Source organism: Vipera ursinii (assembly GCF_947247035.1).
Source record: "Vipera ursinii genome assembly, chromosome: 6".
Classification (NCBI taxonomy): domain Eukaryota; kingdom Metazoa; phylum Chordata; class Lepidosauria; order Squamata; family Viperidae; genus Vipera; species Vipera ursinii.
In genome coordinates, this window is record NC_139515.1 from 44,126,220 (window position 1) to 44,270,398 (window position 144,179).

Sequence of the window (144,179 nt, forward strand, 5' to 3'; positions counted from 1 at the left end):
GCTGGAGCCTGGCGCTGATCCTGGTGCTTCCGCTGAGCCCTGACAGCCCTGAAGAAGCACTGATCCTGGCGCTTCCTCTCAGCCCTGACAGCCCTGCAGCTGCAGCCGTCTCTCGCTCAGGCTTATGCGGTGCTGGCACCGGTTCAGCTCATTCCCCTCCCCCGCTACCACTTTTCTAGGATGGTCGCGTACCACCTGCCAGGTGTCAATGTACCACAGGTGGTACCTGTACCATTGGTTGAAAAGCCCTGTATTAGAGGATAATTCAGTACATATTTACTGAAACAAAAATCTTACTATAGGATTTTGAAATGGGCAAGTATGAGATTGCAGCATTATTTTCTCTTGACAATGCTGTATGCAAAAATCCAAATGATATTAATGTACAGATGTAGTGTGTATGAGTGTGTGTGTGCATGTGTAAGTGTGTGTATTGCAGAGAGAGAGAAAAGATCTGAGGCTGGCTTTTTAAAATACCTCTTTAATTTTGTTTGTTTTTATATTCATATATTCCAATTACTTTCAATCTGTTTTTTGATTATTGATGTTTGCTCTCCCCCATCCCTTTATGCTTTCCACATGCAATAATGCAGTGTGAAAATCCAGGGACAGATCGCAGCATGTAAAAATGGTTGTGAAGCTATTGTAGATTCAGGAACCTCTCTTATTGCCGGTCCATTAATAGATATTAAAAAACTACAAGCAAAAATTGGAGCTGTCCCCAGTTCTTTTGGAGAGGTAAATAAAATTCTGGGCTGGAAACGATAAAAATTGTTGATATCATGGTGACACAAATATATTAAGAGAGAGAAGACGTCTCAAAATAAGAGATACACTAAAGCATAAGTAAAGATTGGTTTTGCTGAAATGTAAAACTAACAATGAAGTTTTGTTATAATCCTTTTATCCACTATGTCTATATTTAATATATCTGGAAACCGACATAGAAGTTGTTGGAAATGGAAGAGGCTGAATTTTTAAAGAGAGAATTTGTCATTTTGTTTATTTAGGGTTTGTCTGCTTTATTTGGAGCAAATGTTATTCTACAGTGGATACTGGTATAGGAGAATGAAAACAGGAAAGGTACTGAATGGAAGATGGTCAGATGAACTGGTCAGCTTTTTTTATTCTACGGCTATCAGGTCTGGGCTGCAAATATTTGGATGACCACTTGATGATATTTCTTTGTTCATCTGGATTCTTCCACCCAAACACTGGGTGCTTTTCTTTCACTGGGCAGCAAGACAACCCATAACAATCAAACCAGGCTCTTCCTTTTATCGATCACATATCTGATCCAATCCATCAATTTGGGGATCTGATTGACTCAAGGAGCAGCAGACCATTGATGAAAATGAGGAATGAATTAAAGGGTTAGTGAGAAAAAGGCTAGCTGTTGCTTCATGGCACAGGTCTTACCAGGGGCCTGTCATGGTTTGGCTGCTTTTAAACATGGCTCTAATCATTTTTTCAGAAGAGTGCTAAACGTAGTAGCCTGACTTAACAATTAAGAAATAATTGTTAGGAGCCTTGGTGGAGCAGTGGGCTAATGCCTCCCTAAGTAACACCAGCTGCCTGCAATTAGTGCAGGTTCGCATCCCACCAGGCTCAAGGTTGACTCAGCCTTCCATCCTTCCGAGGTAGGTAAAATGAGGACCCAGATTGTTGGGGGCAATAAGCTGACTTTGTAATAATGCCGCTTGGGGTGTGTGTGAAAGCCCTAATAAGCAGGCATATACATAGAATGAAGGCTATTGCTAAGCACATTGGTTTGTGCTTAAATTGTAAGCCGCCCTGAGTCTTCGGAGAAGGGCGGGATATAAATGGGATTAAAAAAAAATATGAAAGGGGAAATTGCAAGGCAAAGTGAGAGTGAATTTTGAGCAGCCCCTCCCCATCGGTCAGCTGTTAATTTGGCTACTTTTGAACACAAGTTCATGTCCTTTTAAAAAGGTGGTGAACCTGTCTTCAGGAGGAATAAAATAAAGCAGGGGTGTCAAACTGCCAGCCCGCGTGCTGGATGCACCATAGCGAAGCTGTGCCCACCCATTGCCAGCAATGGCAAAAAAGGTTGCAATATGTTGTGACACGTCGTCTGACGTTGCAAGTTTGACACCCCTGAAATAAAGGCTGGGAAGCAAATGAGCATCTGTCAAAAGTAATTCCGGGCTTTGCACAAACTCTACTGGAAGCTAATTCTTGACCTTCCTCAGCTTCTTTCAGCTATTTTTTTTTTCATGCAGTGAAGCAGGATCTCCTCTTTACTGTTTAACCTGTTTTTCAGACTTGCTGATAAATGCTGGAAGGTCAAGAATTAGCTTCCAACAGAGTTTGTGAAAAGTCTGGATATTTTCCCACTAGCTGGTGACATTTGGTAGAAGGGGTGGGAGACAATCCATGGCTTCTTTTCCTTTTCCTTGTGGTAAATAAGGACACCACCATTTAGGAGGCATTTCTCCTGTGGTAGGATATAAGTTGTTACAGGTGAAATCTTATACCAGCATAATTTAATGCTGGTTAAAGAATGGGTAGACTGATTTTATGAAAGTCATGAGAAAAATGTGTAATATTTATAACAAGTGATAATACAAGAACTGCTGGTTTAAAAGCCAACATTCTTTTGAAAATACTGAATAATTTTCTTGACCGGAAGCCATAATTATTATTGTTTCTGTTTAAGCTGACCTAATTCATGTGGAATTCTTTTGAAATGTTTTGATGACCTTTTGCTGCCATATGTTGTCCTTATATCATTGTAAGTTGTGAGATACTGCTATACTTGAAGACTGTAACTATTTAGATGCAGCTGGGAAGTCTTTTCATGACTGGGGTGATTGAATCTAATGTAGTGCATTTGTGTAAGTTTCACAACCAACATTTTAAATATCTTTTACACATTCACCAACTTTGTAGGAGAAAAAGAACTGCTCAAGTTATGAACTTCACTGTATAGTTATGAACTCACTCCCCTCTTAAAACTGTTCCACTTAAATCATAATTGACACACCTCATCACCTATATTGATTGTTCCCTTTGACCGGTTTGATAATAACGCTTGATTTTATTAGTGCTGCCGCTGATATCCAACATATGACTAGTGGGCAGCTGTGCCCACTCCAAGAATGGTGTTTCACAATTTATATGTAGGGCCTTGTTTTGAGTAATTAAAACAGTGACATCTTTTTAAAGGTTACACGGCCTTTTAAACAGTTTTAAAAGAAATTGTTCAGCACACAGGCCCATACAGTGCAAATTACCTCTTTTGACAATTTATAAGTGTCAAAAGTACATCAATCTTGCAAACAATGTGAATATTTTAATGATTCAAGAAATTCCCCTTTGTTCATTAGGCACTCTTTCCAAGATTTGTATTGCCCTATTTCTTCCTTGGCCCATTCTCTGTTATTTATGCCCAGTTAACTTTATGCCAACAGCATCTTTAGCTTCTTGTCAAAGAATGTAGGGTAGATTTATCCAACCCTATCACTTCTTGTGCTCATCAGATTGGATGTTGTACACCTACCTGTACCAGGGGGAAAGCAGTTTGGGAGATTACGTCCTTATGAGAAAATATTACCTGTTTACTAGTTCCATTATCTCCTCATGCTGCTATTAGTAAGTCACTATATCAGTTCTTCGGCTTATACTGTGGAAGACAGATCTAGCATTTATTGTTATATTTAATTGTTAAACATGAAACTTCCATAGTCAAATGCAGTGGATGATTAGATGTCAGGAATTATCAGAAACAAGTTAGTATAAATGATGACCAAAAATTATAGATGAAGGAATGCTTTGATTTGTGTTACAGTTCCTTGTGGACTGCAGAAGACTTTCCAGTCTGCCCTCAATAAGCTTTACCATTGGGCAGAAAGAATTCAAATTAACACCAAAGCAATATACAATTAAGGTACGTATCCAATCTTTAATAATGGTCACCTCATGATCACTTAATAATGATTTTTAATATAAATAATGCTGTGCTTAGATGTTTTAGACATGGATCTTTTTTCACACATATTTTATTGGATTCTATTAATCTAGCCAAAATATTAATATATTGCTAGTCCATGTATATGTCATATAATAAATCAAATCAATAAATACACATTTTCTAGCAGCACATAAAAGGCATAAGTGCAGATTTTCATACTCATGATGTTTGACACAGAATATTATTTTGGAAGGGTTTAGAAATCAGCTCAAAGAACTTTTTAATATTTATTGATCCTTATCTTCTACATACAGTTCCTGTTTGCAATCAATATTTTTGCTTTAGGATTATTTTCTCCTTCAGCAAATAACTGTTTTCATTTGTGATAAGACTGTACACAGGATAAACTTAATGTATCTGGAGGTAACCATCCTTGGGTAGGTGATGGTAATATTTGGAGCAAATGGATCCCTTTGCCCTCAGTCTAAAGAAGAGGCCTCATGCTCCAGCTGTCTAGTCCAATTGCCCCAAGGCTTGAGGAGCAGGATTTCCATTAATCTGTTCTATTCATATGTAATTATAGATTAATAATGAAGTCAAGCTGGTCTTTCATGAAACAATGCAGTAGTTAGGCATTAGTTCAGCTCAGATTCAGTGCAGGGGACAGGCAAAATGACCAGATACATAGTTGTATCCAGAATTCAGATCAAACAGAAGAGGATAGAAGAAACCAAATGAAGAGACAAGATTAGATTAGATTAGATTAGATTAGTAAAATTAGATCATACTGATGTGATAGTAATCCCAAAGCAGGTATCCATAGTAAGAGGTTGGCTTGGCTGCAAGAGTTTTAATGGGCCTGGTGTACCTCAATTGGCTCCCAGGAGAGGTAGAAAAGAGCAAATGGTGACTCTTCTCCAGATACTGCTGAACCATAATCCTAAGCATCTTGAGCCAACATGGCCATTGGGAACATCTGGAGAGTCACATTTTGACTACTCTAGCTGATAGAGGTAGGCTTTACAAGGTAGGCTACCTCTTGGCAACACATGGTTATATTTAACATTTCTGGGGACTGAGGACCACAGTGGAAAGACCCTCACTTTCAATATGTGTTCAATACATCAATCTCTTGATGTATTCACCTCTAATCTTTTTCTTGACTTCAGTGTGCTTGATGTTGTCAGCTCGAAGGATACCCAAGTATTTGTAGTAATCTTCCTCATCTAGACTCTTAATGTTATTTTCGTGGGGAATCTTTATTCCTTCAGTTTTCACTATTTTTCCTTGTTTGAGAGTAAGTGTGGCACATTTGTCCAAGCCAAACTCCATTGCAATATCTTGGCTATATATATGGACAGTGTTCAGCGATTCTATTTCAGATGATGTTTTTCCATATAGCTTCAGATCATTCATGTAAAGGAGGTGGGATAGTCTGGCAGATGTTTTTGATGTTTGATATCCATGGCCTGAGTTATTCAGTATTGTTGACAGAGGAAACAGTGCAATAACAAATAGTAGTGGTGATAGTGATTCTCCTTGAAATATACTTCTCTTGATATTAACCTCTCTCAGTCTTTCACCATTGACCTGCAACTGTGTCTTTCATTGTGCCATCGATCTTTGCACAAACTTTCTGATGTTTCTACTGACTCCTGTTATTTCTAGGCACTTGATTATCCATCATGTGGCAGAGAGTCGAATACCTTTTTGTAGTCAATCCATGCTACATTCAGGTTGGTCTTCCTTCTCTTGCAGTTTTCCAAGATCATTTTGTCAATTAGGAGTTGATCTTTTGTTCCTCTGCTGTTGGAGTGGTTTCCTTTCTGCTTAGCTGGAAAGAGATTGTTTTCAACTAGATGTTGTTGGATTGCATCAGCTACCACACCAGTTAACAATTTGAAAGTTATTGGTAAGCAGGTAATTGGCCTTTAGTTGCCTAGTGTTTCCCCTTTTGCTGGATTTTTCATTATTAGGTAGGTTTTCCCAGTTGTTAGCCACTTTTCAATTTCTCCTCCTTGTAGTATATTGTTGAACTGCTTGGTAATGAGTGGGTATACACCAGTTGGAAGTTTCAACCCAAAACCCATGCAGTTCATCTTCACCTGGTACTGACCAATTTTTTTATCTTCCTTGCTCTTTTTTCTACCATTTCTGCTGTCATTACTAGTTTTGTCATTTCAACTTTTTTATTTGCATCAACCTCTTTTAACCAAGCTGTGTCTTTGTTGTATTTTTTTGAGTTATACCATATCTGCACCCAGAACTGCACTGTTTCTTTCTTGTCAGGTACTGACTGATCCATTGATGGATTGGTAGCAACAATTCTGATTGGATTGAAATTGGAGGGTCTGCCTATAATTTGCAATTTGAGCTTCATATCAACTGATTTTCCTGGCTATAGCTGTTATTTGCTGCTTTATTATTTCCAGTGCTTCTTTGATCTTCCTTGTTTCTAAGTGGGATTTCTTGATTAGGTATTCTTTGGTCTTCTTGTTCTTCCATCTGTTCTAGCTTGCTTGTGTCTGATCACAACTTGCTTATTTTCCAGTCTAATCTTCCATTTTTGTGGTGCATTGTTTGGCTTTCTTTCTTCTTTGTTGATTTTGTATCCCAGATATTCAGTTATAACTGCAGCTGTGCTGTACATTAGTTGGTTTGTTTCTTGCAGTGAGTTGGTGCTTATACTTGATATTACAGTGTTTGCATCTTTTAACACTTGTACTAGCTGTTTCTTTGGAACAAGCTTCAATGCAGGCAGCCTTATTCTGATATTTTTGTGCTGTTCTAAATGCTGAATTATTTTTATTTCAATTCTTTTATTTCTTTAATTAGAGGGCTTTGGTCTTCCTGAGGCAGAGGTATCTGGTTTCCAAATGAAAAGAGTTGTATTTTTCTGCTGGATTTCTCTACTGCCAACTCCCCCTGGTTTGCCTCTACATTCTGAGTTACTTCTGGCAAGGCTTTGATTTCTTTGTCCTGGGTAAATCTTTGCAGTTCTTCCAATTCTGCTTCTGTGAATACTTTATTTCATATTATAAATCAATGTTGATCTGCTAACCTCTGTTCTGTTATTTTTGATTCTGGATGTTGTTCTTTCCAGAACTGGTGGATTCATTTCAAATATCCTCTTCTTGTTGGACTTGATCTGTAATAACAGATCATTATTTCTCTGTGTTCAATCACTGTGTATTTGTGATGGGTAAACACCTTTTCTTCCAGTAGTTCTGCAGCTGCTGCTCCTGGTGGCTCAGCCAACACTCCTGTGTCTTGTAGTCCATTTTTCACCAGATATCCAGGAACTCCAACATCTAGTGCAGGCCTTGTTAATCCAGGTGACAGCTGAGCCAGTATGGCTTTCTTAAATTTACATCTCACCATATTTTTTATGGGAGAGACACTCTTTGTCTGACTCCTCTGATGAGACCTGATGAGTATGGTTGAACCTCTGGCGTAGCTCTCATCTTCCTCAGAGCACACAAGCCCCAGAATCATGTCAAGGTAGTGCTTCTCTGGGGGCTATTATTATTATTATTATTATCAACAAGAATAACAATAACAATTTTAAACTCAAGTATACTTCAGGACTTATTTGTTAATGTTTAAATGGGTAAATCAGGCCACTGAGTTTGGCAACTGTGGTAAGAGGGAGGCATCAGGCTAAAAAATGGGAGGCCATGAGTTCTAGTCCCACCTTAGGTACACAGCAAGTTAGTTGACCTTGGGCCAGTTGCACTGTCTCAGCCCTAGGAAGCAGAAAATGCAAATCACTTCTGAAAAACTGTGCCAAAAAACCTTCAGGGGTTTGTGCAGGTAGTTGCCAGGAGTCAAGGCTGACTTTAAAGGATTAAAAAAAGGGAGAGAATTACAGTGTGGACTGAATGCAACCATGAGATTTCAGATCACTCACTCCAGCCTTAGGATTTAGTTTGCCTGAGATTCTAAGCAACAGCAATATAGACTATACTAGAAAACTCATGCACCATTGGGTGGCAAGGAAACTGGCAGGCAGCATTAAAAATCTTCCCTTCCCTTCCCTTCCCTTCCCTTCCCTTCCCTTCCCTTCCCTTCCCTTCCCTTCCCTTCCCTTCCCTTCCCATCCCATCCCATCCCATCCCATCCCATCCCATCAAGCAGGTAAGAGGCTGCTGTTTGGTGGGTGAGGGATCAAGAGTTGAGAGCTTGGCTGGGAAACTGTCAGAAATGTTGAAAATCATGTGACCACAGAACAGTAGTTGCCAGCAAAACGTAAACAGCTAAAAGTTTCTCAAATTTCATTCTCTTAGGAGTAATGGGTTCTAGACTTTGGACACATTCTGTAGGTTAAGCCATTTGAGATAACATGGTTCAAAAACTGTTGCCCAATGATGCACCATTTCACCCCGTTAATGGTAACGATAAAAAGATTTTTAGTAGTGTATAAATATTTTTATTTTATTTTATTTTAATTCTATTTATATCCCGCCCTTCTCCGAAGACTCAGGGCGGCTTACAAGCTTAGCAGTAGCCTTCATTCTATGTATATGCCTGCTTATTAGGGCTTTCACACACACACCAGCGGCATTATTACAAAGTCAGCTTAATTGCCCCCAACAATCTGGGTCCTCATTTTACCTACCTCGGAAGGATGGAAGGCTGAGTCAACCTTGAGCCTGGTGGGATGCGAACCTGTACTAATTGCAGGCAGCTGGTGTTACTTAAGGAGGCATTAGCCCACTGCTCCACCAAGGCTCTTAAATAAAATGGCAACTAAGAGTTTTGATTCAAGGGAGTGCCTGTCAATTTATAATATTCCACTGGTGAATAACTTCCACTTTCAGAGATGTCTGGTGGTGAATGTTATTCATCTAATGTATGTTATTTCTAGCTGCATCTGAACTCCAGTGTGGATGAGAGTTTGCATCCATCTTTGGCTTAGCTTGTTAAGTATATGTAATAAGATTGGGGAAAGGATAATTAGAATGATTTATAGGATTGGATGAATTTGTTAATGTCATATTCTCATTTTTGTGAAAACATCAATTTTGATTTATTGAGTTTGGTTTCTTTTATTTCCTTTTTACATAAAAATGCAACAAAATATATAAGTACAGGTTTCAGTGGATATTTTTATAACTTTTTTTTGCAGTTTTGCATAGTGTTCTAAGATTGAGTTCCAGTCCTATCTTAATAATAAAACTACCGTAGCTGGGTGCCTGGGGCCAGTATTCTCTCTCAGCCCTAGGATGGAGACAATAGCAAACCACTTCTGAAAACCTTGCCAAGAAAACTGCAGGGAATAGTCCAGGCAATCACCAGGAGTCAAGGCTAATTTAAAGGCAGAGCAAAAGACAGAGAGACAGACAGAAGAAAAAGGAAGGAAAGAAGGAAGGAATTCATATGCATATTGTACAAATGTTGAATTAACATGAACAAGTTTTCAAAATTGTTGATGGCCTAGATTTTAAAATCGGAAAAGATGAATTTTGAATATAAATAAATTTTACTACATGTATTGGTTCAAAAATGCAAACTTATAGATAATTTGCATTCTAATATCCCCAATCCTACAAGGTAAGCATAAATTAAAAGACATGCAGTATCGGCTCTCCCTGTGACTACTGTTATGTTTGGGTGGGAGCAGCAGCTCTGCAGGTACCAACAGGTGGCGCTGTGCTGAGGCCGGATTGGCTGAAGGGTTTTCTGCGGGAGATATGGATGGATGGATTAGCCAGAGTGATACCTGGCTAGGTATATAAGGGGTCCAGGTAACCCCCTTTGTTAGTACGCACCTACCACTAATAAAGAGCTGACATGCGGTACTCATCTGTTCCTTTCTTGCCATGTGGTCCAGAACCCACTACACAATAACTACTCTATCTCAATAATTTCACAGCATTTAATTAAAGGGCCCAGCAAACTTTCTCATCACCATAGCCCCCTATTTCAGGTCCAGCACATGGTACCCAATGGCAATATTTGTTTCTCTTTGGCAGGAAAACAGCGGAGATGAGACCTTTTGTTACAGTGGTTTCCAATCGTTGGATATCATCTCTAATACAGGACCATTGTGGATTCTAGGAGATGTATTTATGTCAGCTTTTTACACTGTTTTTGATCGTGGACATGATAGAGTTGGCTTTGCTAAATCAGCTGGTAAAGGAAGGAGAAGAAATCAACAGGAATAGTAAAGCAGCCTAGGTAGAGATAATACTGACAATTTTGCCTTTCGCACAATGAACAAGAATTGCTTTAAATATGTGGAGAGAGAAGGGGTAGAAGGTGTAAAAGGATTTAACTATCTGGAGACCACTTTTACAGCTTGATTCTGATCTTTCTGAGGTGTAGCAACTTTTTCCAACCTATTGACTGTCAGATGTGGTAGGACTAACAGGATGCCTGACTGGAGATCTATTTATGATTGAAACCTCAATGCCTGTTATATAGCCATATTAGAAATAGCTGAATAAAGTCTTCAAAAATCATAGAACTGAGCCATTTGGCTTAGCTAATTTACATTTACTTGGATCATGATGTACGTTAATTTTTGCAAAGGACAGCAGTCATAGTTTTCAATCCTAAGTCAGAAAAGACCTCACTGAAACAAACTTTTGTTCTAAGGCAAAAAATGTTGTTATTCTGCTAATTATTACTACTGGTTATTATTATTATTATTATTATTATTATTATTATTACAGTTGACGTAGAGGTGGGGAACAATGGCTGGCTCAGGAATTCTGTGAGTTGAAGTCCACAAGTCATAAAAGGGCCATAGTTCCCCACCCTCAAGAAAAGAAAAATTGTCTGACAGGCCTGATTTGGCCCATGGAGATTCTTCACCTATTTGCTAGATTCTTTTCCAATTCCCAGCTCATTGCTGACGAAGAAGGCAGATCTTCAGCAGAGGGAAGAGGCGTTTCCCCACTGTAGACTCAGGCATTGGTATAATTAGTTAGCTGGGTCTGTGGCTGGATAAGATTCCACTCGTCTGCCATGAAGATAGGCAAGTTATTTAAGTCTACCACCCAATACAGCCACTTTCAAATATCATCTCTCCATATGAATACTGCTCACTAACATTTATTTTTCATAAACCAGATGTGTTCAGAGCTATCATTTCTCCTTAATCTCCTTTTGTTCAATCTGCTTTGGACTTTCAGATGTATAAATAAAGTTGACCAAGCAAATAATCTTCCGAGTCATTCTATTTCAAGTTAATTTGACTGTTTTGTTTTCACCTGCTGGAAAACTGAAGTGCTGCTTAGCACTAAATTGTGGATTCTGTTCCAAAGGAGCCAGGTGAATGAAACCATTTTGTCTGATGGGGGCCCTGAAGCTAATAGTGAACTTTTCTTCATGCTTTTCTCTCATTAAATGCCCATCTTACACCCCACCCTTCAATACAAAAAAATAAATGAAGTTATGACATGAATTTCTTCAAGATGTCATTAAAACTACAGAATATTCTCCTAAAAGCAACAATTTTATTGATATTTTGGCAGTATGCCAAGATTTTAAAAAAGTCATTGCTACCTTTTTCAGTCTTTTCATATTAAGGAGAGAGAAATAGAAGAACTTTAATCACAAGAGTTTTATAAGTAGAAGAATATTCTACAGGAGTTTTTCAGAGCAGCCGTGCAAGGAATGTAAACATGCAAATCGCTTTTTCCTAAGAAAAGGAAGGCCAAAATATCTTTATGTAGGAGAAGAAAAGCTTCAGCCAAGAAAGGGTATGAATTCTGTACGCTTTCTCCCATCTGTCATCTGGTCATATACCATTACAAAGACTCTAGTTCTTAGTCTTATTTTTATACATCAGTAGAAATGACTGTCAATTTCATACCTGTCTTGAGAGAACCTTATAATTTTTATTATCATGATTTGTTTCTGCAGTTCAGATCATTTCAGGCACCTGTTGTGAAAATCTTTGCTTACATAGAAGTCAAAATGCAAGTTGTCATGCCTGAAAAAGTTTTCCTTTATTTAAGCAACATCGGCCAGGGATGAGTTTTAGAGATAATCTTCACTGTTAAATACTCAGAATTTACTGACAAATGAATTAGGCTGTTACAAAGATATAGAATGCCACTTTCTTGAAGTTTGATTATCCTCTCTCTCTCCTACTCCTTTTGATATTTACTTCACTGTTTCTTAATCTTATTCAGTTTGCATTTACATCTGTCTAAAAAATAAAGGTAGGTTCAACCATTTTAAAATTGTTTTTATCAAAGTACTAAAAATACGTAGTAGGTTAGACATTATGCAGGCTGCAAAGCTTTGTTTCTCCAAGGGAAATTAACATTCTGTACGCCAGAAGTTTATAACAAAACTATGAGTCCATAGCAGTCTATTTGTCAAAGATGATCTTTAGTGGAGTCATTGTTAAACTCAGCTATATGAAGAATATTGGTTTCTTTAGTATCTGGTTGCTCTAATAAGTAACATATGTCAAATGTATTTGGAGAAATAGGACTAGATGTAGGTGTGCTATCTGGACTCAAGTTGCTTTTTCCAGAGGAATTTGCCACTTCTTTGGCATTGAGTACTTCATGTTGAGCAAGAACATCTGGAAATCTCCATCTTTGATTATCTGCCATACTGACATCTGATGTTTGAGATGAGTGTGATTTAGTTCCTTTCGGCATACCCAAAGATGAATCCTGTCGCTTGCATTCCATACGAAGAGGTTCTCTTTCTGAAGGTGTTACCAACAAATCTGCATTACTATTGGATATTCCACAATGGGTCAGTACAATTCCTTCAGAATCTGTCTCTGACTCACTTTGATTGTCCAAATCTTTTCCTGCCATGACGTGGGGGACCTTATACATGTCTGAGTCCACTCTGGTTTCTTTGCTCTCAGTTTTGACAGTTGGCGAGTCTATTTTGCTAATTCTCTCATCCACTTTGGATTGATAGGAAGTCTCTAGAGTATCATTCTTGCTGCTTTCTCGAATAACACTAAGATCCGTACTTCCGTGCATCTTTCCATCCTTATCAGACCAGTTGGGTGTTTTCCTGTCATTTAAAGGGAAGTGTCTCCCTCTAGAGTGCATTTCCAGAAGTTTATCAATATGATGCATTTCATGTGATGGGAAAAAAACTGAGCTTTCACTGGACTGTCGTTGGTAGGTCCTCCTGCTGGGGGAAGGGGAGACTTCTCGGACGCTCAGAAAGCGCTTCACTCTTCGCAGCATCGAATGCTGCCTTCTAGGTCTATCATCATCCCGGAGCCAGTTATCTGTATGGAAGAACTGACTGTCTGCCAGGCTGCAAGGAAAAATGCGCAACATTTATTTTATGTATTAAGAGCAAACTGCAACACAAAACCATCTATAAAATGGAAAGTGTATTTGTAATTGACAAAGGAATGTCACTTTACCATTGACAAAGGAAAAACTTTACATGGACAAATAGAACCTTTAATCCTCAAACAATCTCAATAAAGCTTGAGTAGACTGAATGATAATTCCTTAGTGGGGAGACAGAAAAGGGAATGCAGTGGATTTTCTCTGAAGAGGCATGGATGGTTGACTACTAAACAAAACACAAGCACTATCTCTTGCAACTTTTTGCAGATCCTATTTGAATTTTATCTGTTATTACAAACAATTCCTTAAGTAGTGGTATAAATACAAAAAATAGTTTAAATACTGTAGTCATATTATTAGATCTGCAATCAACCAATTATTTTATTATTATTATTTTTATTGTTATTATTCCCAGCTTTTAAATATATGACTCAAAGCAGTGAACGTACCCAATAATCTTTCCTCCTAGTTTTTCCCACAACAACAACCCTGTGAGGTGAGTTGGGCTAGCAGATTGACTGGTTTCTAGGCCAGCCCATTGCTGTATGGGCTATGCCGTTATTTTATTAAATATTATACATATCTCATTTTTCTCTGTAAAAGATTTTATCAGTTTTTATTCAATGAAACATCAGAATAAAAAAAAAATACAAAGCAAAAAAGTGAACCAACAAAAACGTGTCCTTAAAATCAAAGCCTGGGATTATGTGAATATTTTTTTCAGGGAGAAAAAAAATCATGTTCATATTCAATATCCCTCCCCCCCAAAAATACTGAACAGCTTAACCCAGTTGCATTTCTTCCAACCATGTGAACTTTAATGCCTGACTTTCTCAATAATAATTATATGCTGGCGAATTCTAGATGAAATCCACATATTTGGACAACACCCATATTATATGAATTTATGAATTATTTTATAGTCAATTCTTGATGACTGAAAGTAAATTTAGAGAGAATTTTATGACATGCATTTCCAGCTTGATTAATTAAATTTGGATTCCAAATCCTCCCTTATATATCTTTCTAAAATGTTGAGGAGAGCCTGTTGGATTTCACCTAAGAATTCCAAATAGCACTGAAGTGTTCCATTGATTTAGAATTATCTGTTTAAATGCTGTTCATGGTTTTAATCAGTGAGTTCTGGTAAGTCAAAAAGAAATGTTTGAATTTGTCTAATCTGTCCACTCTTCCTCCAGGTGAGTGAAGGATAGGCCCATCCATTTTACGAGGGCAATTCGGAAATAAACCTTTGTTTGGTTATCAATGACAGACACTCACAGACATAGAACTTTTATTATGTACATTAGAAAACTACAACATTAGATTACTTTTTGACATAATCGCCATTCAAATTGAGGCACTTGTCATAACGTCTGAAATTCCTTAGTAGTAGTCGCTTGGCACCAAATTTGGGCTATGGGGGGGATGTTCAAAAACATCTCAATGGAACTTCTTCAAAAGTTCTTGGGTGTGTCTAGCGGTGTGCGGGTCAGCATTATTGTGAACCAAACCACACCGGAAGTGGTGCCAAATGTGAAGATGCCAAAGGAGTACTGCTAGTGAAATTTATGGAGCGTGGTTTGACCATCAATTCAGAATTCTACTGTGAAATGTTACAAAAACTCAGACGAGCCATCCATAACAAGTGTTGGGGAATGCTGACTTCCGGTGTGGTGTTGGTTCATGATAATGTTCACCCGCACACTGCTAGACACACCCAAGAACTTTTTAAGCAATTCCATTGGGATGTTTTTGATCACCACCAGCCATAGTCCAGATTTGGCACCAAGCAACTACTACTAAGGAATTTCAAACTTTGTAAGACGTTATGACAAGTGCCTCAATTTGAATGCCGATTATGTCAAAAAGTAATGTAATGTAGTTTTCTAATGTGTATAATAAAAGTTCTGTATCTGCAAATGTCTGTCATTGATAACCAAATGGAGGTTTATTTCCGAATTGCCCTCGTATCTCCAAAACAAATCTCTGAAACAGGCCAGGCTGAGAAAGAAAGAATGGCCAAAACCTCCTGTCTGTCTTTTATTCTTACCAGGGTTCACATCTCATAATTAAACAATTTTTTTAAAAAAAGTCACTAAAAGCTAAGGTCAACCAAAATATAATTCTTAGGTAGGTCAAAGAAAACATTTATTCAACTGGTGGGGGGAAAAAGCTTTTATGAGAATGCTTCAAAGTTATTAAAGATCATGTGAGATGGAAAATTCCATAGCATTCATAGTCTTTTCCATAGCCTTTATTACTGAAAAATGTTCCTTATTAACAGACTTTCAATGATAATATGTTAGGGGGAATATAATTTTAGGTGAAGAACATGAGAGTTAATGAAAGGTCCTGTCTGTCTAACTTTATTTTTAAAACATTTACAAAAAGAGGCTCTTAGTGATATAAGTGCCGTCGGCTAGACAATGTCGGCTGGCGACCCCCAGAGGGAGGGCCTTCTCTGTGGGAGCGCCGGCCCTGTGGAATCAACTTCCCCTTGAGCTCCGGATGGCCCCGGATCTCCGGTCCTTTCGTCGCGGCCTTAAAACATTTCTCTTCCATCAGGCTGACCTGGACTGACGATAGGGATTTTTAAGTAGAATATTTTTAATATTTTATCATTTTATCATTGGGGCTTCTTAGTTTAATCTTTTTTAACATTTGTATTATTGTGTTTTATTGTTGTTAGCTGCCCTGAGTCCTTCGGGAGATAGGGCGGCATATAAGTCCCAAAAATAAATAAATAAATAATACATTTGGATATGAAAAGTAGGATAAGACATTGCAGATTTGCATACCCCGTTTCAATAGTTGATCCAAGGAAAGATGGAATGCAGGAATCTGCAGCTGCTAATGTATATGGTGGACGAGCTGAAGAATCATCCCAGTAAATATCTTTTTTCATTCTTGGTAAATTCATGTGCATTTCATCAACAGCCAATAGTGAAACCTATAAGAATTGAGAATTAGAACACCTGCCACACAGTTTTAAACATCTCAAATATAAGTCACAATCTTCCAGAGAACTGCACAACACAACCATATTATTTTTATTTAAAGCAGCAGACTGTACTTTTTTGAGCCAAAAGGGGAGTTTGAAATGTGGTAACTTTTTAAAGGAAAACAAATCTTAAAGGATGCTTTTTAGATCTTAGATATCCAGTAACTGAGTGAGACAGCCTTGCTGTAGTCTTTGCTGCAGTCAGAATCAATCAAATTAGAACAAGAATTAGACAACCTCAGAAGGGGTGGATCTTGTTGCAAGACCTAACACATATTCTTAAAGAGTCAGCTTATGTCATGTCATCTTGATAGAAGACTTTCTACGGTCACAAAATCTAATGCACTCCGACTACTCCCACCAGCATAATTTAAAAATCCCAGGAAAAGAAAAACTCAAGACAATTCATTATTTGGAATTGTTCTTTAATATTTTTTTAAAATATGGTTTTCTAATATTACCAAATGAACGTTGCTGGAATATTTCTTTCTCAATTTCTAGATATGCTCAGACTTCTTGCTGAACAACTCCATTATTGTTTCAGCAACCTTGCATGTTACTCTACTGGACCACAGCCAGCAACTTATCTTCTGCATTTGGGCATTAGGGTTTAACTTATTTTCAATTTCTGTATTTGTACATTTTTGATATTTATGTCACTGTTCACCGCCCTGAGTCCTTGGGGAGAAGGGCGGTATACAAATCAAATAAATAAATAAATAAATATATTCTGAATGCCTTGATCCATACTGTAACATTAGTTGCAGTTGCATATGAGAAGACAGCATTTGTAGACCTTCTGATAGTAATTAAGAAAGTAGTCTAAGCAGGAATTGAAATGGAAAGGAAAAAGCACAGAACCAACAGTGAGGAACCTTCAGCAGCTTGCAAAATGAGTACTGTATGTGAAAACTGAACTCTAAATATTTATAAAGGTGGAAGCAGGATGCAACAGTTGCGCTGTATCTTGCTAGAAATTGCATAAACTTATGATTTTGCAAGACAGCAAAAAATAGTAATCAGCTGAAGGAAAAGGGTGTTACCTGGAGATTCCTATCTATGCACCAATTTGTTTCAAAATCATCATCATCTTCACCAAATGGGTTGATAAGTTGCTCAGCAACCTGTAATTAGAGTTGGATATTTTGAGCACAGAGTTACATATTATCTAAAGCTGATTTAAAAACACATCTAACCATTGCAAATATGAACAGTTCTTTGGCAACATCAAGGAGAAATCCACATAGAATAGATACAGTACATTGTGTGGTGAGATATTTATGGACATGCCATATCTGGAGCATTAATCCTTAGTTTTTCAAGAGACTATTGCTTTGTGTATTTATTTATTAGATGGATATGTTGCATTCCTGTCCAGATAGAACACTCAGAACAGCCTAGCAAAAATAAATAGAACAAAACATTAAAAATGGAAAGCTGAAACTGTAAATATTTTATTTATTTATTGCAGTTATTTATTTTTTGCTGTTCAGGATTATAATCCTCCCAAATTATCTTTCCAACCATTGCACCCAAACAATACATATTATTTAAAAACAAAGAAACAAAATTCAAAGAACCTTCCCACAAGATTCCTGATGGTAACTGATGGCAATCAGAGCAGGCTATTGGGTTCATCTTACATTGCCTTTCACCCACATTCCTTCCCACAACACAGCTGATAGAATGAGCTAGCAATCAAATATGTAGGATGTCAACTCTTCATGAGTGGAATGATATCCAGTCTGGTGCAATTCATAGTGATTACAATTCCTAAAAGTCTCAGAATGTCGAGAAATGGTGGCCTAGAATGAAATAGTACATGCATGAAGTAGAACCATAAGATGCAAAAGGTGGTTGGGTAGATGGAATTCTTTGAACCTTCTTCCTCCATGGTAAAATATATTATACCTAGATAAAATATGCTAGGCTTGTTAATTGTTTTGCTGCATTCCTGTTTATGATTCGTACTGTTTGATATATTTTCCTAGAACTTCCAATATTTTCCCCCTTATTCATTCAATTTATATGCTGAATAAATATTAAGGGAAATTGGATTGGAAGAAGATGAGTGTGGTTTTAACATTAGAGAAAGAATCATCAATAACCTGAACTATACTGGTGACATAACATTGATAGCTGAAAATGCAAACGACCTGCAAGCTGTAGTAATAAAAGTCGAGCAGCACAGTGAAAAAAATGGTCTGAAATTAAATATGAAGAAAACCAAATTAATGGTAACAATGACAAAACCCAACCTTAGAACTGATAATGAAGATATTGAAATGGTAGATAGCTTCTGCTTTTTGGGATCAACCATCAAAAGTAAGGGAACAAGCAATCAAGAAATACATATGAGGTAGTACTTGGTAGAACATCCATGAAGACCTTCCAAAAGATTTTCAGATGTGTGTCTACAAATATAGAATAGTTGTGAGATGCAAGCAACCAGAACATGTGAACAGTTGAAGTCGGTACTGTCTACCACCTATGTTACAAGGATCTCAAGGCTTGCTTTCCCCTGGGAATGATCATGGATCTTGGGGGAGGTCAGGTTTATGTTGCTTGTGGCTACACAACTACTCCAGGCTAGGGCCTTACATGACTCCTCCTTCCAGCCCAGCTGGCAGTTTCCCAATAATAGTGCAGGCAACGGTATTCCCTGTAACACTTTATAGAAGTGAAAGTATGGTTTTGAAGAAGCTGCATAGAAACAGCATTGATGCTTTTGAACTTTACTGTTTGAAAAGGCTCCTGAGAATAACATGGATAGCCAAAAAAAAAACCCAAACAAATGAATCATAAAACAGATCAACCCAAAATTTGAAGTACAAATGACCAAACTCAAATTATCTTACTTTGGGCACATTAAGAGAAAATCCAGCTTTCTGGAGAAGGCATTTTGTTGGTAAAAATGGAAAGAGAGAAAGAGCAAGTCTATCTGGAAGGTGGATTTACTTGAATCCAGTGACAATGGGTGAATCATTGAAATGCCTGAAAGACCATGTTAGAGATTGTCATGGAGAAAATCCATATTTTTTAAAGAATCAACACTGACTTGATAGGACATAATCAATCGATGATTTGCACATTACCTTGAATCTCAGAGGACTTTGTTTATTATTTTTATTTATTCCTATTTTACTGGCTGTTCCATAGGTTTTTCTTCTAAATGCGCATCCAGTCTTTATATCTTAAATTGAGACTGCAGTCTAAGTTGCATTTTCCTTTTTATGTTTATTTCACTATTAAACAAACTAATAATAAGTAAATAAATAGACTCCACATATTTATCAAGCAGCTAGATCAAGCAGCTCCTTGGTGGAGCAGTGGGCTAATGCCTCCTTAAGTAACACCAGCTGCCTGCAATTAGTGCAGGTTCGCATCCCACCAGGCTCAAGGTTGACTCAGCCTTCCATCCTTCCCAGGTAGGTAAAATGAGGACCCAGATTGTTGGGGGCAATTAAGCTGACTTTGTAATAATGCCGCTTGGGGGTGTGTGAAAGCCCTAATAAGCAGGCATATACATAGAATGAAGGCTACTGCTAAGCTTGTAAGCCGCCCTGAGTCTTCGGAGAAGGGCGGGATATAAATGGAATTTTTTAAAAAAAGTACACAATTTGGCACTCTTTGTTCCTCAATTCCTTTTACTCCAGATAGCCCTCAAAAATATTACGGCAAAGTTGTAATCTGGAAAACACTAAATTTCCTTTTTCTTCTGAACAAGTTGGTTATTTTATGTATTGGCAAACCTACAACAGGACACCCTTAAATGAGACTGAAAGATATATACAAGTATGACAACACTAAGAAACTTTGTACTGGCTAGCTGCACAGATCATCTGCCATTGGTATGTGGCACATAATCTCACAGGATTGAAAGGAATATAATGGAAGACAATTAGATATTGTTTTAGATACTTGGCTACCACAACAAAAAGGATTATAGACTAATCCCAGACAACAAGAGCTAGGATTAAAAGGATTTCACGTAAGAAAATCACTGTCCTATATATAATATGATTGACAGACAAACAACAATTTAAAATCATCTGGTTTTTAAACTGTTTGGCTTGTAAAAGAATACACATACTGTTATAATTAAAGGTCCTTTGTGAACCAGAGATATAGATAGATGAAAACATATCCAGAGGAAAATACATTTCTGCATCCTTTGTTTTGCGGAAGCAGGCAACAATTTTGTACTGATTACATTAAAATAATTCAGTATAACAGGCAAATTCAATTTAGGATGTCTTAATATATTAACTTTGCTGGATGAAATTTGCTTTGTGGAAATTAGCAAAGGGAGAAGAAATTTTTATTTATTAAGACTAAGTCAGAAACCAGTTATATGTGTTGCAGAGATTTGTATTGTTGGACATTAACAGAACTGAAAATTTGCTTTCTTTTTTTGTTTGATTATGGTTTTAGAATAGTTTATCAGCTTTGTTTTATTTTATTGCAAGTGCTTGATTTTAACAGTTTTTGGAAAGATAACATAAGATTTTATTATTTTATTATTCTTATTTTATAATATACACAGTATTAACAATAAATAACAATAATGTCCTAGAACCACAGCAATGTTGCATCAGAAGGTGGGATACCAGTAATGTAGAAATTAGAATAACACTATGGATGGATTATTCTTTAAAAGTCATGGCACAAAAAAAACATTATGCAAGAAAACTTCTGCTCATATAAAAGGACAGTGTTTGATTTTCCTCTCATTTTGGCTGTGCTTGCTTCAGATCTGCTCTGGAAAGTCCTCCAATCCTTTGAAACTGATTTGTAGCAGTAGAGGAGCAGAAAGATCTAGTTTTCACCATTGGATGCTGTATGCCAGCAGAATGACCCTTTTCAAATATCCAATCCTTATTTATTGCATTACACTAAATACACTAATTTTTTTTAAAACTAGTTTTTATTCAGTTTAAAATGTATAGCCTGACAAAATAAATTTGTAATATAATCTGTGAACTTTAGTGAAAACAAATAGTTGCAAATCAACTTTGCATGCTTAGGTTTGTTGCCTGTACAACTCTATTCACTACGAGGTGCAAAAGATAGTTAGCAAAGGGATTTTTTTTTCTAAAAGGCATACTTTGCATGTATCTACTTATATACTACCGGTACTCATATTTTCAGGGCATTTATTTCTTCTCTCAGTTCAGTTAGTCTTTTATTTTCTGACACTGACAAGTTAGTTTTGGCACCTATCTAATTTGCTGACACTTCACAATAGAAGGAAGCGCCTAGTAGTGGTGGCAAACCTATGGCACGTGTGCCAGAGATGGCACTGAGAGCCCTCTTTGTTGGCCCGCATGCCATCGCCCCAGCAGAGTTCCTCAGAGTAGCGAGCATGTGGTGTTTGGAAGCGATGGGGCAAGAAGTGAGGAGCAAGCAGTGTTGGCAACCCAGAGATGCCCCAGAGATGGTGAGGGACTGGCCCCTGCCACCCTGGCCCTGCCACTGCCCAGGGCCGACAGAATTAGCAGGGGCTGCATTGGCCGCTGTGAATTCCAGGCCGGCCCTCCAGCAGCAGCGCTGCAGCAGCATCGGCAGCACACGAAGTTGGGGAGCACATGATGTGGACTGCTGGACACACCTACTCCATCCCATCTCTTTTTGGAGAGCTGATCACCACTGGTCATGTCAGCCCCCTCGAGTGTCTTGCCCTTGGCCTGCGGGTGGAGCGCATTTCCCTCATGCACCTTGGTACCTACCGCAGCCGTCAGCCACTTGCACAGGTCCATTAGGCCACCACCCAGAGCTGCAGAACTGCCTAGCCTGAAGGAGGCGAAGTGGTTGGCTAGGAAGCCCTGTGTAGAGGTGGTAGAGCATGCCCAGGGCCAGGAGGCAAAAGGCCACTCTGAGCGGGGAAAGCCAGATCCCCATTAGCATCATGGCCGCCCAGGCCCAGCTGAGATGGGGGGGAGGCACACAATCCTGGCTGGGACTGAGGGGCCATGGCGCCGATGGGGATCCGGCTTTCCCCGCTCGGGGTTGCCTTTGGCTTGCTGGGCGTGGATGTGCTCTACTACCTCTACTCGAGCTTGCTAGCCGGCTGTTTCACCTCCTTTGTACTGGGCAGGCCAGGCGCTCTGGGCAGCGGTGGCAACCTAATGGACCTGCATAAGCGGCTGGTGGCATCGGCCCGAGGCACAGGCGGGAAGAGGTGGGTGGTGCTAATTCCCCATGCATGAGACTGGGATTTTTTCCCTGCTGTTGGATTTTTGCTGCTAGACTTTTTAACTTGATGCAGAAAGGGAATGATCAGCATTCTGCATTAAGTAAATTTTAAAGAAGTTAAAGAGTCTGGCAGCGAAAATCCTCCACCTTACGTGGGATCTTAGGGATCACCTGCTGCCGGCGTCAACTTCCCTCCGCCCTGTGCACTCCCACAGAGAGGGCCTCCTCAGGGTGCCACTGGTCAGAGAATGTCGTCTGGTGGCCCCCAGGGGGAGGTCCTTCTCTGTGGGCGCCCCGGATTTATGGAATCATTTGCCGGTTGAGCTCCGGATGGCACCCGACCTTCGCTCCTTCCGACACGATCTGAAGACTTATTTGTTCGAACAAGCCAGCCTGGCCTGATGGGGGATGGGTTTAGGTTTTATTGCTATTTTAAATGTATTTTAATCTACTGTTGTAACTTGGGCATCTTGTTTAATTCTTTTTTAGTTTTTGTATTCCTGTACTTTTATATGTTTGCCCTGTTCACCACCCTGAGTCCTTCGGGAGAAGGGCGGTATACAAATAAAATAATAATAATAATAATAATAATAATAATAATAATAATAATAATAATAATAATAATAATAATAATAATAATAATCTGGGTTTTTTTCCTCCAATCCCCTTAGCTTTTTGCTGCCAGTCTGTTTAACTCGATGCAGAATGGGAAGGATCTGCATTTTGCATCAAGTAAATTTTCAAGAAAGTTAATCTGATAGCGAAAATCATCTTACATGAGACTGGTTTTTTTTTTCCTCCTTAGCTTTTCGCTGCCAGACTGCTTTGTCTGGCTAGCCGGCTGGCACAAAACCTCACCGCTCTTCTCCCCCTCCACGTTCTCCCCACTCAAGCGGCACCCAGCAGCTTGGGTGCCTCGGCTCTGTCCAAGTTGAAGAAAGTGAAAGTGTAGCAGCAGGATTGCTCTCAATAAGGCGGGCGCACACGAGTGACCAGCGCTTGAATCCCTTTCTTAAGAGAGATGAACTTAGAAAAAAAAAGATAGACTCAATGTTACATGCTGTTAATTTGGGGACCCTGCATGCAAGGGGTCTGAAGTTTGTATTACTGTAAGAGCATAGTGTTTAGTACATTGGCTGAATGTACATTCAGCTGTATTTAACAATATAACCAAGCCAAGTCAAAGGCAGGCAATTTGATCTTTAAACAAAATTAAGCAAAAATTGGAAACTTGAGTGTTTCCTTTAATTAGTTTTAGTTTTGTTGATAAATAGCTTCTGTTTAAGGCCTGGTGATAAATATCTGATCCATGCTTTGGGCATTTCCTGTTGGAATGTTGTGAACCTTTCCATTTTGCCTAATGAAGTGATCTATGAAATTTGAAAGGCACAGAAACACAGAGGGCTTTTTTTGTCATAAAACTCACTGAACGGCGGAACAGCACCTTTTTTTGATAGATTTTCAACTTCCACAGAAACACTAGTGAAGGTGCCTCTTCACTTAGCTCATGCTGCTTTGGGGAAAAGACTTCTGGCTTCTGCTGCCCCCAACAGGGGAACGGCACATGGTTAGTCCCGGGGCATGACTCGCGGACTTGCACCTGGCAGACTCAGCTGCTGTCTCCTGCACGGGTTGTGCTACTCCTTCTGTTGGCTTTCGAAAGCCAACAGGAATTGCCCGGATCTGGTTGTTGACAGCTGTCTCTGCATCGCCGAGCAGCCAAGGGACCCTGCCGGCAAATGCTGCACATCAAAGTTGTCTGCAGCGGAGGCAAATTGGTGGGAACTTTGCACCCCTCCTTGCTGCCCAACCACACTGTCTCCTTGTGAGTAAGAGAGGACCGGGGGTGGGAGGTGGGGGGAGCAGCACTTAATTCTGTGTAGAGGCTCAGATCGGGTCCCTGGAAATATTACAGGGTGGGGCGGCACTTTGTGCATGGTCAAAAGCCTCTTCTCTTTTTTTTCTGGGTCTCCAATATAGTCCTAGCATTTCCTGTAGATTCTGGGTCTAGAAAGAGCTGCGAGGGGAACCCTCGGGTGGAGTCTGCTCTGTTTGTGGGTGAAACGTGGATTAAGTGTTATTGGTTTCAGACAAACCCAGTTCCAAGACAGAGGGCTTAAGGGTTGTGTAGCTTTTTAAATTTTAAACAAGCTTATAATCTCCACATGAACTTTGTTAATAAAAAAGAAACAACTGAACAAAAATGTTTATATTATCAAGCCAAAGTTGAATATATATAATACAATTTCTTTGCAATTCATTATCTTGTCAGTAACATGACTCCATCAATTAAACACATATACGGTATGTTGCATTACAGACATCTATTATCTACCACTGCTAGTCCTTCCAAAAGGAACTCAATATACAGTATGTCAGACTATATATGCAAAAGGTGTCTCCTCCTCTATTAAAGTGCAACACATTACTTTCCAAGTAGACAAAAAAATAATATTCCATCTTTACTATACCCACCTGCAGTATAGAAACATGGAGGAGATATCTCACAATTTTTCACCCCTATGGCAGCCTACTATGCTGTCTTCATGATTAATTTGATAAAACAGAACTTTGTGTTCTACGTTCATCATGAACTAAGTCTGATGAAAATAACCAACTATTTTGGCAGGGATGAATTAATAGCATGCACTTTGGAGTATAGGAGCATCTCATTCACTTGAACCAATGTGATCCTATCTTTAAAATGGTATGTACAAGCCATCAATAATGTGATTGCTAATATAGGTAAGTCAAGCTTATGAGCTGTTTGTATTTAAGGAGATGCTCACAACAAATTCTAGTTTATTTGGTGAATGTCTGAAAGATGCATTACTTCGTCTAAGCTAAAGACAGATGAGGAAAACTAAAGGCAATTATGAATTAAACTTGGTTGAAATCTTTAAAATGCAGCATTAGTAAGAATGTCTCAAGGGTGAAATTACAAACTATTTGCAATAAATTCAGTGTTCTTATTCTGGCAGGAACAATAGTAAATCAGATACATCTCAGCTGAAACACTGGTTATTTCAAATGGAAAAGGTGATAGGTATTCCCCAAACAAAGCAGGTTTAAATGTTTGAAAGTACATTCATGTTTTGTAAGATATGATTAGCAGCAATAATAAATCTAATTATGCTATGCATATTTATGTTAGCCAAGCCCTGGAGCAGTAGTAGAAATCTTCTACCATAATGGCAAGTCCTTTAAGATTATATTTTCAAAGAAACAGTGGAACTCTTGGCAGAGGCACTGGAAATATAACTTAAGTTATGTGTAAAAAACATTCATTATGAATGTCAGCTTCCATGCATCTCTTCAATTTAAATTTGCAGTACTAAAAAAACTAGGAAACTTTTTTTAGCATATGAATGAGTATTAGAATCTAATAAGATGTATTATTGTTTAGTTATGCTTAACGGGAGTTAAAGTGCTATAGGATTTAAAGTGTATTTATAGATAGCATATTCTAGCTCAAGCTTGTTAGATGCAATACCCTGTATTCAGCTCTGGGAAGTCGGGGGGGGGGTAGAGGGGGAGGGAAGGGTGGGTTTTATGGGGAGAGGGGGAAGTTGGGGGGGAGAGGGAGGGAAGAGTGGGTTTTATGGGGAGGTGGGGGCAATTTATGTTTAAAATCTACTGTAAAACCTTTCAATAAAAAACTAGGAAACTTTTTTTAAAAAGCATAATTGCAGAACTAACTGATTTTTTGATTTTCTTTTTAATTTTTAGTGTAAAAGTGTGACTCCAAATTTAAAAATGAAAAAAACTACTAATTACTTCTCAACCACAGGTTCTGCTCATAAAAAAGGCCAGAATATTAACAGACACAACAACGGAACACACAAAAATAACGATGCCTGTTGATATTTCTGAATCTGATCCTGAGAAGAAAAGCCAAACTACAAATGACTGGCCAGACTGCTGGACCTATGATTAAAAAAAAAGATTTTTGCTTCAAAAATGAATGGCTCTGTGTTTGCAAAATGAAACTTGGCTGTACGCCTTGTAGAAAAGTTGGAACTCTTGGAGTTGAAATGAAAATGGGAATAAAACTTTCCAAAGAATGGATCAACAATGAGATAACTTATTCTGGCAAAGATAGGAAGCAACAGTTAAGCTCAGTTTGAAAATTTTTTTTGATCACAGAGAATTTGCTACACATAAAGCAGCATTTAAAATAGTTGCTGAAAGTGAAAAAATGACTCTTGAGAATTTTTTTAACATCATTATCTCACGAAAAAATAATAACTGCAAAATTTTTTCAAACTGCATATAAAGTAACAAAGGAAAATCAATCATTCCATCATTTTGAAACTGAAATTGATCTGCAAGAACTGAACGGAGTTGAAATGGGTCGTATTCTTCATTCTACAAATGCATGTTATTTACATTGTTAATCATATAAGAAATGAGGAAAACTGTGGTTAAAGAAATTGTTCAATCCAATAATAAAATTTCATTGATAATTGATGAATCAACCACAATAAGCAAAAAACCCTACCCCATAATATACAGTATCTTCGATGCTGTATCGGACGTGTTGGAATGAATTCACCGATCACTTTGTTTTTGGACTTGGTAGAACTTGAAAAAGTAATGGCAGATTCCTTACTCCAATGTCTTCACTCTTATGGGATGACAGAAGATTATTTTAAAAAATATTTGGTTTCTCTAGCATGCAACGGTGCTGCTGTGATGATAGGGTGTAAAAGTGGAGTGAAAAAAGTGCTGTCAGAATGTTTTCCTTCTATTATAGTTTGGCACTGGCATCACAGACTAGAATTATCAATAGGTGATGCTGTCAAGGAAACTTCGGGAATAGATTCAAATCATTTATTGATAAATTTACATCATATACCATGCGTTGGCAAATAATAGTAGAGAGTTGCATTTATGTGCACAATTACTGGGGGCTGAGTTGCTGAAAATTGGAAGAATTTTAAGTATCCGATGGGTGTCATCTAGTTTGCATACAGTTTTGGCTGTGTGGAATAATTTTGAATCCCTTGTGTGTCATTTTGAAGAAGCAATGCATGATCCTACAAGAGATAAAAATGATAAATGCACTTGCAAAGAAAAATAACATCTACAGAATTTTTACTGGACCTAGGATTGATGTGTGACACTCTCCAAGAATTATCAGAATTAAGTTTGGACCTACAGGACTGCAACATGGACAAGGCAAATAAGAAAATAAAAATACTGGTACAAGTTTTTGAAGAAAGAAGACAGAACTTTGGACCCTATTATAAATGTGCTGTTGTTGCTGTAAGTGATCTTCGCTTTCATAGAATTTTACTTCATGAAAAAGATTCAAGAAAGGATCCTTCCATTGACCTAAGTACATTTTATACAAACTTGAAGGAGTCAATTGAAAAAAGATTGCTTGATAGCAAAGATGCTGAGTTGGTGTATTGGTCTCCCATGCTTGATCAAAAACATTGGCCTGAAGATGTTAATAATCAACTGACATTTGGAGAAGTAGAAATTAGAAACTTGTCAATCAAACTGCAACTTAATGAAAGAGAAATGATTTGTGGATTTCGTGAATACATTCTCAAAAAGACATATCCAGAAAAACTGTTGCATTTGATACGGACTCTGAATACCATTCCCATTTCTTCAAGTGAATGTGAATGTGGGTTTTTGCAGATGAATCTAATTGTCACCCCAACAAGAGCTTCATTGAAGACTAAGACAATTTCAGCACTTTTGTTCATCAAACTTGTTGGACCACCTCTGAGACGTTTTGATCCTTCAAAGTACGTTGATCTGTGATTACTCAGAGGATGACATTCAGCCATAGATACTAACAGCAAGGAAAGGAGTCGACAAGATTTGGCAGACGAGAATTGGATAAAACTTTGGAATTTACTATAAATAAATTTATAGTAAATGTAAATAAATTTACATTTATTTGCCTTAAATACAATAAATTAAATTTATGTTAAGAACTGAATATATAATTTTTTAAATAAAAGATTAACAAGATGTGAGTTTTGGCACTGCTTACACAGAATATCAGAATGGTTTCTGCAGTTCTTATGGTAGGCTATATATAAACCTGGGAAATTGTATCGATGACAATGGGCATAGGAATAAATAATTAAATACATCTACACCCCTGATAATGGACAGAGAGTTTACCAAGGTACTATAAATATGCACGAGAGGTTTGATCTCAATGTACAGCTAACATTGTAGTTATAAATGCAAAATACTTTAATGTGTCTTATCATTAGTGTTAATGTGTAAGAGATATGTTCAATGCAGAGATAGTCAAGATCTCTTATGCATACAAACATTCCAGAAAGCTTTGCTAGCTCTTAAAAAATGTGCACACATTTTGTTAAAGCACTATTGTACAACTGTGAAATATTTCTTGCCTCATGACAATTGGTGCTAAGTAAATTGTTAGCTTAGATTCCCAGAATATATTAAAATTTTAGCAGACTTTTATTCACGTTCATGTAGGAAAACTTTCATTCACATGAGTTCTGGTTTTGAAGAAAACTATCAGAAAATTCCATTTTTTTAACATTATTGTTTACCTTAAGCCATCCTGCATAGAAGAAAAACTGTAACAATGTGAAGATAGGAATGTAAAGATCTAAATCATGACCTGGGATGCTTTGGTCAGGATCCAAAAACTGACGCCCTATAAGGCACGTGAAGAAGAAGGTATAAACAGCCAGGGTGACAACCTAGAAGAATTAAAATTTAATCAGAGATAAAGTTAGCAATATAACAATGAATGCAGGATGTTTTCTATATAGTATATCCAAAGATCTGCTTTCCCAAATCTGATGTACTTATATGGTATTGTACTACAATTTCCAGAATTCCTGGTCAACAAGAGCAACAAGAAATATCTAGAGAAATCTAAATTGAGGACCGATGCAAAAGACTATATTTTAAAGATATGAATTATAAAAATTGATGGTCCATTCAATACAAAATGTTTCTATTTCTGAAGGTCTTTGATTTTATTCCTTGGTTGCACAGTACTTGGCAGTAAATAAACAAGGCTTTTGGTGGTAAATTAGGTAAAGGTAAAGGTTCCCCCGCACATGTGTGCTAGTTGTTTCCAACTCTAGGGGCCGGTGCTCATCTCCGTTTCAAAGCCGAAGAGCCAGCGCTTGTCCGACAACGTCTCCGTGGTCATGTGGCTGGCATGACTAGACGCCAAAGGCGCACGGAACGCTGTTACCTTCCCACTGTAGTGGTCCCTATTTTTCTACTTGCATTTTTACATGCTTTCGAACTGCTAGGTTGGAAGAAGCTGGGTCAAGTAACAGGCGCTCACTCTGTTACGCAGCACTCGGGATTCGACCCGCCAAACTGCCGACCTTCTGATCGACAAACTCAGCGTCCTAACCCACTTAACTCTAATTAAAAAACCCAATTACAATAGGTTAAAAATTAAAAGTTCTCAGTCCTGGCCGGAAAGCTCAAAGAGCCAGGTCTTCAGGTCCCGGTGGAACGAACGAAAATCTGGGGCAGTCCTGAGCTCTACGGGTAACTGAATTTAAAGTTTTCAGCACTCAAGATTTCACCCTGTCCCAATGCATCTGAGATATATTTAATAATATATAAGTATTTACTTTATACCTGTGTGTACACGAGAGGAATTCCAACCCAGTCATAACCAAATAGTAGGCTACACCATGATCGATACCGATTCATCTCCTAAATGAAAAATAAAAACCAATAGATGTATTGTTGAGGATTATCACAATGTATTAATTGTTATAGATATGATGGTACTTCCCAGGAAGCAATATAATTAATTCTGAGGTTGTGTTCTGATGACACTTTTGTTTGATGCCTTCCAGTCAATGTTGGTTCCCGATGACTGCCTGGAATAGTTACCTGCAGTTTTCTTAGCAACCTCTTTGGAAATAGTTTGCCACTGCCTCTTTCTTAGGGTTGAGAGTCACTGGCCCAAGGTTACTTATCTGGCTTTATGCTTAAATTGGGATTAGCATTTACAGTCTACTGATTTCTAGTCTGGTGCTTCATGCTTCACCAAACTGAGGATTCCTTGCTGTTCTCTGAGTTTAGTTGTTTGCTTACAGATGCTTCATTACCCTAACATCTGTGCAAATAAGTATGAAGTTTGGTCCATGTTTATATACAGTAGTTGCCCTGCCAGTGTTGGTGGAGGAGTGGGTTTATCCTTGATAGTTCTTTATTAGGGTATTGTTTCTGCTAGATTGTTTGTCTGGTGTTAACTCCTGCTTATTTGGATGTTGGCTGCAGAAAAGGATATATTCTGTCTTTTTTTGTTTCCTTTTTGGCTTTTTGATTGCTTCTTTTGAATGGTATGTAGAAACTGTTTATCTCTATGTTGATGACCAGTTCGTCTGCATGCCAGACTTCCAGGAATTTTCTAGCATTTTTTGGACTTACCTGGGATGCTCACAATTTCCCATTTGAAACAATGGGTAAGTTTGTCCATGTGTTGTGAAATTAAGGAGTTTTCATCATGTCTTCTGACTGCTAGCTGGGGTTCAGGGATGTGCTCTGCAAATCTTCTGCCTGTTTATCCTACAGAGTGGCTATTACAGTCCTCACACTATATGTTGTAGATAACTCCTTTTTTTCCCTTGGGCTACTGGGTCTTTTGGTTTTTGAAGACGTTTTAGAGGGTTTTAGTTGGCTTCTGGTCTACAATATTACATTGCTATAATAGTCTGTTGGTTGTTTTTGAGATGTTTCTGATATAAGAAAGAACTGCCAACTGGAAGCCAAATATTTGAAATAACAAGAAGCCATCAGCAGCCATTTTACCTAGTCTTTCCTGAAGCCTGGAGCTAGCCTTCAGATACAGTACAGTGAAAACATTTAGGTTGGGAGGTGGGCAGTTTTGGAAGATTATTCTTGCCTTCAGTGTCATTTTCATCTATGAGCAGCCTTGCACAGGAGTACAAGAATAGAAAGTCTCAGAATGTGGAAAAAATGGAGATAAGGAAATTGGAAACAGAATTTATATGGAATAGATGATTTTTTTTAAAAAAAATGGGATTCTATTTTTGGCTTTCAAATATTTTTCACAATTGTTCATTGTATCTGCTTACTTACATTCATCAGTGTTTGCAAGTCCACACTATCTTTGATTCTTCCATTTTGTCTTGCTTTGGCTGCCAAATTTCCAAACCAAACAAAAGGGATCCAATATTTAAGATGAGGTGATTTAATATCATCAAATATTATCTTTTCCTCAGCTGTCATAAAACCTGTGTATAAAGAAATGCAGCTGTATTTTGATCACCTGTTTTTGTTTTCTCAAAAGAGAAGCTTCAAACCAGGCAAACCTTTTATGTAATTTTATGCATGTCAATGTATTAAAATGTATATTCACTTCTTCAAAGAACCGATTTTTAATCCAATGCTAAAATCAAGGATGGCTACCAGTGGCCAATAGAAATTTGACTTTGAAGCTATTTTACTTTATCTGTCATGTGATGAACCCAATAAATGTTAATTTTACAACCTACTCATCCACACACACACTATTTTATTTACAAAGAAAAGTAACAGTAGCTTAATATCTATATTTCTGTTATGCATGTTATGGCATGCTGTGTTTTAGTAATATCTTTTTGGCCCATTATAGCTCATATAATTTGAAAGAGTTTTGATTCATAAAAACTTGTCTGACCTATATATGTATCGTTCAATTCTTCCCACTATAATATAGCCATTACTTAAACATTTTACAGCACCACCTTAGCTGAATTAGGCAAAGGCAACTATCCTATATAGGTCACATTCAGTCCTCAGCCCACTCACTTCACCGCCACACAATGAGTCTCTGGTGTGTGAATTGAAGCCCTGGTTGCTAGATGATATAAACTTTTACTAAATGATACAAGAACAGCCCCGCTGATCAAGTCAAGTTCTAATTTAGTCTAGCATTTCATTTTTCATAGACTAACAAGGTTCATCTGGCTGTTTCACAAGAGACTAAAATCTACCTGTTACCTATGGGTTATTCACCTGCAACTATCCACAGCATACCTGCCCCAGTAGAAATAATACTATATAGTCTACATCAGGCATGTCACGTGACGAAAGTGACATATCAGAGCTTTTTCCCCATTGCCGGCAATGGGGTGGGCGCGGTTTCGTCGTGATGTGTCCGGCCTGCGGGCCGGCAGTTTGACACCCCTGGTCTACATTAATAGTGCTTAATAGACCTCTCCTCCATGAATGTCATCCAAGTCAGTCACCTTCATCACATCTTGTGATATCAAATGTCACGGGTAAAATTATCTATCATATGAAGCAGTAACTTTTTCATTTATTCAGAAGCTTCTTCCAATCAGATTCATTGATGAACTTGGTTCTACTGTTTTGAGAAAGAGGAATTTTTTTCCTGTCCACTTTCTCCTTGCCAAGCAGAATTTTAGATATTTGAATCCTGTCCTCCTTATGTCACCTTCTTTCCATGTAAAGAATTCCAAAAATCTAATATTTTTGCAGTTGGAATTTATTTATTTATTTTATTTATTTTAATTCCATTTATATCCCGCCCTTCTCCGAAGACTCAGGGCGGCTTACAAGCTTAGCAGTAGCCTTCATTCTATGTATATGCCTGCTTGTTAGGGCTTTCACACACACCCCAAGCGGCATTATTACAAAGTCAGCTTATTGCCCCCAACAATCTGGGTCCTCATTTTACCTACCTCGGAAGGATGGAAAGCTGAGTCAACCTTGAGCCTGGTGGGATGCGAACCTGCACTAATTGCAGGCAGCTGGTGTTACTTAAGGAGGCATTAGCCCACTGCTCCACTGCTGCCCATTCCACATTTTCCCCCAGTTCTGTTTTATCTTTTAAAAAAATGTAGTGACTGAATTGTACGAACTATTCTAGATGGAAATATAGTAAAGATTTGTATTAGAGTGTTGCAACATTGACAGTTTTATTTTTAGCCTGTTTCCATATTGATCCCTAGCATGGATTTTTTTTCAGAATGTTGATATATTGAAAAAAATGGTTGACAATTTATCTGGAGAAAGATTATACCTCTTTTTGGTAATTTCATAATTCTAATGTTTCAGATGTCAGAATGATATCTGAAGAATATTGTGATTTAAGAAATGAATTATTCCTAAATAATGAAGCCAAGTGCTAGGGAAGTTTGCTCCATATAGAGGCTACAGCTGTATGTACATTAACCTGGATTAACTCCTACAGAACTCATAGATACATCTACGTTAGTCAAAATCAATAGGTAAGTTAGATGTTATGCAGGAAATATACAGCAGCATTCCATTAAAAAACAGAACAAAATAATAAAATTGAAGTACTGGTAGATTGTGATTTTTTTAGCACAGCAGCTGGGCTAGTTTTTATATATTTTTTTTGCTTTGTTTAAATTAGTAGCACCCACCCAGCATGTTTCCTGTTTGCAGAAAAAAATATATATGCATTGCAACTTTAAATTTCAGTACTGTGATACAGTGAGAGTTGCACAAAGTGCTGAGTCTTGTCCCGAGGTTAGTCACATGAGAAATTGTACAAAGTAAGGCAGGTTTCCCAATATAGTACCCTATGTCTTCTATCATCCCATTAAATACAATGGTTAAAGATGACAGATGTTACAATCAAATGTTTTAGGGAATCCTGGATTGGAGAAACTGTAGTAAAGTATAAGATCATATTAAATTATAACAATATTTATTTATTTAAAAGATTTATATGGCCACCCATCTTAAGCAGAATGGGCAGCTTACAGCAATCATAAAAACATAATACTAATAGCAGCATCACTACTTGTTTCTTGCAATGCAGTAAAGGCATATTAAGTGTGATTACAGTGGCTCTACAAAAGCACCACCCCAAATAACTATTTCATTGGCAAATGTTGACTTTAACTAGGTCAAAGAGAGGAATGAAAATGAGTGAACAGTACCTCCTTCTACTACATGTTCTAAAGTTGGAAATCTTTTGTAGACAGCTGTGCTCACTGATCGAAAGATGAGGACAGATGTTAAATTCACATAACGCATTAGAGTTCTCCTGAGTAATCGGCCATACTCATCGCTTCCCTGAACAGTGCTGGAGATCAAGAACATAATTCTGTCTGGCCATGGCAGATTTACAAATTGGTTCCACCAGCGGTTCACCACCAAAGTAACATAAAACCCTGGAGAGTTCAAAAATCCTTATTCACATTTCTTGTTATATACCCAACAGAAGATCTTCTAATGTCACACATAAGTAAACTATATATATATACTTTTTTAGTAATTCCCTTGATATCTGCCAGTAGACTCTCTTTTTCATCCATCCATGCTCCAAACGCATTGATGAAATCCCAACTCAACCTTTCTTTATATAGGACTCTCCAACTATGGCTACACTAGGAATTGTAGCTCCAAGAGATCTGGAAAGGTGTGAGTCATTTTTAAGATTTGAGGGAAGCTGCAGCTGATGGGTTTATCAGTCACAAAGTAAGGCTGGACCAATTGCCACATAAAATGGGGAAGGGGATTTTATTGATCATTCAGAGTTTTCTTTTCTTTTCTTTTAAAAAAAACAACAGGTTAAGACAATAAATTATTCTGGGGTAGCACCAATTAGAAGAATACAATTGGAATTTTATTTAATTTTGCAATATGGTTTTATATTTGCATACCACCTCAAATCCTTAGGAATTGGGACAGGTTGCAACAACTGTACAGTATTTTTTAGGTTTTACATTTCTGTAATGTACCCTTGCAAATGTTTCCACCCTTGCTGTGCATGAAATGGAATATAAGCTTACCCAAAACAAAAGTAACTGGAATTTGTTCTGCGTATTTGTCACAGTAAATGGACAATTTCTCAAAGTAACGTTTCTGGGTTCCTGAAAGGAAAAATCTGTGACAAAAAAGACAGGGACTTTTGATATAAAGACTAAAGAAATACAAATTAAAAACAAAGATAAGCATCCCAGAGCACTCAGCATTAGATTGTACATTGGATCATAACAGAAGGCAGGCAGTGAGAGCAGTGGTGGGATTCAAATATATGAACAACTGGTTCTCTGTGTGGATGCTGATTCTGGAAGTCCATTCTGGACCTGGGCAACAAAAATTAGCTACCATTTCTGCCGAAGTGGTGCAAACTGGCTGAATCCCTGAGTGAGAGATTCTGCTGTGAGAGATTTCACTTGAAGTTCAGTTGGAGGTTGTAATAATTAAAAATTACAAAGCTATATCAGACCTAGATCTGACTATAATGGATTACATTAGTAATTGTAGCAAAAGGAAATCTTGCAAAATAAACACTTCAAAATTTAGTTTTGCTTCATACTGCAATTCCACCGAGAGATGACATTCAATTAGAATTTGAAGCTGAGCTGTATTTTCTCATATCACAATTACTGGAGCTGCTCATTGTAAATTTATATCTCCATGAAATAACAATCATCATATAGCATCCTTCAGAGACAATCAACTTAAGGTTGTCATTTCTTGATTCTTTTCTTTCAATGATAAAGGCACTAATTTTGTTTGGCACTTGCCTCCTCTGTCAAAATACTATTATGAAATGTTATACTATTTTAGTGTTTTATGAAAACATCATAAAATGCTAAAACACATTGTTTTAGTAAATGTAACTATGTTTTACAACACATTTGATTCTAAATGTAACCAAAAATTCCATACAGTCATTTTAGTGAATTGACTAAAATCTCTGCTTTAATTGCAAAACAATCAAACAAGATGTTTGAAAACAGCAAAAAGCAAGCATGAAAAGCAATGCTTTTGCACAACTTCCATAAATTTCAACACAGCTTTTTAAAACAAAACCTTCTTGAATAGTTATGATTTCTACATAATTATATGTACCAACAACAATTTCATTTTCCAATTTCTAGTATTTGTGTAGTCAAAATGGTACCCTAGATGTATAAGAGAGAAACATTGGCAAATATAGGGAAACATCATGTCTTGCAGAAGTACAAAAAAAACATTAAAACAATAGGAAAAGTTTCTAAAGCAGGCATGTCCAACCTGTTGCCTGCAGGTTGCATGCAGCCCTGGACAGCTAGTAAAATGACTCTACAAAATATAACTAAAAATATGAGAAATAAAGGAAGTTTGCTATTTATATACATTCATTATATATTTTGGCAGTCAAGACAAATTGTCTCCACTTAATATAGCCCTGGTAAGGCAAAAGATTGGACATGCAGGTTCTAAAGGAAGAATCTATAAAATATTTCTATTAGGACTAAACATGCCATAAATTCCTGAGTACTTAGCTGGATGGGGAAGAGATACAAAAAATTGGGGAAGAAAGATAGAAGACATGTGTGGCTGGCTAGTATCCTCCAGAGAACCACACCGCAACACTTCACATCCCACTTGTTTAATATAGTATCACACATTCTCCTACAAGGGTCAGGCAGACAGAGCATTGTAGAAGGTGAAAAAAGTTGTACCTATACAATATACTTATCGCTGTGTAAAGAGAGGCAAAGAGAATAAATTCTCGGTAAAGCAGTTTGTAGATGCTTCCTTTCCATTTGAGAAGTAGCCTGTGGAACCCAAAGAAGGTAGCATTTGCAACTTTACTGGAGTATGTGACGGTCATCTCTCCAAAATGCTTTTGAAAAAATGGAAGACAAAAGCGCAATGTGAAACCAATGGACTTCATGGAGAATATTGATTGAAACCTAAAGCGTCATGGCTTTCCCAATGAAAGGTGTCATCAGAATGTTCCTGAACTGGATATAGTAGCACTGGTGATGTTACCTAGTTAGGGTAATGAAATGTCTGCAAGAAAACAATCAAGCTCAGAGAACACCAAGGACCACTCGTTTTAACCCTGAGCTACAACTATTCTCCTTTATTAGATATCTATATAATTCATCAAACTAGAGTTTTTCAGATTATTCTTTTAGAATTACAGTAATGAAATTCATTCTCCAACCAGCTACCCTTTGGATACATTAGAGTAACTTCAAGGAAGCAGGTTACATGTAGAAGTCACTAAGTTGAGAAAGATTGATGTAGGTAGTGAATTCCACAACTGATACCAGATCTGCAACTGTGTAGCAATCCTGCTGACAGACAGGATATGTATTGCCTTACTTAACCACTAATCATGGCACTGCAAAAAGGTATTATCAATAAGGTCCCAATGTACAACTGTTGAATTAGAACTTGCTTTAAAATTATGTTTGTTTTGTGAGCTGCCCAACATTGTCATACGTAATACAGGTGGCCACATAAGTACTTGTCCCTGATTTGAAATATTTTCATTGATTAAGCTAACTAAAATTCAAAGTCACAAAATATATTTGTCTTTAGTGATGGTATACATCAATGATTGTCAACCTATTCTTTACCACAGACCTAACTCAAGATTTAAATTGAAACATTTCTTAAAATCTTCATGGATCCCCTGTGATGACATCACCCCCCCAGGAGTCTGTGGACCATAGATTGAGAATCACTGGTATACATTGTTCAGCAACAAGAAACTTTCTAATAAAGATGTAAGTTGCAATTTTGCTCATAGTTTCTGGAAGGGATGATCCTTTGATGATACTTGGGGACCCAATCAATGTTAAAAAAGAATTAAAAATGACAAAAACATTAGCACTGAGCCACATATTGATTCTAGTTCTAACGCAAATCATTCCATGGGCTTAGTGAAATATATTTAAATATTTTTAAGCATAAGGAAAGTAATAATTAGAGGTATTATTGTTCCCTAAGGCCCAAATTATCAAAATAAACCCCTAGGAATTGAGAAAAGTTTGAGAGTCATCTATCGTAGGAATATTTCCACCATATTCTTTTCCATTTTTTTAATGCAAACATTTTGAAGTAATTCCATACTGCTATAAGCATGTGGAGTAAATCTAACATACAAGGAATGAAGTAATTGTGGAAGGGCCTCAACTATGTTTAAGCAAAGGGAGGCTTATGAGTGATACACCTACACAAAGCTTTGCTATCTACCTTTGGAGGTGGTAAACTGTCTAGGTATTGATTAAATATTAAATTAATTGTCCATGTTATCAATGTGCTGTTAAGAAATCAGATACAGTTTTCAAGCACTCATAGCGATGCCAAAACAAGAAGAAACACAATAAGATTTTGGAAACACTCACCGTTTATTCTGGCTAGGCCACTCAAATACAGAGGTGATGATGTGGAGCTGTTGTGCTCCCCAAATAAAAACATTCAGGTTACTTTGTTCCTCTCTTTGCTTTCGGCAAGCAGCTTATCAGGCCTCTAATTTCTCCCTAGAGCTTTCACAGGACTGGACTGACAAGCACAGGGGTGAACGCATCTTTCCACTTCGGGAGTTGTGTTTTTGCCAAGTTTTCTTCTGCTGTCACTTACAACTAAGAACAAACATAAGCAACAGCTGCCGATTTGGCTCATTTCAAATCTATAATTATCCCTTCACTTGTTCTTCATAGGAGGACCCCTTTGGTGGGAACTCAGAATCATGGAAATAATTTGAATCAATCTTTTCCAGTTGGGACACATTCCTTCTGCCATCATTCAGTGACATGAAAAAAGGTCAATTATTCAAAAAAGAAGAAAGAAATGGAAAAGCAAAAAAAGAAGGTAAAAGAAAAATGCCTCTAGATTCTCACTTTGTTGTTATTAAAACATAAGAGTCAGAAAGGAAAAAAGGGCTCAGGGCTTTTGAAGTTGTGGCCTAAAAACTATGTGAAGTTTAAACATTTGTGCTTACTACTGAAAGGCAATTGGACCAACAAAAGGCTATTACTATATTAACTTCCCAGTGACCTTTCTCTTGAATATAGTTTCCACAGGGTGGACATGATATAGTAGGAGTAGCTATGGAACTAATGCTGAAAAAGACCTAAATTGTAAACATAACAGACCAAATATACACAGTTATATTTGCAATTCCAAAGAGGTTTATGTTAAATGTTAAGTCTCAGTAACTGCAGTGGTTTAACAATATATAAATATCTGTATGATTGCTTTGAAAGTTTACATATCTCTGTACTTTTACCTGTAGTATCTCTGTGAACAGATGCTATTTGGGTGCTACAAAGGATAAGGAACTTGTGTCAGGAAAACCAGAAACGGTGTTATTCATTTTCTCATACCTTACAGGATAGCAAAAGTGGGGCTCTGTAAACTATGGGCTAATCTTTAGGAAGAGGATTGGGCAGTGGAATAACTGACAAAAAGACATAGCTCAGAAATCCTAATACAGAATAAGTTATGAGGAGATTACTGCAGAATTTAGTGTAACAAACGATAAAAGTGGCTCTATTATTCAACCAAGTTTTATTGGCATTACAAGGCAATGAATAGAGAGGCAGGATGACATATCTGATAAGGGGGAAAGGACACATTTTTCTAATATTGGTCAGTAAATCAGTCAACAATATCTATTAATCTAGCAGATCACTTAGATTTGCCATTTAGAAAATTAGCAAAGTGGGAAATTGTAAGGAACAGAGCAAAATATAGTTGAGTGGCCTAGAAATAAAATAGGAAAATACTGTAACTTGCCAGTTTCCACTGGTTTAATTATTTCTTCATTGTAAGCATATTTTTCAACAATCAAGTGACACCAGTGTGCACATGTTGTCAGACAGAATACACAGAAATCAAATTATGTTACTGATGCAAAGAGGTGGAAGAGAGCTCAGTTATAACAGCAAAGACAGGGGCTGACTGTGAAATAGATCACATAATACTCCTATGCAGGTTCTACAGCCAGTTTCTATAATAAGATCCTAAGCACATTTCCATCTTTTGCAAAAAAAAGAATGCCAGGAACTGCTTTGAAGTCCTGAATCTCATTGATATGGAACCAAAGGACTATGGAATAAAATCAGACAAGTGGTTAGGGATAAATAAGAAAAGAAACTACTTAGGACCAAGTAACAGAAGAAAGCAAATTGAATGTCAGAACCAACAGTAGAAACTGCCATGAAGAAAAATCAAAGCCAGGAAAGACACATAGCTCAGAAACAAATCTAACAAAAATTTCAGAAAAGACAAGAAGAAGCAGTATTACAACGACATTTGTAAAGATATCAAAGATAGAAAAAACATGAACAGAAAAATGAAAATTTCCCTAAAGACCTCTGCACTCAGTAGATTCCAACCTCAAATTGGTATACTAAAGGATTCTAATAAACAGATAGTAACTTGTTCAAAGAAGAGCAAAGATGAAAGGAGTATAATGAAATTCTATACAGTAGAAATTTCAAAATCCAAGATACTTTGATAATAACGGCTGCTAAACAAAGTACCTCTCTTTCTGGTCTCAAATACATGTAATTTCAGAGTCAGCAGTAGGTACAAGTTGCCTTGTGCCCAAAAAGTAAGTGTGACATTATGTGAGCAGATACCTCTGTGAAAACCAGGTATGCAGTGTTTCCAATAGCACAAGCCCCAGTCGACATGGAGGACAGTGCCCAGTGATCAGAACAACCTTGTCCACTTTAAGGAGAATGTTTGGTGATTGATCTTGCCAACAATGATGTTTGGTGAGAAAGGGAAGTCAGGTGATCCACTAATAATTTTCATTAATTTGATTTAAAACTTTTGGGACAGCACCACTCATGACAGAGGCATCATAGGACTTCATACTCAGGAGTGTGCACAGGCTGTGGTCAAAAGAATCAAGAGGTCAGCCAACTCCAATTTTTAAGCATATCATACATAAAAAACAGGTGGTTTCAATTGCACCACTGTGGCTGCCATAATTGAGGGTTTTTTTTAACCACAGCTTGCAGATATCCTTGATCACAGCTTATGAAAATACCTTTAATGCCGAAGGCCATAAGATTCTTCATCATTTACTTAGCCATAAAAAGGCTTTACAAATCTCTGTTGCGGACATGGTCCTGAAAGTGTTGAGTCAAGCCAACACTTGGGAAATAATCCTGCTCAGCCTCTGGCGATTTCTGTGCTGTAAATCGGATTTTAGAGCATTTTTTCGGAGATGGGAGGACGCCTCGCACTTTAGTTGCTTCAAAAAAACACTCGAAGCAGGAGACGTGGCTGGAATGATAACAATAGTTTGCCGATGTCATCGTTTTGCTTCTCTATCCTAGAAAATGCTGCTCAGGACGAGTCCAAGTGAAAGACAAACTGAAGTATATTTTAGACCTCAGAGGGATTAATCTCCAGCTCCGATTCTCTTTCTTCTCTCGCTTCCCCGCGAAAAAACAGCTCCGGCAAAGCTGCTGGAGCACCTCCACTCCGACAGCAGTCGAGAGTCAAAGCCTCTAGGGCAGGGGTAGGCAACCTCGGCTCTTTTATGACTCATGGACTTCAACTCCCAGAATTCCTGAGCCAGCCAAGCTGGCTCAGGAATTCTGGGAGTTGAAGTCCATGAGTCATAAAAGAGCCGAGGTTGCCTACCCCTGCTCTAGCGGGAGCCGCACAGCTCTCCGCTCCAACCCAGAAGTCCTACCTGGCATTGGCGGACTCTTAATTCCTCCCAGATCGAGGTTGTTGTGCTTTTAAACGCATGCGCAGCCGCGCCCCGTTGTGTCTCCGCCGCTGGCTTTCAGGATCGGGTTTCGCGGCCGGAGCGAGAAAAAGAAGTGGGAGCTGTTGCTGACTCGTCGCCTGCGGCTGGGAAGGGTGGTTGGTATCGCTGGCCCCCGCAGGTAAGTCCCGCTGCTAGCTTTTCCTGCTCCTCCTTTTGGAGTCACCCAGAAGCTGCAGCTCCAGAGGAGCCGTGACATCCAGTGTAATTGGATTGCAACTATCGTTGACCTCTGGTTAATGTGGTTGGGAGATTCTGGGAGTTGTAGTTCGACACAGTTCAGGGCACCGGGTTTGCAAGAAAGATGCACTTCAGCCTTTTCTTTTGCGTCGTCCCTGTGCAGCCGCCGTGGCCGCCTGTGATCAATGGCACCGCGTTTCTTTCCCCAATCCTCTCGGCAATCGCAGTTTTTATCTCTCCTTACTCAGGTGTTTCTGACGACACTCTGACCCGAGCGCGTGTTTGAATGCCTAGGTTTGAATCTCTTTGCTCACCTTCGGTCGGCAATGATTCCTTGCACAAACACATACACAGGCACTAGAAATTATATCCAATTTTGTAGATGGGCTGACACCAGAGATCTTTATGAAGTGTCTTTAACAGCTGTGCAGGGCGCTGCTTTTACTTCGTACGGGAGAGGAGAACATAGTGTGGTAAACGGACGATATAAACATAAGGATAATGGGATATTGGTATTTCCGGCTTGCTAGATAACTATTATACCGTGCATTCAACATTCAGAATCTCCTGCTGGGGCCTGAGCACCCAGCATCCATTGCGCTTTCTTATTTTCAGAGTCATCAAAGCAAATCTTGCTGCTTTGCTCTCATTAGTCTAGTCAAGGCTATTTCTCAGGTTCCCTGTATTCATAGTTAACTGTCTCAGGCCCAGAATCTGACACATTTGAACTGATAGTTTGCAACTGATCGTTTCCCAAGATGCTGCAGCCTCTTGTTTTTCCCCAGACGCTAAACGCAAGCCATTCTGAAAATGTTTAATTTGTTTGTCAGGAAGCCAGAACTACAATAACCTAAATTGGTTGAGGGAACCATGAAGTATATGTTACTCAAGATTTACACTGAATACCTTTAATGAAGTGCTTGATAGAAATTTTGTAGATTAAGCAGAATTTATTTTTTAAAACACATTCTTCGTTGAAATTAATAGAATGCAGATTATTTTAAAAATATTGAAGTTGTACATAGCTCTTGGAAAATTACATCTTACAAATAATGGGAAATTAATAATGCATGCATTTGAAAGCCATCGATACCCGAGCTTAATCTTTTACACATAAAAGGGGATTGGTGGGAAAGTTAAATACAATCATATTTTATATCATTCACTTTACATATGTTTCATGCATGTTGTACATGTCCATGAACCATTATTTTTAGTCTGTTCTTCTGGAGTTGCAGAATTTTTGTATGATTAACATCTGAGAATAAGGAAGATAAATAATTCATTATGCTTTTAATAAATAACTAGTTTGTGTATAATTTGTAGTTGATGCCTTTTTCTATTTAAAGGAAGAATACTTGTGGAAGAGAATTCTGGTGGAACATTTTTTTTGTCAATAGAAGAACTATTTTGACTAGGTACAAGGAAAAAGTCCTTGACATTATATAAATTGAATGACTTTTAGTTGTTTTGAGGCTGAAATGTTTCAGTGAATATCCCAGAGAGGCACACTGTTTATAGCAAAGCTGAGCAATCAAATTGCAAGTGTTTCCAGAAAGTTTTTCATATGAGCTCCAGTGACGTCCAAAAGTATGTCAAATACAAATTCTAAAGTGGCAGGTAGGGATGTTGTTAAGTGCACTACTGAAAAGTAATCACATTATTTAACTTTAATTTAAATATAATTCAGAGGCAGCTTTTATCCTGACCATCTGTTATTTTTGTCAATGTAGACCAGGGGTGCCAAACTGCCAGCCCGCACCGCGCCCACCCCATTGCCGGCAATGGCAAAATGTTGTGCGACGTCACATGACATGAGTTTGACATGTCTGATGTAGACTTTGGCATGTTGCTTAAAGTCCAGTTCCAGACTTTGCTCTTCTTCCTCCTCCCCAAATGTTGCAAACCTCTTTATAAAATATTCCTTTGCTGCAGATATTTAATATTTCAGTTTTTTCCAGGCTATTTCAGGGTGATCTGTAATTAATATTAAATGCATTCATAATTTTTATGAATGACTCTGGCCTCTGTGAAATTAAAAGTGTGATTGTGCTCAATGGTATGAGCCTATATCTGAGATCATTTTTCTTGACGATTGATGGCCAGTTCATGCTCATGGAGCCTTGTTGGGAGGCGTTTTGTGGTCTCCCCCACATAATTGCAGTTAATTTGGTAGACCACTGATAACATTTTGCCTGCCGATAGGGGTTATTTGGTGCACTTTATTCGTGTGTGAAGGGTCTGATAGGTTTAGGCAGAAATTGAGAAGCTGTATATAATCTTCTGAGTTCGGTAAACCAGGAAACTGTGGTTCCTCATCCTATAGCACCTCTCTCATGACCAATACGGCCAGATCTTGGGGAATGGATGTGAACAATGATATCACATCGAACGGCACCATGACCTCATCATTCTCTATCATCAATGTTTTTTGCCTTTGCAAAGTGTTTGGCTGATTTTACAGTGGTAGAGGTGTTATCCACCAGGTGTTGCAGCCGTGTACTCAGCCACTTTGCCAGCCCAAATGTTGGGGTGCCTTTGAGTGATACAATAGGACGCAGAGGGACACCTGTTTTGTGTATTTGGGGTAGTCCATAAATGCGTGCTGTGGCTGAGTCCCTGGGTCGGATCATTCTTAAGTCCTCGTGAATCTTCCCCTGTCTGTTAAGTTTGTCGGCTGCCTTGTTGATTTGATTCCTGAGTGTTATCATGGGGTCTTTATTGACCACCCGGTAGGAGTCTTCATCACTGAGTAAGGTCTGGATTTTCTGGTTATACTCCAGTGTGTCTATAACTACAGTGGCTCTACCTTTATCTGCCGTCAGGATCATGATTGGGTTGTCCCTGTGTAATTCTTGGATGGCCTTCTCGGATCTTAACAAGGTGTAGCCACGTCTCTGGTTAGCAAGAAGTCCTGCTAGGCACTGCCTAATGGAATTCTTTGTTTCTTCATTGGTTTCAATTCTAAAAATTGCTGACTCTAAAGCTGACGCAAAATCAATGGGTTTAGCATCCATTGAGTTGATGACAGAACAACTACCATCACCTGGGCTACACTCCCCTACATCTACGGTGTCACGTAGGATGACTGAAAGGACGAACTAACGACCACCTCCCCCTCCGAACGTACAGGGGAATAGAGGATTGTAACCTCTCATCAACGGGCACATCATTACTGCAAGAGATAATGAGGAGTCAGACTGGACCCATGGACAGCAGGAGAGGAATGACTGGCCGAGATGGCAGCAGCGCATACAGAAGTGTCAGACGAACTGCAAAATGATTTCATGCGGCAAGATGAGCACTCCTGGTGGGTGGGGCGAGTGGAGAGAGGCAGAGCGCCCAAACTCAAACAGACGTCAGCGAGTCCGACATAAATAGGAACAATGCAATTGATTATGAGAGGGCGGGGGCTGAACAGACCCGTAACAGCTCATTAGCTAAACTACTGGCGTTGCAGAGACTATAAGAACGTGTTTCGCAATCCTGGCTTAGACTCTGACGATGTCAGCAGGCACTGATGAAAGCTCAGTTTAATAAATATACACACATACATACATACATACAAACATACATGCATACTTCACAATCCAGTAAACATTTTGGAGGCAATTATTTCAATACCCTTCTGTGTCTCCAGTCTTGCCCTTAATAAAATAGTGAGCTTAGATGTAGAAACCAAATAATGAATTAATATCTATAATTTATGGATGAATATGACCATATTTTCTCAAGTTCTAAGGACCTTAAACCTTCTTAATAATCTGACATCCAGATGCAAGGGTGAAATTGAAGAGAAAATGCTTTAGCGAGGTCTTCTCTTCTATTGTAAAATAAATAGGGCTATCATCAAGCATATCATGTGGTTAATAGCCAGACAGAACTTGATATCTGCCCTGCAAATTATTGGACATTTGTAACTGTTGTAATAGACAAAAATGCTGCCAGTTTTAAAAGAATCTTAGCTATTCAGTCTTCTCCCTACTTCAGAGTATTAATCCAATATTCCTTCAATGGTAGGAGAAGTCAGATTTAGGAATATCTTCCACAGTGCTGGAATCTATACTTGCGATTCAGGGGTTCATTGAAAGATTGGTTCATGTCTTCTCTTATTGTACTTCATTCTTATAAAATTGCAATAAAGTATTGCCTTTGATTAGGAATATTCCTGGAGAACCTGAAGAATTTTATATTAGTTATGTTTAGGATGACCAAACACCATCTTGCAGTTTCCTGTTGTTTTTTTCCAGATTACTTTGTCAGACTAGAATAAGGTTATGTTAGTTCAAAGTTTCCTATTCATAGTATCTTATATTATAAATCATTGATGCTGTTCAATATTGCTGTCTTGTGTTTTTGTCTTTGGCTGTAATAAAACGCATCAGGTAAAGTTGCAGATGATCTGCTGAGTTGGAAATGGTAGAATTTAGACCCTGATGTCATTTTTGCCTGAATCCTTCATTTCCTTAGACTCCATCCTAAGTAATGTTTGCTGATTATATATATTTTTATGAAGACTTTTTAAATATGTCTTTAGATCAAGCTTGAATCTGCTAGTCTCTACAATTTTCCTGGAAACTTTTTCAGAAGTGGTTTGCCTTTGCCTTCTTACTAAGGCTAAGACAGAATGACTGCTCAAGGTCTCCCAGTTGGCTGCGTACCCAAGGTAGATCTTAGAACCTACATTTCCCAGTTGCTAGCCTTATGACTTAACCAACAGACTGGCTCTCTTCGACACATATATGGTCAATTATTTTGCCAAAATTATTCTCAGCTTTTAAAAGAAGCTAATCCTTCACCGTGTTATATTAAATATTTATGATCAACTGTTAATTCCATTACTCTTCATTCCTCATTGTTCTACTCTTTTGATTACATAGGCACCTATTTGGTTGCAGGAGCTATTTTTAACAGCTGTATTGTTGAACTAAGTAACTGCTATGTTAATGAAGTTGAAGAACTACTAAGTAGTAAGAAAGGTAAGTCATTTAGAGGTAATACTGATTTTAGTTGTCCTGTGGACTTTGCTTTCCGTTGAAGATCAGGAGATTGGGAGTTTAATCATTGCTGTATATGATAAATATTTACTATTTTTGGTCAGATATTAATCTTTATTAAATGAGGTAGATGTTAAACATACTAAGTAGAGTCAACATTATATCCAGCTTTAGTGCTTGAAGGACAACTTGTTGGTAACACTGTGTAAGTAACCCTTGTTGTTTGTGTTCTTGAGACACATTCAATTCTCTATGTAGCCTTAACTCTTTTTCCTTAGCTTGGTCTTAATCTAAACGTGGTGTCTAAATTCAAAAATGTAGGGCTTTCTTGAAGCAGGAAAAAAAATATAGGTGTTTGTTAGCAAATACAAAATAACTGAAGGGGAAATTATTTGAACAAAAAGGCTTTAGTTTTTAACAAATAGTAATTCTTTTCTAATGGTTGGCAATATCCTTTTAAGTATTATTAAAACTGCAATAAATAAATTATACTCTTCAGAATTAACAAAGCTATTACATTGACTTTTTAAATGGGGGAGATATTTGGCTTTAAAAGAACCTAACTTGGATTTCCCCCCCCCAAATATTGGCTACAATTCCCATCATTTCCAGTTTTAGAATGATCCAAGTTATAATCAATGCTTTGAAACATGTAAGTTTGAGAATACTTGTTAGACCTTATAGGACAATATCAAGCTACTAGTTGAACTTTTAGTTGTTTTCAAAAATAATCCTGTGCTCTATCTGTACTCTAATCTATTTCTTTTTCTTATTTATTGGATTTATATCATGTCTTTATGCCAGAAAAAATAATGTTTAAATGTTTAAAAGTAATTTTTAATCTTTTTAAAGTATTCTTCTTTACCCTGAAATTTTCTGCAAAGGTTGTATTTCAGGCTATTCACTTATATTTATTGCAAAAGATTTCTCTAGCCTGTCACTACAATGAAAAATAGCTGGTAATAAATCACCAAAACCTAAAGGGATGGTCCTTTCCAATAGTGTCAAAGTCACAGGGGGGTGTTAAAATAATCAGGCCATAAAACAAGTGAAATGCCTTAAATCTAGGAGTGGTGTTCCAATCCTGTAAAAAAATAGTTCAAGTTAATTAACATGCCTTTGTTGTAACCCAAAAGAATGTAGCAGGGATTTTAAGATTTTAAATTTAAAATTCCCACCATTGTTTTCTGCCACAAAAAGTTATAAAACTTTGCAGTCTTTTCATTCTTTGCCCCTTGTAAAAAAAAGTGCAGTCAGGATATTTAATGTTTTTTTTCTTTGATACATACAGTAGATCAGGGGTCCCCAACCCCTGGGTCCATGCACCGGTACCAGGCCACGGCATGCCAGCAACCGGTCCACACAGACAAGCAAAGCCCCATCCGTGGGATGCAGTCAGCATACAAAACCACGCCCCCTCTGGTCCATGGAAAAACCGCTCTCCATGGAACTGGTCCCTGGTGTCCAAAAGCTTGGGGACCTCTGTGGTAGATGTATCAGGAATGTGGCTCTGAAACTAGTTGCTGGTGTTTGAACAAAAGAAATCTGGCAAGTACTGTGATTTTATTGGCTTGGCTGAAGTTTAACCTGATTCTAACGGGGTTGCTTTCATTAATGATATCTGGTTGGTGGATAGAGAGATAGAGCTGCTTGGTGGAAAAACATTATAAGGAAAGAACTGTCCTATGGCATTTCCCCTGAATTTTTGTTACTTTCTGGTCTTGTGTTTATTGATCCTCCAGACTTTTCCACTGAATCATTCTTGCAGACTGTGTCTGCGTATTTATTTATTTTAAATATCACTGGGAAGTCATCAGAGTCTGTGTCTTACCCCCAGCAATTTAGAGGACAGATATACATGTAGTCCTTGATTTATGACCACAATTAAGTCCAAAATTTCTGATACTAAGTGAAACAGTTAAGTGAGTTTTGCTCCATTTTATTGCCACAGCTGTTAAGTGAATCACTTCAGTTGTTAACACAGTTGTTAAGTGAATCTGGCTTACCCAGTGACTTAGCTTGTCAGAAGGTCACAAAAGGTGTGATCACATCACCCAGGGACACTGCAACCATCATAAATACGAGCCAGTTGCTAAGCATCCAGATTTTGATCACATGACCGTGGGAATGCTGCAACGGTTGTAAGTGGGAAAAATGGTCATAAGTTACCTTTTCATGCCATTGTAAGTTTGAATGGTCATTAAATGAACTGTTGTAAGTCGAATGCTACCTGTAATGGCTGTAAGTAATGGCTCTCCAGCTTCCAGAGGTTAAGTCAGTGTGAAGCAGAAGGAGGTTGGCATATTGGTTGCAATCTCTTATGATGTAAATTTTGTTCTAGTGTTTAACTTGCTCTTTACTAGGGCTGAAAAAAACCTATGTCACCTTGATGAATTTTATATATTTATTGGTAGACAGGAGTCTCTAAAGCAGGCATGTCAAATTGCCGGCCCTTGGGCCGGATGCGTCACGCCGAAACCATGCCCACCCCATTGCAATGGGGAAAAAGTCCCGATACATCACGCGATGTCACACGATGTCATGAGTTTGACACGCCTGCTCTAAAGTGACATAGATTATTGCAAAATTCTGCTATTCAGCCACAGATTCTGTTTGAATACTGTATATTTGTGAGGACTGAGATGAATAAGTGGGCTTAAGCTTCAGTCATGACTGTTTACTTGCTTTTTCTTGCTGTATTTGATTGCATTCTGGTCTAAGAGCTGAATAATTTTAGATATAATTTTACATATAATACAGATATATTTTTAATTATATTTTATAAAATACTTCTTTGTTTAATTTAAAATAGAGGGGGGATGTGTTTGCCAGCTCTTTCATTACAAAAATGTTTTATTCATAAATATATGATTCTGTCCTGTTCTTGTTTGGAGAGATATTCAAGCATGTAAATCTATTTCCAACTGTCATACTCTTAAAAAGGGTTAAATGGTGGTTGTTTTATGAAAAATATTTTTGAGTCTTTGTTTAATTCTGCATGATTGTCCTTGAATTACTTATTATTGAACAATAGTGCTTGGCAAGTATAATACACATAGTACCTTTTTAATGCTTCTTAACTGGAGATTATAAGAGATTAATCCAAAGTGTTTTGTATTCATAGCTTCTTTTAGAGGTGGACTGATTTGGTTTGTTTATTTTTGCTTTCCAATCAGCAGAATAAATACAAAATTGGTTCTTTGTTCTCATAGCATTTAAACATAAAATTTAGTCTGATAGTGAATTTGAGTGCTAGTAGAATTTTAGCCAGAAAAAGGCTGTTAGTGATCAGTCCAATATTAAAGTTAGGGGAAGTTGAATTGTTTTTATGGACTATTTTGTACAGGTAGTCCTCAATTTATTATCTCAATTGAGCCCAAAATCTCTATTGCTAAGTGAGACATTTGTTAATACCCCATTTTACAACCTTTCTTGTCACAGTTGTTAAGTGGATCACTGTAGTTGTTAAGTTAGTAATAAAGTTGATAAGTGAGTCTAGCTTTTCCATTGGCTTTACTTGTCAGAAGGTCACAAAAAGTGATCAAATGACCCTGGGATTCTACAACAGTCATAAATATGAGTTAGTTGCCAAGCATCCAAACTTTGATCATGTGACCATGGGGATGCTGCAATGGTTGTAAGTGTGAAAATCAGTCATAAGTTACTTTTTGCAGTGCCATTGTAACTTTGAATGGTCACTAAATGACCTGCTGTAAATCAAGGATTACCTGTGTCTCATAGTACCTGGGAAGAGATGCAGTACTTTTACTCCCATTTTTGATTAACTGAATTCCAATACTGCATCCAAACCCTAAATTTGGAGATAAAGTAAGCATCTTATAAAGATGTCTTTGCCAGAATGAAATCATTCCCATCCTATTTACACCTTTTAATCATTTTAGATTGCTCTTCCTTCCAGCTTCATGATTTATTTTTGCTGTCAGTTGATTTATGAGAAAAACCCATAGCCATAACACATGTATTAATGTTAACCTCCAACGTGTCTCTAGAAACATTAAATCTTTACAGTACTGTAGTTGGCTAGTGATAGTGCGGTATTGAAGGTTGCTGGGAAGGGTGACTTGTGTCAACTGGCAGCTAACTCTTGAACCTGAATGCTGGAAGGGGTTGGATTACACTATATAAAAGAAGTACAGCACAAAACTTTGGTCACCGTTATCATGGCTGCATCAAGATTTTCAAGAAAATGCCAGGAATTTCAAGTTTGCTTTTTGGTGATATTCTTTCTAAGGAATTTAACATCACCTTGACTTCTGAGAGCAAGATCGAATAGAAAAGAGCATTAAATATCCAATTTTGAATATCCAAGAAGGTTCAATCCAGGATTATCCCATGGTGCAACTTGCTATGTGTTTCACATGATTTTGATAGAAATGCAGACATTAAAGATTTTGTAGCTCACTAGCTTTTTTGTTTGTGTGCTTTCAGGATTTGATGTTTGTGCAAAAAAGGAAACTAAATGTTGTGCTGTTTTATAATACCACAGTATTATACGTGCCCATGATAAATGGCAGAATAGTTGAAATAAACAGATTTGCAATCTACAGTTTTTGTAACAGAGACTATAAAGGAGAGAGGAAAGGGAGAGAACACTAACAAGGAGACTGCTTAAGGGAAAAAAGTTCAAAGGAATTAAGGCTACTATCTTAAATTCTGTTGCAGAATAAAGCATATTGAAAGCTCTGTCTTCTGATAGCGATCTCTACTGAGTAAAATCTTCCAAGAAAAGGAAGTCTTGAGTGGGAGATATATATATATAGTTTAATTAAACATTGTTGGTTTATAAGAAAGATTCACTTTTCATTGCAGAGTGATGAATGGAAATTCTTTTTGTCATTAGCTGGGCAAATGGGAACTACCTTGAATGTTTGTCTGGGTATCACTTTTCATTAGGCTTGTACAACAGCTTCTGAGATACTGGGTGTAGAGTTTCCAGATAGGTGCATTTTTGCAACAAAAGGGTAATTTTATTGTATAGTCTGTACTGTATTTTAAAGGTGAGGGAATAGGGAGGAGTTCTGGTATTACAAGCTCTGATATCTAATAAATAAAATTATCTGACAATTACTTTTCTTTGATAATTAAGCTTTGAGTATAGTTGCTATGGTAGATAGTAATTTAAGATAACATTACTGAAGTGCTGTATGCAAAATGGGACATATTTTTAAAAAGAAGTAGTCATTAAAAAACTACCTTTCAGTTAGATTTTTGAAATCATATTTGGAAATATCTGTCACAATTATATACAACTTGTGGGATGGAAATATTTGAACTGTCATTTTAGTGATTCCAGTGATCTTAGAGTTGGAGACCTTCCTATGAAATTATGGGTATTATTGATATTGATGCCTTTCCTGTAAGGATTTTAGACCACACCTATAGAGGACTGCTGCATCAAGACAGAAGGGACTGTTTAGTGAATCTGGAATCTGTGTTTCCATCACTCCAGTCCTTGCTCTGTGCTGTTACCCATATCACATTGTGTTGCAAATATTTTCAGAGATCATGTTTTTGAAACTGTATTTGTATGTCTTTGCAGAGTATGTCTTTGCAATATTCAGTGTAGAAATTTTTTTATAACAGCTGAAGAAAACACCAGTACTCTTCATCAGGTTCACCTAATATACATTGATTCCCATACATTCTCTACAGCAGGGGTGTCAAACTGCCGGTCTGCAGGCCGGACGCATCACCAGGAAATTGCGCCCACCCCATTGCCGGCAATGGAGAAAAACCTTTGATACGTTGCACAACATCATGTGACGTCACGTGTTTGACATGTCTGCTCTACAGGAATTAGAAATATGTGTGAAACAAAATAAAAGAGACATCTCCATGAATAGAAAAATTATATTTCATGTCTGTTACAGCAGTGGTCATCTTGGGCTTGATTTGAAACATAATCTTATCATAATTCTAATTCTGTCCTTTTACAGATCTGTTCATCTTGATGCTTATGGAGAATTTTTGCTTGAGGCCTATCTTTGAATCTTCCAAGAACTTACCTTAACAAGGAAGAGGATTGGTGATTCTTCACAGATCCTGGAATTTAGCAGCTGGCTTCTGGAGATAACATCCTATATAACAGTTATTGTTGTACGGTTCCATTTTGTACCTTTTATCTGGCTTCAGCTTGTCTAGTTCAGGGTTCCCCAACCCCCGGTCTGCGGACCGGTAACAGGCCGTGGCATGCCAGCAACTGGTCTGCACAAACAAGCAAAGGCCCATCTGTGGGATGCAGGCAACACACAAAACCATGCACTCTCTGGTCCATGGAAAAACCTTTCTCCATGGAACTGGTCCCTGGTGCCCAAAAGGGTGGGAACCTCTGGTCTAGTTCTCAAATTAGGGTTGAGAAACTTTTTAGAATAAGAGCATATTTGAAAATTTGAAAACGTTATGGGCAGACTCATTATGTGCCATATTGAGGGGTTTACCTGTGCCAAAAATTGTTTATGTGTTTTGGAAAACATCTTTTTACCCAAAGGCACTGTGGTGAGATGACTTTGCAGCATTTTCAATAAACATTTGCCTATCGTACCTAGGGGCATTCTCATAAATAAATATAATCCCAATATTCTTTTTTACCGTAATTACATGAGTTTGAAAAAAAACAAAAATCCAGCTGGAGCAGTGAATCTTATAAGTATCAAGTGAAATATCCATAAGCACTGTGTTGCCTAATTCTGTTATAAATCTGTACTCTTTTTAAATAACTTTATTAAAATAAATTGTCCAGTCACTTGCTCCTGTTTTTAGAAGGATTGTAATTATTCTGTAGTTTCGATTGGGACTGAAGAATTGGAGAAAAATGCGAAACTGAGAATGTCACATTTAGGAACAAGTAGAGATCAGGCTGTCCTTATACTTATTTCTATTCCACAGTTGACATATACTGTACTGTTGGTCATGGAGTAACAGTTATGTTACCGTTGTGCTCACAAATACCTTTCTTGGCGACCTGTAGAGTTTTTATCCTGTTTTACATTTTTCTAAAGAAGGACACTTAAAAAGTATAATTCTGAGGGTCAGCATCATGCTATGCCCTAGTACAGTGATGGCAAAACTTTTAGAGACCGAATGCCCAAACCACAACCCAAACAACTTATTTATCGCAAAGTGCCAGGGCCGCATCAGCATTGTGGTGTCCTCAGGGGGGGCATGGGGGTGTGGCCCACTGGGTGGGCATGGCCCACTGGGTGGGTATGGCTGTGGTTGTCATGGCAGACTGGGTGGACGTGGCTGGGGTGGGCATGGCCACCTCGATGTTGCTCATGGGGGGGACGTTTGTGAGGGCCGGGCAGACTTGGGAGACATCCAAGGGATCTCTGGTGGGTGGGGTGGTGGGAAGGAGGACCAGCATAGATGGGGAGGCACGCAATCCTAGCTGGGATCTGGCTTTCCCTGCCCTGGCTTGTTGGGGGGTGGGCGTGCTCTAGCACCTCTACTTGAGCTTGCTGGCCACTTTGCCTCCTTTGTGCTGGGTGGGGCTTCCTCTCTGGGCGACGGCGGTGGCCTAATGGACCTGTGCAGGCTGCTGGCAGTGGCGGTGAGCATGCTCACAGAGAGGGCTCTGAGTGCCGCCTCTGGCACACGTGCCATAAGTTTGCCACCACTGTCCTAGTAGCTTAGAAAATAAAAATGGTGGATGATTTGAGCACAGTATTGTGCTCAGAAGTATACCATTTGCCTGGGAAAGCTTAGAGTAACCTGGGGTGATAGTGTCCTGTAGATTTGGAAGGCTGTGCTCAGATAAATTAGTACTTTGAGACTTGTTAGTCCCCAAGTGCTGTTATTTTGATATTGGGTGGGTCTTCATGGAAAGCATTTTGCAACAGTGCTCATGACACACTCTTAACATTCTAAATGTACCCTTAAAAGATGGAAACTAATTTAGATAATTCTGATACATAGTGCCTAGAAAACAAAAGGTTAGAAACATGTTTAAGTAATATTTAATTATTAAAGGTAATATAAACCAATCAACTGTTTCATACCTATAGTATTTATTAAATGTATATACTGTCTATCTCACTATTAAAGGAACAGTGTGTGAAATAGATAACTGAAATCTCTAAAAATGTATATACTCTTGCATCCTCCCACAGAAATCAGGAAGCAAGTTAAACTTCATTTTTTCCTTCTTAAGATGTTTATTATCTCTTTTATTTAACTTTTTTATAGATGTTATGTAAAAATTGTATGTGTCTCACTTAAGTATCAGTAAATTGATCTGAACTTTTTGATGCCTTTATGAATACATTGAAATGCCAGTATGAATATAGGAAACAGTGCAGCAGAATTTAAGGAAGTGTGTAAAATAAAGGATAACTGTTATTGATCTTATTTAAGAGGTATGAATTGTGAAAGAAGGGCTTTTGATCCCAACTTTAATTGAGGACAAAGTATGTGTGGTTTGAATTCAAATTTATTTTTATGAGCAAGTAAGTCCTCATGTCTCTCTTTTTATTGCCTTCCTCTCTGTCAAATATTGAGATTTTTGGAAATAATTTAGAATACAACTTGGCAAACAAAAGGAAAAATGTCATAAATGACCTCCTTTATTTTGTATATGAAGACATAATTTTAGGATCCAACCATGTATGTGTGTAGGGACGCAGTGGCTCAGTGGGTTAGGACGCTGAGCTTGTTGATCGGCAGTTTGGCGGGTCAAATCCTGAGTGCCGCGTAGCAGAGTGAGCGCCTGTTACTCGTCCCAGCTTCTGCCAACCTAGCAGTTTGAAAGCACGTAAAAAATGCAAGTAGAAAAATAGGGACCACTACGGTGGGAAGGTAACAGCGTTCCGTGCGCCTTTGGCGTCTAGTCATGCCGGCCACATGACCACGGAGACGTCCTCGGACAAGCGCTGGCTCTTCGGCTTTGAAACGGAGATTAGCACTGGCCCCTAGAGTCAGAAACGACTAGCACGCATGTGTGGGGGAACCTTTACCTTTACCTTTATGTATGTGTGTATGTACATTGCTGCCTTAAAGTTGCCAACATAAAATTTTTGATATGTATTTCTGAATAAGTTGATAAGTTTGCCATCTATTTGTATGTAATTTGGGGATGAGTAACAGTCCAACAATTATTTTTTATTTTTAGATCTTCATATGATGATTTTTTTACCATGGCAAATGACACTTTGGAAGGTTTTCATGAAGTGAATCTAGCTTCCCCCACTACTCCAGATCTTTTAGAAGTGCATGAATCTAAAATTTCTGAAGAACCTACCTCACCTACCATAATTTACCGGCTTCATCCCTCAGCTGTGTGCTCCTTACCTATTCAGCCAAGTGTTCTGAATGTGACTGATCTTCCTACACAACCTGTCTACTCATCTGCTAGGCACCTAAATTGTGCAGAAACACCAGGTATCAGGTTGGTTGTAAAAAAACTTCTTTTTAAAAATATGTTCTATTGATTTTTAACATATACCTTAATATTTGGTAAACGTGTTGTCTGAGTTAATGTTTAAAAAATATCAATTTCTATAATTCTATAGTCCATATGATTATATGATTTCCTCTTCTTCCAATAATATTCTCTTTTGCCAACCATATATTAATACAATTCTTATTTAAATAAATGACAAGTATAGCCATTTTTCTCATGTTTCTGCAAGTAATAATCACATCAGCATAAAGCTTCTTTTCATTGGTCATCTTGATTGCCTCATCATAAGTCCTGTTTACATTCTTATTTAAATTTGTTTTCCCCACAATATTCAAAACTTTTCTTACTGGTTAAGATTTTCTTAAAATTACTTACACTTAAATATTTAAGTCTTTTTTCTCATACAAGCCATTACATTGTATATTTTTCATATTTTTTTAAAAAAGAGCAAAAGAAAAAAGAATAAAAGAAAAAACATTTCTTTTATATAAACCATCCCAACATTTTTATATTTCTCATGTCAAAAAACCAAACACAAAAGAAAAAATAAAGAAGGCATACTATATTACTTTAGGGGCTCATCCCTCTTAAACTAATCTTCATTTATATTTAAAATCTTTCTATTTCTTTAACCATATTCAAACAATGTTTAATTTTTAAATACTCCCTCTGGTAATTTCCATCATCCAATTTCTTAATTCTCACTTTAGCCTTTTTTTTTTTTGCCCAACATCTTTTCTGTTCAATATGTTTCGGTGAGTCAGAGAGTTTTCCCATAATCTTATAAATGTTGTTACAGGTACAAAAGGCTAAACAGGTAAGATGTTTTTATAGGAAGCTTTTGCCCTTTCATGTTCATTGAAAATATTTTCCTTTTTGTCTTTCTTGATTTTATTTATTTTTGTTTCTCAAGATCTTGTAATTCTCCTGGCAAAACCCATTTTACCAATTTTTTCTTGTCCCCAAACTTATTTTGTAATCTTAAAGTATAGATTGTCTTTTCCATATCCAGAGTTTCTTGTAATTTTTTTTCCATCTGGGTTAAGTCATATTTCCTTGTATTGTTAAATCTTGAAATCTCTCTCTTCTGTCTTGTACTCAGTTGTCTGTTTTTTCTGCTCACTTTCTATTTTTATTTTCTGAGAATTTTTATTTTGTAAAATTAAATTGGAGATGTATTCATTTATGTTTTCAAGGTTATGTTTAATTTCCTTGGGGTTTGAGATTATTGTTGTTTGAATTAATTGCAACATAGTATAGATCTCCTTTTGGAAAGTATTTATTTTTTCTTGGTATAGTCTTTTTGCAGATCTCTGGCTTTCCATGATAGCCAAAAATCAAAGTTTTTCTTTCTCTGCAGACAGCTTTAGAGTCACAGTTGAGTTAGTATTTGTAATCCAGAAAGGTCAATTCTCTCTCTCTCTCTTTTTAGAGTTTATAATTCTCACTTTGTAGAAAGCCCAAGATGTTTTCTTTTTTCTTTTTGTTATTAAGACATTGCAGGTCACCAAATTTATCTTTTCTGGGGCCTTGCCAGTCTCTGTATTAAAGCAGCTGTTGTTGTATATTTTCATCCACCACTAAATGTCAGCACCAGTTTTTTCAGTAATAGACATTTACTTCTATTTTCATGATATAAAAAGTAAATCTTAACAGATTCCACCAATTTCAAACTTAGCCAAATTAAATCTTATAGTCTTTTCATTTCAATATATTTTTATTCCCCCTAAAAGGTTTAATTTGCCACTTCCGTCTGTAGTAGGGTAGGGCAAAAGACCTCCTTCTCACTTTCAGAGGCTTTTTGCTTCTTGGGGTTTTTCTTTTTCTTTTTCCAGGAAATCAATTTCCAAATAGGAGAGAGACAATCACTGTTCTTACCCAGTTCCAAACACGTTTACAGTCAGCTTGAAGTAGTACTTTTGGACTTCGGTTGCTTGTAGCTTGGGCTAGACTCGGAAGTCAAGCTAGCCTCTTCTCCTGCCCATTTCTGGAGGGCTTTTCCCAAACTGATCGGATTGACTGCCATCTCTCCGCAATCGGCGGGACTTCTCCCCTTCTATGTTGCCTCTACTGGGCAACTTCAGGCCCATTTAGGGTTCCTGGCAGGCAAAAATCAGCCGTAGGGAGCAGAGCCCCGCAATCCCTCAGCTGTTCTGCTACCGCGCATAACCGGAAGTCATAAAAAACTTTTATTGATAATTAATTAATCATTTTGTGTTACCTGTGAAAGCCTTCAAGTCTTTTTTTAAAAATGCAGTCCATGTGTAATATTACTTTTTTAAAATACACTCTTTTCTTACAGCATCAATGTCACAGAAACTGTATCATGTTCTACCTCAGGAAGCTATGGTGGGAAGGACAACTGTAGCGCAGAGAGAGAATTTTTGCAGGGTGCAACAGTAACAGACTTTTCTGAAGGAAGAGATGACGTTTTTGGGCTGAGCACAGATAGTCTCTCTCGTCTGCGAAGCCCATCAGTATTGGAAGTTAGAGAGAAAGGCTATGAAAGACTTAAAGAGGAACTTGCTAAAGCTCAAAGGGTAAGAATAATGCATATAATGCTATTTCTGTGTAAGGGCAGAATATTGGTGCTGAGATAAAACATTCCAAATCCTGGCAATTCTTTTTTTTCCTTTTTTTCTACCTTTTCTGCCCCCTCTCCCTTTTCATTGTATACCAACAAAATATTACACTGCCCTTTAGATAGCTTCCAAGCTACTTCACTGTTTATTGAAAAATAATGTTATATTGTGGATGTCTGGGGAAACTATGATGTGAAGATGGCTCTGAGGTGAGCAGAGTTGTCAAGTGTGGTGGACTGAGAAAACTCTTGAGAGTGGAGAAAGTCTCTATCTTTGCCTAAGCCATGGCTTTGAGTGTTCAGATGGACACTGGGTTTGCATACTTCCTTTTTTATCACTTTTAATTATTAACGGCCTTTGAATATTAAGAACCTGCAAATTGGCAAGTTGCAGTATACCAGGTAAGTCTTCCTCAGTCCTTAGTGAAATATGTTTTATGCAAATGACTTTAAAAACTCTTTTGGACTAAGCAAAAAAGTGATTACAAACTAATTTTTGAATGTCAAAGATGGACTAAGGGGGAAGAATTTGAAATAAGATTTTGAAATTAATTATAAGAATCTCTCATTTAGTTTAGGAATGTAGTTTAGGAAAAATGTAGTTTAGGGGGAAAAATGAACCTTCGGAAATTAAGTATAAGAAATTTTTCTATAGGAAAATATTGTTGATCAGAATAATACATAAGATGGGACATTGAAGGTTAAACACTAGAGGGACCCAGAAAGAATTAAAAGTTTATCATTAAAGTTCCAAATTCATCTGAATAATTTGAATTTAAGGATATTTGGGACTAATATACTCAGAAGTTATTTTTAAGACTTATTAACAAGACTGAGACTGATTTGAATGTGGATTTAAAAATGGCAGATTATAACAGTGATACAGATAAAGATTTTACAAGGAATATAGATAAAAAACTCAGCTGGTGTCTTAATACTTAAAAGATATACAGAAATAACAAACCAGAAAATGACTTGTTATACCATTTTTAGTTTGGATTTAGAAAAAAAATGTGTTAAATCTGAGGAGACACAGAGAAAATTGAAAGAAATCATGGAATCTATTCAAAGGAAATAAAGATTAAGACTGTAAAAATTAAAATAAACATAAAATGGGGTTATCTGACCAAGGTTAAAATGTACATTTCTGGTAATGCTTAATGGATTTTTGCTGATCAGAACTGAATGACGAGGCTCTAAAACTTTGTTTATAAATAAGACATCAGATAGAGGAAGAAGAGATCCTTTGTTGTATTTTTAGGGAAAGTGATAAGGTACTGTGTTAAAGGACAGGAATATGCAGCTAGTTTATTTATTGTTATTTCTGGTGACTCTTAATGGACCTTTGTTGGCTAGAATTATATGACGAAAATCTGTTTATAAATAAAAGATGAGACATGGCATGAAGAATGCTTATGTTGCAGCATTAAAGAAAATGATAAGCTACTGAAATTGTACTTGTCATGATGAAAGGAGAAGTTATTTTTTTATATATCTTTTTTCTTGAATGTGATTTTTCCCCCTTTTTTGTACTTTTTTTTCTTTCACTTTACTGTTATATTTTTTTTAGTTTGTATTAGCTTTATCTTTGTAATTGTAAACTTTTAAAAAAATTACTATTAAAAATTACATTGCTATTAAACATTTTTCAATACTAAAATACCAAAAATAATGATCAAAAATGGTCAATCTGATAAAACTGCTGTAAGTATTGCATTTTTTGTGTGTTATTTAGGCCTGTATTGTGTAAGCATTTTAACATTCAGATGGAATCTGCCTTCTGTAATTCAAATCCAATATTCTGTGTTGTGCCTTATAGAATTAAAAAAAGAGATCTTGACTACCTTCTGTACTAAATCATTTTTTATATTTTAAGAGCAACATTGTATCCCACCTCACTCATTATTTCTCAGAGATAAAATACCCAGTTCCTTCTATCTATTTTCAGAAGTTTAGTTTTGCCAATTGCTGATTGTATTGTATTTTTACTGTATTTGCCCTGTACACCGCCCTGAGTCCTTCGGGAGAAGGGCGGTATAGATATTTAATAATAATAATCATCATCATCATCATCATCATCATCATCATCATCATCATCATCATCAAAGTGCAGTGCCAAGAACTGGACCCAGTGCCTAAAGCAGTACTGAGTGGAATAACTACTAACTGTCCTTTACAATTATACTTGTGTTGGTGCACCTTAAAATTGTATTTGCCTTCTTAATAGCCACATCACATTGCTGGCTCATATTCAGTCTTTTAGTTTGCAGGTACAATTACCAAGTCAGATATTCTTTCTCTCTTCTTACATTTGTATATTTGATTTCTGTTTCCCAGGTGAAAAACTGGGAAAAACTTGATTGCTTTCTATAATCTATTAAAAGGCCGGCAGTTTGACACCCCTGTTCTAGAGCATTAATTAGTATTAATCCTACTCAGTACATATTTGCAAATCTAGGATGCTTTCCCTCTGCTTATCATCCAAATAATATAAATATTGAAATGTTGAAGCCCAAGGATCAATCATTGTGACCACCTATTAAGTACCTTTGTACTGTTTGATGAACCATTGATGAGATCCTCCTGTCTAAGAGACTGAGCAGTTTTTGAGCTAGCTCTGTTTCCACTAAATTACCCTGCCACCCAACCTATATTTTAACTAGCTTGCTTATTAATAGGTCATGGGGTAGTTTCTCAAATGTGAAGTTAAGGGGGGTTACATTTGTTGAATTCCATACAACAAACAAAAAGCAAGTAGCATTTCATTGAAATTTACAACATGGGGTCAACTATAGAAAATTGTTATTTAACGTGAAGCTGAGCAGGGGTTTTATGTACATCTTAAAATTTGGGTGTAATAGGATACATCTGGGAAACTGAAGATTTTTTGTTGTATTCTGTCTGTTGATAGATATCCACAATAAAGATGATACTTCTGCTATAGAATAACTAACAGTATTTTTTAAAATTTGAATATGTTTTGCATAAGACTACCAAGAAATTGTATTATATGTTTCTTTCCAAGCTTTCTAGATGATAATTACTTGTTCAGCTCAAACTATATATCCTGCCTTTTTCTAGAAAAGGTTATTATTTTAGATGTATGATCTTGATGCTGCTTGTTCCTGTTCTGCAGTCTACACCCCAGTGTTTTACAAACTGTGGTATGCGTACCACTGGTGATACTTCGGTACCTGGCAGGTGGTACCTGTACGATGGGTTGAAAAGCACTGTTAAAAAAATGTTTATTAAAAAGTGTAGCAGCGGCAATGCCGCACAGGCCTCTGGAAGAGTCAGCTGGAGCTGTGGTGTTGCTGGGGATCTGCTGAGCTCCCAGGATCACTGCGGGCTCCAGATGATTGGCGCTTCTGGAAGCTGTGCACAGCCTCAGGGAAAGGTGTTATCTGCAGCTACACCAAAGAGAAAAGGAAGAGAGGAGAGGATATAAAAGGAGCTTTTGCAGGGAAAGGGAGAAAAAAACCCGACGGGGAAAGAGAAGGGGACAGAGAAAGAGACGAAGAAGAGGAGTGGCTTCTTTTAGACAAGCAGAGGGAGAGGGGATAGAATAGTGCAAAGATTAATGTCAGAGAAACAAGCGCAAGTTTCCCTTAAAAGTATGGTAAGTGGGTGAACAGATAGTCCTCAATCTACGATCACCATTGAGCCCAAAATTTATGTTGCTAATGAAAAATTTGTTAAATGAGTTTTGTCCCATTTTATGACTTTTCTTGCCACATTTGTTAAGTGAATCACTGCCATTGTTAATTAGTAACATAATTGTTAAGTGAATCTGGTTTCCCATTGACTTTGCTTGTCAGAAGGTTGCAAAAGTCTACCTGTACTTCACTTTTTTTCCCTTTTTTCCCTTTTTTTTGGTCATCAAGTTTTTGACATCTTGTTAGGCGACTGGTAGTACTCGAATATTGCCGTATCCTAAAAGTGATACAATCTGTGAAAAGGTTGAAAAGCCCTGCTGTACACTATGCACTGTATTTAACTGATTTGAATTTGATGAAGTGCCTAATGGGTACTTCTCCAGTATAGCATCACTTGGCCTATTTTTTCTCTCTTAAATGATACATGAAGAGGGTTGGGTAACCTATAGATACATATGAAGAACAAGAAATAGTCCTTTCATTATTTTTTCTTTCTCCTTTTTTGCTGTGAGCTTTATTACTATTATCAGAATTAGCTTGAAGAAAATTAGTCCAGCTGTTTTTCCCCAGAAAATGGCCTTGTCTTGCTTTCTTAGCTTTATTTGTCTTCAGAATGATTGCTACTTTATAATTCTGCTAAAATATAATATTTCTATATCTCTTTAGAGACTGATTCAGAAATGCTGAGAATACTGTTGCATATTGCAGTACTGATTGCAGTGGCTTGATTTTCGCCTACAGAGATCCTTTCTGTTCTGGGATCTTGCAGCCATTGCCTTGATTTACCTTTCTTAATATTTACTGCCCCCTAGTGCTGTACATTATCTTTAACACTTGTTAAAGTCTAAAGCAGGGCTTTTCAACCTTGTACCACTTTCAGGATATGGCAACATCGGAGTACCACCAGTCGCCTAGCAAGGTGTCAAAAACTTGATGACCAAAAAAAAAAAAGGAAAAAAGTGATGAAGTATAGGTAGTCCTTGACTTACAACAGTTCGCTTAATGACTGTTCGAAGTTACAATGGCCCTGAAAAAAGTGCCCCCCAAGCCACAGCCGAGCAAGACACCTGCCTGCCTGCCCGGCGGCGCTCTTCCTCCTGTCCGATGTTTCCATTGTTGTGAGCATTTCTGTTGAGGATTGGCAGCGGAGGTGGGGTGGGGTGGGGTTGGTTTTTATTCCCCTCATCTGCTGGGTGGCTGCAGCAGGTTTGGGTCACTTCACATGACCCTGGGACACTGTGACTGTCATAACTATGAATCAGTTGCCAAGCATCTGAATGTAAATTACAAGACCCTGGAGATGCTGCAACATTCCAGCTGATCGGCGCTTCTTCTGGGCTCAGAAGCACCAGGATCAGCGCCGAGCTCCAGCTGGAGCCTGGCACTGATCCTGGCGCTTCCGCTGAGCCCTGACAGCCTTGCAGCTCCAGCCGTCTCTCGCTCAGGCTTGTGCGGTGCTGCCATCGGTTCAGCTCATTCCCCTCCCCTGCTACCACTTTTCTAGGATGGTCGCGAACCACCTGTCAGGTGCCAATGTACCACAGGTGGTACCCGTACCACTGGTTGAAAAGGCCTGGTCTAAAGCAGACATGCCAAACTTGCGACATCATGTGATGTCATGCAATGTATCGGGACTGTTTTGCCATTGCTGGCAATGGGGTGGGTGCGGCTTCCGTGTGACACGTCTGGCTAACGGGTCAGCAGTTTGACACCCCTGGTCTAAAGGATTCACACTTTGGTTCTTAAATAGAAATTTGTTTTTAGTTAACCAAGTTTTGTATTCAGATTTGGCTACAGATATGGCAGATTTACGGGTTTTGTGAAATGTAATTTGTGTGTACATATGTGCAGGTTCCACAGATTTAGTTGTCCCACCAGTTCAGAAAAATGTTTTTAATTACAGGCAAAAAAATTAAATAATGTGACAATTGCACTTCAACTTGTGGACACTATGTTATCTACCATATAACATGGACCAGGGATCTTACTGAGGTCATGTTACATCTCTATATCCCTGAGGTCCTTATGTTTTCATTTTTCCATTTTTTGTTCAGTTACTGCAGCTATTTGTCTTTCGATATTTCTTGAAATTTCTGGCTATGGGAAAGGGTTGTTATTCAGGTATTCAATAGATAAGCAGGTCATTAGGGTTCATTCAGTCCTTAGAATCTCAGTATAATTTGGGAAAAGGCCTCTCTAAATTTCAGTGATACTGTGCTAGACGAATGACAAAAGAACTTGACATAGTTCTGAAAATAGCAGGAAAATATTTTATTGGAATGCTTGGACTAAAAAAGGATTAATGCTTTAAATTAGTTGATTTTTAATGGTGATTTTAACAATTTTGAGATATTACTTTTTGAATTTTAGTTTCCTTCAATATACACTTGCTGAATATACAACTATATTAGTATATATAGCTGAAACATTCCCCAACTGAATAATATAGTTAAGATAGTATAGCAGTCTCTGAGTATCTGCAATATTGACTTCTTTAAGAAACATTTTCCTTGCATGAAAACCTACCATTTAATTTTATAAGGTATTAAAAGATGAAATTAAAATATTAGTTATACCTTGATTTGTGGAAGGAAGAATTGGAATATTCAATTTTGGGAAATCAGTGGTCCAGGTGGTAAAAAATTGAAATACACTGCTTATGATCTAAAAATGAAATTAATTCATCAGAAAATAACTTTTCAGATTTATTTGACCCATACAAGAATGTTTTAAAAGTGAGGGAAATTAATTTCTAATTTGAATGATACAAGCAATTTAACTTGTGATTTGGTCTTGTTCTTTTATTGCTTTATTTTGGTTTCAGATTTTAACATATATGTTAATATAACTCTAGAAAGATACAGTTAATAATCTCAATATGATATTGAACTATGTTTCTTAAGTAAAAAGCCTACTTTTTAAACTCACCCATATGAGCCCAAGAGAGTAGTGTAGATAAAGGAGTGAAGAAGATAGAACTTTCATCTCTTGTTGTCTTTGTTTTATTTTGTATAAAAATGGATTCTATGCATTTTGATTAGTTATAAAAAAACAGGTCCCTGAATAAAATGTACTTGCCTGCCAAGTTGCAAATAATATGAATCTAACTTCCATATTGTTTTGAGTTTGCAAGTTAAGTCTTGTCAGTTATGTCAAAATAACATTTTTTCCATAGGAGCTGAAACTAAAAGATGAAGAATGTGAGAGGCTTTCCAAAGTACGTGATCAACTTGGCCAGGAACTGGAAGAACTCACTGCTAGCCTGTTTGAGGTTAGTATACTCTAGGAATGATATGGCTAATTTCATGAAAGCTTTAACTTTTTCCCCCAAAATGGCAAATTTGGAAAATGTTTGTGAAGTGGCTGAAGGACCACTCTGGACGACTGGTTAACCAACTGGGATTTATTTAAGAGCAGGGCAAAGAACAGTACAACTTGTCCGGCTTTTATAGCCGGCGGCTGTCAGTGTAGACCAATCAGGTTCGTGTCTTTTGGCGCCGCGTCTAGTTGGTCCAATCACCGCCGTCGCGTCTTGACAGTTCTTCTCCGTGTGGTGAGTCGGCTTCTGTGTTTTGACAGCCGCGAGCTGTCAAATGGCTGCTCCTGCGCTCTGGCGGGGAACTTTGACAGCTGTCAAAGTTCCCGCGTGTTCTCCTGTCAGTGATGTTACCTCACCGTATTAAACGATTATAACTTGTTAATAACATTTATACATGTGTGTTTATATACATTACACCCCTTACCCCTCCCCCGGATTGTTTCCACCCCCTTGTTGGTTGTTGGAGCCGGCCCATTCATAGTCCTGCAAGTATGCTGGTGCTCTCCTGTTTCGGTTAGAACGTCTTGGGGGTGGTGCGTTTTCGTGTTCCGCCGGCGGTATGTTTCCTTGCTCCCCTTCCTCCCGTTCTGGTGCAGGTATTATGTCCAGGGGGGGTGGGGGTTGGCTGTCTGGTGGGGGAAGGTCTGGGTGGTGTTGTGGTTGCCTTGGCCTGAGCTGGTCTATGTGCTGTCGTAAGTTGCCTTCTGTCGCCGTATGTATTAAATAGGAAATGGGTCCAGTTTGTTGTAACACTGTCCCTTGGACCCATTTGTTTTTGGATGTGTATGATCGTGCCCAGGCCATTTGCCCAGGTTTAAATGTGCGGGGTGGGGGGGGTGATCAGGTTCTGCTGTATAAGTGTCGGGATGCAGTCTGTCGAGCCGCGTTATCAGCCTCCTTCCCCACCTTAGCTCCGCTGGTGTCTTGCCGGTCGCCATGCAGGGTGTTGTGTGTTGTGCCATCAGGAACTGGCTGAGTCGCCGCTGCCAGTTCCCTTTTACAAACTTTTTTAATGCTTCTTTAGTTGAGCGCACCATAATTTCAGCCATCCCGTTCGTCGATGGGTGGAACGGTGCTGAAGTGACCAGCCTAATACAGTTCTTCGTAGTGAACATCTGAAATTCACGAGAAGTGAATTGTGGTCCATTGTCTGAAACTATGGTGTCTGGGAGGCCATGGGTGGCGAAGACCTTCCTAAGGGCTTGTATAGTGGCTTCTGAAGTGGTTTTCCTCAGGGGGATTACTTCTAGCCATTTTGAGTAGCTGTCAACTATTATTAGGAAACTCTGCCCTTGGATTGGTCCTGCAAAATCTAGGTGTATGCGTGACCATGGGTTTTTTGTTGTTTCCCATCTATGTACCGGGGCCTGGGGTGGTTCGCTTGTTGCTTGGCAGGGGTAGCATCCTCCCACATGTCTTTCTATATCCTTATCTATGCCTGGCCACCATACATAACTTCTGGCTAGAGCTTTCATTTTAACTATGCCTGGATGTCCTTCGTGTAGGGTGTCTAGAGTTTGTGCTATGTTTTTGTCTGGTATCACTACTCTGTTTCCCCCACAGAAGGCATCCCAAGTGTGATGACATTTCGTTTTGTCTGTTATAGAATGGCTGGAATTGTGGGTGTGGATTTTTGGCTGGCCATCCCGTGGTTGTCCACCTGAGAATCCTGCTCAGGACTTTGTCCTTGGCTGAATTTTTTGCTATGATTTTGGCGGAAAGGGGGCATTCTGGAAGTTGGGATATTGCCAGTATGAGCCCTGCAGGAGCTGGGTCTGTGTCGTTGGTTTGAATGGGAAGCCTGCTGAGACAGTCTGCGTGTCCCAATTCTTTCCCTGGTTTGTGTATTAATTTGTATGAATATGCTGACAAGAAGGTGGACCAGCGCAATATTCTTGGCGATAGAATCTGGGGGGTTGTTTTGTCCCAGGTGAATATTCCTAGCAGGGGCTTGTGATCCGTGAATGGGTCTCCCATAGAGATAGTCGTGGAACTTTTTTACCCCTGCGACTATTGCCAGTGCTTCTCTGTCGATCTGCGCGTAGTTTCTTTCAGCTTTTGAAAGTGTGCAGGAATAGAAGGCTATGGGTCTTTGGGTGCCATCCTTGTAAAGGTGGCTTAGCACCGCCCCAATTCCGTAGGGTGATGCATCGCAAGCGATGCATACTGGTGTGTCTTCTCTAAAGAGTGTGACCGTTGAGCTGTTACAAATAATATTTTTCAATGACTGAAAGCTATTTTCATGCGTTCTGGTCTACGACCAGGCAGTGCCCTTGTCTAGGAGCCTGTGGAGGGGTTCTGCTATAGTGGCTTTGTGGGGGAGGAAGGCATGATAGAAGTTTAACAATCCCAAAAAGGCTTGGAGTTCTTGTTTATTTTTTGGACTGGGGGCTGTTTGAATAGCTTTTAGTTTTTCTGTAGTGGGGTGGATGCCCTGGGCGTCTATTTTATAGCCTAGGAATTCTGTGGCAGTGACTCCGATGGAGCACTTTTCTCGTTTTAATTTGAGACCGGCTTCTCTGAGCCAGCTTAGCACAGCTGACAGTTTGTCAGCTAAGTTTGCTTCGTTTTCTCCGGCGATGAGGACATCGTCGAAATAGGGGCAGACCCCGGGTATTCCTTTTAAGGTTTTCTCCATGATACCTTGGAAGATACCCGGGGCTGCCGAAATGCCAAATTGAAGTCTTTTCACTTTAAAAGCTCCGCGGTGCGTGACAATTGTTTGAGCTTCCGCGGTGTCATTTGTGACAGGCAGTTGCAAGTATGCCTGCGTGAGATCAAGTTTTGCGAAAATGGCTCCTGAGCGTATAGAAGCGAGGACGTCTCTCACCGCTGGAACCGGGTAAGCGTGGGGGCTTAGAGCTAGGTTAAAGGTCGCTTTATAGTCTGCACATAGTCTAATTTCCCCGTTAGGCTTAACTGGGGTGACTATTGGGGTTTCCCAGCTTCCCCCTTCCGTAGGTTCCAGTACCCCTAGTTTTACGAGGTGTTCCAGTTTGTTCTCAATTTTTTCTTTGAGGGCGAATGGAACCCTCCTAGCCCTTATCTTAATGGGTTGGATGGTTGGATTTAATTTTAGGGAAATGGGAGGGCCGGTGTATTTCCCTAGTGTGCCATCAAAGACGTCTGCATACTTGTTGCAGACGGCTTCGAGGCTTGAGGCTTGCACTTTGTTTACCCCAGTAATGGCAATGCCCAGGGGGCTGAACCAGTTCAGCCCAATTAGATTGGTGCGGATCCCTGGAGTCACTAAGACTTTTAGGGGTCCCTTAAACTTTTTGTATTCAACTGCGACCTTAGCCTTCCCTTCTAGTGGAATGGGGTTTTTTTGGAAGTCTGCTAGGTGGACCTGGTTTTTTTTAAGAGGGATTTCCCTGTTACTCCGTTGGCAGATCTCCTGATACGTTTTAAACGATATTAAGGAGACTGCTGACCCGGAGTCCACCTCCATGTTGCAGGTGACTCCTTGTATTTTTACCCTGATTTTTACTTTCGGGCTTAAGCTGTGCACCTTGTCTATGGTTTCCACTAGGCCCCCCGGTGTTCCTCCCCTGTTGTCGTGGGTGGTTGGCCTACCTGGGGGGTTGGCCTCCAGATCGTGCACGTTGTCGCGGGGCCGGCTTCGGCACACTGGCTTGATGTGGCTGGTTTTACCGCAATTGTGGCATTTTGCGTTCTGGAACCGGCAGCTGGCCCTGGCATGGTTGCCCCCGCAGCTGGCGCAGGTGGCCCGTTGATCGTGTCGTGGTGGCAGGGGGTTTCTGGTTTTTTGGCGGTCTGAGGTGTCGTTCCTTCAATGTTGTCGTCTCTCCATCCTGCGTTGTAGGGTCTCTCCGTCGGTGAAGTCTACTGACTCCTCGTCGTCGCTAAAGGTTGCGCTTTCTTGGTACACGGTTGCTAGACTTTCCGGTGTTGATGTGGTCGGTTTTTTCTTGTGATTGTATTCGTAGGCCATTATTTCTCGGGTAAGTTCGGCTAGGCTCATGTCGGGCTTCGATGTAAGTTTTTTCTGGAGGCGTTCATCCCTTAAGCCTATTACCACTTGGTCCCGGATGCGGTCTTCCAGGTCTGGAAAGCTGCAGTTACGGGCGGCGTGCCGGACCCCTGCGATGAAGTCGTTTGCGGGCTCCTCCGGTCGCTGCTTCTTCTGGGCGAATTGAACTCGCCAGTACAGCTCTGAGCGAGCTGGCATGTAGTGTTTGTTGAGCTGGTCGACCAGGTCCGCGTAGGAGACTTCAGTGATGGGCACCGGGCTGAACAGCCCGACGGCGGTGTCGTATACCGGGGGCCCGCTGATGTACAGGAGGGCGGCGGCCTTCGCTCGGTCGTCGGTAATTTTACTGACGAGGAGGAAGCCCTCGACCTGCCCCAGGTGTGACTGCCATCTCTCCAGATGGCGGGTATTGAATTCCCTCACACACCCGAAGTTGGCCATGTCGTCCGGTCCTGGTCTCGCTCCGTTCGGAAGTTAAAACTTCCAGTGACTGTTCTTTGGCCGGGAATTCCCTACCTCGGCCGTGACTTCAGCTCCGGAGCGATCCCACCTTCGTCACCAGTGAAGTGGCTGAAGGACCACTCTGGACGACAGGTTAACCAACTGGGATTTATTTAAGAGCAGGGCAAAGAACAGTACAACTTGTCCGGCTTTTATAGCCGGAGGCTGTCAGTGTAGACCAATCAGGTTCGTGTCTTTTGGCGCCGCGTCTGGTTGGTCCAATCACTGCCATCGTGTCTTGACAGTTCTTCTCCGCGTGGTGAGTCGGCTTCTGTGTTTTGACAGCCGCGAGCTGTCAAATGGCTGCGCCTGCGCTCTGGCAGGGAACTTTGACAGCTGTCAAAGTTCCCGCGTGTTCTCCTGTCAGTGATGTTACCTCACCGTATTAAACGATTATAACTTGTTAATAACATTTATACATGTGTGTTTATATACATTACAGTTTGTGCTTCTGAACATTGCATATTCAAACATTGCATATTCTGGAATAGCCAACACTCCAGAAGATAGGCTTAAGATACAGGAGGATCTGGACAGACTTGAACACTGGGCGCTATCTAACAAAATGAAATTCAATGGTGAAAAAAGTAAGGTTCTACACTTAGGCGAGAAAAACCAAATGTACAGGTATAGTATAGGTGGTACCTTGCTCAATAGTAGTGACTGTGAGAGTGATCTTGGAGTCCTAGTGGACAATCACTTAAATATGAACCAGCAATGTCAAAAAAGCCAACACAGTGCTAGACTGCATTAACAGAGGGATAGAATCAAGATCACGTGAAGTGTTAATACCACTTTATAATGCCTTGGTAAGGCCACACTTGGAATACTGCATCCAGTTTTGGTCACCACGATGTAAAAAAGATGAGACTCTACAAAGAGTACAGAGAAGAGCAACAAATATGACTAGGGAACTGGAGGCTAAAACATATAAGGAACGGTTGCTGGAATTGGCTCAGTGGGTTAGGACACTGAGCTTGTCGATCAGATGGTCGGCAGTTTGGCGGGTCGAATCCTGAGTGCTGCGTAACAGTGAGCGCCTGTTACTCGTCCCAGCTTCTGCCAACCTAGCAGTTCGAAAGCATGTAAAAATGCAAGTAGAAAAATAGGGACTACAGTGGGAAGGTAACAGCGCTCTGTGCGCCTTTGGCATCTAGTCATGCCGGCCACATGATCACAGAGACGTCCTCGGACAAGCGCTGACTCTTCGGCTTTGAAACGGAGCTGAACACTGGCCGCTAGAGTTGGAAACGACTAGCACGCATGTGTGGGGAAACCTTTACCTAGTTTAATGAAGAGAAGGGCGAGGAGTGACCTGATAGCAGTATTCCAATATCTCGGGTTGCCACATAGAAGAGGGAGTCAAGCTATTCTCCAAAGCACCTGATGGCAAGACAAGAAGCAATGGATGGAAATTAACCAAAGAGAGAAGCAATCTGGAACTAAGGAGAAACTTCCTGACTGTTAGAACAATTAACCAGTGAAACAACCTGCCTTCAGAAGCAGAGAATGCTCCAACACTGGAATTTTTTAAGAAGAGACTGGACAGCCATTTGTCTGAAATGGTGTAGGATTTCCTGCCTGAGCAGGGGGTTGGACTAGATGACCTCCAAGGTCCCTTCCAACTTTATTATTATTATTATTATTATAAAATGAAGAAAATTTCTCCATAGCTTAGATGATGTTATTCAATTTTATGTTTTTGATTTTAGAATGATATTCTCATAGTTAGCTTCTCAATGGTAACTGAGTCTAAGTGATTGTTTAAATTTGCTTAGATTCATTTTTCCAATTACTGTGCTATACTTCATTAATTTTAAGGCATGGGTAATGTTCCTAAAAGTGCACTATAAGTTTTTCAGAAGTTATATCATCACAATTGCAATCACCCAAAAGATCTAAAATCTTATTTTTGTCTAATGCTTCTAATAAAAGTAAAATAAAAGAGAATTTTAAAAATGAATATATTGGGTCCTATTTTACATATATAGTGTAAATCTGTGTTAAGTAATTATACCACGTAAGCTTTGTTTTCAATAGGAAGCTCATAAGATGGTGAGAGAAGCTAACATAAAGCAGGCCACAGCAGAAAAACAGTTGAAAGAAGCACAAGGAAAAGTGAGTTCTAATTCTTGATATTATAGCCAGTATTTACAAAATTTGTCTCTTTCTCTCTATGCATGCTTCTTTTTTGTGATTTCCCAACTGCATTTCAAATGTACAGAGTTCAAAAATCAGTTTTGTTGGTTCTGTGTCAAAACAATCTAAAGAGGAATTGATGAGAAATTGTATTCTCACCATTTGAGAATAGGATTCTTATTTTTGGGATGATTATTTTGCATAAAGAACGAAATCAGTATTCAAAGTTGGTAGATTCAACTCACTGCTGAAATAATCAGTGTAATCAATCTATTTACTTATTTGCTCAGTTCATATGCTGCTTTTTTGGCTCAAATTGAACACTCTTGAGTGGCTTGCAGTTTTAAGTAACATAAGAATGCAAAAGTTAAAAATAAGGAAATTAAAGTAATTCCTAGCAAAATAAATCACTACTATAGCCCTTAACTGTGTCCCTTTCATAGTTCTCCTTTCTATGATTATATTTCCTATCTCAAGCAAAATATTTTAATATATATGTTTGTGTGTGTGTGCATGTCATACTAAAAGAATGTTTCATAACTATATCACTGTTATACACAAATATTTCATGAATACAGAATAATACATTAAAGTTCAAAAGGTATCAGATTTTAATTGCCCTTCAAAATGAATCTTGTTGCTAGTTTGCTACCTATGCATTGAAATCTTGATTTTTCTGGGGTTGCAATTTTTTTTATTTCAAACATATCGGCTATGAATTGTGAAACTTATACTTACATGCACCTTTTAATGATAACTCCAAGGGCAATGTGCCATGTCTTCTCTTGTTATAAATTTAAAAACACAATAGTATTTTATCTTGCTGTCTAGGAAGCAGTATGGCATGTTTCTAACACATTTTTCTTTTGATATATATTTAGATTGATATACTTCAGGCTGAAGTAGCAGCTCTGAAAGCATTAGTGCTATCTACTTCTCCAACTTCACCAACAAAAGAGCTTCAGTCTAGTGGGAAAACAGTCTTCAGAAAAGGCCACACAAGGAACAAGAGTACAAGTAGTGCAATAGGTGTCAATAACCAGGAAGTTAACATGATGCAGCCAATTGTAAAGGACTGCAAAGAGGTATTTTAATAATTGGGTTGTGGTGAAATATGGAGTTCAGGGATTGCAAAAAATTATGGCTGCTTTTACAGAAAGTCCTTGGTTATGATTTGAGCCCTCTTCTGCCACATGCAACTGAAACTTCAGTAACGATGTTTGTTTGAAAGAAAAGTCTATATATAATAACTTATTAGACCTGTTGCTATATTCATGTGAATGCATTTTGACAGGAACAGATTTTCCCTGTTTCAGTTTTATCTACATACAAGGAAATGCTACATTGAGGAGAAACTCATAACTGCCCCCCCCCACCTGACTATGGTTTAAATGATATAGTTGCAGCTGCACATTTAATTTAATTTAGGGTTAGCCTTTAGTTTCATTGGCTTAACAAGGCTTCTTCCTATATTAAGCTAGTTGTTGTCAGGTTTTTATGGGATGGAATTGGGAGTAAATTCTGGTAGAAAAAGTAGATAAAGAAAATAGAATCTCTTTTTTAAAAGTAATAGAATTAAAGCACTAAATTAATGGCAACTGGAAAAATCTCACTGATATGCTGTGTTCAAGAGATATCCCATTGTTGTATCAGCCAGCCAACTATACCATCACTATTTCATTCCTTTCAACCATCCAGTTTTCTTTGTATTATTTTTCAACAGCCAGTTAGAAATTTACTGAGCATTTTTAGTGTACTTTTCCTAAGCAGATGGAGCATATATTTGCCATGTAGTTTAAATATTGATAGTCCCAGAAATTGTTAACTTCTTTAGTATGGTGCTACTTTGGCTTACACTAGTACATATCTCTTAAATCAAAAAAAGAAAAAATGAAGGATGAACAATGGCATATATGTATGTGAATATTAAGAAACCAAAGGCAGAAGTTGACAAATAACATACTTTAGTTCAGTTTTCTCTGTTCTGGATATTTTTCAAATATGTGAACTTCAGTTCTTAGAATTCCCAATCAACATAGCTATTGCTGAACTGGATACCAGTTTGGGGAAGTCTGCCTTGTCCCGTTCTGCCGTTTAGTGCCTTGAAACTGCTACGCAGTTGGCTTTAATTTGCTCAGTTATAGCCAAGATTGTGTCCAATATCAATTTGTAGTTAAGTGGTGGGATATAGTCATCCATTTCGTTGGTGTTTACAGCTAAGTCTTCCATGGAGGTTATTTTAATAAGAGTCAATAATTTTCCACTTCCAATGCTCCTAAAAGTTGTTTTCAGTGCCAGGTGTTCCCACACTTATCTTTGAAAATAGTATCAAGGACAGCTCTGTTATTCAGTCAGCTCTCACAATAAGCAAAAGGTTTACTTGGAATTCCAGGTTTAGCCACAAGATGTCATCAATAGCATATAGAATAAGTTGTAAAGTTAATAATTAGTCCATTCTTTTTTCCTTAATTCACATCTTAAACAGAAGATAGGGTAATAGATCCCCACAAAAATAGGAGCTTTTTAATGAGTAGAAATAAGATTGCTTAATTTCTTTGCTTAATCAGGTAGTTTTTTTTTCTTTCCACGTTTTAAGGCTTAAAATGTTATTCCCCAAGTATACAAATGCTGTTGTTTTTTTTAAAAAAAGGGAAGAAAATTTTCAGAAAAGTCTCACAGGCAGGCAGTTAGGGGGATAAGAAAGGTAAGGTCTCACCCAGGTCCTCCAGATAGCTTTGTTGTGCTAGATGGTGCTTTTGGCTTTTGTCAGGGAACAGCTTAATGATCGGCCATCTTGATGGCCAGTCTCTTCTTCTTCGGGCCAAAAGGAGCTGCTCCAGATTCAAGCGGAGGGCTGCCGCCCTTCCACGATCACAGGAGGGCCTCCTTGCGGTGGTCGCCCCTCCAGGGCGACTTTTGACCCTTTTCAGGGTCCTCCAATGAAGAAGGATTGGACGGCAGGGACAGAGCTCTTCCTGCCCGTCAGAAAGCACCGTGCATGCAAACCGGAAGCCAGATTCAGAGTTCTTAATAAAGCTCTGCTGTCCACAGTTTGTTATCACTGAAGTGTAAGTGCTGTGTAATGTGTATTATTTGTTGATTATGGTTTGGTACAATATGGTTTATGGTATAGTGTGATTCTTGAATGAAGACTTGGGCTCTCATTTTGCCTGTTTTATTTCAATGTTAGGCTGATATATCTCTATACAATGAATTCAGATCCTGGAAAGATGATCCTACCATGGACAGGACATGCCCTTTTCTCAATAAAATCTACGAGGAGGATATCTTTCCATGCTTAACCTTCTCAAAAAGTGAGGTAATGCTTTGAAAACATATAATGATGCTTAGATTGGTTATGTAATATGAAGGAAGGCCTTTAAAACAACCACCACCAAATACTTTGATATCTTCAATTAAGTGCAAAATTCCCTCTTTTACCTGCAAAGCATTTCTACAGAATTATAGGTAGGATTAATTTTGTTTGTATTGCACATACTGTAGCTCTGAACCACTTCACAGTTAAGGTCATACATATTATTCCATGAGAAAAGTTTTCTTCTGGATTCATTATTGAGGGTTTCAAAGCAGCCATATTTAACCTTTGAGTAGTTTCAGTTGATAAATGGTTTAAAGGAGTCAATCTACATCAGGGGTGTCAAACTGCCGGCCCGTGGGCCGGACGCCTCACGAAACCGCGCCCACCCCATTGCTGGCAATGGGGAAAAAGCTCCGATACGTCGCGCGATGTCACGTGACGTCGCAAGTTTGACATGCCTGATCTACATGTAGTCCTTGATTAGTGATTGCCTCATTTATTGATCCTGAAGTAACTTAACCAGTCCTCATATTTATGACAGCAAGACTGTAAAGTAAAGGAAAGCTGAAGTAAGATCATAAGCACACTCCCAACTTTACTTTATAACTGCTTTGCTTAAACTGCAAACTGTTTTAATGGAAAATATTTCAGTTAATTTTGCCAGATTATAATACATTTCTTTCCTTTTCTTTTCCATATTGTACTACAATTTGCTATTGATCTTACTGATCCTAAAATCTTATTCTAATGAATATAGATATTGCATTGGTTTCTAATCTTATGAACCCAGAATTAGCTATATATTAAACCAAAAACCTCCGGGCAGTTCTTCAACATTGCTATTCTTCTTTCCATTAGCTTTAAAAGCTGATATGTTCATTAGTTTTTCAAATTGAAAGCTATCTATCTTGATATATGAAATATACTGAGAATGCTTTAACCTTGTATCATAATCCATAAATGGGACCTATGACATCTGAGCTCTGTTTGTGGGGTGGGCGTGGGATAATCCAATCTAGTTCAGTAGTACTTTCCCACCATCTAAAAGCCAGAAACAAATGAGAATTGCAATTAAACTCTAAAACTTTTATCTTCTTCCCTGCCTATAAAAATGTGGAAGAAAATAATGTGAAATTTCCCAATAATAATGGCCACCAAAATGCTGCCTTGCCTTTGCAATGCAAATCTAAAGCTGGTTCTTATGTTAAGGAATTGTATGGTTTTGCTCCTTTGTATTATATCCTGTATTGTTCTGGTTTATATGAGAAGAACCATGATAGTGTCTAGCCTTCATGCAATTTCTGCTACTAATACAGCTTTGGAGAGGGCGGGGGCGGCTAGATATATCTTTCACATTTTCATTCCTGTGCTTCTAAAGCAGCATTTCTTAATCTTGACCACTGGAAAATATATGGACTTCAGCTCCTAGAATTCCCAGGGAGCCATGCTGGCAGAGAATTCTGGGAGTTGAAGTCCATACATCTTTAAAAGGCCAAGATTGAGAAACACTGATTTAAAATATTGAAGGTACACACCTCATTTCTCACAGGTAAATTAATAGTATCTCCAGCTAGAGCTCATAGCATGGGAAACACCTTGGGAAAACTAGTACTTACCTCTTTTTGGTCTATTTTCAGTTGGCTTCTGCTGTCCTGGAAGCTGTAGAAAACAATACATTAAGCATTGAGCCTGTTGGTCTGCAGCCTGTTCGATTTGTAAAAGCTTCTGCAGTTGAATGTGGAGGACCCAAGTACGTTGTAGTGTAAAGGATCTTACGGTACCAGGAATATGTTGCTGGGTTTCATTCTGGCAGCCAGAAAGAAATGACTAACAGATTTACGCCAAATCAGAAACTCCATAAATGCTGCATGGAAAGCTACAGGATGCCCTACTTCTTTCTCGGCAAGCCATGGATCTCCATTTTCTTTTGTACAGAGAGGGAAAGTTGTGGCCCCTGCAAATATTACCAGGGCAAAGGCAGTTGATGTGCCATGAGAGAGATTAAGAAAATAGACTGGGCTATTCATGAAAAGCCCATAAGATAAGTTAGAACTCTAAGTACTCTGAGAATCACTATCCTCGAATCTCAGAGTCCTAACTTAGTTTATGGGGTTTAGATTAATAGCTCAGTCTACTTTCTTTTCTTAATAAAATCAGGAGCAGTAGTAACATTTACTGGTGGTGATTCTGAGGCTGAATGACAAATTATGATTGTGAAAATAAATATTTTGTACGCTTAATAATTATGTTATGGAAAAAACCCAACTTTCTAGACTCTAATTTCACTTTCTGATATTTTATGTGGTATCCATGTTCTTTTACTTGTAAGGCAATACCTATAACAAAAATACATAGATGAAGATACTGGCACATGTTCTAATATTTGCACGACATCCTTTTACTTTAAATATTGATGTTTTATCTCCAAAAAATAATTCTTTGTTACCATCTGCATTAAATAATGGCAGTGACATGCAGGAGTTATAAAGCACATTTATGTACACTGATTATCTTCTTGGTTTTGCTAGTTGCCTGAGACTATTACCAGGCATCTGATGTGCTCCAGTACTTGGAAGGGAAGCTTTGTACATCCCAGGCTCTGCAAACCTGACAGTTAATTGGCTCAAGAAGCAAGGAGTGACTCTTCCTGTCTCCATATTTTACTGTGCTTTCTACATTTTTACTCTTTTCGCCCCTACAAATTACACACCATCTTGACTAAATACCCATTTTTTATGGCATAAAGAAGATCAGGGTTTCCACTGATCTCATTTCTCATTCCCCCCACGGCCCTCCTATTGCATCAGAAGCTGACTTCAAGTAGTTCTTCAAGTGGCACTTCTTATCATTAGGTAACTAGCAATAGATGAGCATCAAACTACCTTCACAAGTAACATTGTGGCCAAGTTCATATATTATACTAGGCCATAGAGATATCACGACCATAGAGATGCTAAACCACAACAAAGTGAAGAGATCTTAAGTCTGGAATGGTTGAGATGCTTTTGTGTGGGGGGGACTTTTTTTAAAAAAAAATGCAAAGACCATTGCAAAGGGCAATTCTCTCTGGAGTTGTAAATTTTACTTGTGTGGTTTAGCACTTTACAAAACATTGTAAAAACTGAGCACATCAGTGAATAATTTACAATAATTTCTATCAAAGTGGTGTAAAAATAGATGACAGGCTCTTTGGTAATCAACTATACCATAATTAAGTATTCATGCAAATTAAATCATAGCCCATCGTTTAAAACTGTTCCATTCTGTTGACAGAAAATGTGCTCTCAGTGGACAAAGTAAATCCTGCAAGCATCGAATCAAGCTGGGGGACTCAGGAAACTACTATTATGTTTCTCCTTTCTGTAGGTATAGGGTAAGTATTGAGCTCTAAATCATGATTTGTATATTTGGATCAGGCAAGTAATTGAATATGTGGAATTCTAATTCTTTATTTTCCTTCTTTTGTACAGATCACATCAGTATGTAATTTCTTCACATACATTCGATATATTCAGCAGGGGCTAGTGAAACAGCAGGATGGTAAGCTGATATGTTTTTTTCAGCAAGTTCTGGGTTTTCAAATTTGGCCATGTCTGATAGAAGTGTATTTTTGCTATATAAACCGAGAACTTGGGGAAAGTTCTAATGTTCCTACAACCTCTGGAACTGCATCTAAAACCTCCTTACTTTGCTGCTTTTTTATATGCCCATATGGCATGCAGTTAGGAAGAAGAATTTATTTTTCATAATTAAGCTGACAGTCATCTGTGCAAATTTCAAAGGGGCAATAATATGTCATTAAGCTTTTAATTTCTAGACAATCATTGAGTTTCATATAAATATATCCACAGGTTTTTGTGACAGATTGTCTGCATCAAGAGAGGGTGGGGTAAGAAAAATAGAAAACAGTGTTTCATTCTTCTAAATTGGGCATACAGAGAATATATATACAGCAGTTTTCCTATTCTCTTAGTTTTTTAGATCCTTTTGTGAATATTCCATATCTGCACTGCACTTGGGGATTAAATTACATAAATTATTTAAAAGTTAGATTCAGGCATGCAAACTGATTTTAAAAATGGTAAAACATTTTTAAAGATGTAAGCATCATCACTGCACTGTCACATAAAATCTATTTTACATGGTCTCAATATTTTTATATTATATGAAAAATGTTGCATGCTATTTGGTATGTTCATCCTTAAATCGTTAAACATCAGTTAAGTAATCTGTCATAATTTTTTATATCTGTATGCATAGTTGTTAATTCTAATTTTGTGTTAATGTCTTTACACTAAGGTAGTGGATTTTGAAATTTAGATGTTTTTATCTGAGTCCTTGTAGGTGCATCTAAAAAACCCAAACCTAAACGGTTGCAAGATTCTGAAGTAAAGAATTTTTTTATATAAACAAATTAAGTAAATGATTTTAAGGCAGGAAAAATATAATTAATATAATGCAGTTGGTAATGGTTGATGTGTCATTAGATTTCACCCGCAAAATCTTGAACTGAATGATAAGCTATGTAATCAAAAGTGATTAGACATGAAATATATTAAAATAAAATAATATTTTTTTCCAGTCAGTGCTTCTCAGAAGCTGTATTATATTTAAATAGTGCTTTTAGTATCTGAAAACTCAGATTTGGCATTGCTAACTATCTTTCTTCATTGGAAACTTTGAAATAAGCATTTTTCCCCACAACATCTCCTTTTCTTTTGCACAGTGGACCAGATGTTTTGGGAAGTCATGCAACTGAGGAAAGAGATGTCGCTGGCAAAACTTGGCTATTACAGGGAGGAGCTGTAACTCCAGCATTTCTGGTGCCTGCATGAACTTCCATAACTGTATATACATTTGAGCTGGTTCTATATCCATGTCTATTTATTTTGAAATGGGTCCAATATTATGTGCAGATTGCACTACACACACTTGTAATTCAACAGAATAATTTTACACAAGAGATTATAAAGCTGGCAAGGCAAGAGAATTTTCAGGTATACTTGTGATTATAACTTATGATTGAGAAATTCAGGTGAAACACTGCTCAAGATTTATGTGCATTTTCGTGTGTTCTAGAGAGAGTTTTTAATATAAAATTTCAGCTTAATAAAAGGTTAAACTTGAAGCTTTTCTGGGTCTGAAACGTTCTTTTAAAAATGTGTAGTTTGTAAAATGTATGAAAGAAAGTGATTGTTTTTACCAAAAAAACAATAACTGAGGGCCTGAAATTATTTTGGATAAACGGTGATGAATTAGTGCAAGTGGGGATATAGCAAATGTGCACACTGAAGGCATGCATTTTCATTAAGAGCTAATTGTTTGCAATAAGATGAGGAGATGAGTTAAAAAATAATATCAACTACTGTTGATTTAGCCTTCAGAATATTGAATGTCTATGAATGCTTTCATCTTCTGATTCTATTTAGCAAAATTTAAAATTATTTGAAGTATTTTTCTCTTCAAGTCTACAATATTTGCTTTGTTGGGAAATCAAACAGAAACATATTCTCTAAGGACCATGGGACTCTTGTGTGTGATTAGTCAATGAATAGAAAGGAAGTTCTGTTGAAAAAAACAGCATGGAAAAGGTTCATCGCTTTGAATAAAAATTAAATCACATTCGCCTTTGTGCCAGAGTAAAGCTCCCACACCAGTAGCTGTTGAGTAGACATTTGCTACTGTCAATACTGATGAGATCCCAAACATCCTTATTGATACATCACCTTTTTTTATTTGACCATGACTGAAACACTCTGAAATCATTAACTTCACTATTACTTCTCTTTCCAACACTGAGATTTGATCTTTTCTATTTCTACTCTGAGCTTTATCTTCTGCTTGGTATGCATTACAGAGGTTGCTACTCTGAGGCAAATACTGGGATATTTAATCATTTCTTGGTCATGGTCATTAGGCGCCAGATTGCAAAATGAAAGCTACAGATTTGGTCTGAATGATAGCTTTCTTTACCTTGCAGTACTATAAACCTGTTTTTCTCAATGTTTTCATCTCTGAGAGACTCTTGAAATGATTTTTAGGTCTCAGGAAACCGCTGGATAAAAATTACAAAAAATACAAAAATTGCACAATACAGTTCAATTCTAACCTCCATAATACATGATTTTACAGTGTTTTCACCAACAGCAAAGCACCTCAGTTGCAATTGGTTGAAATTAGCAGCACCATTGTGTTCCGCATGAAGTTCCAAGACATTTTTTTTTAAATCATGGAAAGCCAGATAGTTTGTAGTCACTTTCTCTACCTTACCAGAAATGTTTTACAGTTTTTTTAAGGCCCATTTTATGATCTTACTTGCCACAGTTAAGTGAGTCACTGTAGTTTTTAAATTAGTTTTTAAATTAGTAACACAGTTGTTAAGTGAATCTGGCTTCTGACTTTCTTTGTCAGAAGGCTGCAAAAGGTGATCACATGACCCTAGGACACTGCAACTGGGTTAAATATGAACCAGTTGCCAAGCATCCAAACTTTGATCACATGACCATGGGGATACTGCAATGGTTGTAAGTGTGAAAAAGACTCATAAGTCACGAATGAAGGCAAATATATGTGTCCCAGGATAGTGTTGCAAGATCCAATCTGGGTCGGTTACCAGGACCAGAGGTTTAGTCTTCCGAGCTTTTGGACTTGTGCTGGAGCCCATTTTCAGGGAACTTCTCTCTTACGGAATGTGTGGACAAGCAAAGAGCTGTATTTGTTGAATAAAGAAAAAATAATTTGGAGCTTCTCTTGATTACAATAGTTGCTTCTGTTGAATATCAGTGCCGTTGGTGGCAGTGATAACAGATACCTCCATCAAACAGCAGTAAATTCATTTCTCTCCAACAGAGCTTGTGATGAATATAAAAATGAAGAGCCACCAAAAGCCCTGAGAAAGAATACAAGTCTATCAATCTAATTTATCATGAGTTGATTGAATATCTTAACAATTTTGGAAGAGTTATCTCCAGTTCTTACTATACTAGCATCAGTTTTTAAAGAAAAAGGTATTCAACTGTGACCATACTAACATAGTTGTCAAATCAAAATTTCAAATATTGAGATCTAAATTCTTGTCATGCCAGGTTAGCCCTCTCATACATCTCAAATCATGGATAGGGAGCTTTGTTATAGACCAACCTGGCCTTCAGTAGCAGCAGCTACCGGAGTCCAGGGCCACTTAAGGTCCACTAACAGGGCATTGGAGATGAGATCATATTTTATTCTTGATATCTTTATTCTTTCATAATAATGCTCTAATTCTACAAAAACGTCTGCTGTTTTAGATGTCTTAATAATTCTTAGGTCCTTGGTTAGGACCTGACTTATTAAGTTTTCACCAGTCTTAGACTGTGAATCTAACTATAGATTATTCACACATAATTTCAACTGCAAATTATGGTACTGCATTCTTTTAAAAACTAATCTCCAGTTTCTAGCTCTTTAGGTCATGATAATAAAGTACTTGCTAATTTATGGAAAATCCTTCTAAGTCAAATACTCATGAAAAATCTATGATTTACACCAAGATTGTGTTTTCATGATAGGTAGTGTGAATAATCTTTGGAATAGCATTCAAGTAGCCTTGAATCAAATTATTGTCTTCAAAAAAAGATCTTTCAGTTGTGGGTAATTTATAATTTAATTTGCAATATCATAAGGAAGACGTTGTAGCTGATACTATTTAACAACAAATTGTGTAGAAAAATCATAGAGTTAAATTGGAGGAAAAAGATGAAATTTTATACTGCTGGAATTGTAATAAACTCTAATTGACCCAAAATTTGAATTTCTACTGTTCCACTCAACACAGAGCAATTGAGTGTTGTTATAGATTACAATTGGAGTCATTATCACAACCATTTAGAAGACATACAATTGGAGAGTGCAAAGTGCAAAGAAATAGAAGAAAACAATAGAATAGGGAGGACTACAGATCTCTTCAAGAAAATTGGAGAGATGAAGGGAACATTTCATGCAAAAATGGGCATGATAAAGGATCAAAATGGCAGGGACCTAACAGAGGCAGAAGAGATTAAGAAGAGGTGGCAAAATTACACAGAAGAACTATACAAGAATGAGCTTAACATCCCTGATAACCACGATGAGGTGGTTACTGACCTTGAGCCAGACATCCTAGAATGTGAAGTGAAGTGGGCCTTAGAAAAACTGAGTAACAACAAAGCTAGTGGAGGTGACAGTATTCCAGCTGAGCTATTCAAAATCTTAAAAGACGATGCAGTAAAAGTGCTACACTCAATTTGCCAGCAAATTTGGAAAACTCAACAGTGGCCACAGGATTGGAAAAGATCAGTTTACATTCCAATTCCAAAGAAAGGCAGTGCCAAAGAATGTTCAAACTATCACACCATTGCACTCATTTCACATGCTAGTGAAGTTATGCTTAAAATCCTACAAGCTAGACTCCAGCAGTATGTGGATCGAGAACTACGAGAAGTACAGGCAGGATTCCGAAGAGGCAGAGGAACTACAGATCAAATTGCCAACATACGCTGGATCATGGGAGAAAGCCAGGGAGTTCCAGAAAAATATCTACTTTTGCTTCATTGACTATGCTAAAGCCTTTGATTGTGTGGATCACAACAAACTGTGGCAAGTTCTTAAAGAGATGGGAGTACCAGACCATCTTATTTGTCTCTTGAGAAACCTATATGCGGGTCAAGAAGCGACAGTGAGAACTGGACACGGAACCACTGATTGGTTCAAAATTGGGAAAGAAATTCAGCAAGGCTGCCTATTTAACTTATATGCAGAGCACATCATGAGAAAGGCAGGGCTAGATAAATCAAAAGTTGGAATTAAGATTGCCGGGATAAATATCAACAACCTAAGATATGCAGATGATACCACTCTAATGGCAGAAAGTGAAGAAGAACTAAAGAGCCTCTTGTTGCAGGTGAAGAAGAGTACAAAAGTTGGGTTGAAACTTAACATTAAGAAAACCAAGATCATGGCATCCGGCCCTTTCAATTCCTGGCAAATAGATGGGGAAGAAATGGAGGTAGTGACAGATTTTATTTTCCTGGGCTCCAAGATCACTGCAGATGGGGACTGCAGCCAAGAAATTAAAAGACGCTTGCTCCTGGGGAGGAAATCTAGACAGCACACTAAAAAGCAGAGACATCACCCTGTCAACAAAAGTGCGTATAGTCAAGGCTATGGTCTTCCCAGTTGCAATGTATGGCTGTGAAAGTTGGACCATAAGAAAGGCTGAGCACCAACGAATTGAGGCCTTTGAACTATGGTGCTGGAGAAGACTCCTGCGAGTCCCTTGGACTGCAAGGCAATCAAACCAGTCAGTCCTAGAGGAGATCAACCCTGACTGATCTTTAGAAGGCCAGATCCTGAAGTTGAAACTCAAATACTTTGGCCACCTGATGAGAAGGAAGGACTCACTGGAAAAGAGCCTAATGCTGGGAAAGGTTGAGGGCAAGAGAAGAAGGGGACGACAGAGAATGAGGTGACTGGCTGGAGTCACTGAAGCAGTAGGCTTGCGCTTAAATGGACTCCAGAAGATGGTAGAGGACAGGAAGGCCTGGAGGAACGTTGTCCATGGGGTCACGATGGGTCGGACACGACTTCGCAGCTAACAACAACAACACTTAATGTAATAGTGTTTCCTGGGTGTTTTCTACATCAAAACCAACTGAACACTTTATTACATTATCAGTTTTTGTGAGCTGTAATCAACTTCATCCATTGCATGAAATAGGAACATGAATTCAGCCCTAGTGGAAAGAGAAAAAACAGTAAAGAGTGAGGAGAACTTCCGGTTTGGAGTGCAAAGAGACAGGTGGAAGAAGCCGGGGCTCTGGCTTCCCAGCCCGATTTCGGTCTGCCTAGTGACCCTAAGTGGTCAGAAAGTTGCCCTGGAGGGGCAATGAAGGAGGGATACTCCAGGAGCCCGAACCAGATGGTCGGTCTAGGCGGACTGAAGAAACCCTCTGAAAGGATGGAGGAAAGGCTGCCAGGCTTGTCCAGGCAGCCCAAGTCGTCACCAGCCAGAAGAAAAGCAAGGAGCTGTGGCGCTCTGCGAAACAGCTGACTGTCAACAGCGTGGTGAAACTGAGTGAGCCAGCCCTTTTTCCTTTTCCTTTTGGAACTACAATTTAAACGTTGATCCCCGGACTGAGAGCTAAAAAGCAAAGATCCCAGAAGGACTAGAGGAGAAGTTAAAGGCAGCAAGCAACTACAAGGGAGAAGGTCTTTTAAGGAATACAAAAAATCTTTTAAAATTGGACTCAGATTGATTAAAAAAAAGTTTACTTGTTGTGGAAAAAAATTCTTAGCCACAATCCTAAGAGTAAATAACCTATAAAGAATTTTAAAAGGAAAACTTAGCAATAACTTTTTTAAACCAGACATTGACTAAATAGCAAAAGAGGACATCTAGTGGTGAAAGAAGATACTACAGCAATGTAAAAACAAAAAAATATTTTTGAAAGACTGTGACCTTGAGACAACACCTGGTCTAAACAAAGTGCCTTGGTATGAGTTTTTAAATGAGGCGGCTTTCCACAACTAGATTTGTTGACTCTGGATATAACCAAATGGAAATTATTTGGAGACAGCAAAGGTTTTACATCTGAGACCTGACCAGAGGAGTTGGATTTGACCTAAAGCAGTTGGCTTGTTCTTCACCCTACCCTCAGTTGGATTTTAGTCTAAGATAGTTGGCTTTTTTCATTTTTTTTCTTTTTCTCTTTTTTTTCTTGTTGCTTGCATTATTCTGTCTTCTCTCCCTGAGATACTGGATTTAGCCTAAAGTAGTTGACTCCTTTTACAGTTTAGATTTAAGCCTAAGATAGTTGGCTGGAAGAATGAGTGCATCAAACCTTACTAGAAAAAAAACCTCCTCTGCACCCTCTGTGGGAACACCTAGTCCAACAACCCTGGGATCTATTGAAACAATGTTGCAATGTGAAAAAATAAGCACCACTCAAAATGAGATGCTAACTACATTAAAATTGATTTAGGAATTAATGCAAAAAAATGAAGAGACAAAAAGTAAATCTGATAAACTAAGTGAAGAAATTTTGGATGTAAAGACACAATTTGAAGTTCATCATCAAATGTTGCTTAAAAATGAATGAAGAATTCAGAAAATGGAAAATAAATCGGAAGACATTGATAAAAAAATGGGAATACTACTGCAAGAAAATGAGCAATTAGAACAAGCAAATCAAAACCTTGAAGGTGCAGTGGCGATCCTAGAAATGGAAAAAGCAGAACACTACTTAAGATTTCAAAATATCCCTGAAGACAGAGAAGAAAATATAACAGTTGTGATCATCAAACTCTTGGCAGAGGCCTTGAAAGCTGATAGAGCAGAGATGCAAATGGAGATAGATGAAGTATTCCGAATGAATTCAAGCTATGCAAGGAGACTTAAACTACCGAGAGAAGTGCACGTGAGATTCATAAAAACAACAACACGAGATAAAATATTGAGGAAAGTTCGAGAGGAACCATTACAATATAAGAATAAAGAAATTGTGGTTTTAAAGCAGATACCTAAGAGAGTAAGAGATACACAAATACATTACCACTTTTTAACAACAAAGCTGATTGCAAAAGGCATAAGCTTTAGATGGTTAATGCCAGAAGGGATTTTAATTAACTGGAATAGTACAAGATACCGATTGGATTTAATCTGGAAAGCAGAAGATTTTGAGGAAAAAACCAGAGCATTCTTAGATGAAGAGTGCAACATTGACAAGAGGAGAGAAAGGAACAGAAACAAATGGAAGAGACATCTGAAGAAGCAACCACACAATCAGGAGAACAGAAAGAGAAATTTGAGCAGGAGAGTGAAGGAGCGGCTAGAGAAGAGAGGATCACGAGATCCACTAGACCTAAATATCAATAACTGAAATGGAGAAAGAAAACAGAATGGACTAAATCCCCATCAAAAAGAAGTAAAATTTTTAGGTAACTGCAGAAATTAAATATAGACATAATTTGCTTGCAAGAGACACATATAAAAAACAATTTCATAAGCTTTTGGAACACCCCAAAATTGGGAAACTCATCAGCGCAACAAAAAAAAGAGAGGTGTTACTGTATGTATTAAAGAGACAACACACTAAAATGGTCTATTCAGATGAAGATGGAAGAATTGTGATGGTAGAAATATATTTACATCAAAAACAAATATTGTTGGTAGTAATTTATGCACCAAATAATAACCAGGAAGAATTCTATCAAAATCTACACAGAAAAATAATAGAACTAGAGTATCAAAATATTTGTTTAGTAGGAAATTTTAATGCGATTGTGGATGGGATAATAGACTATAAAAGCAGTAAAACAGGAAAAACTGGAAGAATTAGACTACCTAAGACTTTTTTCAATATGATAGAAGAGATTGGAGTACAAGATGTTTAGAGGGAAATTAATCCAGGAAAATTATACATTTTATTCAAATAATCAAAAATCCTGGTCTAGAATCGATGTGATTTGGATGACATCGGAACTGAAGATGAATGTGCAGGAAATTGAGATAGAACCAGTTACATGGGCAGATCATAACCCTTTAAAAGTGATGTGGAGAGGAACACAAAAAAACCCAAGATGGACTTTGAACCAATCTATATTAAAAGAAAGAGAATTTATAGAATTAGCAACAAAAGAAATGGAGTTTTTCTTCAAAGAAAACAAAAAAGAAGATACAACAGTACAAAATGTATGGGATACAGCTAAAGCATATTTTAGACGTATAGTTATACAGTCATGGCCAAAATTGTTGGCACCCCAGAAATTTTTCCAGAAAATCAAGTATTTCTCACAGAAAAGTATTGCAGGAACACATGTTTTGCTATACACAGGTTTATTCCCTTTGTGTGTATTGGAACACAACAAAAAAGGGAGGAAAAAAAGCAAATTGAACATAATGTCAAACAAAACTCCAAAAATGGGCCGGACAAAATTATTGGCACCCTTAACTTAATATTTGGTTGCACACCCTTTGGAAAAAATAACTGAAATCAGTCGCTTCCTATAACCATCAATAAGCTTCTTACACCTCTCACCCGGAATTTTGGACCACTCTTCCTTTGCAAACTGCTCCAGGTCTCTCTTATTGGAAGGGTGCCTTTTCCCAACAGCAATTTTAAGATCTCCCCACAGGTGTTCAATGGGATTCAGATCTGGACTCATTGCTGGCCACTTCAGAACTCTCCAGTGCTTTCTTGCCATCCATTTCTGGGTGCTTTTTGACGTATGTTTGGGGTCATTGTCCTGCTGGAAGACCCAAGATCTCGGACGCAAACCCAGCTTTCTGACACTGGGCTCTACAGTGCGACCCAAAATCCTTTGGTAATCCTCAGATTTCATGATGCCTTGCACACATTCAAGGCACCCAGTGCCAGAGGCAGCAAAACAACCCCAAAACATCATTGAACCTCCACCATATTTCACTGTAGGTACTGTGTTCTTTTCTTTGTAGGCCTCATTTCATTTTCGGTAAACAGTAGAATGATGTGCTTTACCAAAAAGCTCTAGCTTGGTCTCATCTGTCCACAAGACGTTTTCCCAGAAGGATTTTGGCTTACTCAAGTACATTTTGGCAAACTGTAATCTTGCTTTTTTTATGTCTCTGTGTCAGCAGTGGGGTCCTCCTGGGTCTCCTGCCATAGCGTTTCATTTCATTTAAATGTCGATGGATAGTTTGCGCTGACACTGATGCTCCCTGAGCCTGCAGGACAGCTTGCATTTCTTTGGAACTTGTTTGGGGCTGCTTATACACCATCCGGACTATCCTGCGTTGCAACCTTTCATCAATTTTTCTCTTCTGTCCATGACCAGGGAGATTCACTACAGTGCCATGGGTTGCAAACTTCTTGATAATGTTGCGTACTGTGGACAAAGGCAAATCTAGATCTCTGGAGATGGACTTGTAACCTTGAGATTGTTGATATTTGTCCACAATTTTGGTTCTCAAGTCCTCAGACAGTTCTTTTCTCCTCTTTCTGTTGTCCATGCTTAGCGTGGCACACACAGACACACAATGCAAAGACTAAGTGAACTTCTCTCCTTTTTATCTGCTTTCAGGTGTGATTTTTATATTGCCCACACCTTTTACTTGCCCCAGGTGAGTTTAAAGGAGCATCACGTGCTTGAAACAATCTTGTTTACCCACAATTTTGAAAGGGTGCCAATAATTTTGTCCGGCCCATTTTTGGAGTTTTGTTTGACATTATGTCCAATTTGCTTTTTTTCCTCCCTTTTTTGTTGTGTTCCAATACACACAAAGGGAATAAACCTGTGTATATCAAAACATGTGTTCCTGCAATACTTTTCTGTGAGAAATACTTGATTTTCTGGAAAAATTTCTGGAGTGCCAACAATTTCGGCCATGACTGTATGTGGCAAAGAAAAACAGAAAAGACAGCAGTATGTACTATTAAAAGAAAAAAATGAAAAATTAGAATTAGAACTGAACCCATGAAAGAAGATTTTAAAAAGAGAAATGGACATAATAAAACATAATTTTGTTGGACTCAGAAAAATTGGCATAGCAAATAAAAACAGCAAAACAAAACTTTTTTGAAAATGCAAATAAACCAGGCAGATGGTTAACCTATAAACTTAAAAAAATAGAAGGAGAAGAAAATGATAAGTTAGTAGATGAAAAAGGTGGTCTACAATTTAAAAATGAAGAAGTAAAAAAGATAATAAAAGAATATTACAAGAAACTTTATGACAGAAGAAATTCCAAGAGAGAGAATGATCCAATATTTAGAAGAAAATAATCTTCCAAAAATTCCAGAAATGTATAAGACTATGTTAGAGGGAAAAATAAAAATGATGGAAATAACAGAGGCCATAAGAAGACAAAAAAGAAAAAACACTGAGTCCAGATGGATTACCGGCAGAGTTGTATAAAACTTTATAAGACAAATTAAGTGAACCATTGAAAGACGTTTGCAATGAACTTTTGTTGGAGGCTAAATTTCCAAAAACATGGATAGAAGCAAATATTACTTTAATACCAAAAGAAGACTCAGATTTGACACAGATAAAAAAAACTACAGACTGATATCGTTATTGAATGTGGACTATAAAATTTTTACTTCAATAATAGCTGAGAGACTGAAAAGATACTTAACTGAATTCATACATTCAGACCAGAATGGTTTCTTACCAAAGAGACAAATTAAAAACAATCTAAGAGTGATAATGGATGTATTAGAATACTATGAATTACATCCAAGGAAACAAATGGCACTATTATTTCTAGATGCTCAAAAGGCATTTGATAATGTTTCCTGGCAATTTATGATTCAGCAATTACAAATAATGGACTTTGGACAGAATTTTATAAATATAACGATATATAACAAACAAACAGCGAAAGTGATTGTGAATGGAGATTACACTGAGAACTTTGAGATAAGGAAAGATAAGGCAAGGATTCTATTATCTCCACTGTTATTTATTTTTACTTTGGAAGTCTTAAACAGAAATATTAGACAAGATACAGAAATCATAGAACTAGAAATAAAAGGCGAAACATAAATTGCAAGCATTTGCTGATAGTTTGGTGTTCATTTTAGAAGAACCTTTGGAGATGATTTCTAAACTATTGGGAAAGATAGAACAGTATGGAGAAATGGCAGGACTGAAAATAAAGAAAAAACTAAAGTAATAGCTAAAAATTTTACAGATAAACAAAAAAAATATCTGAAAAAACAGAATTACAGATAGTTAAAAAAGTTAAATATCTGGGAATACAGTTGACAGCAAGATGTTCTACGATAAAAAGATAATTATAAAAAATTATTAAATTAAATAAAACTGAACTTGGAAAAATGGAAAAATTTGCAATTGTCAATACTAGGAAGAATTGCTACAGTGAAAATGAATTTACTACCGAAAATCTTATTTCTATTTCAAACAATACCTATAAAATTGGAGGTTGGTTTTTTTTTTGAAGATTTGAATTCACTGATTCTGAAATTCATCTGGCAAGGAAAGAAAACTAGAATTAAGATGAAAATGTTACAAGATGCTAAAGGAAATGGAGGATTTGGCCTACCAGAGTGGGTTCTATACTATCAAGCATCCATATTAACATGGGTAAAAGAATGGATAATTCTTAAAAAATAAAAGGTTGTTATATCTGGAGGGACATGACTTACAATTGGGGTGGCACTTCTTTATGGTATGGGAAAAATAAAGTTCATAAATATTTCCAAAATCATTATATAAGAAATGCATTGTTAACAAAATGGGAAAAAATAAAAAGCAAAATATATTTGAAAATTCCAGGGTGGTTGTCAACAATGAAAGCATTTGTACACCCAAATTTACTGGACTTTGAAAAAATCTGGACATACAGAGAGACACTATAGACACTTAAAATCTAAACAAGAAATGGAAAAATCGGCATAAACTTATGGTGGACACATTTACAAATACAAACTAGATATGATAAAGATGTTAAAATGTATGGGTTTTATAAGGAACAAACTCTTTGATAAGACTTTTTAACTTCAGATGAGACTAAGAAAATTTATAATTTTTTGTTAACTTTGGAAATGGAAAGTGAACAAGTTAAAGAAACAATGATAAGATGGGCAAATTTTTTTGCATATAATATAGAATTAGAAAGATGGCAAAACTTATGGGAAAGAAATTATAAACTGAGAATGTCAACTTCTTACAAAGAAAATTTATATAAAATGTTTTATAGATGGCACTTGCCACCAGCAAGACTAACAAAAATTTTTAAAAATATGTCAGATGTTGTAAATGTAAACACAAGTCAGGCACATATTATCATGTTTGGTGGACATGTGATAAAGCAAATAACTTGGAAAAAGATACATACTTGGTAAGAAAAGATGTTAGGAGAACATGTTGATTTTAAACCTGAACTTTTTTTATTAGGTATAATGCCAGAAAAGACTAATAAACAAAGCTTATATTTGATTTTGCACCGTTACAACAGTGGCAAGAATCACATCTGCGCAATCACATCTGGAAGAATGAAGGAATACCACCAGATGAAGAAATAATAAAAAAAATGCTACAATGCACAGAGATGGACAAATTGACTATGAAATTGAAAGATAAGGAAGAAACAGACTATTATCAAACCTGGAATTTATTTTACCAGAGGAAAGAATAAAGGATTAGGAATTAAATATGTATTAGCATATGTAAACTCAGCACATTGGTTGAAAAATTATTGTTTGTAGGGAAAAAATGAATAAAAAGCTTAAGAGTAAATAATTAGATTAGAAGACATGAACTGCAGAAGATACTGAACATGCTGATCATTTTTAAGCAATTTAGTTTTCATTCTCAATGCAGTTGTAAGTATTTGCTTATATTATGGACATACTTTGTTAATGAATGCACATCAATAACTCCACAAGATGGCAGCATTTAAATTTAAATGTGGGGTAACAGAAAACTGCAGAAAACAGCATTTAATGGCACTAATTCCCAAAACAAACAGGCGAGATATTACACCTTTTCAATCCTTTTCTTATTTACTTAAGAAGGTGGCATTTGTGTAATAGCATCACCATACATATTTTGGTGTCTGCTATGGTGTGCTAGAGATTGTTTCAGCAGTCTAAGGAAAGTAGTAACTAGAGAGACTTCAGTAATAAACTGTAGATAAAAGCTAGTTATCAGGCAATAGCTCACTACAACAAAGCATAATGCTGTTTCTTTCTAAAAAACACTTGTTTTAATTTGTGCCATCATTGGGCTTTGGTTCAAAATAATTCTTTTTTTCAAAAGAAGCAGTTTTTGTTATTGGATTCCAGGTTATGATTATTTCCTGAAATATATTCCATAGTGATAATAATAATAATAATATATTCCATAGTAGTAATAATAAAAAAATAACAAAAAATACCACAGCAACTTAATTATAATAATTATAATGCTATTCACAATGTAATCCTAGTTGTAATATTTAATCAATAAGAATAACATCCACATCATTAATAATAATAATAATAATACTAATAATACTAATACTAATAATAATAATAATAATAATAATAATAATAATATAACAACAGCAACAACTTTATTGTCACTTTGAATGTACACCAATCAGCATACATCAAAAGGGCTCTCAAAGGGCTACCACCTCCGATATACACTCCTTGTTCGGGGCCAGCTCAAGTTTCAGAACGACCATGGGGAGCAAATAATGGCAGAGATGGAGCTCCATGTGGATTAGCCCTCCTTTTCTTTTTCTGACCCTGTCTCTTCCACCTTTTCCTTAAAGGGCCCTCGCTCCTTTTCGTCCCTGGAGCACGCTGCTGCCACCTTCAATTACTCCAAAAGCCTCTCTCCCTTCCTCTGGGCCTACCAACACCCTCATCCAGTTCCTTCGCTCCATAAGCCCAGGTTCAAAACATAAAAACAACCAAATTGTTTGAAAAGATTGCCATCTCTCAGTTTGAAGACAAGTTTCTTGTGTCATGTGTTCAGTAAATCTGAGGTTTGCAATCTAGCTGAACTGAACAATTGAATCAGAGATAAAAGGAACACCTGCATTATTTTTTCCTTGTTATTTCTCAATTGGAAATTCCTCCACTGAAAGAATTGAGAACTTGGAACTCTAAAATATTGTGCAACTACAACTCCCAGCAGCCTCAGTGAAGAACATGAACACAATTTCCTCACTCTTATGGAAGAAAGTTTGGGCTAGGAAAAGAACCAAGATGCTCTAATCTCTTCTGTTCTCCATCTGAGCTTGAAGCACTTAGAGCAGGGGTGTCAAACTCAATTTCATTGAGGGCCGCATCAGCATTACAGTTGCCCTCAGGGGGCCAGGTGGGTATGGCCAGGGTGGGCGTGGCCTACTGGGTGGGCGTGGCTAGAGTGCATATGGCCTACTGGGTGGGCATGGCCAGCTCTACATTGTTCGCATCAAGGGTGCCTATGGGAGCCTGGGCAGGAGTGGGACAGATCTGAGGGTCTCTGGCAGAAGGACGGTCTCTGGGCCAGGGCCAAGGCAGCAGGGGCCATTGCGGGGGCCATTCCCTCACTGTTTCCAGGATGGCTTCACGGGCCACATGAAACCACGTTGCGGGCCGGATCCGGCCCCCGGGCCTTGTGTTTGACATGTCTGACTTAGAGGAAAGAAATACTCATGTGCGTTTGTTGTTTGTTGACTTCAGTTCAGCCTTTAACACAATCATTCCCCAGCATCTAGTAGACAAACTGGGCCTTTTAGGCTTAAACACCCTTTTGTGCAACTGGATTTTCTTACCAACAGGCCCCAATATTTGCGAGCTGGAACAAATGCCTCTAACACCATTTCCCTGAGCACAGATTCTCCTCAGGGCTGCGTCCTAAGTCCGCTGCTGTTCACCCTGTTGACCCATGACTGTTGTGCTAGGTTTGCCACCAACCATATTGTCAAGTTTGCAGATGATACAACAGTAGTGTGTCTTATTCATGATGACAATGTGGAAGCTTATCGCAAGGAGGTTGAGGGGTTGGTGAACTGGTGTAAAGAAAACAGCCTAGTTTTAAATACCAGTAAAACAAAAGAAATCATTGTCGATTTCAGAAAAGGCAGGCACAGCCACACTTCTCTGTGCATTAATGATTCATGTGGAGATGGTTACCAGCATCAAATTCCTGGGTGTGCAGCTAACAAGTAGGCTGGCTTGGTCGCTCAACAATGAGAAACTAGTGAAGCTGGCACAGCAGTGCCTGCACTTTCTGCATCGCATGAGAAAAGCTCATCTTCCTTCCCTGTTCTGACCACTTTCTACAGGGGGACGATTGAGAGCATCCTGTCATACAGCATCACAATCTGGTTTGGAAGCATCACTGCTTCAGACAGGAAGGTGGTGCAGAGTGGTGAGGATGCCTGAAAAGATCATTGGCAGTTCCTTCCCTCCCATCCAGGACATAGCACCGAAGCGTTTGAACAGGGTCCGTAAGATTATCTGGGACACTACTCATCTTCTTCACAACCTGTTTTCCTTGTTACCTTCTGGGAGGAGGCTTCGTGGTATCCGTAGCAGAACATCCAGATTCAACCATAGTTTCATTCCATACAGCATTAACCTTGTGAACTCTCAGGATTCCTCCTTCCGTTATATATTCAAGTTGGACAGTATTTAATATTTTATTGTTATGTATATGTAGGGGTGTGGGTCTATACATACATTGTATGTAGTATGTTTTTTGGGGGGTGTCATGTATTTATTTATTTATTTATTTATTTATTTATTTATTTATTTATTTATTTATTTATTTTATTATATTTATATACCGCCCTTTCCCAAAGGACTCAGGGCGGTTTACAAGGTGGTTAAAACCGTATGTGTTTCATTTTGAGAGCAGGCAACTAAATTTCATTGTTGATGTGCACCATTGTGCCCACAGTAAAAAAGGACAATAAAGATTATCTTATCTTAATTTACAGAAAACAGCCCTTCTTTTAGGCTGTATTGTTTTGTTTAGGTAGAAACCAGAAGAAGAAAGTATTGAACACAATATGAATTGCTCGATAATAACACCAAAGAAGAGATTAAGAGATTAAGAAGGCATAAAGAACACCTGATACAATTTCTTCTCTTTGAATGAATTCAGTATATACAGATAGCAATTGTAATAATGTTTATACTGCAATGTGATTGTTTATACAGATAATTTAGCAGATGAAAAGGATGTGTTAATTTATTTCTTGCATATTCTCTTTTGGAGAATATGCAACTATTACACACAGCTACTTTATGTTTACTAAATGGGGTTACTAAATTTATGCTGCAAAAATCCAGACTGTAGTAGATGCCAGCATTAATTATACTGATTTTTGCAGCTGTTCTACAGGTAACAATGTTTGTTTAATTCTAGAGATCTTTATTTCTAAAGGGAGAGCACAATTTTGTGGGTATAAGAGACATAATTAGGAGAAAGGGTAGTCTATTTAGTTTGGATACTTTTGGAAAGCGTGAAAGCAACTTTCCCTGGCTAAGTGTACGGATAAAAGTTGAGTGTGCACAGAAGAGAATCGTTTTTAATGAAATTACAAAAAGAGAGGATTTTTTTTCCATTTGAAGATTTTGCTATTGGAATGAGCTTCCCAGGGAGACAACTACCATTTCAATTCCTCTTTTCCCAGTCTTCATCATAGTTTTATACCGAGTTTGGTTTAAGAGACTGTTCCATATTGGAATTGTAGATTTTATGTTCTATGTGCTATTTATTCATCCTATATATATTTTAGCTATTTCTCTCTGATTTTTAGAAAATTGATGGTTTATACCATTATATATTGTATGGATGTTTATATTGAAATGTGTGATATTTTAAACTGCCCAGAGAAACAATTGTCTTTTTCCCCAACTTTAATAATAATAATAATAATAATAATAATAATAATAATAATAATAATAATAATAACAACAACAACAACAACAACAACAATAATAATGTATGAGATTACAGCATCATAAAATTATGAAACAGTATAAAATTAGCATACAAAGAGGACATGGAGAAGTGGATTCATCTGTGAATGTTAAAATAATAAAAGTAACTGCAGCGTAAAATGTAAACAGTAGTTTCAGCATTTGCTTATTTCAGTAAACCAGCTGAGCTGCAACTATGCTGTGATGTTGATCATGTGGTGTTCCCTTAGGCTATGAAAAGCCTTTTTGGCTTTGTTGATCATGAATGACTGTACCATTATTTGCTGGGGCAAGCAGCTAGCCAGCCATCCGCCCCACCTTTTTTGAAAGCCATATATTCAAGCTGCGCTCTCTGAATTGCTGTGACCTATATTACAGCTTTAAGCCTGGAGGGAATGAGACTCTCCTAGTCTTAAGCATTATCCTGTGATTGCTGTGTAGCTTCAATATTTCTCATAGAAAGAGAGGATTGTAATAATCTTTTTCTCTCATAAATGAGGCATACATTTGAAAAAGGAAAAAGTGGCCAACAGACAATTTAGAAAACTTTACATTGGATTGGCGATTATATGACATGATTAATGAAAGTGCATCTGTGGTTTTAGGCCAACAGTGGGCTAAATTCCAGTTTTGGAGTATTACTTCAAAATGCCAGGAAACCAATAATACCAACTATTGCCAGAATAGCTTCAAGGGCCACACGAGAACCTGGGGCCACAGAGTCATGCAACTGTTTTTGGCTCAAAAAATTAGATCAATGTCTTTGCAATGTCTTTTCAACCATTTTCACTGTTTTTCCTTTGAGCCAGCATTTAAAGGCAATTCTCCCTTTTTGGGTGAAAATAAATCCTGATGTGGTTATACCCCAGTGAAAAGGTCTCTCTTTCTGACCACGTCCCAGGTTCTGCTCATTTATTTATTAATTTTTATTTATATTATGTGGCAATTAAAAATTTTCTTACCACGTGGAATGACTGTTATTCTACAAACACTTAAAAAGTGTTCATATAAAGATGCAGATCTCCATCCATCATTTTTAACAGATGATTAAAGACCTGGAGACTAAAACATACGAAGAATGGCTGCAGGACTTGGGTTTGGCTAGTCTAAAGAAGAAATAGGGGAGACATGATAGTATTTGAGGGGCTGCCACCAAGAAGAGGGGGTCACGTTATTCACCAAAGCACCAGAGGACAGGATAAGAAACAATGGTTGGAAACTGATCAAAGAGAGAAGCAACCGGGAATTAAGGAGAAACTTCCTGACAGTGAGGACAATTAACCAGTGGAACAGCTTGCCTCCAGAAATTGTGGGTAGTGATGTTGTCTATTCCACCTTTTTCTAGCTTGCTAAGCAGCAGGTTGTGGTCTACTTTGTCAAATGCCTTACTGAAATCTAAGTATAATACACCCACAGCATTTTGCTAGTTGTCTAGTTTAGTCACTTTATCAAAGAATGAAATAAGATTGGTTTGGCATGATCTGTTTTTAACAAACCCGTGCTGGCTATACTTATAACTTTGTTTGCTTCTAGTTGTTTGCAGATCTGCTGTATGCTTTGGGTCATTGTCATGCTGAAAGGTGAAATTGCTCCTCATCTTCAGCATTTAAGCAGAGGCCTGAAGTTTTGCACTAAACCTGACTGATATTTGAAACTGTTCATAATTCCCCTCCATCTTGACTAAAGGTCTAGTTCCAGCTGAAAAACGCCCCAAAGCATACTGTTGCTCCCACCATGGTTCACTGCAGGCATGATGTATGTTTGATGGTGCACAGGCTTTTTTTTGTGCCAAACATACTTTTTGGAAATATGGCCCAAAAGTTCAAACCCTGGTCTCATCAGATCAGAATACATTTTTGCTCGGATATTTTTCTTTGTAAGAAAAGACTTCAGTCTTGCCACCTACCCCACAGCCCAGACATATGAAGAATACAGAAGATTGTTGTCACATGTAGTACAGCACCAGTGTGTGGCAGAAATTCCAATAGCACATTTAATGTAGGCCTCTTAGCAGTTTTCTTCTTGTTTTTTCATCAATTTTGGAGGGACATCCAGTTCTTGGTAATGTCATCATTATGCCATGTTTTCTCCACTTGTGGATGACTGTCTTCACTGTGTTCCATGCAGTGGTGAGATTCAAATATGTGAACAACCAGTTCTCTGTGTGGATGCCGCTTCTGGAAGTCCATTCTTGGTCTAGGCAACAAAACACTAGCTACCAGTTCTGCCAAAGTGGTGCGAACTGGCTGAATCCCACCACTGGTTTCATGGTATATCCAATGCCTTAAAAATTGTTTTAGACTGTTGTCCTGACTGATACCTTTCAAAAATGAGATCTCTTTGATGCTTTGTAAGCTCTTTGTAGATCATGGCTTTTGCTTTAAGAGGCAACTTAATAAGTGTCAGAAACAGTTGAATTTTATATGGATTTGATCAGAGTCTTTGTAATTGATGGCAGATGTGTACTGACTATTATTTCCCATCAGTTTGAATGTGATTGATTAATTCTGAACACAGCAACATCCCTAGTTACAAGAGGGTGTGTACTCTTATACATTTATACATTTCTTATACATTTCTTATTGTTATTTCCCCCCCTAAAAGAATTAAGTTTGTTTTTAAATTGCATTGTACAGTTTATATGCTATATTAAAGATAGAAAAGTTCTGAAATGATTTATTTTGTTCTGATATATTTTTTTTACATCTCTAAAACCCTGCACTTTAACAGGGGTGTGTTGACCAGCCGTATTCCCAAGCATTTACAAATGGAAGCCATAGCTATACAGAAGTATCTGTTGGGAAGTAGCTAGTGATAATTTATGTGAACAACCTAGGCCTATTGTTAGAGTGTCTTTGCTAAACCCAAGAAAGAGAAAAAATGAATACTTTTTGTGTTTGTGAAAATGAGACATAAGTGCTATATAGAAGATATAGGTTTGACTACAAAAGGAAGGGCTAAAAGAACTATGAACCAGTGTCATGTAAGCTGTTGTGGATATGTATGAAAGTAGGAATTCATAGGTTCTTGATAGTTGTATGTTATGTTCTAGGGAATGATGATAGTGAATCAGGAATAAATGTGTGGGAAAGTTATACACGGATTTTTTTCTCATAGAACTCTCAGAACTGTGTTCTGGCACCTTTTTTTTTTTGAAAAAAAAAAGCTCCCTCTATTGGCTTTAGGAGTACGCAATCTTGGCTCTTTTTTATGACTCGTGGACTTCAACTCCCAGAAATCCTGAGCCAGCCACATTGAGGGGAAAGAGAGGTTTCCAAGCTGAGCCATGCTGGCTCAGGAATTCTGGGAGTTGAAGTCCTTGACTCATAAAAGAGCCAAGGTTGCCTACCCTGCACTAGAGGAGGACATTAAAATTATTTACAAGGTTACTTCTTTAGGAACTAAACTTTTAGAATCTAAAACAGATAATTCAGAAAAGACAACAGGAAAGAACCTCACATTTTTCATCTGTTTCTGTCTTTTGGAAGGTAAAATTAGATAACAAAATAATCTATTTCCTATGTTAACATCTCTGCAATGAAATCAATAAAGGTAACAGGAAAGAAATGAGAAACATTTTTCTCAATGCAATATGTCTAATTTAGCTGATGCTAGGAAAAAAAATATTTTGTACAATCTTGAAAACTATTTTGAATCTATAACCATCTATTACAACTAAACCACTTTAAATTAAACAATTCTTAAGAATGAAATATTGTTAATTTGGACTTTACTTTTACTGTTTGGACTGTTGTGTGTTCTGAAAAATAGATTATTTAGAATCTAGTTATGTTGCACTTCAGTCTTTAAATAATTAATCCCTGTGGCATGTAGCTCCAAGCTGCAGGGGCGGGGTGCAAAGGATGGGTGGCGATGCCGAAGCAAAAACCCAGCATCGCTCCCAGTGACAGCACCTCTGAGTTCCGGCACCTTTTTTTTTTATAGAAAAAAAGGACTGGTTATACAACATTCTGAATTGAAAAGGCCATTAAAGTAGATATTCCAGATATTAAAGAATATTTTGCCACCACCCATTTTTCATGAATAGTGATTGTGATTAGTACTTGTTTACAAGGTCTATGAAGATTATGGATTCAAATAAACATCTGAAAAATTGTCAATTCATCACATGGCAATCACATCAGATATCTTCATGGAGTAATCTGTTTAATTATAATTATGAACAATTGCACGTGCTGAGACTCTTATGTCTTTTAATGTGATGCTTTGAATGCTAAGAAATATGATGCACAAGGGGATGGTATAAGGCTTTTCAAATAAACAGACTTGGTGCCATAAAATTAATTGGGTTCATGGTCTCCTACTCTAGGATCCCCAGGACTGTAAAAGAGTAAACAATTAGTAACAGAAATATATTATCAATTATTATTTCCTGGGTCCTTTAGAAGAAGCCAGAAATATTGACTATTCTTTTTCCAATATTTTAGGCTTAAATGCTTTTTCATCCATTTTGCATCAATTTGGGAATTGTTTTAAAGTTCATGTAACAAATGTTGGTGTTATGCATTTCATGTCTATCCTCAATATATGCATTTCTATAAGCAGTTTTGCCCAGTTTAAACTATTTGTGCTATTTTCAGCAATACATGCAATTTTCTGCATATTTCATTCTAGCATTACAGACACACATACATGTGCAGACACATTTTGTGCGAATGTCACAGAGAACTGGATTCTAGTTCATGTACTGATTTGAAAGGGCACAATTAGCTAAGTTCATCTGAAAAAAAATCAAATTCTTGTCATATTTGGACTAAATGTGTGCTGATAGCATTTCAGCATATATGACTATGTACTTTGTAGTCAGCACACTCATTTTGTTTAGAAAATGCTTTTATACCTTCCTTGCAAATTACTTTTCAAAATCCCTCAAAGGAGTTGCTGATAGCTTTCCCTTTTAGTAATCTCTGCAATAACCACAAATTGCTTTTTAAATGGGTGGGGAGTCACATTTGCTTGGAATGTATTTTGTAAAAAAAATGTATAGTTTCTTTGCTTCACTCCCCTCTTACAGTATTTTAAAATTGTATGCAGAAATACCAAACAGTCTGATAAACATGCCTAGAGGCAAATGTCTCTATAATAAAATTGAGATGCATAAATTACTCCAAGCTACGTAAATAAAGATATATAGCTCATATAAGTCATTGAAAGTTGTATTGCAAAGAAAGTCCTGCACTGGGAAGGTAGGAAGAGGCCTTTCTTGAAATGAAGCACAAGGAAGGTACCTGGTACCCATGACTGAAACCCTGTCCCTTTTCACATATTACATACCAAAAAGGGAAGGGCCTCTAATCACGCACACAAAGCCTTCTTGTCGGTTTTTTTACCCTTCCCACAGATCCTTTTGAAATACACCCTTGAAGATCTTGCATTGCCCTACTAAGTGAACTAATAAGTAGGATCCACTGTGCTAATTCTGTGTCTCAATATTTAATTGACTTACAAAGTTTTGTAATTGACTTACAATGTCTGTTAACCTTGTTGTACAATGCCCAGAGTCATTTGATTAGTGAGATGGCAGCTATATAAATTTGAAAAATAAGGGAAGTTAAACATTTTTATTATCAGTTATTAAATCCTGTTTCTGCCATTAATAGAATGACTGTTAATGAAGCTGTTATGTTTGTCTTCAATGTTGTTGGTTAATACTGAAATCTTATTTCATAAATAAGCTTTTGGGGATGTTATTTAACTGCACGTATTTAATTTTTTTCTGCTTCTATATCTAAATTGTAATCTCAAGGGATAAATCTTCCATGAGCATAAGATCTGATGGTAATGATGATATTAAACAGATAATATTAATGATATTAAATGATTCAGTCATGGTTTTAAACATTTTAAAAAGAGCACCATTAATACACCACGAAGCAGTGCATTTATTCTGAAGTGGACATTATATAAGAGGAAATTTTTGCTACAATGTATTTTACTTACTAAAAATGCGTTGAGTCCCTTTAGCAACAGGGGAAGCATACTCTTGAAGAGAGAACATGGGACACAGCATGTTTAAAATGAATGTGAAGTCATTGTTAGTTCTTAACCATTTTCTGTCAAGATCTATTTAAGAGTTCCTAGAAATACATTTTGAAAGGAGGAATATTGTTAGGGTGGTATGAATAACTGTAAATCTGAGCTATTTTTAGATATAAGGGACTGCTTATCTCCAATTACTTTTGTCCTTTCAAGCAATTGGTACTCAAGGTCCCATCTATCAGATGTAATGCTATGTGGGGACAATCTTGGCCGACAGGAGGAAGACCACAGTCTGAGCAATAGTCTGATAAGGGGTTACTTAGTTTGCAAGAGGGGAAAAATCATGGAAAGCATCTCAGAAGAGACCATCCCTAGTTTACCAAAGATTGAAAAGAGAGGAGAGGTGATATACTTTTAGTCTTGGAAGATTCTGTTAATGGAACCTTACAATAAAATAGGATTGGTGCATCTGGATGTGTCTGAACCAGCTCACAAGGTTGACATCAGAAGTTGTAGCTTGGTTGCAGAGTCTGCTTTCTGGAATGTTATCCTTTCAGAGATTTGTGTGGTTCCCATCCTTATGACATTTTGGAAATTATTAACAATTTATTTATTTTGCTAGGTCATGGAATAGAGTGATTTTGGAGAATCTTTTAGTTTGTCTTAGTTTCTGTTATTCTTGTTGATCATGTTCTCTTTGTAATCCATTCAGAGTATCAAAAATTTGGGTACCTGAAATTGGAATTATTGAATAAACGCTTACTATATACAGTACCTGAAAAATGTCCCACTCATAAATATTTCTTGATTTCTGATTTGGAATCCATCTATGGAATATCACATCATACAATGGATGCATTTTTTTCTGCCTCAGTTAATCATTTTTTTGTCAAAAGAAAAACAATTTCCAGATTATAATCCATATTTGATTACTATAATTCCACCATCATCAAAATCCACTTGGGGATGAAGTAGTAGTAAAGTGTTATTTAAATATTGTTAACATTAAGGTATCTCTTCTTCCTTGCTTTCTCCTTTTCTTTCCTCTCCCTTCTTTCTTCAGTTATAAATGTCAACATCTGATTAGCAAATAGATGATCAACAGGATCGCCTTTTATTTACTTCATAAAGAAAATAAAACAGAGGTATTGGATTTCAACTACCATAACGATGAGCTAGCACTCCCAGTTGCCATGACCACAGGATAGCTGGTAGCATAGCTCAGTCATTGTCATAATTTCTCAACATTACCGTTGTAGAGATGAGATTAACAGAGTATTTACCCAGACGTTGGGTTTGAAGAATCTCTGATTACCCCAATTTAGGGGAAACCCTTAAAATCCCTTCTACGTCTTTCTAACCTGAGGATGCATCTTCTGAAAGCCTGGCTTCACATTTTTGATTTGATTATGCGGTTATTCAGCCAAGTATTCAATTTTAGAAATTGATAGCAAGTGAATGTGAAACTATGGAATTACCTGATTCTTCAGATTTCTTAAAGCCTCACTTGAGTTTAGACGAGTTCTGAAACAATAACTAAGGTTTAATCAACAGGTAGCTTCCTGCACTGAGTTCTCCAGTGTATCAATTGTGCTTTTTTCTGCCTGAGAGGAAATAGGCTTTGTCTATTTATAGTAAAAACCTGTTCTCTATTTTTTCTTAAGGTCCTCAGCCAGGTGAGAATAATTTAAAAACATGGGAGAAGAGAAATACTCAGAGCAAAACAAGCTCAAAAGGTCACTGGCAGTCAAGCTGTGCTGTGTACTATTGTGAAAATTGCCTTCCATTTCTTTTCCTTCTCTTGTGAAGGTTCAGAAATTTAGAGCAAAATGTCATCTTAATGTAAAACTCTAGGTTCAGATTATCCCACCTACTCAGTACATGCTACCTGGGCCTTCTATTACACTTACAAAAAGGAAATAAGATTGCAGCAGTGGACAACCCCCAGCAAAAAAAAGATTTTGCAACTTGGCTTCAACTGGTATTTTCTTTATTCACAAGAGAGGCCTTGCAGAGAGATTTAACACATGCCAATTCCCCTTTTTATCTGAGGCTAACATCTGTTTATAAGTCTACCTTCTTTCAAGAAGATACTAGCTAGAATTTACTACTTAGAATACTTAGAATTTACTACTAATTAGAATACTAGCTAATTTTGGGATGGGAAACCCAAGTTCAAATCACTACTCAATTTGGAACTGAAACGAAGTGTAAATACAAACAAAATGTTATAAACCAAAAAAAAATACATACAAGAGTATAAAAATATCATAAAAGACCAATAAAATTATGTTTAGAGAGTATAAAAAGGTAAAGGTAAAGGTTCCCCCGCACGTGCGTGCTAGTCGTTTCCGACTCTAGGGGCCGGTGCTCATCTCCGTTTCAAAGCCGAAGAGCCAGTGCTTGTCCGAGGACGTCTCCGTGGTCATGTGGCCGGCATGACTAGACGCCAAAGGCGCACGGAACGCTATTACCTTCCTACCGTAGTGGTCCCGATTTTTCTACTTGCATTTTTACGTGCTTTCGAACTGCTAGGTTGGAAGAAGCTGGGATGAGTAACAGGCGCTCACTCTGTTTACACTCAGGATTCGACCTGCCAAACTGCCGACCTTCTGATCGACAAGCTCAGCGTCTTAACCCACTGAGCCACCGCGTCCCTTTTAGAGAGTATAGAGAGGTTAAAAGTCATTGCATGACAATTTTCCTAGAGCTAACATTTCACGATAATTGTGTCACCTAATGTCTGGCTGCACGATGCATCACCAAAAAGGAGAGAGGTATGGTTAAAAATATCCAAGCCACTGAAATATAGCAGTAGAAATAGCAATAACACTTAGACTTACAGTATATACAGTATACCGCTCTATAATGCTTTACAGCACTCTCTGGGCAGTTTACAATATCAGCATATTGCCAGTCTGGGTTCTCATTTTACCGACCTCAGAAGGATGGAAGGCTGAGTCAACTTGAGACCCATCAGGATTAAACTCTAGGCTGTGGGCAGAGTTTGGCTGCAATACTGCATTCTAACCACTGCACTACGAGGGCTCCTTAGTTAACCTTATCCAATATAATTGGATTAACATCAGGGAGATAGGCTGAATATGGTTTTGAACCCAGGACAACTTACTGGCTGAGTTTGGACTAGTAATTCTTTTTAACCCAATCTATCTCACAAGGAAAATGCAGGGATAAATTAAAGAGAGATACCCATATAAGCCACTGTGAATTCCTAGAGAATAAATAGGATTTAAATTTCTCCTATTAATTAAAAATATGTCTAATTATGTTCAGAAATGTGAGCATTGGCATCATCTCAGTTACACATCTGGGCCCCACGTTGGCATCCAGAGATTCTTGGAAATAAAATTTAATTTAATTTAATTTATTGAGATTTCTATACCGCCCTTCTCCCTAAGGGACTCAATGCCAAGGGAAAAGACAAAAGGACGATAGACAGTATCCTTGGAAGTAAGAAGGGACAATTTGATTAATTTCTCTTTTAATAAATAGATGTTTGATAACTGATCACATCAAGAAAGGTAGGCATTTGTTAAATGGTAAGCTATTGATCTGTAACTTCCAGTACCAGAAGCTAAAATCCAGCACCCCAATCTACAAAAGAGGTGAGACTGTTATAATTCAATGATATTTGGCAGATCACTAGGTTTCGGATAGATACAATGAGTTTCTACAGGATAGAGTGTAATCTTAGCCATAATAAAACAAGGGTTTCTTTTTTAAAATAGCTGTTCCATCATCTAAGGTACTTGGCTTCCATGAGATGGCATTCACACCAGATACCAGAGGGCAAGACACCAAATCTCCGTCTTAAAGATTTAGCACTCAGAAAAATGAATTTGTTTTTACTAAGCACTTCTAAATACATTAGGAAGAGTACCCAAGTGCTGAAGAACAAAAAATTACTTACAGCTTGCAATTGATCTAAGAAAATTGATCCAAAAATAGGTGTTTGCAGTGTTTAGATATACACACATACTAAATAACAATGATACAACTACCATACTATTACTAAAGATGAAGGCTAGAAATCATCCTCTTTGGGCTTTTGTGTTACTTATTTAATGCCACATTTTTCCTAATCATAATTCATACATGTGATAATGGTACTAGAAGGCAAGGAACTTAACAATAAGTTCCTGGTCTTCAGGAACAAAAATGCTTTGAAGATATTTTTCAGTACCTGAACTGTGAATGTCTTGCGTGTATTAATTCAGTGGGTTAGCCATGCTGCTTAGGTTTTATTTATAACATGGCATATGTAAGTGTACAACACTGTTTCTATTACAATAGAAAAACTGACATTTTTAATAGTGATCCTATATGGCTTTAACATGCTACAGCAATTTAAATATGCACATAATAATTCCTGCTTCATTCAAAATCCAAATGACAAGTTTCATGTTACACATTGGCAGGGGAAGAGTTTTATTAAATGGAGCATTTTAATTAGTATAGTGTTATGGGAGTATTTGCATAACCTCTCTCAAATCATATGAATAGTTAGGCCTCCATAGAGAAATAAAAGATAAAAGGCATTAATTTTTATGTTGAGTGGGAAGGCAATAGGAAGACTTAATTGTACATATAGGAGCACAAGCCCATTCCTATTGTCTATAAGTCCCTGGAAATACAGTGAAGATTTTGGATCAGATCACATGCCATTTTTCTGATCTGTGTGAGCTGCTTTAAGATGGTCTCATTAGTGAGACTTCTGGTTTTGTGTCATAGTGAGACAGACACAGGGAAGCAGGGCTCTGCCTCCCACGTCTGATTTTGTCTTGCTGGGGCCCCAAAAAGGACCTAAAGTCGTCCCGGAGAGGCGATGAAGAAAGAGGGGAAACTTTGTTGATCATGGTGAGATGGTGGTTGATCTGTTCGATCCGAGGAAGCCATCTGAACCAGCAGGTGAAAGACTGGCAGCAATCCATCAGCCAGTTGGAAGCTACCAACATCCAGGGAAAAAGCACTATCTAGCAGTTTATGCAACACGTTTGGAACTGGGTGAGAATATTTTTCCTGCTCTACAATTTTTTAAAAAAATATTCCCTGAAGAAAAGAATCCCAAAAATCAAGGGTCCCAGAAGCAAGAAGGTGTGTGTGTGGGTTCCTTGGTGCCCCCTCCCCCTAGAAGAACAGCGGCAGTTTAAAATCTTTGGGGAGAAAAGCAGATAGAATATAAAATTAACTTGGAAACAATTTAAAGTTGTAACTCTGAAAAATTTGGGACATTTAAAATATTTTGAAAACTTTATTTTCTTTTTTTTCTTAAAAAAAACACCGGACTGAACTTTTGAGAAATAAATCCTGGTTGAAAGATAGACATTTAATGACATCAAGTGGTGGAAAAAAGGAATAGCACCAAGACCTTGTTTTGCACTTTGCTTGCAAGAAGTGACCTTGGCGTGAAGCCTAGACAGAGCTAGGCTCTTTGATGTGTCTGAACTTCTCAGCTTTGCAGATTGCAGCTGGAAAAGGAGAAAAAAACCCCTCTTTGGGCTGTTTTTCTGCATGATGGATTATAATCAACGTATACAACAGGACCCTTAAGATTACAAATATGGGCTGATTGATAATGTTGGATTTTTGGATAATTGTTTGAAGTTGAGATTGGAAAACAGAAGTGGATTATAAATTTTCTTTCCTCTTTCCTTCCCCTGTGTGTGGGAACCTACTGGATTATAAGAGACTACAGATAAAGGCTACAAGAATTACTGGAGATGAACTTAAAGGACATATTGTAATAGTGTTTATAAAATTGTAGGGTTTGTATAAGGCTGATAATAGGGGAATATATTAGAACTGAGAAGGTCTGGAGGATGGGGATAAAAATCAGTGTTCCCAATCTAGCTAAGATTAGCAAAAAAACCCCCATCTTCAGCTCCATTTTCTACTGCCTCTAGTCCCACGTATCAGGGATCAATTGATGCAATGCTACAGCAAGAAAAAATAATAATTTTGATAAGGGAATGCAAACCACACTACAACTAATCCAGGAGGCAATTGATTCACATAGAGAAGATACAAAGAGAAATCATGAAGAGACAAAAGATAATTTTGACAAAATGAAGGAAGAAATCCAGGACTTGAAATCCCAACTAGAAAATTTTCAGCAGAAGATTACAAAGAATGAGCAAAGGATTCAGACAATAGAAGACAAATCAGTAGAAACCAACCAAAAGTTGGAAGAAATACAAGATGAAAACCAAAAACTGATGTAGGCAAACAAAGAATTAGAAGACTCAGTAGCGGTTTTGGAAAAGGAAAAGGCATCTTATTTTTTAAGATTTCAGAACATAATGAAAGACAAGGAAGAAGATCTTGCTGATTTGGTGATAGAACTGTTGGTTGGAGCATTGGAAATTGGGAAACAAGAAATGGAGGGAGAGATAGATCAAACATTTAGAGTTAGCTCAAATGTCTGGTCCCCAAAACCTCTGTGCTTCCCTTGCATATATATTCTACTTTTGGGGCCTGTCATTTAGCTGGGGGGAGGGAGAACTTGGGTTAACTTTTGCTTTCTACTTTCCCTCTTCTGCCTTGAGAAAGGAATGCGTCTCCCTTATCACGGAGATGGTTATAGAGAAACAAAAGCTGGAGAAGACCTTGAGATGTGCACCAACTGTGCCAGTTACCCACACATCATACCGCCTGTGGATTGGCTGAATTTCAAATGGACATTATGACTTTGGTGGGAGGAGGAATATTGCTTGCTTAACTATACCGTTTGCACAGGATTTCCCCCAGATCTTGCCTTGACTTCCCTATTGTCACTGACACCTAATAAAAATATCCTTTTGAGACAATGCCTGTTTCAAGAGTTCTGCTTTCTTGGGCGGTTAGTTGGTTAGAAGAAACAAAGTCCCTAGAGAGGTGAATGTTAGATTTGTTAAAAGATCAATAAGAGATGAGATATTTGAGAAGAGTGAGAGATGATCCATTGCAATACAAGGAAAAAGAAATTGTAGTCTTGAAGCAGATACCTAGGAGGATAAGAGACTCATGAAGAGCATATTAATTTCTGACCAAAAAATTATTTAAGGAGTGAATTTTAGATGGCTGTTGCCAGAGGGGATACTAATCAACTGGGGTACAAAAAGATACAGATTGGACTCTGTCTTTACAGCAATGGAATTTCATGACAGATATAGAGCTTTCCTCGAAGAAGGAAATCCAAAATTCCAACCAGAATGGGAATCTAGAAAACAGGAAGAGACAGCAATAGAAGGGGCAACTAAGCAAAGGGAAGAAGAAGAAACAGAAAATATAAATCAAGAAGAAGGAGCAAAAGGGAAAGAACAGAGACAGATAAGAACAGCTAGGAGAATAAAAACTAAATATAATTGAAGAAAATGGAGAAGAACAATGGGATTCTTTCAATGAATATAAATCGATTGAACTTCCTCTTAAAAAGGAATTTTTTTTTACATGACTACAAAAACTAAAAATGAATATAGTTTGTCTTCAAGAAACACATATTAAAAGACAACATTATAAATTCTTGGAATGCCCAAAAATTGGGAAACTTTATTTTGCATTAGCACAACAAAAGAAAAGAGGAGTAGCTCTATATATTAAAAAAACAACGAATCCCAAACAAATCTACTCAAAGAAGGAAGAATACTAATGGTAGAAATAACAATAAACCAAAACCAGACATTGATGGTAGCAAATTATGTACCGAATAATAAACAAGAAGACTTTTACCAAAAAACTACATAAGAAAATAATGGAAAGGGAATATCAAAATATCTGCTTAATAGGAGATTTTAATGCATTTGTAGATGGAAAACTAGATTATAGTAGTAGTAAAATAGGGAAAAAAGGAAAGAACATTTTATCTAAGGCCTTTTTTAAAATGGCAAAAGAAATTTATATACAGGACATGTGGAGAGAAAAAAATTCTAAGAAAACTCAATATTCATTTTACTCAAATAGCCATAAATCATGGTCTAGAACTGATACAATATGGACATTTCCTGAATTAAGAATGAGTATACAAGAGATTGAAATAGAAACTAATGTATGGGTGGATCATAATCCGATTAATGACGTGGAGAGGAACAAAGAAAAAATTAAGATGGTCATTAAATCTATCTTCATTGAAAGAGAAAGAATTTATACAGAAAGTAGCAAAGAAAATGGAATTTTTTAAAAAAGAAAATAAGAAAGTAGATACATCACTCCAAAATGTTTGGGATACAGCCAAAGCATACTTTAGGGGTTTAGCCATAACTTATATAGTGAAAAAGATCAAAGAAAAACAACAATAAATGAAGCTAAAAGAAAAACTCACAAAATTAGAATCAGAACTACAACGAGATCCACAAAAGAAAACTCTAAAAAAACAAATGGAGATAACAAAACATAAATTAAACTTAATAGAAGCTGAAGAAGCTGACGGAAGCTCTAAAAAGACAAAAAAACCCGGGTCCAGATGGGCTACCAGCAGAATTTTATAAGTGTCTACAAGACATACTAAGCCCATTAATGCAAGAAGTGTATAATGAGGTACTATTAAAGGCCAAATTACCAAATACATGGATAGAAGTCAACAGTGCTTTTTTTGTAAAAGAAAATGGTGCTGGAACTCACATATGTCATACAACCCACCTTGCCTACCCTACAAGGCTCCAACCAAAAAAGGTGCTAGAACTCTGTTCTGGGCATTCTATGACACAAAAAGCCCTGGAAGTCAATATTACTTTAATACCAAAAGAAGACTCAGACCTGACCCAGACTCAGACCTGACCAATATCTTTATTAAATGTGGATTATAAAATTTTTGCTTCAATAATAGCAGAAAGATTGAGGAGATTTCTGATAGAATTTATACATCCGAAGAGACAAATAAAGAACTATTTAAGAATGATTTTAGATACATTGGAATATTATGAAATGCATCCAGGGAAACAAATGACCTTAATTTCTCTAGATGCGCAGAAAGCCTTTGATAATGTTAACTGGCAATTTATGGTGCAACAACTAATCTATATGGCAGTGGCTCCCAAACTTTTCTATACCCCGCACTCCTAGAACACTTCTGATATATTCTTGCACCCCTTACAAAAATTCAAAATAATGGCAACAAATTATGCATATAAACTATAATTTTGAAAATCCAAGTTTTTGCTCCCCCTGGAATATTGTCTTGCATCCCCAGGGGGTACGAGAACCCCTGGTTGGGAACCCCTGCTATATGGATTTTGGACAAAACTTTATAAATATAATCAAAACAATCTATCATAGACAAATGGATAAAATAATTATGAATGGAGATTTTACAGAGCACTTTAATATTAAAAAAGGTACAAGACAAGGGTGTACCTTCCTATGGTACGAGAAGAACAAAATCCATAAATATTTTCAAAACCACTATGTAAGAAATGCTTTGCTTCTAACATGGGAAAAGATAAAACGAAAATTTATATGAAAATACCACAATGGGTCTCAACAATGGAAGCGTTTATACACTCAAATCTAATTAACTATGAGAAACTTGTGACTTATAGAGACATTTTGAATACTGATGGGAAATTACAAACTAAACAAGAACTGGAAGAACAGGGCATTGAGTTATCATGGTGGCCACGCCTCCAGATGCAAATGAGATATGAGAAAGACACCAAAACATATGGTTTTTATAAAGATCAGACAGTGTTTGACCAGATACTATTGTCATCAGTCAAACTCCCCACCTGACGCTGTCCCTGGAGTGAGTTGCGCCCAGCCTGTGCCGGGCACTTGGAGCCAGAAGCAAGAGCCACTCGGAGCTCGCCCCCCTGCCTCACCGGGTAAGTGAAAAAACGATCATAGTAGTGGTATTTCACCGGCAGCCCAGGTGGTCCTCCCACTTATTCCACACCTCTCGTGTCTCTTCACAGGGCCAGACTAGAGTCAAGCTCAACAGGGTCTTCTTTCCCCGCTGATTCCGCCAAGCCCGTTCCCTTGGCTGTGGTTTCGCTAGATAGTAGGTAGGGACAGTGTCATCAGATAAAAAATTAAGAAACTGTATAGTTTTCTGTTAAATTTAAAGATGGAAGATGAACAAGTCAAAGAAACAATGATAATTTGGGCAAAAAACTTTGGCCGCAATGTAGAGTTAAAAAAAATGGCAAAGAAAGAAACTATAAAATAAGGGCAGCCACCTACAAAGAAAATTTATATAAAATGTTTTATAGATGGCATTTACCACCTGCAAGATTAGTAAAAATATTTAAAAATATGTCTAGCAAGTGCTGGAACTGTAGACAAAAGCCAGGCACATATTATCACCTTTGGTGGACATGCCCTAAAGCAAAAAAAAGTCTGGTCAAAAATATGTATGTGGTTAGAGAAAATGTTAAGAAAACATGTACAGTATAAACCAGAACTATTTTTTTAGGTATAATCTCAAAAAACTATGATAAAGAATGTGTATATTTAATATTACATGAACAAACAGCAGTGAGAATAACATTTGCACAATATTGGAAAAATGAAGAAACACCAACTAAAGAAGACGTAATTAAGAAAATTCTGGACTGTGCGGAAATGGATAGGCTTACACTGAAAATGAAAGGGAAACAAGATATAGAATATTTTCAAACAAGGGATAATTTTTATAAATGGCTAGAAAAATGGAGTGAAGAATAGGAATGGAAATTGTTCTATCATTAATATTAAATATGTGAACCCAGACAACATGTTGTTTGTTAAGCACTAAAGATTGTAATTGTAAAAAAACAATAAAATATATTTTAAAAAAGAAGATGGTCTCATTAGTAGCATTTGTAAAGAAGTAATTACATAGGCTGGATATGTGATTTTACTTCTGGATACAGTTTTGATTAATTTCTATTTCAGAGGTTGACAATCTATGCTTTATGGGCCAAATGCAATTTTCAACTTACTGGTGGCCCCTGGTGTTCATTAAGATACCTCACCAAAATTAGACAGCTTTCTAATAGCATTAGTTTGATTCTCTGTCTTTCTTTCAAAAACATTAAGAAGTTAAGTAGGTACCTAATTAAAGTTAGTATATCTGTCTGTTAAACAAAATGAATAGTCTACTTATTTTTGTCTTAAATGAAATAAGCTAGCCTAGACTATTGTTGAGGAAACCAATAGCATTTGCTTTTTCTAAAGAATTCAGTTAATCCCTTTTTCTGCTTTGAAAAAAATATGTATCAATATGGAGAGGATTAGAATGGATTTATGAGAAATGCAGGAGATATGGACTAGAATAAATCTTGTTCACCCATCTTTAATTCCTCCTTTCTGTCCCATTTTGCTCTTATGCACTATGAAACTCTTGTCTGTATTTGGCTTAATACAGACAAGGGGAAGGCAACTTGATGCCCTTCATTTTAAAAGACATTACTCTCATGAGTATCTCCAAGTAATCCAGGAAAATTGTAGTGCAAAAACATCTGGATGCTCCATAGCTTAACCCCGATATAGCTATTTTTGTATGCATTAAAATTTCATTAAATAATAATACATAATATAATGTGAGCTGAATAATGTTCATTCAACTAACTTTGACATCTTTTTAAGTCACTTTCCATTCTAACCATTTTAATCAAACCATGTGTTTGAATTGGCTTAGTATATAGGAGGAGGTGAAAAATAACTTCCAAAAGATGCATTTTACGTAACGTGATTTTAGCCCCTTAAAGGAAGCCTGCAAGACTACCAGCAACTGCTTTAGTCCTATATTTATTTATTCTTCTTAGCAAAAAAACAAACAAAAAAACCCCATTGCTCTCTTTGCAGAAATAGCACAAGGGACTCTTGACTTCCATCTGTCTTTTTTCCCTTGGGTGGTTGTGTGGGAACTGCAAAATAAATGATTCAGCTGAGCCTATTAGCAGCATCTGACATGCCCTGAATATATAACCTGATAGTAAAATCTGGATCTGTCTTTGGAAGACTATTTGGAGAGTAAAACATTTAAGAACCTCAGTTGCCTGCTGTGATATATTTAACAATTAAGTATCACACTAATTCAAAACAAATATTTTGGTGTGGCAGTGCATTAAATTTGCACAAGAAGTCCTGGGCAATTAAATGTAGATGGAACACAACTCTTTTTTGTGAAAAATAATACATCCAGCAGTTTAGAGAGATATTTTGTGGTCTCCAACATCTACACTCCATTCTTTGGATAATGAAGTCTGATCATGATAAATACATATTTATATTTAAACAATTATACATCATCATGGGGATGAAAACATTATTATAATAGTATTGGCAAATTGTACCCCCATAATGGCACTAGAAAATTTTTGGCAACTTCATCATTAAAGCAAACTTTTTTCTGGTCCCAGACCTTTTTCAGACAGACAGAATAGTTCCAATTTCCTATTGCAGTTTCTATCGAAAAAATGGGATTCTTTTTGATCCAGGAGATTTGTGATTGTAGTTTTATTTGCTCTAGTAAGCATAAATTGGGGAGTCTATCAGTCTCCATTTCATTAACTTTGCACCAGTAGTTATAAGCTCTAATTTTAGATAATGCCTGAATCGTATGAATTCCCAATTCAGCTCTAACTGCTGCAGCAGATGTTCTTGGATCTACACCCAAGATACATCTCAAATGCTGGAACTGTTTGTTCTAGGACTGTGGTTGAGTAAAGACCCCAAATTTCTGCTCCATACAAGAGCATTGTGGTAACCTTAGCCTTATAAACCTTGATTAATGGGGCTAGGGACCCTGGGTAACTATGGTTCTTTAGTTTGAGCAATAAATTAAAATGGGCTTTTGCTCTAAATGTACTCCGTTGATAATGGCAGGCCCAAGATCCAGTCTTGGAAAAAGATACGCCTGACTTCCGGGTGGCAAGGCTCCATCGATGGCGGCCGTTTCAGCTGTCAGCCCCATTGTTTTCCATTGGAGCCGCTAAAAACAGTGACAATCAGCTGTTTGGCAGCTCGGAAACTCTCTCCTCGGGAGAAGGGGGGAGCGTTTAGGTAGGGGTAGAGCTCCCCTAGACCATCAGAGCTTAAATTCTGGTGGTTGAAGGGTGAGAGCCCCCCCGAAGCCTGAATTAGCTCCGGACTCCGGGACTCCTCTGATCCAAGGCTTTGGATCAGAGCAGGACACTGCAACCATCCCTGCAATCAATAATTAACTTTGGATTACCTGGATGCAGGCAGAGCTGTGCAGGAGAATATTGAAATAGCAACTATTTGAACTTTAACTCTGATTACTTTGAGAGAAAAAGTTGCAAGCGGTGTGGAAAGTGAAAGTGCGCAGCAGAAATTAATTGGGTGTTAAAATGGCTTCTAAACCAACTAAAGCTCCTAGAAGTGCCGGTGCTTCACCAGTTCAGCATTCTTCATTACAGGCTTTGATGCCTCCTCCTGTGGTACCTGCTTCTGTACCCGCAATTAAAGAAGTAATTACTTTATTAAGAGGTCAGTTTGATATGTTGATGGCAGATCAAGTGGCAACCAATTTACGGTATGTTAAACACAATACTTTTTGTAATGCTAATAAGCCGGGTAGGTGGTGAGCTTACTTGCTAAGGAAGAAACAAAGGTCACGTAATATAGATAGAATAGACTACAAGGGTAAAGAGGTGTTTCAGCAAAATCTTATTAAAAAGGCTTTTGTTGAGTTTTATTCTAAGTTATATGTTAGGGATAAGATTCAAGATGTAGATATAGATAGATATTTACGAGAAGTTAATATCCCTGTTCTTACACAAGAGCAAAGGGAAGGGATGAATCAACTGATAAATGCTGAAGAAATTATTTTAGCAATTAAACAATTAAAGGTGGGGAAAGCACCAGGGACAGATGGTTTGACTGCCGTCTATTATAAAGACTTACAGTTAGAACTGCTGGAACCTTTAAGAGAATTATTTAGAACAATTCAATTGGGAGGAGAAGTGCCTCCATCGTGGAAAACAGCCTTTATATCGCTGATTCCGAAGGAGGATCAAGATATTACTCAAGCTAAAAACTATAGGCCAATATCGCTTTTAAACACTGATTATAAGATATTTGCAAAAAATTTAGCAAATAGGTTAATGAAGGCAATGCAGCAAATGATTCATAGTGACCAAACAGGATTTATAAGTGGTAGACAAATGAAGAATAATGTGAGACATATTGTAGATTTACTGGAATTTTTGGAAAGAAATAATCGGGTCTCTGCAGCGCTGATCTTTTTAGATGCTGAAAAAGCTTTTGATCAATTGGACTGGCAATTTTTATTTAAGGTACTGGAGAAAATGGAGTTTGGGGATAATTTTTTACAACCTATTAGGGCAATTTATCAGAAGCAAACAGCTCAAATAATAGTTAATGGTAGTTTGACAGAAACATGTAATATTGAAAAGGGTACAAGACAAGGGTGTCCGTTGTCAGCTTTGTTGTTTGTTTTAATATTATTAAAACAAATATTATTGATTAAGATATGAGATTCAAATAAAATTAAGGGAATTAAAATAAGAGATCAAGATTATAGATTGAGAGCATTTGCGGATGACTTGGTTATCACATTAAGTCAACCGACTTATTCAGTTGTAGAATTGATGGAGATAATAACGTCGTATGGAAAAGTTTCTGGATTTAAGATAAACATGCAAAAAACTAAAATATTATCTAAAAATATGACCATAGACCAAAAGGTTGTTTTAGAAGAGCTAACGAGATTTGAAATAGTTAAAAAGATTAAATATTTGGGGGTATATCTTTTGGCTTCAAATGTAAAATTATATAAAAATAATTATGAATTGTTATGGTTAAAAATACAAAAAGAATTACGGTAGTTGGAAAAAATTACAATTATCCTTATTGGGAAGAATTGCAGCAGTAAAAATGAATGTTTTGCCAAAATTTTTATTTTTGTTTCAAATGATACCTATACTTAAAAAAGATTCAAATTTGGAGGAATGGCAGAAAGGTATTAATAAATTTGTTTGGGCAGGGAAAAGACCAAGAGTTAAATTTAAGATAATGCAAGACATACGTGAAAGAAGTGGTCTTAAAATGCCCAATTTTAAGTTATACTATGAGTCTGCTGCTTTATCATCAATTAGTGATTGGTTTAATCTAACACAAGGGAGATTATTGAATATTGAGGGTTATGATTTGTTATTTGGTTGGCATGCATATTTATTGTATGATAAAAAGGTGGATAATGTTTTTAAGATACATATATTGAGGTATGCTCTGTTGCGAGTATGGAAAAAATATCGACATAAGTTAAACTATAAAATACCAATTTGGGCAATACCTAAACATGCAATAGAAAATATAAATGTGGGATTTAAACATGATGTGATTACATATAAGGAAATTTTAAGGATGGAAAGGAATGTATGGCAATTAAAGCCATATAATATTTTAAAAGAAGAAAAGATAGTACAAACTTGGTTTCAGTATGGGCAGCTACAAGCAAGGTGGAAAGAAGATCAGAAAGTTGGTATTTCGATAACTGATGGAAATTTGGTAAAACAAATTAGAGATCAAGGTCAAGCACATATAAGAAGGATATATAATGCACCGATAGAAATTGAATCAGAAACGGAACTTGTTAAAGACTGTATGATAAAGTGGGCCCAGAATTTTCAGGAGGTTATAACAATGGATACTTGGGAAAAGATTTTGGTTAGAAATGTAAAATTTACACAGGCTCAAAATTTAAGAGAGAATTTTATAAAATGTTTTATAGATGGCATTTAGACCCTAAAAAATTAGCAAGTATGTATCCTAACTGCCAGCCTAAATGTTGGAGGTGTGGTTGTGAGGATGCAACGTATTATCATATATGGTGGACTTGTAAAAAAGTTAAAGATTTTTGGATTAAAATTTGGTGGAATATGCAGAAGATATTTAAGAAAAAGATAAGGTTTTCTCCACAGCTATTTCTGTTGGGAATTATTACAGATTGTACTGTTACAGATACTAAACTGATGTTGAATTTAATTACGGCAGCAAGACTTTTAGTAGCGCAATATTAGAAGAAGGAGGAACTGCCTACTATAGAAGAGTGGACTTTGAAAGTTTCAAACCTGGCGGAAATGGCAAAGATTTCAGCATATTTGAAAGAACAAACGCAACAGAGATACATTGTGGAATGGAGAAGATGGATTGAATATATTCAGAATAAATATGGGACTAAAAAGTTTCATTTAGCATTTGAATAAGTATTAGTTTTATATGATGTATTATTAGTTATTCCTTATTTGTTAGTAATTTAGTTATGTTTTAGGGGAGTTAAAGTGCGATAAAAATTAATGTGTTTTTTTAGTTTGTTAGCATATTTTAGTTTAAGTTTGTAAAGTTTATACCCTGTATTCAGCTCTGGGAAGTCGGGGGGGGGGGAGGGTAAGTGGGGGTAAGGGGGAGGGGAGGGGTAGAGAGGGACTTTATGTTTTTAAAAATGTATTGTAAAACTTTTCAATAAAAAAAAGAAAAAAGAAAAAGATATGCCCAAATATACAAAGGTGTTAACCTGTTCAATTGGTTCACCATCTAATTGCCACTTATGTCTGTGATGGTTTCTTCCAAACACCATTATTTTTTATTTAGATTTGCTAATGATTAGGGAATTATCCTGGCAATAAGAGCTGAATCTTCTTAATAGCCTAAGTAATCCTACTTGTGAGTATGATAATAAAATCATATCATCAGCATAAAGCAAGCTGTTACAGTAAATATTTAGGATCATTGGCATGTGTACCATGGTATCCTTCATTAAACCTGGCAAGTCATTGATGTATAAATTAAACAATAATGGGGCCAGGATACACCCTTGCCTTATCCCTTTATTTGTGTGAATCCTGTTAGTCAGGGCCCCATTAACCCCATACCGCACCCTCAAACAGGTACTTGTGTAAAGGGCTTTAATCAAAGCCAGGAGTCTGGGTTCTATTTTAAGAGATGTCAATTTACTCCATAGTACGACTCTATCTACCATATCAAATGCTGCTCTAAGGTCTATGAAAGCAGCAAACAAGGGTCTCCTCTTATAGGCATATTTGGCAGTTAGATGGTTCAAGACAAAGCAGTTATCAATACTAGATCTGTTTTGTCTAAAACCTGCTTGTTCTTCTGTGAAGATGTTGTTTTCCTCTACCCAGATTTCAATTCTGTTCAAAAGGTACCTAGCATATATTTTTGCTACAATGTCAATCAGGCTGATGGGCCTATAATTACTAGGATCCTTTTTATTCCCTTTTTTATATATGGGGACAACTATTGCCATCTTCCACCCATCTGGTTTATGGCAGGTGTTATTTATGTGTGTAAAAAGACCTGCTAATACAGGGCCCCACCAATTGGGAAATTTCTTAAATAATTCTGCTGGTAAGAAATCCTCACCTGAGGCTTTACTGCTCTTTAAGCTTTTAATGATGGACTGTATCTCCTTTTTTGAGACTGGTGGCCAAGAGGGGGGGAGTTCTAGGGTTTACTAAATCACTGTTTAAAAATAATTTCTTTACCAGTTCGGTGGGGGCAAACAAGCACTGATAATAATTCTCCCAGTCCTCAGCAGAGATTGGTATGTCAAACGCAAATCTCTGTTCCTTCAGGATACCTGCTATAGAGTGCCAAAATAATACTGAGTTATGACTTCTGGCAGCCAACTCAAGTTCTGACCAGATTGAAATGGCAAAACGTTTTTTCTTTAATGTTATAGTTTTTTTATATTCCCTTCTTGTGTGCAACATCTTAGCTTGTATATGTAGGATTCCTCTGGGCAAGCCTCATGGCTGCCTTCAATTTCTTTTTCAGTCGCTGGCAATCAGGATCAAACCAGCAAGGTCTACCCACTTGGGCTCCTTTTGTAGCAGGTTTAGCTGTTAGGTGTTTCTTCAGTATGTTACAAAGTTTGGAGAATGCATTGAAGGCTGACATACAGTCAGTAGTGGATGACTGGATTGTTCTAGCCCACTTAGTAGCATTCTCTGTTTTAAGGCATTCTAATATTGCCTTAGTATCAACTTTGGCCCAAATTAACCTTTTATTTTGGGTCACCGCTACCTTTTTGGTGAACCATCTGTCAGCCATGTTATATGGTCTTAAATCTGAGTAGCCTTGCAATGTCACGCTTACAGGTTGATGGTCATTATTGTCACTAAGGTGTACTGTGAGCTCTGAGAAGAGGTCAGCCTTATCTCTAGACACGCAAAAGAGATCCAGTACACTACTTGAATTGGCTGAGTGGTATGTATAAGGGTATGTATAATTCTTGTCCTTACCTCCCAAAATTTGGAGATTACCCTTAAAAATGAAGGAGACTAGGACCAGGCCAGCAGCATTACTTTCACAGTCTCTTGAGAGCCACTGAGGATGGTTATCAAAGAACTCCCCTGGGATTCCCTTCTTCTGGGCAAGCTCATACAGAGAGGGACCCAATCTAGTGTTCAGATCTCCTAATAATACCACTATGGACTGAGGATACAGTATAGATATATCTTCTAGGATAACTTCCAAGCCCATCCAGTATTTGGAATTATACAATAGTGCTGGGATATGCTTGGAGGAATATACATTTACCAATATTAACTCAAACTGGTCATATTCAAATTTGACAGCTAGAAAGTACAGATACTTATCTTTGTTATATAATTTCTCTCCCTGCCATTGCAACTCTTCCTTTATAAGAATCCATAGCCCACCAGAGGGTCTCCCTTTGTTCTTTGTTTTTTGGGCTGGGGAGGCCCATCCCTGAAAGTCTGGCAGTTGTACTGGTTCGTCCACTTCGTTAGCCAGGTTTCTTGAAAGGCTATTACATCAAATCTAGAGAGGAAGCTCATTAGTCCACTATCAACCATCCCTTTCCAGCCAGCTATGTTCCAGGTCATCAACTATATGGGGTTCTCAGAGGTAAGGTGGTCTGGCTTGGTTGATTGGCGATGGTAAAAATGCCAGATGTCAACTTGACATTGGAGCCGGGTCGATATCATCTATGCTTCCCATATAAACACAGTTGTTGTGAGGTTCGATGTTGTGAGACTGGACAGCCATTTGTCTGAAATGGTATAGGGTTTCCTGCCTGAGCAGAGGGTTGGACTAGATGACCTCCAAGGTCCCTTCCAACATTATTATTATTATTGATCATCGCACAGTCAGCCAGATGTTCAGACTGGATTTGGCATTTTTGTCTACCTATCGAGTCCTTACCAAGGACCTGGGTTAGGCAGATGTGGATGTTTGATGGTATTACAGATATTGTCACAGGTTGGAAGCAGTTCCTAGTAAGGCTGTCTTTTGCAGTTGACTAATGGTGAATTTGTCAATGCCAATGGTGTTCAAGTGGTGCTCAGTTGTTTTGGGATTGCACCCAAGGCGCCTATTACTATTGGTACTACCCTTGCTTGCCTTTGTCACAGTCTTTCTATTTCTATTTGTAGGTCTAGAAAGACTGTGGCAAAGGCAAGCAAGGGTAGTACCAATAGTAATAGGCACCTTATTATTATTATTAATAATAGACATGATAGGTATTTTGATGGAAATGTCATGTCACAGTTGCTGTAAAGCAACACTGGGAAATTGTTATTTCATTTTGCTCTGCTTATGATTTTTTGGTTCTGGAGACATCTGGTTAATTATTGCAGAAAGAAGAATCAGGAATTCATGTCTCTAGAGTCTTCCAGAAGAGAATTATTTTTGTGTATCTGGGTTATTTTTTCCCCCAAAAGCACAAAGTCAACCTGATCATATCAGATAAACCCTGTAATTCAACCCTTAGCTTCCTTATATAGAACCTATTCTAATATGTGCATTTGAGAAAAGAGTAGCAGCAGTAGCAACAAATTTCATTTTTTAATTTCTGTTATTCTTTCCTTTATATATATGGCACTGGATATTGATCTATGAAATCAGTGTCTTGTTACAATGTCATGACAATAGCCATCATTTACATGCATAGCATAATAGAGGAGAATATTGTTCATTCTCAACTGAAGCAACAAAATGATTTGTCAGCCACCTGGATTTTCTTTTTGAAATGCTTTCACCAGATAGCAGACTATTTAAATCTTGAATATTAAGTGGAATACTGCAGCATGCTAAGCAGATTGAACTTCTGTGGGATGGAGTGCTACCGTGGATGAGCTCTCTTCTTTCAGATATTGTTACAGGCTTTGGCAAATGAACAGCCTTATATGTTCTTAGTGTGCTGGAGCAAACTATGTTTATTTGAAGATATCTGCAAATACATTCCTTCCCTAGCAATTCAACAAATACGATCTCCCTTCCATTCATTACTGTGACAGATAAGATATTAATGGAAACAGAAATACCGGTAAATTAAAAAGATAAATTATATTTTTATAAATCTAAATGTATACCATGCATATGTAATTTAATATATACTGTCCTTAGAATTTTTTTACTTAATGTATTGTTTTAAGTCCATTTTTCTATCCCTTAAAGCAAAATAGAATGAAGGCTATTGCTAAGCACCTTGATTTGTGCTTCTTAGATTGTAAGCCACCCTGAGTCTTCGGAGAAGGGCGGGGTATAAATGGGATTAAAAAAAATATATGCTAGCAACAGGCAAGCTGTCTGGAACCAGGATGCCAGAATAGGTTAGGATAAGGTGTTCAGAAAAAGTATCAATTTAGATATATGCTTAATTAACTATGTAATAAATTTTGGAAAGATTTTGGAAGTGAAATGTATTTTTAGTATCATATCAAATCAAATCAGTTTATTACAGCCATAAACAGAAACAGTAAAATATCCAATTGTAGGCTACTTACATACATGCATATATTAAAATGGACTGAGCATGATCTAATGATGAATAAGAACGTAATAAAATTTAAAAAGTTATTACAAAAGATCTAAAAATAATATTTTCAAATATATTTATCTTATTTATATTTCTGACAAATCCCCAGTGCTGCTGTGCAGAATCTAGCCACCTGTGCCGTAATGACAGCCTGTTTGTCCTTAAGCAGCCACTGGAGATAAGTAGTGTCAGAACAGCCAGGATACCTATCGGTTATTGGGAGGATATAGTTTTTCCGAATGGTCTATAGAAGGAACATCGAAGGAGTATGTGTCCAACGGTTTCCACCTCTCCTGAGCCACAGGAGCAGAGTCTTTCAGTCAGTGGTGTCTTTTTATACTTGCCGTACAAGACGGCCGATGGGAGCGCATGGCACTGTGTGAGTGAAAATGCTTTCCAGTGCTTTGCTGACTCCAACTGGCTAAGACAACTGGCAGGAGTAACAACATATCTAATAGGGTCGGGAGCCAGAAACAGCAGAGCTATCTCTAAGTCTGTGTGCCTCTCGATGTCCTCTACCCTTTGTTGCAAGGTTTGTTTTGCTTGGTCACAGTCCAATTTGAGTATTGAAGCTAGAGGGAAGCCCAGTTTGGCAAGGTTGGACATGATGAGGAAAATTTGTCTTGGAGGATTAATGGAGCAAGGCCTTGTGGAAAGAAATTAAGCTTTACTCATGGACTCCCCCACTTAAATATCTTTTGTGGAAAGGACCTTGGCCATTGAGCCTGAAGACTTAACTCAAGTTTTAAATCATAACATTTCTTCAAGCCTTCAGGGACCCTTTGTGTTGACATTGTGGATCCCCAGAGGTCTGTGGAGCACAGGTTGAGAACCACTGGTTTACAGAACTGTTATAATTCTCACTTATACAATTCAGAATGCTGATTTCTATTTCTATTCTGTTTTAATAATAGTTGTAGGCCAGTGATGGTGAAACTTTTAGAGACCAAGTGCCCAAACTGCAACCCAAAACCCACTTATGTATCACCGGGTGCTGGGTGGGCATGGCCGCGGTGGTCATGGCAGACTGGGTAGGTATGGCCAGGGTAGGCATGGCCACCTCGATGTTGCTTGTGGGGAGGAATGCTTGTGGGGTCTGGGCAGGGTTGGGGGAGATCCAGGGGTTTCTGGTGAGTGGGGTGGTGGGCAGGAGGCTCATCTTGTGGGGTGAGGGGCAAGGCAAGGTGAGGCAGGGGCCAGAGCAACTGCTGCCTAACACCATCAGCCCCCGCACACAGAAGTCAGTGAGCAGATGGGGGCCAATGGTGTCCATCAGCAGCCTCAGCCTGCTTGCCCCTTAAGCAGCACACTCTGGGGATCCGTAGCCTGCTTCAAATACCGGGCCAGCCCTCCAGCAGCAGGTGGAGTAGGGGAGGGGGGAGGGGGGAGGCGCGTGATGCAGACCTATTCCATCCCATCTGTTTTTGCTTGCAGTTGGAGAACAAGTCACGGCTGGTCATCTCCTTGGCACCCTTGTAGATCTTGCCCTTGGCCCGTACATGGAGCCTGTTCCCCTCACACACCCAACACATTTTAGCCCCTCCTTGGGTTGCTGCTAGCAGCTCATGAAGGTCCATTAGGTTGCTGCCACTCGGAACACCTGGCCTGCCCAGCACAAAGGAGGTGAAACGGCTGGCTAGCAAGCTCAAGTAGAGGTGGTAGAGCATGCCCATGCCCAGTAGGCCAAAGGCCACCCCAAGCAGGGAAAGTCAGATCCCCACTGGCGCCATGGCCCCCCAATCCCAGCTAGGATTGCGTGCCTCCTACCCTTGGCTAAGCCTCCTTCTCCTTGAGCCTCCCACTTCCACCCATTTGCCTCCAGCATTCCTCCTTAGCTGGCCCACCCCTGCCCATTCTCCCTAGCCAAAGGCCCCATGCCCTCTGCCTCGCATGCTTCAGCCCAGTCCATTCACCAAAGCCATCTTTGTCCCAGGCTTTTGGCCACAGTTCAGCCAATTGGATGGATGGCAGGCAGCAGCCATGGTGCTGTGGGAGCAGCGTGTGATTGCCAATAAGTGATTGCAGGGGCTTTGGGGTGTGTGTGGCTTCTGCCGTTGAAGTGGGGGCATGTCGGGATGCTAGCTGGTGATGCCCCAAAGATTCCCTAACTTTAAAACAGCTGTTGGGTGGCAACAGTAACTCAGCATGAGGGGCTCAGGAGAAAGAGTGCCAGCAATGCTAATTCCCAAGAATGAGAGGCTCAGAGGCAGCTACAAGCAGGGGAGGCAATGAGGGAGGGAGGGGCAAAGTAAGGAAATCAAACCTGATTGATAGAGAGCATAGTAACCCTGTCCCTACTTGCAGAGGGCAGATCCCCATTATCCCAGACTGGCAGGGCTCTTCCTCCCCACCATTGCAGACAAAGGGGGGCTCGGGTGAGGAAGAGGAGGTGAAGGAAGAGGATTTAAGCAAGCTTAGCATCCAGAGTGGGGATCCCCCTAAAAAACAAAAGTGCTTCGTGGGTAACCTTGCAGCACAACAGAAGAGACCCAAACCTCCTGCAACCACCAAGCAGATGGGAGGGGGAATAAAAAACAAACAGCCCCCCCCAACAGAAATGCTCATGACAACGAAAGCCTCGGACAGGGGGAAAAGTGCGAGCAGGCGGACGTCTTGCTCAGCTGATGGCTGGGGGGGGAAGGGGGCAGCTACACCCCCTCCCAAATGCTGCCCTCTCACAAAAGCAGGATGAAAACTCCAAAAAGCGACAAGGGAAAAAATGTTAAAACAGAAGAGTGTCTCAGAACACCTGTATTAGCAGATGCAACTGATATAAAATCTGGATAAAGAATGGTTAATAAATCATTCTTGGTTGTCTATTTTATCTTTCCTAATAAGCTGTAACCAACTTCCTCTCTTCACTTTGTAAAACCTGTGGATCCCACGCCATTTCACATACCTACAAGAAAGCAGCTGCAATTGCAGTACTCTAACTGTAACTTTGAAATGTGGCACCACTGATTTAACTGCTGTCACAATGCAAGTACAGTTGGAGTTTACAGTACTGGTTTATCCAGCATGTGTTATTTATTTTATCTTTCTTCTCCTTATACAAAACTCCACCTTCTATACACAGAATGGAGAGTTATTGTCAGTTTCTTGTCCAGTTTTAGTTTCCCTCTGCATCCGATTGGCACTGGAGTAAAATAACACCAAAATTTGCTTTTATCAAGTATTCTTATCCCAGTTTGGGGGGGAGGGAGGGGGAGAGACAGAAATGCTTTCTGCTATCCAAGGGTGTGTATTTCAATACCATTTCCAAAGTCAAATTCCTGGACATATAGATTATTACTTTATACTGGTTAAATCTCCCCCTTCCTTTCCCCCCAGTTTAGGGACCTCCACTCACAAAAGAATAAAAGAATAGCCCACCTTTTTCCAACTCACACTCCAGATATTGCACATGTTTCCACGTGATTCTGGAACTGAAGTCATTCGCCCACTTCTTAGCAACATCCACCAAACTTTCCGCACCGCCGTCCGCCCCTCCACGCTCCCTAAAATTTTAAGAAGGGCTTTCAATCATTTTGCACATTTTACTCACCGCCTAAACCAGGGGTGTCAAACTCAATTTCATTGAGGGCCATATCAGCATTGTGGTTGCCCTCAGGGGGCCGGGTGGGTATGGCCAGGGTGGGCGTGGCCTACTGGGTGGGCGTGGCTAGAGTGCGTATGGCCTACTGGGTGGGCATGGCCAGCTCTACATCGTTCGCATCAAGGGTGCCTATGGGGGCCTGGGCAAGAGTGAGACAGATCTGAGGGTCTCTGGCAGAAGGAGGGTCTCTGGGCCAGGGCCAAGACAGTGGGGGCCGTTCCCTCACTGTTTTCAGGATGGCTTCGCGGGCCGCATGAAACCACTTTGTGGGCCGGATCTGGCCCCCGGGCCTTATGTTTGACATGTCTGGCCTAAACTCTGCGATTCTGGCCCCTGCAGAGTTTTGCTGTGGGAGGCGGGAGTCGCTCTGCACAGAAAGGAAGGAGCTCCTCTCCAAAGCTGGAAGGCAAACTTTGGCTGCCCCTGACTCAGAGGTTCCCCTTCCAATGTGCACTTAATTCAGCCCCCTGAGAGAAGCCAGGCCTCCCCTTCCCCCAGTTGCTCATGCCAAAGCGCCCCTTAGCTAAGGGGAGGCGGGAAGGCAGAGGGGAGAAGCCATTCTCACAAAGGCACTGCAAACCCGCACAAAGAGAACTCAGCGCTTTGGTGAGTTAAGTCCCCCTGCTGCACTAAAACCTGGGGAACGCCAAAACTCACTTGCAAGTCTGGGGCGCTGGAGTTTCCCAGTGTAGCCACGCCAAGCCGTGCTGCCAGGCTTCCCAGTGACCAGCAGAAGGGAGATTATGGCAAGAGCGATCTTTTTCCCCATGCCCTCCCCGGCCCTTGAGCTCGTCTTGACACCTCTTTATTTGCACTGCTTCTGGCTTCTCCCCTCTTCCCGCCCAGCTCTTGCAGCTGCTCCCTGACTCCCAGTGCAGAGAGAAAGAGAGTGAGAGTGCTGGCGCACGTGGAGAGGGGGAGGGGAGCAGCTTGTCCCCGCATCCCTCTGGGGCGATGGCACGTGTGCCCACAGGGTTGGCTCTGCATGTCGCCTGTGGCACGTGTGCCATAGGTTTGCCACCACGGTTGTAGGCTGTGATATCACTGCTTCATTCAAGGAGTGAGATCAATTAACAAACGCTGTATAAACAAACTTAATCACTGGGGTTTAAAGAGGTTTTTGCAGGAGTTTTGGTGATGGTACCTTTTTAGAATCTGTCTTATTAAACACTTACAAGAAAGAGAGTGGATTTGCAAATTTACAAAAAGCCATGGTTTGTTGAATCATGTTTCTTTAAAATAGTTTTTACAATACACTCACCTTTAAGCCATGATTTACAAATCATCCTAACATCCAATAAATCAAACTAAGCCAATATAGCCTGAATATGATGATGTTTTTTATTTATTTAAGTGATTTCAGGCTGCTTGTGCTTGGTTTTAACCTGTATGTTACATGAATTCTGAAATACAGTGGATTAAATGCTACTGGTTAGAGCTAAATGCAGCATTTAATTTGGGAGTTCTCAAGGAATGGCCTTTTAATGGGATGTTAGTGTTTCAGCAGAAAATCTGGAGTTGTGCACTATGTAAATTCTGGATCATTAATGAAAAGAAAAAAGGATTAATGCGATGGACAGAAGCACTTTCCTTTTTGGGGTACGACAACTCAGTGACCATTTCTAGAACTCCATAGGAGGTCAAATACACAGCTTCTTTAATTTAGGGAGCTAAAGAAAATAATTATTTAAATTAATTACAAGTTGAATTGCTGGTTAGCCAATTTTGGGAGGACTGTTATCCTGAAAAGTAGGATATAAAACTTAATTTATTTTTCAGTTTCTGCCACATCATCTTAAAGTTGCTGCAATCTCCCTAGCAGGAGATGACATTACCATGGCATTTCAAAAACTGGAATAAAAGTCTCCATTAATTACTCTATTAAAGAAAATTGTTTGTCACCAAATGTAATTGTGCCTTTTACACTGAAATCATCTAGAGGCTGTAAAAAACGAACAGTTTTGTGGTGAAACTGGAATGATTCTTATGATTATTTCACACAGAGACCAATGAAGACCTTAATTTTTGGAAGTTTTCTTAGGGCAGAGATTATTAAATAATTGGAGTTTAGAAATTATAATTGGATCCAAATTAATCCCTCCTTTTTTAAATTTAAAAACTAACATGCCATAATGTAGTAGTACCTAATTCTACTAATTTTTTCCTGCTGTTACTAGAAAAAGGATCACATATTATACTCAGACTATAACAGAATGTTCCACTTTTCCATTGAAAAGTATGACTGTGTATACGATCATTCAGTAATTCTAGGTAGTGCCCATTGAGATCTGGGCAGCATACAAATTTAATAAATAAGTATAAGAAGTAAGCAAAGATGGTACCAATCCCCAAACATCCAAAGTGCTATTGGAACACAAATCAGCATTGACAAAATGACTATCAGTCAACTGCAAAAGGCAGCTTCACTTGGAACACCTTACATCCTGCAATGATACTGTATCTTTAGCACAATCAAACAACAACATCTCCCTATCCCAGGCCCTTGGGAAGGATCCAGTGGTGCATAAAAATGCCAAATCCACCTAAACATTTGGCTGAATGTGCAATGACACATAATAAGAAGATATTTTTGCTATCAACTATGACTATTTATTATATGTATTCTTCACAGTAACCTAAATCATCATCATCATCATCATCATCATCATCATCATCATTATTATTATTATTATTATTATTATTATTATTATTATTATTATTATTATATTTTTATACCGCCCTTCTCCCGAAGGACTCAGGGCGGTGTACAGGGCAATAAATATAAAAAGCGGAATACAAAAGTTAAAAAAACAATTAAATATTTAGCCCAGTTTAAAACAGTATTAAAACATATTAAAACCCCAACCCTAACCCATCAGACCAGGTCTGATTGTTTCAGTTTGAACTTATCTGAAATATGAAGCTAATTGTAGCACCAGTTAGGGCTGTTGTTACACAATCAGCTACACAATCAGGTCATTTTGGATTTTTCAACAAATCAGAATTAATATAAACTATGGCTTAATGTGATATTCAAACCCAGTAGCTTAACTAATGAGTAGCTTCAATGAATAGAGGTATTCCTTGACTTACAACTGTTCATTTAGTGACTGTTAAGTGAAAGAAATGACTTATGACTGTTTTTCACACTTTCACACTCCATTACAGCATCCCCTTGGTCACATGATCAAAATTTTGATACTTGGTAACCAGTTCCTATTTATGACACTTGCAGTGTCCCAGAGTCATGTAATCAGCTTTTGTGACCTTCTGAAAAGCAAAGTCAATGGGGAAGCCAGATTCATTTAACATCAACATTGCTAACATAACAGTGTAATGATTCACTTAACATCTGTGGCAAGAGAGGTTGTAAAATGGGGCAAAACCCACTTAACAAATGTTCCATTTAGCAACATACATTTTGGGCTCAATTGTGGCCGTAAGTCAAAGACTACCTGTATCAATTGGTACAGCTGAGCAGCAGTCGTTTTGTGGTAGGTCACCATAGCTTAACTCTGACTTTCCCCACCTGAACATCTTATGAGCGTGTGGACTTCAACTCCCAGAATTCTCAACAATAGGTATGACAGCTGGGGAATTTTGGGAGCTAAGATCACATTACAGTATTTAAAAGCAAAGGCTGTGAAGCATGACCAGTGAAGTCCATCTGCACAAGTCCATCTTTATATCTCTCTATCTGAGTTCTGCATTCATACCATATTCAGTCAATACTTATTGCTTCTTTTCTCTCAACATTAAAATGTTACGATCGTTGTGAGGGATGTTCCTGCAGTAGACTTGAAATTGGCTAGATATCTTGCAGAATTTGTTGGGATTTTAAGTTATTTTAAAAAATCCTCAAGAATAAAATCAATATAATTTGAGCTTATTTCATACCCTCTGTTCCAGTTTGAACAAAGACTCACAGTGTTAAATAAGAAGCTGCAGTCAATGTGAAAGCTATGAATGAGCAGTTTATTTCCATTGCATTCTAGAACATGCAGAGGGCATCCTAGAGCAAATAACATTTGAAAGGGAGAGTTCATAATTCATAAATTGACTGAACATTGTAAAATGAGTGAAAGGGAGGTCATTATAGGTGTGGACAGACACAGCCATCTTGGGAGACAACTTTGAGGCAATCATTGACTTTTCCTAGTATAAAGAAGGATGGTTTTGTTTTAGTTTGCTTGCTTACTGTAGATTCCCTCTTAGAGAATAGATAGCACATTTTTCTTTAAGGTATCAAATTATCCAAAAAAGATTCATGATTCTATGGCAAGAATGGCAAAAGTGTGTCCTAGTGCCCTGTTAAAATATGCCAGGCTGAATAAAAGCCAACTTAAATTAACTATGGTGCCTATTGGCCCTTCCACTGACAAGACATTAAGATACAATAAATATTGAAAGTGAAATCAGAGATTAAAAATTCATTTATCCTCCAGTCCATCAAGATTAAATATTTTAATCTATTTAGCACTAAATAGCAATATATAATATAAGCAAAGTATTTACTTACATCTAGGACAACAGAAAAAAATGCAAATTTTCATGCCTCAATGCATTTTTTAATAAAATTCTTTCTAAGGGAAAAATGCAAATACAAAAATATAGTGAAAATTAAAGTCAGGTTTGGCAGGGAAAGAGTTAAGGGTATGATAGCTAGGGGTAAAACTATGTGGTGAGTGCCCCCTTCCCTCGGTCTCCTAGACACATACTTAATTTCCTTAATGATTAATCCAGTTTTGCAATATGCTTTTGTGCTGTGTCAGTTTCCTGAAAAATGAAAAATTATAAGGGCTTAGGCTGAAAGCATCATTAAATGTTAATCTGTCAGGACTCCTTAGTGCCACTAAGGTCAGTTTCTGTAGCTGAATATAGTGACAGATGGAAGATCTTCCGTGAAATAATGCAGCTTTGCCAAAAGCTGTCAGTGCACAGACTCTCTGGGATGCAACACATGTTCTCCCGTGCATCCTATACTAAACTATATATATATGTGAGCATGACGGAAAAGCTCACAAAGGAGTACTAGGAAATTTTGATTGTCTTATAATGGAGCTTCTGATTATGCAAAAACTTGCCTCTGGATAATTTGAAAGGGAAGCAAACCAGTAGAAAAACACACTTAGTGATACTGTTTCCATTTCTTCCTTTGTTTTTCTTTTCACCATGTAAAACCACCCATGGATTTTGAAGTAGCGCATCCATTCCCAGTGCACCCTTTCTCATAATGAATCTTGATTCACTTTAGAAATAGGCATTTGAAGTCACTAATAGCTTGCTCAACATCACGACAGAGGCCTGAAGGCTTTACTTGACAATATTCAAGTTTCGGAAAATGATACAGGTGGGCAATCTTTTGGGAGAAGGCAAAAATGACCTATTTCTGAAGGTGTGGGGGATAGCAGGAGGTGTATTAATGATCATGCTGCTCTAAGACTACTAATGTTCCTTGGCCTTAAAAAAAATTGACATAGGAAGTTAACAGGATGACTAGTCTAGAGATTTGGACAGAAATGGCTAAAATTCCTGGATGTCTCACAATTATATTTTTCCTTCAAAGCAAAGCAAAATTGTAAAAATGCTGAATTGTCTGGGATTGGTAGAAAATGGATGTAGATGGGTATAGTAAAAATGTAACTGACAAAAATAAAGGCAAAGACCTAAAGGAAACTTCACAAAATATATTGATTTACAAAGTAAAAACTAGCTTGCTCTTTTGCGCTACATTTTTACCAGTAAAAAATATTTTGCACTTCATATACTTTCATTTTATAAACTGATCTTAAGGAACCATCAGATTAATGAAATTACAGATTGTTGCCTCAAAGGTACACTGCAAACTTCCCATCTGAAAAATCAGGAGCAAGACATGGCAAAGTTAAACTTTCTTTAATGAGATGGAAGGGAAAAATATTTCTGACCTTATTATTTTTATAAATAACTCAAGGCAGTGAACATGTCCAACACATCTTCCTCTTCCTCTTTTCCCCACAACAAGAACCTTATGGAGATGAGTTGGGCTGAGAGAGTGAGTGACTGGCCCAAGGTCACCCAGTTGGCTTTCACGGCTACAGGAGGACTTGAACTCACAGTCTCTGGCTTTCTAGCTTGGTACCTTAACCACTAGACCAGGGGTAGGCAACCTCGGCTCTTTTATGACTCATGGACTTCAACTCTCAGAATTCCTGAGCCAGCTTGGCTGGCTCAGGAATTCTGGGAGTTGAAGTCCATGAGTCATAAAAGAGCCGAGGTTGCTTACCCCTGCACTAGACCAAACTGGCTAAACTAATAAACAGAATAATTGCGGAAATTTAATAGAATTAAAGGGAGAACCTTAGAAATGATAAGCATAGCAATAAAGAATGTAAGAAAAGGGAGAAAAAAGAGCTGAAAATTTTGTTATAAAACCCCCACAAATATTCATCAAGTTGCTAGGAGTCTTCTTCCCTGTCGTTTTGTCAAAGACTATAAAAACTATCAAACATCCACATTATCATTATTTCAAATGTTGACAAACGTCTATTAACAATATATTGCTACAAATTTCTCCTTCCAGTGTTGCATAATAAAGAAATATTGCCGTGAGAGATCTAGTTTATCCCCCAAACAGATGTACGCACCACTTTTAAACTGCAATTATCCCACAATGTAAGCTTCTTAGGAGTAAATAGGTCAAAGTTATATTTGAAATGCCAAGTGTTTTCTATATGCCTTACAGCATTAAGTGTGTAGGAAAACTGGTTCTTCATCAGCAGGGATCCCAATTCATGCTAGGATCTGAGACTACTTAGTTACTACCTCTCAACTACAGTACAAGAGGAGGTGAATTTGGAAGTTCCCCTTTTCAGACAGTAATTGATGCTAGAATGTATCCCCAGTGCTTGAATCTGAAAGCATGTAGTAGAAAATTAATTACACCTTTACAGATAATTGTAAATACAGTGACAACTGTTGGAAAATCTTTGCTAAAGGAATACCTTTAATAGCTTATAAACTCATTAAAATATTGTAGTAGAGATGTAATAGCATGAAAAGATTTCATAAAATCAAAATCAGCTATGAATTATGTCTATTTTATCACAAGTACTTAAAGAATTTCTTTATCATCTGTCCAGATTTTCTTTCATTTGTACCAAAAAGGATAAGTTCAAACTTAATAGATGACAAGGTTTCCTGGAAATTGTAGTACCAAAACAAATACATCATAGCATAATATGAACCCCCAATGCATATATTAATCTAGTTAGTTATGAAGAAGAAGTTTAATTATTTTAATTTTTTTAATTATTTAAAGTGGGTGAAGTTTTATATTCAAATGATTGCACAGTAAGAAGAATTAGATTGGTTATAATTTTTTAAAAAGCAACATTTTTTCCCTTCAGGCTTTAGTATTTGGTTGGATAAACATAAAAAACTAGACTCATGCTGTATTCTCTCCTAAATATAAACAAGAAGACCTTCATTTCCAGTTGTCATGGTTCCAATAAATGAAACCATTTAAAAGACCTTCAAGGCAAAGATTTCTTTCTTAAAGAACATTTTATTTAGGAAACAAAGTTTTGGCACATACATAGTTGAACCCAAGATTGAAAACCCCTCCCTCAGGATACAAAGTAACAAGTTGCAATTCCTAGCCCAAATTGCTGTCATAAATCACATTCACCAATTATTTCAAAATGCAGGCTCTCCTCCCAGCTTTTCAGCCCACCAAAACCCTTATCAGGATTGACCTTGATTCTCACACAGAAATATTGTTATGGCTAACTGAGAAACTTAACATCCCCCTCCCTCCTCCTTCATCTAAAATCTCTAAACTAAACTGTGGCAATGAAGACAAAATGAAAAAAGGTTTCAGTTCAGTTTGTTGTAACGTTGACATTTGGCTCCTCTTAAAAGAAAGGAGAAATCCTGCAAATCAAACAAGAATAAATATTAGGAATCCCCCCTCAGTTTGTTTGGATGTTTATCATAAAATTTACGTATGAGTCAGCCTTCACATTGGTACACTTCACCCAAGTAGCCTCTGATAAAGGATATCCCTTCCACTGCACTAAATATTGCATTTTCCTTTTATACAATCTGGCATCAAGAATACACTTCACTTCGTAATGAGTCTCTCCAGCTACCATGAGCGGCTGAGGTGCTTTCTTGGGAGCGGGCCTCAGGGTAGAATCTCTGAAAGGCTTCAACAAACTGCAGTGAAATACTGGGTGGATCTTTCCTAAAAGTCAAGGAAGTTTTAGTTCCACAGTTACCGGGTTCAAAATCCGTAGTATGGGAAATCGTCCCAAGTATTTTGGCCCCAATATTTTGCTAGGTAATTTGAGTCTCAAATATTTCATGGAAAGATAAACCTTCTCTCCCACATGAAATGACTTTTGAGGTGCCCTTTTCTTATCCACTTGTTTTTTGGAAGTCTCTGAGGCTTTCTTCAAAGCTTTCTTTGCATTGTCCCACACCTCCTTCCAAGCGGACACCCACTGATCTAAAGTCTGAGAGGCAGGTGGTTCCTGGGGGTATTCAGGCATTGAGATGAAATCCCTCACTGTGGCTATTTTAAATGGTGTAAATCTGGTGCTACTGTGCACAGTGTTGTTATAAGCCACCTCAGTGAAAGTGAGGAAATCAGTCCAGTTTGTCTGTTGGTAATCCACATAACATCTAAGATATTGCTCCACCATTGCGTTCACTTTTTCAGCTGCTCCATTCGTAGATGGGTGAAAAACTGATGACAGTCCTTGCATGGAACCAATTAATTTAAAAAAATCTCTCCAGAACCTGGCCATAAACTGCATCCCCCTGTCGGATATTATTCACTTTGGCAAACTGTGCAGTCTGCAAATATGCTTAAGGAACAGATTAGCCAATTTCTGGGCAAAAGGGAGGCCTGAACAGGCAATAAAATGAGCCTGCTTCGAAAAGAGATCAATCACAGTCCATATTACCCTATTTCTTCTACTCTCAGGTAACTTGACAATAAAATCCATAGTGATCTCTTCCCATGGTTGGGAAGAGTCTGCAACAGGCTGCAACAGCCCAGGAGGTTTTACTGGGATTGTTTTCATGGTAGCACAGATTGCACAGCTTTTTACATAGTTATCTACATCCTTCTTTAAGTTAGGCTACCAAAACTGCCTCTGGATTAGATGTAATGCCTTTAGGTAGCCAAAATGACCAGCTTGCTTTACATCATGACTGAGTTGGAGCGCTTGGAGTCTGAGGAATTCAGGCAAATACAACTTTCCCCCTTTCCAAGCTAGCCCATCCCTATGGGTAAGGGTGGTTTGATTGTCTTTGAACCATTGGTCAGTAATCAATTCTTGTTTTAACTTCTTTGTCAAAGGATCGTCAGGGTTAAGAGTCCTTGCAGATTGGTAGCTTTGGGGAGTTATCTGAGAAATAACTTGAGTTGGGGGCATAATAGAGTTTATGACTTGCTCACATTGGCTTTTGTACTGCGGTAATCTGGAGAGGGCATCAGCTAAGAAATTCTTTCCCCCCGGCAAATACCTCAGGGTGAAATTAAAATGATTAAAATATTGTGCCCAGTGCGCTTGTTTAGGAGACAGTTTGTGGGGAGTTTTCAGTGGCTCTAAATTTTTGTGATCAGTCCATACTTCAAAAGGCACCTTGCTCCCTTCTAGGAAATGACGCCACATTAGTAAAGCCCATCTAATTGCAAAAGCTTCTTTCTCCCAAATGGCCCACCTCCTTTCTGTGTCGATGAATTTTTTTGAAGTGTAAGCACAAGGCTGTAAAACTCCCTCATGATTCTTCTGGAGGAGTACTGCCCCCACAGCTACCTCACTAACATCGGCTTGAATTACAAATTGCTCCTCTCAATGAGGGTGTTTTAGAATTGGTTCAGCAGAGAACAGTCTTTTTAAATTCTCAAAAGCGGTTTGGCATTCCAAAGACCAGTGCAGAGGCTGACTAGGATGTGGTTTTCCCCATCCTTACCCATTTTTAATAGTTCTGTTAGGGGCAAAGCGATCTTGGCAAACAAAGGAATGAACTGACAGTAAAAATTAGCAAATCCCAGGAAATTCTGGAGTTGTTTCTGAGTTTTGCAGAGCTGCCATTGTATAGCAGCCTTCATCTTAGCTGGGTCCATTTCAATGCCTTCGCTAGAGATTCTATAGCCCAAATAGTCCAAACATGTCTGATGGAACTCGCATTTAGAAAATTTGGCATAGAGCTTAGCGTTCAGCAGTTTTTTCAATACTTCTCTCACTAAACTTATATGCTCAGCCATAGTCTCTGTATAAAGATGTCATCAAGATACACCAAAACCCCTTTGTATAAATGTTTGTATAGCATCTGGTTAATCAGCTGCATGAACATGGCAGGTGCTCCCTACCCAGTGGGCTGTTGAAAGCAGTTTTCCATTTATCGCCTTCTCTAATCCTCATGCAGTAGTATGCCTCTCTTAGGTCTAATTTGGTAAATATTCTCCCCTTTACCAGATGAGTTAACAAGTGTTACATTAAGGGAGGGGGGTACATATTTTCCACACTAACACCATTGAAATCCCATTAAAATCCATGCAGAGCCTAAGCAGCTCATCTTTCTTCTCCCTAAATAGCAATGGGGCTGCTACTTGGGATTTTGCAGGCTTGATGAAACCTCTGGCTAAATTCTTGTCAATATACTGCCATAGTTCTTCCACCTCAAGAAGGGTCATGGCATACATCTTTGGCTTTGGTAACTTGGCCCTGACAAAATCAATGGCACAGTCATTTGTTCTGTGGGGCGGCAGGACATCACATTCTGTCTCGCTAAACAGCTTCTGCTAAGTCCCGGTATTCACTGGGAATGAGAGGCACTCCTGGCAGGGGATAGCCACTGTCTTTATTAGTTCAGATGGCGGTTTCGCTTCTCCGCTAACATCATGGGAGGAGCTTGGAGGTGTGGGCCTTATGGGTAACCTCAAAGTTCTCATTCCATTCTCCCACCATATAAAGGGTTTCCACTTGTCTAACCAAGGTAGCCCGAGAATCATTGCTTCAATCATTTTTGGAGCCACCACGAATCTAATGATTTCCCAATGTTCAGCCACTTCTAGCTGCACTGGCTGTTAAGTGGGTAATTAAGGTTTCGCCCATTAAAGATCCATCTGCTTGTTCAAATTTCATGGGGTTGGAAAGTTGCCTCACTCTGATGCCTAATTTAAGGACAATTGGGAGGGTGATTAGGCAGCATGAACACCCAGAGTCTACCAACACTCACAAGTCCATTTGGGCACCTGTCTTAGGAACTATAAGTTTGGCAGAGAGGGAAAAAGGTGGAATAGGCTGACTCACCACTGGGTCATTCTCCCCCTTGTTATTGCTGTCATATGGAGCAGGAGTGATGGCAGCTGTAGTGGGGGTCTCAACTTTCTCTTGAATAGGTGAGGTGACTTGGGTATCTTTCTGCTGAGTAATCCAATTTGATTTCTCTCTAGTGGATGGCTGGCTTCCTTTCCTCTTATCTGGCAGGGCTAAGTGCTTTTCTGTTGAGGGAAAGGAACAGGACAAGATCCAGTGTGGTAACCCAGCTGGCCACATCTAAAACACTTGATTGGTGGTTCCGAAGATGGCTTTGGGGATTCACTCAACCCAGTCCTTGGGGTTCGTCGGGTTACTGGTTGCTTTGTCTAGTCTGGTCTCAGTCCAGGTGCAGGAGTCAGCAGCTTCTTGTAGTGGGCCAGTTTGATGTCCATTTTCACTGCCACATGATACCATTCCTGAAGTTGGTCAGGAATTTCTTGGTAGACACAACCTTGGAACAGATTGGGGTCTAGGCCATTCTTGAAATGGTGAACCAGGGATCATTTGGGCCACCACTCAATTCAGCCTGCTACTCTCCAGAATTCATTCACATATTGTTTTGCTCATCCACCCCCCTGTCTGACTTCATGGATGTCCTGCTCAGTCTGTAAAGCTATGGATTCATACTTGAATCTGGCTCTCAACCCTCAGATGAACAGATTGTAGTCCCACAGCTCAGGTGCTTGCCCGTTATGCAAGCTATTTAGCCACTCCGATGCCTCGCCCTCTAGGTTTGCCACTATCACATCGACCATATCAGCAGGGTCTGGATAAGCATTGGCATTTCTGTTCATGTAGGAATGCACTTGGTTCAGAAAGAAAGTTAGCTTCTCAGGGTCTCCATCAAACGTGGGTTTGAAGGGAGGAGTTGCTATGGGTTGCTGTCTAAGAGAGTGTGCAGCCACCCATACTGTAGCACTAGGTCACGCTGGATTCCTTCTGCCCGATCAATCCTTGGCAGGGGCCCTGCACTGGTGTGGTGTCTGTAATGGCGATCAGGACTGGCCTGGTATCAATAAAGGTCTGGACTAGCCCGATGTGGGTATAGTCGGGGCTATCAGGATATCGGTGATGACCAGGGCTTACCCTGTGCTGATGGCGGTCTGGGCTAACATGGCATTAGTACCGGTCAGGGATTGTGTAGAGGTGCTGCTGTCCAGGGCTAACATTCCAATCTCAACAATCAGGGTTGATAGAGGTCAGGGCTAGTCCGTCCCTGATGATGATCCGGCCTTTACCTTCGTACTGGACTTGAAGTTAAAGCTGGTGACTTTGGATGCAGGGAGGTGGCCCTGGCTCCAACTATGGGACTAGGGCTCCTCCTGAACTGGGGACGATCTTGGAGACATTTGTCATCCTGTTCACTGGTCAGTAACTGACTGGTGATCTGCTCCTTGCTTTCCACATCCAGCCATTCAAATTTCTCCCACAAAAGCTTGACAAACTGGCTTCAATTGCCATCAGATATTTCCACTCACCTGAGTCATCCGAAGGTGCCACATGCTTAGCACCTCTTTGATCAGGAGAGTGTGACTCATGGGGGGGCAGCCAATGGACATTCAGCTTCAGTGGCCTTTGTAGAACTCTTCTTCTGCTGGGCCACCTTTGAACACCAAGAGTCTCTGCTGGGCAAGGCCCATTCTGATGACCAGATGTGCTCCCACACTTTTGGTCTTGCACCTGCTGCTGGAGTTTCTGAAACCACACTCTCTATCAGCGTATTTGGCCTGTGCTTCATCTGTTGATGTAGCAATCATGGCTATGATGCAGGTGACAGGTTCTTCCTTTTTGTCCATCATGGGTTCTTCCTTGAGTCTTCGTCATCCTCCCAAGGCTTTGGGTAGGCAACCGGAGCTCAGGACTCCGTGGATTTAAAGTGATTTTGAGTCTTGGGTTAATGTCATGGTTTCGATAGATGAAACCATTTAAAGAACTTCAAGGCAAAGATTTCTTCCTTAAAGAACATTTTATTTAGGAAACAAAGTATTGGCACTTTCATAGTTGAACCCAAGACTGAAAACCCCTCCCTCAGGATACAAAGTAACAAGTTGCAATTTCCACCCCAAATTGCTATCATAAATCACATTCACCAATTATTTCAAAACACGGGCTCTCCCCCCAGCTTTTCAGCCCACCAAAACTCTTATCAGGACTGATCTTGATTCTCACACAGAAATATTGTTATGGCTAACTGAGAAACTTAACATCCCCTCCCTCCTCTTTCATCTAAAATCTCTAAATTAAACTGTGGCAATGAAGACAAAATGAAAAATGGTTTCAGTTCAGTTTGTCGCAACGTTGGCACCAGTAACACAATAGTCTAGTGCTACTCGAATACTAATTTAAACAATTACAGTAGTGGACAACATAGTTGAGAGTGATTAAGAGGAGAAAAGGCAGCCTTATGGCATTTTCTGCTGTGTACAGCTCTGCACCCTGCCTAGAAATGCAATGTTGAAGATCTTCTGATTTGAAAATGCAAAGCTGAAAATAAAGAATCTAAGACAAATCTCTCATCAAGGAACTACATACATCGGTGGGAGAAAGAAACTAAGATTTGAACCTTGGGCCTGAGAAGCTTACAGTTTGCATTAACTGGTTTTCTTTGCTATCAATAAATATCCCAGCAAGTTCCATAACCTGCGTTATCAGTGATGACCTTGATCTTCACATGCTAGCCTTTGATTCCTTCAAGTAACACTCAACACCATATGATTTAAATTGATATATACATGTCATTTTCTTGATAGCACTACAGAAGTGGTTTGCCATTGCTTTCTTCTTCTTCTTCTTCTTAAAAAAACAACAACTTTCCCATCTTACCTGCAGACCTGGTATTTTTGGAAATCTCCTGTACGTTAACTATGTCTGACCCTACTTGGCTTGTGAACCAAGTCAACATTGGCTAAGTGCTGCCACCTGCTGTGATGCATACCTTCCACACAAAGTGAAAATTCTTTTTCTGTAGAGTGTTGAATACATGGGGATGTAACAGAATGTTGTATTTTTAGATTACACACACTGACAATAGAACTTGGCAATGTACTTTCATAGCTTCCTCAGTCTATTTTTCTTTGAAATTCAATTGCTCTGGAATGACCTTAAATAGAAAATATTTGTGGATAAACACTTATTCCCAGGGGGGAAAGAGAATGTGTTCTTTAAGAGTTTTTCTTTGTAAGCATTAAATTCTGATTGGAACCAAAATAGATATCTGAACTATTTGAGCAACTTTTAATATTTTCCCCCTTTTGTTGGCCACCATGAAGGCAGATTGCTGGACTGGTTGGATCAGGGGTCCAATCCAGCAGAGCACTGCTTATGTTCTTATGTTTTTATGGTTCCTATCCAAATTATTTTTTGTTCTCCTGAAAGAAAAATACATTATAACTTCAGAATGTAATTTCTTTTGCTAGACATTCAGCTGTTTATCCTTCTCACCAATTTATTGAAATTTATTAGCAATATCTAGTTTTATTCATTTTGAAATTAACCTTATATTGTGTCTTCTACTACTGTGAATGGCATGGATATTCCTGCAAATGATCTATTTATAAATATTTCTGGCTTTCATTTAGGCCGCATCCTGCTGCCAAGAGAAGGGATGAAAGGACACTCTTCCAGGATTTGAGTTTATAATCCGCAAAAGAAAATATAATCTAAGGGAAATCTTGATTAAATGGATAGCTTCCATTTGCTTCTAGTCAACTTTCTGATAAAATTTGAGGAGAAAATGATCTAAGATCTGGACATGCAAACCTTACCTCAAAGATGAAATCAAATACCCAACAAACCCTACAAACCCTCTTGAACAACTTTTTTTTAAAATCATGATACTATAAAGGCAACAAGATGCCCTCATCAATATTAGTTTGTACCTGGAGAGACTTAATTGAAGTTTATTAAGCACTTTAAAATGCTGGTTTTAAAGGCTGTATGTAGCTTTTTTCACAGTAGGTGGCAGCACCTAGCCAACTTTAATCCTGAAAAAATAAGCAGGGATAAACCTGGTTAGAGGGACGCGGTGGCTCAGTGGGTTAGGACGCTGAGCTTGTCGATCAGAAGATCAGCAGTTTGGCAGGTCGAATCCCGAGTGCCGCGTAACAGAGTGAACGCCTGTTACTCATCCCAGCTTCTGCCAACCTAGCAGTTCGAAAGCATGTAAACAAATGCAAGTAGAAAAATAGGGACCACTATGGTGGGAAGGTAACAGCGTTCCGTGCGCCTTTGGCGTCTAGTCATGCCGGCCACATGACCACGGAGACGTCCTCGGACAAGCGCTGGCTCTTCGGCTTTGAAATGGAGATGAGCACCGGCCCCTAGAGTCGGAAACGACTAGCACGCATGTGCGGGGGAACCTTTACCTTTACTTTAAACCTAGTTATAGTATTTATTTTATTTATTTATTTATTTAGTTATATTTATATACCGCCCTATTCCCTGAGGACTCAGGGCGGTTTACAGGGAATTAAAAATCCAAAATACAAAAATTAAGAACCAAATTAAAAAATATTAAATTGACCCTGTACTCAATTAAAAAGAACCCCAAATTAAAAATTTCTCCTCAGTCTGGGCCCGAGAGCTCGAAGAGCCAGGTCTTCAGGCCCCGGCGGAATGATCGGAGGTCGGGGGCAGTTCTCAGCTCCACCGGCAGCTGGTTCCAGAGGGCAGGCGCTCCCACCGAGAAGGCCCTATCCCTGGGTGTCACCCGCCGGCAATCTCTTACCGGCGGGACCCTGAGCAGACCCTCCCTGTGGGAGCGCACTGGGCGAAGGGCGTTTGATGCCGGCAGCAGGTGTTCCCTCAGATATCCCGGACCCAGGCCATGTAGGGCTTTATAGGTGATAACCAGCACCTCGAATTTCACCCGGAGGGCAACCGGAAGCCAATGCAGCTCACGGAGTAGAGGTGTTACATGGGAGTATCGGGAAACCCCCATTACAACTTGCGCGGCCGCATTCTGCACCAGTTGAAGCCTCCGAGTGGTCTTCAAGGGCAGCCCCATGTAGAGAGCGTTACAGTAGTCCAGACGGGAGGTCA

At 38.2% G+C, this 144,179-nt stretch overlaps 2 protein-coding genes across 9 annotated transcripts; one reads left to right on the forward strand and one right to left on the reverse strand.

Moving 5' to 3' along the window:
- Positions 1-12,143: 12,143 nt before the first annotated feature.
- Positions 12,144-42,500, reverse strand: BEST3 (bestrophin 3). The gene is made up of 10 exons (XM_083365113.1): positions 42,428-42,500; positions 36,865-37,028; positions 35,200-35,294; positions 34,345-34,578; positions 31,508-31,662; positions 30,035-30,112; positions 28,975-29,127; positions 17,272-17,352; positions 16,026-16,177; positions 12,144-13,183 (listed from the first exon to the last, which is right to left on the reverse strand). Exons 2-10 carry the CDS (start codon positions 37,014-37,016, stop codon positions 12,268-12,270), a joined length of 2,016 nt encoding a protein of 671 aa, XP_083221239.1. The 5' UTR covers positions 37,017-37,028; positions 42,428-42,500; the 3' UTR covers positions 12,144-12,267.
- RAB3IP (RAB3A interacting protein) lies at positions 38,863-81,158 on the forward strand. Of its 8 annotated transcripts, XM_083365116.1 has the most exons (14): positions 41,974-42,054; positions 45,246-45,423; positions 46,994-47,092; positions 53,068-53,227; positions 56,238-56,513; positions 58,831-59,068; positions 65,941-66,036; positions 72,620-72,697; positions 73,600-73,803; positions 75,909-76,037; positions 77,675-77,787; positions 79,311-79,410; positions 79,508-79,577; positions 80,764-81,158. In XM_083365116.1, the coding sequence occupies exons 5-14, from the start codon at positions 56,263-56,265 to the stop codon at positions 80,844-80,846; spliced, it is 1,362 nt and encodes a 453-aa protein (XP_083221242.1). In that variant the 5' UTR covers positions 41,974-42,054; positions 45,246-45,423; positions 46,994-47,092; positions 53,068-53,227; positions 56,238-56,262; the 3' UTR covers positions 80,847-81,158. The 8 variants fall into 8 exon arrangements, 7 of the variants coding, with proteins under 7 accessions (XP_083221244.1, XP_083221240.1, XP_083221241.1 ...); XM_083365115.1 differs by lacking the exon at positions 45,246-45,423 and having other exon boundaries at positions 41,919-42,054; XM_083365117.1 differs by lacking the exons at positions 41,974-42,054; positions 45,246-45,423 and adding an exon at positions 46,765-46,779.
- Positions 81,159-144,179: the final 63,021 nt, after the last annotated feature.

What these genes read in the sequence shown, in the direction of transcription:
- BEST3 (XM_083365113.1), bottom strand. Translation starts at nt 37,016, where the DNA reads ATGACCGTCACATACTCCAGTAAAGTTGCAAATGCTACCTTCTTTGGG. An exon ending in TCTATGCAGGATGGCTTAAG is followed by an intron (nt 17,353 to 28,974) that starts GTAAACAATAAT and finishes CTCTAATTACAG; the next exon opens with GTTGCTGAGCAACTTATCAA. An exon ending in GGATCAACTATTGAAACGGG is followed by an intron (nt 13,184 to 16,025) that starts GTATGCAAATCT and finishes TTTTCCTTGCAG; the next exon opens with CCTGGCAGACAGTCAGTTCT.
- RAB3IP (XM_083365118.1), top strand. Translation starts at nt 56,263, where the DNA reads ATGGCAAATGACACTTTGGAAGGTTTTCATGAAGTGAATCTAGCTTCC. An exon ending in TGAAAGAAGCACAAGGAAAA is followed by an intron (nt 72,698 to 73,599) that starts GTGAGTTCTAAT and finishes ATATATATTTAG; the next exon opens with ATTGATATACTTCAGGCTGA. An exon ending in TAACCTTCTCAAAAAGTGAG is followed by an intron (nt 76,038 to 77,674) that starts GTAATGCTTTGA and finishes GTCTATTTTCAG; the next exon opens with TTGGCTTCTGCTGTCCTGGA.